At 41.4% G+C, this 133,816-nt stretch overlaps 1 protein-coding gene and 1 pseudogene across 4 annotated transcripts; one reads left to right on the top strand and one right to left on the bottom strand.

Annotated features, from left to right (window-relative positions):
• Positions 1-12,566: 12,566 nt before the first annotated feature.
• On the bottom strand, positions 12,567-111,558 carry Pcyt1b (phosphate cytidylyltransferase 1B, choline). 4 transcript variants are annotated; one of them, XM_087599223.1, is made up of 8 exons: positions 111,123-111,558; positions 53,952-54,051; positions 50,060-50,176; positions 38,926-39,077; positions 36,619-36,697; positions 30,933-31,075; positions 27,797-27,985; positions 12,567-16,323 (listed from the first exon to the last, which is right to left on the bottom strand). In XM_087599223.1, the coding sequence occupies exons 1-8, from the start codon at positions 111,177-111,179 to the stop codon at positions 16,111-16,113; spliced, it is 1,050 nt and encodes a 349-aa protein (XP_087455349.1). In that variant the 5' UTR covers positions 111,180-111,558; the 3' UTR covers positions 12,567-16,110.
• Nsa2-ps4 (NSA2 ribosome biogenesis factor, pseudogene 4) lies at positions 95,384-96,228 on the top strand (annotated as a pseudogene).
• Positions 111,559-133,816: the final 22,258 nt, after the last annotated feature.

The raw sequence follows: 133,816 nt of genomic DNA, 5'->3' as shown, positions 1-133,816 counted from the left end.
CAAGTGGACCAGGCAGCTTTTGCCTCATGAAACAGAACTTTACACGAGTGTGGGTCATGACTCGAGTTTATATTTGAATGAGTTCAGTGCTTGTTGCCAGCCTTTTTGTATAAACTTGTACATTTGGAAGTTGATGGGTTTGTGTTTGGGTAGACTCAGTTACAGCTTCGATTACATGCTCTTGCACGTTCTTTCTTTTGCCATTACTTCTAACAGCCGGGCAAGCTGTCAGAGCCTTGGATCTTTGGTGATTTTATGGTCTGTAGCTGGGCTCTGAGGTCCATGAGTACAGACGGATGCTTTTCCTTTGGTTTTGGAGACAACCTGCTTGCTTGGCATGGTCTCATGTTTGTTCTTGGTATTTTGTAATTTCATTTTAGTTGGCAGTTGCCTGACAGCCTTTCCTGGCACACAGTAAGCCTTAGCTAGTCTCATATCAGGCCTTATTACATTTTGGATCATTTTGCACTGCTATCCGAGTTGTATTATCAGTCTTTCACACTTCTCCCCTTCATGGTTTCCATCTCCATGTCTTCCTTTGTGGGTGATTTTTCCACCTTGAGTCTTTCCCCCCACTTCACCAACTGGTTTTCCCTCCTGTTTCTCCTAGGCCTTGTGCCTTTCACTGTGTCATGACCTTATTTTGTAATTACTTCTCTTGGCTCATTATGTTATTACTCTCTGATGCCATATTTCTTTGAGGACTAAGCCTTTTGGTCTAAATTTATGATCTCTGAAATCATTCTTTTTCCAGAATGGATTTGTGTATCTTTTGCTTAATGTGTCAGGCACACTCCTGGAGTCCATGGTATGGGATTCTGGCTTTTATTAATTTCATCATAGATGACTTTTTGCTTATTTTTCAGACATGTGTGCTGGCCAGGAGGGAGAGAACACTTATACAAACATACGTTTATTCTGCCGCCTTTCCCGGTTGTCCAGATGCTTAAACATTGACTTTAAAGATAATGTCCTTCATAATCTATATGTTAGCAAACAGAAGGAACCAATATTGACAGCAGGAAAGCGCCATTAACTATTTAATCAATGCAGGACTTTTGTTTGCTGTTCTGGGTGACAAGATAACTTTTAACTCCAGTTCCTGTTACACTGATTAGAGATATCAGTACCTCCTGGCTTGAAAACGGGGACATGTGAAATTTTAATGAACTTGAGAAGTTATCAGCCACTGACAGTGATTAATTAGTTAATTAAATATGGTAGAATACTTCAAACTAGGTGGACATAATCAGTTATCAGGAGAAGTCCAAGCTTGTTTTATTAGCAGTTTGCAGACAGTCTTGCTGATGTCTGGTGTTGGCCACTTTACGAGCTTCGCTGTGACATGTTTTCTTTTCAACCAAGCAATTTTAAATGTTGTTCATTAAGCAGTATTCTAACTCTGTTGGTCCTGGTGATGTGCCCCTGTAATCCCAGCATGCAGGAGGTGAGAGCGGGAACAACTGTGAGGCTAGTCTAGAGTAGGAAGTGAGAGCACATGTGAAAGGAGAGTAGCAGAGAAGAAAATGGAGGGAAAGAAGAACAAAGGGTGAAGGGATATAAGGAAAGGGGTGTGAAGTCTTTGTCGTGACTCATTCCTATTAAATATGAATACACATCCAAATAGTTTGTAGGTCTACGGCCTACCATAGAAGAACTCGGGATACTGTTTTGAAAGAGTATTTGCAGATAGATCATGAGGCAAAGGCTTATTTGGAATGCTTATAGGATTAAAACTTCCTTCCCTTGGTAGCTGGAACATTCTAGTTGACAGCCAGCAGTGAACTTCATCACTTGTAGAGTTCCCATTCAATGACCAAGGACCACAAATGGTAGCTTTGCAGTATCCACCGAACTGTGCGTACAGCAGGGCATTTCCCCAAGGCCAGCCTTTGCCTTGGGTTGTGTGGTGTGAAGTAGATGATGGAGCACAGGTGTCCTCAACTGAGGAAGACTGCAAGTGAAGGTGGCAGACAGGAGTCATGGGAAAGAAAATGAAGTCCAATCTTTGATTTCAGTTATATGTTACCACTTGCTAGAAACTATACTCACTGCTGGACATGTGACAGTGACCAAAGTAGAGTGAAATCCCTGCCTCATGAGCTTCCCCTCTAATGGGGACAAGATAGAGTAATTTTGTGGTTCACTTGGGAAACAGGTACTGTCAGGGGACATGAGAGGTTTAAATTTCTTCAGAGAGGGACATACTCAGGATTTCCCAGGTTTCTCCTTTTAATCTATCAGTCTGGATTGTGAAAGTCTGCCTTCTGTGCTTGGCTCTTCACTGGATTCTGCACGGTCCCTTGTTCTATAGCTTCCATAGGTAACGGGACTGGGCCCATTCCAGCCATTGTCTCCCTGGCTAACAGGGAGCAAGTGGTCTGCTTAGAGGGGCCAGCTTTCACAGTCAAATCTCATGGAATAAAAAGGGATTCTTTGTAACAAAAAGTCAGCATGGGTTCTGATACATCTTTTTAGGACTTCAGAAACAGTCATTTAAGGGCCAGTTAGATGGCTGAGCTGGTAAAGGTCCAGAGACTGACAATGGAGCTCAGTCTTCATGGCCCGTATTGGAAGGAATGAGCCAATTTCTGCGTGTGGTCAGCTAACCTCTGCTCATATGCTGTGACACATGCACACACACACTCTAAGTTAATGTAATGTTTTAATCCACAGTTTAGAAGTACTGGGGTAGTGAGGCTAGAGTTGAAGTTGCTGCCTTTCAGGAGACCCTATTTAACACTTGAGCTCCTTTTAGTGGAAGACCAACAGGTCTTCCCTCCGAAGTCTACCAGTTGATACCAGCTGTAGTCACTTAACACAATGAAGGCAGTGCCCCAGCCACAGAAGTCTGGAGAAACCTGCCCTCCTCTGTTTCCATCTTTCTCTGAAGAAGGGGCATGGATTACCCATTATCCACATGATACAGTTTGAAGTGGCCAGAACATGGGCTGTTACTTCCTGTGTGCCACCCTCTGCTCCCTGACAGGGATTCACTCTCCCTCAAAGGGAAAAGCCACAGGGTGCACTTACCCTTCTCCGTACCCATCCCCTGACTCCTTGGAACAGATCTGAGTAGGAGCTTTAACTGGTTGGAGAAGGGCACGGAACGTGTTTAATAGTGTCCATAGGTAGACCCAACTTCTCACCCTTTAAACTGCCTGCTTTTACATAAACGTAAACCTTGGAACGTCAGTACTGAAAGTCTCCTAACATTTGACAGGTACATACCTTTATTAAAGAAGCGCACTCCTTGTCTCCCAATATCCTTTGGTATTTTAACTAGGTCAAGATACCCTGTATGTGCATTTTACTGTACAAAAACAATTTTACCCAAGTTGCAGAACTGACGTCAGTTCTCAACATGCTTGCTCCTTAAGTGTGGGTGACTACAGGCACAGTACCAACCAATTCAAAGTGGTGACAGCCTTGGACGGAGGTCTGTCCTCAAATCCCGTGGAAGTGAAAAGAAATAAAACTATGTGTGCAGTCTCTGATCCAGTTAGGACTGTTGGGTTTTAGCTGAGGCTTTTCAAAATGACTAGAGAGTTGAGATAGTTAACCTGTGGAAGAGCAGACAGGGATGAGTACAGTAAAGAAAGGAGTATGAACTTCACCTGAAAAATACTCATATAAATCTCTCAGTGACATTTGGATTAATCAAGCATAATTAAACATAGTTAGGTTTTTGTCAGATTGTAGTTCAAAATAATATTCATCTATGGAGAGGGTAATATATTCTGTAGAAATTTTATTAAGCATTTTAGCTAAGCAAACAGGAGAACAAAATCAGCCTCAGGAAGGTTAATTACTAAAAAAAATGGAGTATAGTAGATTATGTAAATCATTTTCCTTTTGAATACCATGGCTTGAGCTTTAATTTACATAGAGAGGTATCTTGGATTTGTTTTTTGCGTTCTGATTTTCAAAAGTACCAAATTATACTTGCATTCTTTAAAAGTTCTAATCACTCCAGGCTTCCATTAGGCTTGCTCTAACTTCTACCTATTATAGTTTGCAAAACTGAATTACAGTTTCCTTCCAATGAATTCTCTTAGGATTCCACCTCGTTTGTGGAAGTGATGAGAGCTAATGTTTTTATTTCTTTACCAAACGGTGGCTTTAAGTGAAGTATCAGGGGAGCGAGTGTATGAAAGCATTCAACCCAGGCGTGCCTTTGCAGCAAGTGTTCACTTAAGAGGAAAAAAAAAAGATAAAACATAGATCAAATTGATTTTAGATGCTATTTCTTCTTGAGTGGAGACTTTTCTCTCCCCTTGCCTGTCTCAGGGAATGGGCTCTGATAAGATCTGGAACTGTTATGCTCAGATTTGGTACTTGCCTAAGTTTTACAGTGAGACTTTCAAAGGCATTGCCATCTCAGCGGTGTAAGCTTACCCAGGAAACCTGAACCTGTCCTTTTCACAAGAATCGAAGCCCAGATTTCCTTTGTGTGGGACAGAGACAGAGGTCTAAAGCCCCCTGAGATTTTCAGAGAGACCCCCTTCAGTTGGGTTCTGTTTGGCCATTTAGTGGCTTTTTAGTGATCGGAACTGGCTCCTTTTGAGATGTGAACTTTCACCCAGAAGAACATCCCATTTAAGCAATCCCGACTTCCTTTAAAAGTGGCCTGTTAATGTAAATGCTCTGGATAACTTTTGCAAACGGTAAAGATCCATATGTACGCCAACTGAACAATGCTGCCCTGCAGTTTGTTCAGTAAATGGTGCCGGAGTCTGGCGGGTGGGACTGGTCTAATTGCACTCCAGCTCAGCCTGACACCACAAATTGATTGAAATTGACACAATTCCAATAGAATTCATATTACCAGAACAGCCTCATGTTTAAAGTGATCTCACCTTCGGATTCTTCTTGAGAAAGAGAGGAAAAAAAAAGAGCAACCTTAGCATTCAGTGTGAGCATCTCTCAGGTATTGAGGCATGTTAGTCACAAGGAGATTGTGAAAGTTAACCATGACAGCATCAGTGACAGTCACCATTTAGCCATGCTGAATGTCGTGTCCAGTGTTTGTGAACTCAGGGCAAGATTCCAATGTGATATTGTTTACATTGTGGAACCCCTTTCACATAACTTCTATTTTCTTTTTGTCATTTGAGCCATTTTGAGGAGCTTTAACCTTTATTTTAATTAAAAAGCATATGTTTTTTTAAAGGAAGAACTGCCATGCCTTGTATCTTAAATGTTGAGCTTAATATCCCACGTGTTAATTAGGATTTTTGAATGTATTGGCAACTGGAGCCTGTAACTTACAAGGCTATGAAGACTTGAGACTCCTGCCACTCTAAAGGGACCAGGCTGGATCTTGCTGCCTTGCTTGGCAAGTCCTTTCAGAAGGCAGAGTTTTCCCAACTGTTTATCCAGCATGAAAAGGAAAATAGAAGGGCCAACAATGTCTGTTCCCTTTCTTGCTACACCCAGTTTATATAACTTCCCAGGGAAACATCACCAAGTCAATTGGTTTCTTTTCATATCAAAAAGTTCTTCTTATGCTAGGGGTGGGAAAAGGTGAGGGGGGGTTGTCACACCTTTAATCCCAGCACTTGGGAGACAGGCAGGTGGATCTCTGAGTTCGAGGCCAGCCTGGTCTACAAAGTGAGATCCAGGACCGCCATGGCTATATACAAAAATCAATTGCAAAAAAAACAAACGTTCCTCTTAGAGCTGAGACATTATTTAGACTGATAGACATTTGTTAGACTAATAAGTGTATCTTGACTCAGGTGGACAGCAAAGGCAAAGTTCACCTCTAATCTATAAAACAGTGATTTCAGATGTTCGAGGAACTGGGCTGGGGATGTAGCTCAGTGGCCGAGCACTTTTCTGGCCTGTGTGGAGGCCTAGTTCCTACCCCTAGTGTTGAAAACAGGAAACAACTTGCTGTGAATTGTTACAGGAATTAGGTCCTATTGTCTCCACCTTGTTCCTTCTGTTCATTGTTCCAGATGCTTCTCTCAAGTTGTGCCTGAGTCAGTCCTGGACAATGATACTATTAGAAGAAAGGGATGACTAGCCCCAGTCTCTGCTGACTTTGTGCTTTAACATGATTTGAAGTCATCATTGCTGCTTAAGGTTTATAAGCAGAGCATTTGCTCTTGCAAGTTCCTACCCAAGTGCTTGAAATGGAACCGTTTCCCATGCTTAGTGCACAACTTCAGAGTGCCTAGAAGGCACTTGGGCTATGCAAGAGAGGTGTGAGTAAAAACTTCAGTGCTTTGCCAAGTTCTCTTTGTAACTCCTTGACTTATTAGGGTTGTCTATATGGAATAATTGCTGCTTTGATAAGAAACAAATATTAACTTACACATGAAATGAATGTTAGTTTCAGAGTTTGTACCCATAAGTACAAGTCTGAGCTGATTCACTTTGTGCCTCTGTTGACTTAAATTATAGTGATGAATGTACACACACATTCACGGTTCCCGAGCAACCTTGGAGTTTGTAAAATGAAGTTCAGCCCCGATACGTTATGCTGTCATGAATGAAGAATGGCTAGATGGGGTCATTTGTCACTCCGAGTTCTACGGAGAGAGGTGTGTTGTGACTGTTGGAAAAACACAACTGAGACGTGTGTGGCTCGGACCGTGCTCCTCATGAGTTGCTAAGCAATCTGTTGTTTGTCATAAGCAGCCCGATCCTGCCGCACACAGGCACTTCTGTACCCTAGTAACCACAACAATAAAATGGCAGTTCTTCTTCACAGCTCATTAGTGTGCTGTTTTCTGTGCTCTCTGGCCTGTGATCTCATCACCGTCGTGTAGATAAACTTTGCCTTCTGTTTCTCAAATTGAACCCATGAGCCGCAGCATGCTCTTTTGCAAGTTGCCTGGGATGCACAAGGGCCCTGACAAGGTCTTTTGATTGATTAGAGGGGGGGAACATCAATTATGTGGGTTCCCTGGAGCAGAGAACATTGAGATCACATTTTAGGGAATATCCATCCTATGAGTAAAATACCGGAAATGCATAGCAGCAAATTGATTCTGTGACATCTTTCTAAATAGTTAATGTTTAGAGTTCAGTGGGCCATATAATGTCCAGTCAGGACACTTTTGGCTGAAGGGAACACTATTATGCTGTGGACTATGTAAACAGGTATAAACTTGATTGTTCTGGGCAAACCACCTGCTCCAGAACTACCTGAAATGATTAAATACGCAGCCCCGAGTTTTCCCTCAGTTCTCTTGACTCAGATCTCCTGGGGTTAAAGGCTCAGAAATATTAATAAATGCTTCAGGAGTGCAATTTTTCAGAGTGTAAACTTGGGAGTGTCTGAAGATGACTCGGAGACTTCAATTAAAGGGCCATTTGTTCTGTGGAAGCAGCCGCACTGGTGCCCCCAAATAGATTTAGGTGCAACTGTGTGCTTCTTAGATAAAAAAATGGAGCCTTTATTTTACTTAACAGTGTGTCACGCATACTAAGGAGTCAGTAGTGAACGGATGCTGTGTTCAAATGTAACACGAAGGGCACATAAGCCACTGTAGTGTGTGCTAATCGCTAGAAACCAACAGTCTTGAGGATTTGGGACAAACCTTGTAGCTGATTCATGATGTTCCCAGTTAGTCCTGTTAGCTGAGCTATTGTTTTCTCTCTATACACTTACGGACTACAGGGGTTCTTAGGCCCTTACTAAGTCTGATGTTTTATGGTACTTAAAAAAAAAAGGCCCAAGTGATCAACAATCCGTTACTTAAGCCAGGAATGGTGACACACCTCTGTAATCCCAGCACTTGGTGGGTAAAGGCGAGAGTCGAAGGTAATCCTCAACTGCATAGGGAATTCAGTCAGCCTGAGCTATAAGGGATCCTGTCTCCAAACACCAAATAAAAACCAACTACTCTCATGCTACCTGTTCTGCCTTAGGAATGCAAAACTCTTAGAAATGAGTTTTGGTTTCAGAATTTTCCATCTGTATTTTACCAAGCAGTCAGCCATTGTACTAGGAGTCATTCATGGCTTGGGAACTACATCCTTGTGGTAGCCGCTACTGTCTTCGTTTGGCATTCATAAAAGTGAGTAGAGTTCAGACTCGCAGAGACTCTGCCACAGGAGGTTGTGTCCTTTTGTGAGTCGTGTCCTCCATGAAGCTGCTGCAGGGCTGTATGCCACAGTGGCTGGATTTTTATTTCCTTGTCCTTCATTTCCAAATCCTTCAAATGACTTCATAATGCATGCTCGCAAGTGATTATCTGCTGGAAATGTTTTCAGATACTCACTTCATAACAACACATAGATCAACACTTTGATCACATGAATAAATCATAAAGCATTGTGTAGAAGGGGCTGCCCTCTAGGAACAGTGCCCCACCACTCAAACGCCACATTGATGTGGTTCTCGTTCTACGCCTGTGCTGTCAGCTGCGGTCGACACTGGTCACCTCAACAGTTCAAATATGGCTAGAGCAACTGACAAGCATTTTTAAATTTTAACTACCTTTAAAGTGTAGCCGCCTGTGGCTAGTGGCGACAAATAACCGTCTACAGCCTTTTTCTTCTATTGAATTTGAAGAAACAATATTAAGCACCTACTTTACCCTGTCACTGGCCTAGGTGCTCGATGGCAACCGTCATTTCCAAATGCTGGTCTGTTCTTTCCCTCTCTGAGAACTGATGGTATCGTCAGAATAACAGGCTCTCTTTAGATAGGGAAATAGCAAAATAATACTCAATTTTTTTTCCTGTTGTCATCTTGCAACAGAACAAGTCTCAGCCCTGCTACCTGTGCCACAGAGCAGGCACCCGTGTAAAGCAGCTCTGTCCAGGTTCCTGGGATTCCCTGACCTGGTTCCGTGTCAGAATCTCTGAGGCCTAGCCTTTCCTCCAGACTCACTGGACCAGTTCCCCAAGGTGAGTCAAGCACTGCACACTGCTGACAGTGCAGATTATAGAGTGGCCTTTGAGAGTGGCTAGAATGTTCACGGCAAACCCACCTCCCGGGCACAGCAACTTTACCGATGCTCTGTTTAACAGGTGATTGAAAAACTAAAAGAGAGAAAAGGTGTTGTCTACTTGGGTTTGGGACCCTGTGGCTTTGTAGCTTCGTTCTGTGCATGGAACTCTAAGGAAGGCTAACATTACTCAGTCACTATTCCCTGACATTTTATCTAAGCAGAATTTGTTGGTCCTCAATAAAAATAAACTCATTAATAATTTCAACAGCTGTACTAGATGCTGGCCATGTTTAAAATGTTTACTTTTTAAATGTGTGCACGTGTGTCTCTGTGAGTGTGTGCCATATGTGAGCAGGTTCCTGGGGAGGCCAGAAGAGGGCATCAGCATCCCCTTTAGCTGCAGTTACAGGTGGCCCTGAGCCACCTAACATGGTTGCTGGGAACCAAACTTCAGTCCTTTGGAAGAGCACCAAGTGCAATTAAGTACTGAGCCCTCTCTCCGGCTTCTTAACAATTCTTTTAACAGCTTAATAAGCTGCTGTCATGTTTTCTAAAGTTAGGGATAATTATTGTTACCTTAGCACAATTGGAGTAGAGCTTCCATATGAAAACTGCTCTTCCTAAAACTGGTAATGAAATAACAATTTGTAAAGGTAAATGAATGCCCTGTTATTCAGTTGAGGGAGCCTTTTAGACACTCTGTGATTAAAAAAAATCTAGGGTAAGACCTAGGATGGGCATTTCATCCATAAAAGAGAGTTTGATCTATTCTCAGAGAAGCCTAGGCCTACTTGCCAAGGTCTTCGAGGAAAGAGTGTATGTCAACAAAAAGTTCAGGAGCTCATTCTGCCCTTTCTACTATTTATGGGCCTAGCTGTGAGGTAATATTGCCAGTCTCTTCTTTTCAACATTCTTTAAAAATGGGTTCAAATAGGAAGTGTTTTGAAATGTTAGTTTTTTCATTTTCCTCCACTCTGAGTGAGAATTGGAACTCCTGGCCATGTCCAGGTAGAGTACTCTATCCCAAGGACATGGGTACAGTCGGTACACTGGCAAGGTAATTCTAAACTGTTACTCAGCAGAATCAGAACGGATTTTCATAGGTTCCTTTGGAGATAGGTTCACGCCATGCAGCCCAGGCTGGCCTGGTGCCTGCTTGCTAGCTCAGGCTGGCCTCAAATTTGTAGCAGGCCTTCTGCTAGGCTCTCATGTTTGAGGATGACAGGAGTGCATAAATCAAAGGCTTCTGTAGCTCCAAGCATGAACTTTTCTCTCAGACTGCATTAATACTTAAAGGTAAGGACGGACAGGAGAAACAAGTTGACAAACCACAAGCAAAGACTGTATGCCTTTGAACTTTTGTGACCCCAAAATGTAGTGATCCACCTAAATGTTTACTGGCAACTCATTGGGCCAAGACATCTCCCTTTATACCTGGCTCATTCACTCATCATTGTGGACATCAAGACTCAAGAGACATTTAATTAAGCAAGGTCGTCACTAGTAGCAAATGTTAAAAAGAAAATCACTCTGCTTATTGTTTCTAACCAGACAAAAGATGCAGGGGTTAGCATAGCAGTGCACGTTTGTGATCCTAACTCTTGATGGAGGTAGGAAGATTCAGGGCGACCACTTTCTAGTGTTAGGTGGTTTCTTGAAGAATTTGTTCACTGGGTATACTTTGATGTATGTGAATTGTCGTAGAGTTTGAAGAGTGTCACTGGATGGTCCTGGTGGTGGTGCACACCCTTAGTCCCAGCACCACAGTCATTTCGGGGAGCTAACCAGTTCTAGATGGAGTTAATCAGAGCTCCTGAATTGGGCAGGGCAACTGCATGCATGAAAACTCCTTTCAGTGTTGACACTTGGAATCATGATTCAGTGTCTCTGCCCCCATCTATGTGCTCCCAGTTGAATAAAGATAGAAAAAGAGTTGAATTGGCCACTTGCCATAGCCTAGCAATACTTGAGAAGCATTCTACTTTGAGTTTCCAAGAAGCTGGCATACTGATTCCCATAGTGGTTGTACCAACAGTGAAGGAAGGTTCTCATCTCCCCACACCTTCACCAGCATTGGTTGTTTTCTTTTTTTTTCTTTTCTATTTTTCGGAGCTGGGGACCGAACCCAGGGCCTTGCGCTTGCTAGGCAAGCGCTCTAGCACTGAGCTAAATCCCCAACCCCATTGGTTGTTTTCTTAACGGTAGCCATTCCTATTGAAGTGAAATGGTATCTCAAAGAAGTTTTCATTTGCATGTCACCTGTGGCCAAAGATATTGGACACTTTTTCAAACACTTCATGGCTAGTTACGTTGTTTTTTTTTTCGGGAACTGTCCAGTTAATTCATTACCCCATTAATCGGTTGAATGACTAGGAGATTGGTGTTTGATATTTTTTAACTTCTCTCCCAAAAGACAAACATCATGTGTTCCTTTTCATATACAGAGTCTATATTTAAACGTACATCTATGTGTGTGTATGTATAGCATGTGTATGGAGACCAGAGGTTGGCATTGGGTGTCTCCCTCAGTTGCTTGCTCTCCACCTTTTTTTGAGGCAGGATCTCTCATTGATCATGGAGCTCACATGGAGTAAAAGCTAGAAAGGGGAGAAGAGATAAGAAAGGGCAGTGGAGTGCGTGGGCCATGAGAGCTGACGGGCACAGGGGTTGGAAAGAAGGGGACCTGATAAGAGTGGGAGGGAGATTAGGAGGGCAGGGTTGGGGACAGTAAGGACAACATATAATTGCATATATGCATAAAATTGCCATGTGAGGAGCTGGGAAGACGGGACAGTAGAACAACGAAGAACACATATGGTACTCGTAATCCCAGCACTGGGGAAGCAAAGGCAGACAGCCTAAGTCTACTGGTGTGGTCCAGAGCATTGAGAGACCCTGCCTCTAAAACAATGTGGATGGTACCTGAGAAACACCAATTAACCGCAGGCATCAACTTGCATGCGTGTGTGTGTGTGTGTGTGTGTGTGTGTGTGTGTGTGTGTGAACATACACATCCCCACAAAATAAGAAGTGCTATAATGAAACCCATTTTATGCTAATTTTAAAAATTAAAGAAAAATAGCAAGATAATAACAGTAGATGGAACCTGAGAGCCTTTTATCTCCATGCTGCAAATGTGGAGGCGAGACTATCAACCAACGCTATAGATTATGGGGGTCCCAGGAGGCTTTCTACTTTGTGAGAAGTGAGCCTTTTCTCCTGATCAGCATGGTAGCTTGGAGAAGCTGCGGGACAGTGTAGGCTGCCTCAGAAATCCACAGTGCTGTATTGGTAAGGGAGACCACAGAAGTTACTGCCTCATCCCCACCTCATTTTGAACAAACACCAAGGCTAGAGAAGTGAAGTGTGGTTTGATCAAGATCACAAGGCCAATGAGTGCTGAGACCTAACATTTAGCCCTGACCTTCCCTCAGGTGGGTCTGTCCCAATCTTGTAAATAAAGATGCCAGTCCTTTGGCAACTCCAAGACTTGGCTCCATTCAGCAGAAAGCAAGGGGTGAGCCTTCCAAGCGCTGAAGCCACAGCTGGGCAGGCAGTGGCCCAGGACAACTGCTACAACGAATGCATTCTGCACATTCAGCTTGAACCCCTAGGTAGGAATAGAGCAACACACAATAAACAAGGCGACCAAAGTGTGACTCTGTGTCCCTTTATTTATAAACAAGTTTGGAATACTGTGGTCCATTTGGGATCAGGGGAAGAGGGTTTCGGAGTTTCCATGGTGGGGGTGGGGTGATTCCAGTAGTTTGCACTATTCAGCACCAGAGCAAATGCTTGGGCATAAGGTCATTCTTGAATCCAGACGAGCCCTCGTCTTATATGTACAGCAGAATTTTAAGTAGATAGGCTGTTCTTATGGCTTTGTCCCCAGACACACTGCAGTGACACAACAGAAAACTAGAGAAAAGGAGAAGTTTTTAAAAGTGCCTAATGGGCTTGCTTATCATTTATTTCCTTCCTTCCTTCCTTCCTTCCTTCCTTCCTTCCTTCCTTCCTTTCTTCCTTCCTTCCTTCCATCCATCCATCCATCCATCCATCAGGTGGTTAGGACAGGACTGGAGCTGCTGCTTGAAAACCAGTCTCATCTGTGCAGTAGGACTGGGCATTAAAATAAGTCCTGAAGACTGAAGGGAAATAAGCCGTGTTCTTCCTGTAGCCACAATCCACCAGTGTAACATTGTTGCCTAGGTCATAGAATGGCAAGTCTTCCGCACCCACCGCATGTTCGAAGCCACACTGTGTCCGTCACAGGGCTGGTTTACCTTTGCCTCTGGGTTATCCTGGCAATGAAGTTTCTTGGCAGACATGGGCCATACAGTGTTACTACCACATTACAACTACACCCCTTTTATTTATGTGAAGAGTCTGCACTTGGTTTCCCGGGATGGGGGAGTATGAGAATTGCTAATACCAGCCCTCCCGTACTCACCAACTCTAGTGTCATTTTTTTTTCCAGCTTCCCATTACCAACCTTAGGGAATGGGTTCTCTATCTTTCTTCTTTCCCTTCCTGGAGGGAAAAGAACCCTTTCCCTTGCTTTTGTTCCTTTTCTTCTTACTTCTTCAAGCTTGTAGCACACTTTATGCTGTCATTTGATCCCTAACTCGCCCTTGACTGTGAGAATTGCCTGAAGAACTCACACAAAGAATAGTCATGGCTCCTCCCAGGTATGGGGGTGGGGGTAAAACCCGGGTCAGGGCTGGGAAGAACTTCGTCAAGAAAGGCCAAAGCAGAGTCTGCCCCATTTCCTTGTGGAAAACTCATGACTTTGGGAAGGTAAGGAGGTGCCCTTGGAAACTGAGAAGATTTAAAACCACTTAAGTGTTGTTTGTACCTGGGATGGTTCTGATGTTGGTCATTTTCCATCGTTCACAGCTGCGAAGGTGGCACTCTCTGATGAGTCATATATGTGGCACCTGTCAGGAAGGTGTATAGGGCCTGCAAAATTATATTCACCTGATACATTAGCTCTACACTCTCTGCCTCAGAGCAAGACTTAGGTAAAAGTGGACCTATCTGATTTGCCCTGGACCATGGAGTCAGAACTTTCTAAAAAGACTTCAACAGAGAGTCTCCACACACACAACCTGAAGTGGCTTAAGACAGTAGATGTTTTTAGCTTGCTTTCTTCTCTCTATGACCCTCTCCTCCTCTTCTTCATTTGCTCAGTTGCTCTCCTTGTCCCTGCACTGCCACAAGTGTCAACTGGCTTAAATGGAAGGCATACATACACAATTTGTCTTGGGTGTATGGTGGGAGGCTGAGATCAAACCAATAGAGTAGAAGAATGGTAGCCCTTGCCTCTGGAGAGTGATGCTCCGGGAGGATCTTGACTACGAAAAAAAAAAACTTTCTTTCTCTCAGGCTGGGTTCCCAGCAACCCCGTCTTTCATGAGCACTTTGCAGACTTCTGCCAGGAACAGGGAGGCTCCAAGTTGGCTTAGCCTCACAGTTTTGGTTTGCAATAGTCACCAATGATCTTCAGGCGAGCAGGGAGGTAGTTTGACCCCAACACAAAGGGGAAAGATGGGTACCTTTCTTCATCAGTTGTCCCCTGCCACCCTCCATAATGCTTGTTCCCAAAACCTCTGGAAACAGAGGATGTTTCTGTCACTGGAGGTGCTGGGCTTTGCCCACCAGTTACATGTTAAGGCCTTCATTCAGTCAAGCCACTGTGCTGTCTGTCTGTCTGTCTTTACTACGATAATCAGGAAATTCTATTTGTACCTAAGAGATTAGCTCTAAACCCTTGACTGGACCTGCTCATTCCCTGCATATGATTAGGGAACAGTGGCCCTACATAGTTCTCCAGTCATCTGAAAGTCTCCATCCCATTTGGAGAAACAAGGGCCAGAAATAACTTCAGTGTCTCTCAGACCATTCAAAGGATTGAGCCTTTCTTTAACCCAAAATGTCATGGGTGAAGAACAGGAATTTTCTGGGACAAAACATTTCTACAGGAATCTAACATTTGATTGAGCTTTTGACAAAGTGCCCAAGTCATGAGGGAACCAGATGGTTCTTGAGATCAAGCATTTCAGCAGGGTATCAAGGGGAGAGCAGGAGAGGGGGATATAGTCCAACACCACCACATATATTCATATTGCATATGGTTTACACCCTGGGGTGGCATATTGGAGGATACATAGAACAGATACGTGCAGGTAGCACCCCCTATCGGTATACTAAGTGTTTGTTACATCAAACTGTTACTTGAGGTCTATGAACTGTGATGTGGTTAGAAATGGAAAAGAGCCATTCCTTTAAGAAGCTCCAAGAGATATTTTTCATCTTCCATACATGGAGCCAAAGCAAAGCAGCTCCTGGTTGGTTTGGTTATTTCTTTTTAGATAAGACAGGTTTCCTTGTTGCGATTTCCATCAATTCAGGTAATTTCTGGAAAACAGTGTCATCATGCCAGTGACAAGAAAGTACAGCCAGAAGCATGTCAGGCCTTAGGTGGAGTTCACCTTGACACAACTGTCCTTTGAATGAGAGGTTAAAGGTCACACTTTTCTATCTGACCAAAGTGAAGCAGCGTCTGAGTCAGGGTCCTGGAATGGGAAAGTGTTGATGCATTCCATCAGGCCTTAGAAGGCTGAACCAAGAAGGCTGGAACTGGTCTTTGACGTGCCCATTTTGGAAGCACTTAGCCACCTCAGTTGGAAGGGAATTCATTCTGGGAGAGCGCGGGTGAGAGGAGGTAACGTGCAAGGCTCTTTGAGGGCTGGAGATAGCAGGGTGAGGCAGCAGCCACTTCTGCAGGTGGCTCATTGGCTACAGATAGAAGTGTGGACCAAAGCAGAAGTCACCCCACTTCATGGAGTGCTCTGGACCTTTCCTCTTTTTTTTTTCCAGAGCTGGGGACCGAACCCAGGGCCTTGTGCTTGCTAGGCAAGCGCTCTACCACTGAGCTAAATCCCCACCCCCGCTCTGGACCTTTCCATAGCAGGGCTAAAGCAGGGTGTTTCTATGATGCTAAGGTTTGTGTGGGTTGTCACGTCAGAAACCTCTATGCTGAGCCCAGGCCAGATTGAATGGAGAAGGAAAAGGAGCTGGCCCTAGTAACTCCCATGGCAGAACTCCCATCTCCTGGCAGAGCTGCAGCTCAACACCACCCAGGCATCCCGGGACCCCTTCCCTTCCTGTGTGGTGTGCACTTGTTAACCAGGCACCTTTACTTCTCATCCTCATCCCCCTCACTCATGCTGCTGATGGAGGCTGAGGCTGCTTTGGGTGAGGAAGGGGGAGAGGTCTTGTTTGGGAGCCAGGAGAAGGTAGGAGATGGAGAGCGGGAAGGGGACCGGCTCCGGGTCGGGCTGCTCACAGGACTCTGCTTTGGAGATAAGGCCTGTAGCATCCGGCTACTCCTCTCCTGGAACATCTGCTTCTAGAGAGAAGATGGAGAGAAGATAACTTAACACAACAATTCTGGGTACAGCTAAGACAACAATGAGCAGGATAGAGAGCTGTGCCACCGAACACCTGCTCCCACAGACTTGGATGGCATTCCATGTTGTCAAAGGCTATGGGGGAAGTTGAGTGGGATCTGGAGCCAGTAAGAAATTGATACCTAAAGTTATGATCCCTAGTAATGGATGGGACTTTCCTTTTATCTATACAGTTTAACCGCCAGGCAAAGTAGCAATGTCATACATAGCGGTAGATTCTTGTAAAATTAAACAAAAACCTTTGTCCGTACGGATTTTAGAAGAAATCACACAATAAGCAAAGTACATGGTGCAGTAGATAGAACTATGATCTATGAGAAAAGTAAGGTGGGAACAGATACCAAGACAGGCATAGTGACTCATACCTGTGTGCCAGCACTTTTGGAGGCAAGAGGAGTTTGGGACAAGCCTAGGGCTACAAGAGACTATCTCCAAAAACCGAGTTCCCATATTGGTGCACTGGGCTGCAATTACTAATGAGAATTGCTATCTCGGCGGAGACCTGAGGAGAGGAGGGAGGGACGGCCCCACCAGTGGAAGTCAGTGGGAAGCCAATTCCAGACAAGACAGCAAGCCATGTGTCAGGAAGAACAAGCTGAGGACAGGACTTGAGTGGGGTCTGCTGCCTGGAGGGCATGGAGGAAAGAGTTAGGTGGGGATCACTGAAGAAGTAGCAGGTGTCTACTTGGCAGCCATGGTGGGAACTCTATTTCCCTGTGTGGAGAACCACTCAGGCAGGTTTTAAGGGACAGCACTCTCAGTGGTGGAGAGTGCTATTGGGAAGGGGAGAGTGGTGGCTTGGGGGAGAACAGGCCAGAGAAATAGTGTGGGGAATCGAGTCACATAGGACCTTCTCTGGCAAGAAGAAAAACTTCTGGAGAGGTGTAAGAAAAAGAGTAACACAACTTGCCTTTTCTTTTCTGATCACCTCTCTTGCTACTCTTCTGAGAAGAATCTGCCATCAAGACTGTGGGCACAGGGAGATTGATGAGGAGCCCATGACAATCAGAGTCTAAGACTATGATGGCACCTAGCTCAGAGTGATGGCCACAAAGATGACCAGGAAGAAATGGCCAGCGTGTCTCCCTCACATTTAATTTAAGGCCTACAACCCCTCTTTCGTGTGCACTTTGATGAATTTTGACAAGTACACAGTTGGGCGGCTACCACTACACTCTAGAAATAGGGGACTTCATCTGCTCCACATGGCCCTTTGTCGTTGCCTCTTATCCCAGACTCTGACCACACATCTGGTTTCTGTCCCTTCAATTTTTACATTTACCAGAATGGCATGAAGATGGTGCCCTGGAGGATATGGTGTGATTGTAGAGCCAACAGGACTCGCTGACAGATGGCACATAGGAGGAAACAGCGTCAAGGGACTATAGCTTTTAGTTGGTGGCACTTGAAAGCGGTGATGCCATCTGCTGGGTTGGGGAAGACTGTGAGATAGAAGGAGGCTTTACTGGTAAAATCAGATTTTCCTTGCTGGTTTATTTTCGGGGTGGTGGTGGGAGGGGTTCTTTTATTTTGCTTTTTGAGGCAGGATTTTGTGTAGCCCAGGCTGGCCTCAAATTCATTAATTGAAGCTGGCTTTGGACTTCTGAACTTCCTGTCCCTGCCTCCCATGTTCTGAAAGTACAGGTGTGGGTCTTTTTCAGTCTTTGAGACTTCAAGCATGATCCCCCACTCCACTCCGGGATACAGAGGGAGACCTTATCTCAAAAAAAAAAATCAAAATGAAAGGGAGAGGGGGATAAAGAAGGGGAAAAGAAGGGGTGGGTAGAAAGGGTAGGAAAAAAGAAGATAAAACAAAGAAGGCTTGGGGTATGTCTAAAAATGAAGGAAAAAATGGTCGATCTCACTAGTAATCAAATTATCAGAATGTGACACTGTATTAGCACCATGCTCTAATTAATTGAGCAAGCCAGCCAGGGAAGAAATACTTTTCCTATGTGAAATTGCTCAATTTGTAATCCTTAATTTGTAATGGCTACTGTGGATGAGGACATAGGAAAGGAGCCACACTTCCAGTGCTGCTGGGAGGATCCAAATGAGTAATTTGACAGGAAGAGCAAAAGCTTCCTTTCCCCCAGGTATTACTCATGTAAGTAAATACTCAGTATAGATGCCATAGTGTTAGAACAGATAAATCTGTAAACTTCTAAAATAAGTTAGAGAAAGGTGTAAGTCCAAGAAGGTATACTAAGCAACTGACAAACAGGTTCTTTTTTAAAATATGTGTGTGCACTCCCATGACTTCCTGGTGCCTGAGGAGATCAGAAGAGGGCTTTAGGTGTCCTGGAATTGGAGTTACAGATTAGGATGGTTGTAAGTAGCCATGTAGGTGCTGGGTCCTCTGCAAGAACAAGTGCTCTTAATTTTTGAAACATCTCTCCAGTCACGAAAATCAGTTCCTCAAAGAACACTTAAGAACATGAAAAATGCTCTGGAAAGTTTGAAATTAGTTTTGGGTCATATGGTTTGCATGGTCTCAGTAGAAGAAATGCATAGAGTGTTGCTGGGGAGGAGCTGTGCGAAGGACGGCAAGTGACTTATCACCTCCATTTGGTCTTTGGGGGTGGGGGTGGAGGTGTGCGTTTCACTGTGAATTGAACGCAGAGCTTTACCCACGTGAGGCAAGTACTCTACCGTCAATCCAGAGTTCCAGCTCCCCTTATTTCTTGAGACGGGGTCTCACTATTAAGCCCTGACTGTCCTGAAACGCAATGTACAGTCCAAGCTGGCCTCAGACTCACAGAGATCCACCTATCTTTGCCTCCCAAATGCTGGGATTAAAGGTGTCTGGCGACAACACATCTTTTTGAGACAGGGTCGCTCTAATTTTCCCAGGCTGCCCTTGAGCTTGTGATCCTCTTGACTTGCTCTCTCAGGTGGCGAGGATCCTAATACTGTGCCCCCAGGCCTATCTAGTCATCACCTTCTAGTGTTTCTGTAATGAATCCACTCGTGCTAGTTCCACATCTGTGAGTTCAAATGTCTGCATATCAAAAATGGCATCTGCATTTAACATATAAAAAAGACTTCGGCTAGCAATTATTTCCTAAACAATAAGGAACCTAATGCACATTATCGACACCACATTAGCTATTAAAGGTCATCAAGACCTTTAAAGTAAGGAGAGAGGGGTGTGTGGTTTTGTGCCAACACAATGCTCTTCTATAGGAGGGGTTTGCACTTCCATGGGGTTTGGTATTTGAAGGAAGCCCTGGACCAATCCCCAACAAATACAAAGGGGTAGCTGCTGCATGTTGCTTATGCCTTCATAAAACCTATTATGATAGGAAGAAAGAAACTCAAGTGGCCTGGATGGGAAGATGGGGCAGGCATTTCCATAGTGATGTAGCCAGGGAAACATAAAGACCTGAGGCACATCCTTACCTCCTCCGCGCGCTCATTTCCCTTCCTAAGCCCCAGTCTATCACTTTTTTGAGCCTCAAGTTTCTTCTGGAAAACATAATAGAGAAACCTTGCTGATCACTGAGATTCTTCCCAGATTGAAAATTCCACCTGTCTACAAATACAGCAATTATTTACCTTCCATTAAGAGCACTGATAATTCTGCCAAAAGACAGCCAACCCCCGTGAAATCAAACAGGAAAAAAAATAGTGCAGTACAACGGCATTACCTGAGATTAAGCCCATTTATGAGACAAAATCAAATGCCAAACGGATTGGGTAGCCTATTATTAACAGTAACATTAAAAAAAATCCTTGAACTTCTAGCAGGCACTTTAAAATATGTGTTTTTATTACTATAATCTTTCAGCATATTTTTAGTGGCAGCCATTAGCCCCCCTGCTGGTAATGGATTGTCAGCCTTTCCATTAGAAGCCCACTTTCTAAGAAATCTACATCTTGTCTACTCTAGTTTGAATCAAGCTCATAACTTGAGAATATTCTGCCTAAGGGGATGAAAGAATTTGAACCTTTAATGATAAACAATGGTGTCACACTTCACAAAAAAGTGTGCTACCCATGCAAAAGCAGCCGGGCCTGGACTTGCAGGTTCCCCGATCTGTTCCTGCTGGACTTTCTAGGGTGGCTCCACTACAAAAGAGCTGAATTGAATCCAGTCAGGAGACAGTCCGTAATGAGCTTCCTGGGAAGAAAAGCACTTTAGAAATATAACAAATAATGAAGACCATGGCATGACATTTTCAAAGAGAAAAGGTATTTAAATTCAATCTTCCATTGTATTAAGAGGTTTCCATTTAGAAAGTTTTCCCCCAAGAAAATAATCCCGTTTATAGTCCTGTCCATGTGAAAGTAATTTTCTGTTTCCCTCCTACAAAGTTTTCCCTTTTAAGAAGTATTTAATATCTAGCGAGGCAGCAAATATCTTGATAAATGCCTTTAAAGGCTTTCGTGTTACCTATACATCCTGGCACATGACTTGGAATGAAATGGAAAAAAAATCTAGTATGATCTGACTTGGACCTCTGATAGGAAAGATGAAACTCAAGAAGACAGACGACAGACGAGCTGTGTTTCCATCCTGGCCAGATGGAGAAACGTCATTGTTAAGAGCAGCTAACCCTCCGCCGTGGCTGGCTGGTCCTGCTGCCAGGTTCTGTTATAAGGACCTTGTTATGAACCAATTAAATCCTCCTGGCAACTCTAGGAGGCAGCAAAGCTTGCTTTTCCCTTACAGATGATGTGACCAAGGTGTAGAGATGCAGAAAAACTTGCCCAGGTGGGCTGGGCCCTGGACTAGGTACCAGGCCAGGCTGGGGCTGGGGCTGATATAGGTCATGGGACAGTGGATTAGGATGTATAAGACACAGGGTGGACCTTTACAGAAGGAACTTGGTAAAGGAAACACTCATGAAACAACAATAACAACAAAAGAACTTTCCCAAGGCTATGCAGCTAAGAAATGAATTTGTGCTCCTGAACACCTCTCCTGCCGGGCACTTCCGGAGTTCAAGGCTTTTCAGGTTTACTCCTGCTTCATTTGTATATTTGCTTAAAGATTTTTTTTCTGGTTTTTAGAATTGACTGTCAAAGAGCCTCCTGTGGAAAGGCTAGGAATGGGGCTCAGCAGGAAAGCCCTTGCCAAGTTCTGGGCTCAGCCCCCAACACTGCAAAAAGGAAAATGTTTCCAGTGTGAACGGTAGTTCAGACACACAGACTTCATTTTCTCTCTTTTGTCGAAATCAAGACGGCCATTTTCTAAACAAAAGAGTAAAATCTGGCAAGGATGTGGAGAAAGTGGAATCCTTGTACACTGGTGGTGGGAGTGCAAAGCGAGAGAGCTGCTGTGGCGAGTGGTACGAGACTTCCTTGAAATGTTAGACTCGTCACCATAGCATCCAACAGTTTCATTTTCATGCATATGCCCAGAGAGGAATATTACCCAGCTTTTAAAGGCTGCTGCAATATTGGTCCATGCTTCGACATGGATGAACCTTGAATATATTACGGGTTAGTAAGTCAGACACAAAAACACAAAGACACAAAGACAAATACTGTATGTTTTTTGACTTATGTCAGGGTCCTAGAGCAATCAACCAACTTCGATGGAATGGAGGGTGTTTTTCAGCAGCTCGTGTGTTACGTAAGTTTGTGTTTTAAAGGTGCAGTTTCTATTTGATGTGGTAGAAATGTTCTGTGGATGGATGGTGGTGATGCTTGCGAACTGATGTGAATGGAGTTAATGCCATGGTTAAAATGGGCCTGGCAGTGTAGCTCAGTGGTAGAGTACTTTAGGATAAATGAGGCCCTGGTTTTGATATTCTAGACCGAAAATAAAAAGTTAAAATGGCAAACTTTATGATACACATAAGCACATATGCTACAATTTAAAAAATAGCAGTGGATCTTCCAGTATATAAATTCCTCATCCCCAAATCGGACCCATGGTGTTTAAACAAAAAGCATACTTGCATGTAACAAATGGCACATGTCTGTTTGGTTGGCATGGGATCTCTTTGACTGGTCTGAGGCAAGAGGATAAGCACAGTAGAAGTGTGGCAAGCATGAGCTCTTTGTCCTTGGGTGTTAAGAAGAGGACCGTGTTTGGTAAAATGAAAAAGAGTCATTTCGTTTTAAACAGGAGACAATTTTGTTTTCAGAATCAGTGAAGGAACATAATGGCAGATCACTTAAATAGAATGTTTCTGCTCTGTGAATCCACATGCTTCAAATAAAAATAATGAAACTGCTTTAAAAAACCAAATAGCCAAAGCAAAGCCTGCATGCAGGGCCACCATCCCTTAACCCAGGGTCCTTCACTAAGTGCCATTTGGGAGACAGACAGCACCTCCCTAACATAAGCACCCAAGCCTCAAAGTGAAGCTCACTTGGAGCTCTTCTTTTGAGACAATGTACCATTCAGAGACACTACTCCCAAGGAAAGGTAATAGTGCATCTTTGTCTGAAAGGCGTTACTGTTTGGATCTAGACCACCGGCCCAGGGGCAGTGAACTGCCTCCTTCCCTGTCCCCTGGCTTCCTTCCCTATGGTGCCATGAGGCAAGTAGCTTCCTCCCACAGCCTTCCACCATTGTGTGCCTTCCTCGCTACAAGCCCAAAAGCAATAGAGCTAGAAGCCTCCCAAACTCCGCCCAAATAACTTCCCCCTCAGTGTTCCCCGCCCTGTCTGTCTCTTTCTCGTTCTTTCTGTCATAAAGCTTTACTTACAACAGACATCCCAAGACTGTAGGATACATGGTGCACATGTTAAAGATAACTAAACTACTACCATGTGTGAAGACTGCACTGAAAACTTTGCTATGATTTGCTATTGATCCTAAAATGTTCATGTATATTAAATTACACTCACCCCAGTAGTGTACATGAAATCAACTTATCTCCTCCCTAATTGCGTATTTTCTTATATAGAGCTGATTAATACAGAAGGCTTCTCTTGGCCATTTGGTTTGGATTATAGGCCACCTTCTGAATATGACTCAAGGCTAGTGGAATCAGTTAAAAGTAGTTAAATAAATAAAGTGATGTGAGTTTTAAAAAAATAGAAAGGTTTAAGCCCTGATATCCTACCACTCGGAGTAAGTGGGAACTGGAAAATCTATTATAGCAGTTAAGGATTACACAGGCCGCTAGCTTCACATTCTTAGAATTGTGGCAGACAACTTCCAAGACAGACTCCTAGGGCCCCATCCCTGCTATTTACATCACTGTGTAGTATTCTCCCATAATAGATAAGGAGCAAATCCAAATGTTCCTTGGGCCCATCTCAGCAGCGTCAATGAGTGAGTCAGGTTGGGGGAGCCAGAGGAAGCAGGACAGAGGATATGGCCATGGGGAGCTAGCAAGTCACTCTTCCCAGGCAAAATATTAACCCCAAGAAAACCAAATCAGTCTGTTTTTGTTGTGGTTGTTTTTCTAGTCAGGTTCTCACTCTGTAGCCTAGACTACCCTGCCTCACATAGCACAGGCTGCCTTGGAATTCAGTGTAAAGCTCTGGATTTGATCCACCAAACACTGAAGTGTATCCAGTGCCATAGACAAAGGAAGACTGTATATGGAGAGTTTAAGCCTCATCATAGCCTTTCCAGATCCAAGGAAGGTCAGTAAACAGGTATTTCTCCCAGTCCATTCATTCATGCATTCACTCTGTGAAGACCCATTTCTATGGAATACCCACTGTACACTAAATATAAAGGTGCTTGCCAATCCTGCTGTAGCAAATTTGGGGCCTTAAATCTTTCTATTCTGTGCCTTTCTAAGTCTGGGTTATTCGTATCAGTACTGTACTTGCAGGTAACGCAGATCCCCTGTTTTAAGAAATGAGTTCCAGTCACAAATCCACAAATAAAGAATTATTATAATAATAGCATATTCATGAAAAGCAAATTACTTACCTTGGCGTTTAACATCCTTGTAACTATTCCTGTACTTTTAATGTCAACAGAAAAAAGTAATGTCTAAGTCTGGCTGATACAGTAAATTAATGTTAATAACAGTTTTGACACTAATAGCAAGTTTTTAAAAGATAAACCTCCAGTCTCTAATCTGGGTTTCATTTCTTAAAAATCACCTCCGTTCACTGTCACCAGACTCTTTAGGAACCATTCCAGCTACTATTTCGCCTTTGCTGGGAGCCTGAGAAGACTGGGAGGATAAAGTTCCTATGAAATGATATCCTTTGCCTGCCTTTTGCTCACCCCAGGTGGAGAAAACATCCACCCACTGAGGAACAATACGAGGGTTTCTGGCAGGGTCACATTTCTGAAGCATGCTAAGCCAATGAGCTGCTCTATGGCTCCATTAAAAGCCATGTGCCGTTGTGAAAATACAAAGTAGTAAGGCGTATGCTGGCTCAAAAGGGCAAGTCCAGAGTTTATATTCTGAAGACCAGAGTACAGGGTACTCACTTAGACTGTCTTTGTGGTCCTCCATACTGCTGTGCATAGACAAGAACGTTAATAAATGGGCCGTGAATTAAATCATCTGAACTAAAAGTGAACAAAAAAAAAAGTGAAAAGGAGCCCAGGGTCTGGTTTCCACTCTTGCCAGTCCTCACTGGAAGTTCTTCAATGGGTCAATTAGCCCTTCCCTCTCAGACTCAGCCTACAGATAGAATATGGTTGGTTTATAACATTGTCTATAACACATTAGAGGCCACTAGGCTTAAAGTATCTCCTCCAATTCTCTGAACAGTCTTCTTTTTCTCTACTAATTGAGTGTTTTACTTTTAGATAATCCTATAATGAATGAGCTCAAATGAGCAATGGCAGTAGTGACAACCCATCAATAAAATAATTAAGTAGAAGTGGATTTCCTTAGAGACTTCTCATATCATAATAGGAAATCTTGGCTATTTAAGATTAAGGAAATCAAATGGAATCATTTCTCTTTGTTTTAAAAAGAAAGTTGGCTTGGGGCTAAAATTCCCCAGCAACCTGCCTCGTCTCTCACAGTTAGATGTGGGGTTGCCGCTGTGCACAAGATGGCTGGCTTATTATGTAGGCGCTGCCATCCAAAGTCTGGTCTTCGTGATTATGCAGCAAGCGCTCTTATCTGCAAGACAGGAGGTTACCAGGGCTTTCTGGATTCCATCTTAGTCAAGAAAACAGGAGCGCCATGTTTAGGGAGAAACTCTGGTTAAAAAGAATACCCTTGGCAGGGAAGGGAGAGGCAAAGATTAAAACAGAGACTGAAGGAACACCCATTCAGAGCCTGCCCCACAGGTGGCCCATACATATACAGCCACCCAATTAGACAAGATGGATGAAGCAAAGAAGTGCAGACCGACAGGAGCCGGATGTAGATCGCTCCTGAGAGACACAGCCAGAATACAGCAAATACAGAGGCGAATGCCAGCAGCAAACCACTGAACTGAGAATAGGTCCCCTGTTGAAGGAATCAGAGAAAGGTCTGGAAGAGCTTGAAGGTGCTCGAGACCCCAAAAGTACAACAATGCCAAGCAACCAGAGCTTCCAGGGACTAAGCCACTACCTAAAGACTATACATGGACTGACCCTGGACTCTGACCCCATAGGTAGCAATGAATATCCTAGTAAGAGCACCAGTGGAAGGGGAAGCCCTGGGTCCTGCTAAGACTGAACCCCCAGTGAACTAGACTATGGGGGGAGGGCGGCAATGGGGGGAGGGTTGGGAGGGGAACACCCATAAGGAAGGGGAGGGGGAGGGGGATGTTTTCCCGGAAACCGGGAAAGGGAATAACACTCGAAATGTATATAAGAAATACTCAAGTTAATAAAAAAAAAAAAAGCCAGAAAAAAAAAAGGAATAGGTGGGGGTTGGGGATTTAGCTCAGTGGTAGAGCGCTTACCTAGGAAGCGCAAGGCCCTGGGTTCGGTCCCCAGCTCCGAAAAAAAGAACCAAAAAAAAAAAAAAAAAAGGAATAGGTGTATGGGAGGATGACAAAGGACACGTGAAACCTTCTTCTGGCCTCTGCACACAGACATCCATGTCCCACATATATACACAAATATGAAAACATACATAGCATTTCTTTTAAAAAGGAAAGTCAGGTTAAAGATATCTACTTCACAAAACCCTTATCAACTCTTCCAATAGCTCTGGTTATTTAACTAATGGAGGGCATGCTACCATTGTGGCTTCAGAATTTTCTTTTCCTTTTCTACAGTTATCAATCACACTTGTCTAAAGAATTTAAATGAGGAAAAAATATGCTTTTTCTTTCTTGGCTCATGGTCTTAGTCCTTTGAGACTTTTGGGACCTATACCAACAACTGCATGCCAAAGAAAAATTAAGGTTTGATTGGCATGGTTACAAGGCAAAATTCCGCTGCTTCTCTTTCTCCTCAGTGGTAAAATTCCTCACAACACAACAAGGTGGTAGAGCAGCTCCATTCTTTCACATTCTCCTGAGGTGCAGCATTGTTTCCCAAGCACCATACCCACTGCTTACTTAATTAGAGCAGGTGTGATTACCCTCAGGAGACCTTCAAGAGCAATTCCGTTGACATATAAAATGAGAACAAGCGGAGAGCTGCTACTCCCTTATCCAAGAGTCCAAGCCATTCCCTCCTGCACCTCGCTGCCAACAGGAATTCTGCTCCAGCTGCCTGTGGTCTGCAAAGCATGGAAGGCTAACTGAAAGGGACCACTACCTATTCAGCTATAGGAAAGTTGCCATCCATTATGAGCTGGGACTTCTGTGGACGTACATGTTTTAAAGTCACTCACACACCTTTTAGTAACCCCCACTCACAGTTTTCTAAGTCTAAATTCATCATTTCCCTCAGCTAGAATTGAGTGGAGTCGTTACTTTGGTCTGTCACTGGTACTCTGAGGGGAGTACATGTTTGTTCATGACTCTCTAGGAAAAAAAATAATAATGCAATACCTCCCCAAACCCTTGTCGTTGTCCAGCTTTATTATGAGGGGAGGTACCTAGTCTTATTGCAGCTTGATATGTCAGTTTGCTTGATGTTTCTGGGAGGCCTGTGGATGGTGGAGAAGGGAGGTAGGGAGTAAGAGAAGATGGAGGGGAAACTACAGTTGGGATGTAATATATGAGAGAAGAATAAATAAAAAATTAAAAGAAAAAGAACCCTTGGACTTGACTTTCAACACGAGCTCCATGTTACATTGATTTACTTTACTATTAACCCTAAGCTTTGCATCACTCCAAACTTGAAGACTGGGATGAATTATGAGAACAACTTCTGCAATACTAGACATTCAAAGGTAACTGAACGGCTTCCAAGTTCTGGAAACAGAAACAGAGAAGACCCCACTTTGTGTACCATTTGGTACCATACTAAATCAGTGATTGAGGGATGATTCAGTAATTAAATAAGGACATGGACTTGGGGTCACTTGAGATGATGTTTAAGCAAAGGCCACTATTTAAGGGACATCATTGAGTCTACAAAAGACATTTAAGCTGAAAATACCTGCCATTGCAATGCCAGTTGAGATAACTACATACCCATGCACCATCTGGCCCAAACAATTCTAGGAAGTTGCCAATGAATTCTCTTGATTTTTCTTCCCACTTTTGAATTAGGTCGTGACTCTTTTCTTCTACTCTGTTAACAAATTCCTTTGATCTTTCCTCCACATTCTTGACCTTTTCTTTCATCTTGTCCACCTGGTTCTGGAAACGGTACTTCTTCTCCTAGTTAAAATTGACAAGAGAAAGAAATAGATTGATTCAGGAGGATATGAGAGAGGTCCGTCTGTGTTGGTTATATTTTATATCAACTTAGGTTTGCTCGTAATGTGAAGAATAGATGTCATTATTTCTCAAGGGCTAGACTGATGGGAAGGCATGTGTCTTACACATCAATCTCCTTGGATATATAAGTGGAAGTATAAATGTTGAATTATGTTCAATCTGTTCAACATCTATGAGTTGAAATTGTATAAGAACAGAATACAAAACACACAAAGCTATCATTTATTGAGCAAATACCCCTGGTCCTCTAGAACTTAGATCAAAGGACGCATTGTGTACAGAATGGCTGCCCAGAGCCTGAACAGTGTAGTGTTAAAACCAATACAGTTTACGTTAAGTTGTATACTAACTGGGCTTAGGACCAATGCCTCTTGCTAAAATCGTCATTGTCATATTTCCCATGAAGGTAATTAAAGTGCATTGGTTTCCTTGGACATAAAGTTTTATTTTGATTGAGTCCCTGGGTTTTGTGATTAGAGACTTTATACAATGGTGTTGTCTATCTATGCTCCAGGAAGCCATATTGAGTTGAGCACATCACTAATTACCTCAAAGCCTCACTTTTCATCAATAAAATGGGGATGATAATCATCGCTACCTCACAGGGTTGTTATGACAATCAGGTAAGGTCATGCACCGGAATATATGGCTCAAAGCCTGGCATTTGCTTCCCATGTGTTAATTACGTTGTTCTAAAGCACCACAGGCATTTATCTACATTATCTGATCAACACATTGTCTAAACAATGAAAATAATATCACACTAAGGGTCTTCCCTTTTAAAATCTCAATAGACAATAAGTCTCTTAAGGAGTCATAGGATATATTGTTTTTCTTTACTATAAAGAATGAAGCCCATTTTGTACTTTAGAATTTTGTAAAATACCTCAAATATAATAAAAGTAAGTCAAGATCCTTTAGACATTCCAAGAGCACATTGCAGCCCCAGCGTGGGGTTGGCTATGAGCTATGTGTGTGCTACTGCGCTGTAGAAGCACACAGATGTGCTCCAGGAAGGCGCACTGTCTTCTATCATTTGCAGTGTGGTCTGACTGAGCTGTTTAACCTTCTAGGCTTCTGTCTCCTCACCTATAAGTTGGCTAGTGTCATCACACCCACCCTAGTAGGCTTCTCACAAGAATTAAATGAGACGATGCAGACAAAACACTTAGATGGGTATCGCATTGGCTCTAGCTAAATGTCAGCTGTTGTCTTTACATCATGTTCTTTGATATTTTGCTCAATGCTGGCAATGGTTATTTTGTTTAGTACTCAGTGACAGCACGGAACAGTAGAGTGAGCACTGAGCTGGGAGTCACAAGATTTAGAGAGGTACGGCCACCTCCACCTCTCCCCGACCCTCCCCTGGCCTCGTCTACTGTCTGAGCTTCGTTTTCCTTATCTCAAAGTCAAGGGACATGGATTGGATGACTGGTCCTCATCAGGTCTCTGCCGCTTCTGAGGTTCTGTGATTCATTTACACGCCCATCCAACACATTCAATTTCCTCTGTGAGCTGCAGCCAGGCTTGTTGTCAGAGAAAGGCAGTAAGCACACCCCCACCGTACTCACGGTTCCCTGAGCTAAGTGGCTTATCTAAAGAGCATTTAAAGAGAGCGAGCAATAACTTTTGGAAATGGCTTGCTATGCTTGGATGGTTGACTGAATTCAATTTAAAAGAACAGACAGTTTAATTTATTGAAATAACCAGGGCTTTATTCTCTCTAAGATACCAAATCATCACGTTGGCTGAATTCTTTGCAGCCACGTGTTTGGGTGCCACTCGAACCCGGAATTTTCCATTTTGTTGCCTGGCTTATACAAAGCTAGAGGGGCCTGAATCCCAACACTCCCTGCTTTATCGGGACAATGAATAATCACTGACTTACAATTAACAAGCCCCTCCTATTTTGAAGGTACCAATGATCAGTTGTGAAAGATGCTAGATAATTAAAACTGCATATAATTATAAATGCCTACTTTTGCAGACAAATCACCCTTGGAAAATACAGTATCTGTTTGGGGCTGGAATCCTGGATGCACAAAGAGTGTTTGTTTGGATCAAAATCATGGGCTCCTTGGAAGCCTGGTAACCCCAGTTGTCCAGACTCACTAACATCATCCCCAACCATCCGGCTACTCTCTTTGCCTTGTAACAGCTTGTTTTGCTTGTTTTAAAGATTGTTTTAACAGTGCTCTATTATTAAACTAACAGCAGCTCTGTGGGAACAATAAGGTAGAAATACAAAAGGAAGCCAAAGGCTTCAGGCTTTATTTAAGCAGCTGTAATTTCTCTGGACAATAAAAAACGGCTGTTAAGGTTTCTAATGAGCATCTGTAAGGCCTTAATAAAATGAAAATTGTAAAACGTTAAAACAAGAAAGCATTTTCTCTGGGCTTAGCATCTCATTGCTTCCGCCTGCCTTCCCTTCCTTTGAGAAGACAACACTTGCCTTTCCCCAAGGGGCAGATGTTCCAGAAACCCTTTGCCACATCTGAAAGCTAAAGAGGGAGTTTGGGGGCAGGGGAGGGGAGTGAGGAAGCTCCATTATAAATGTGAAGCTGCCTATGCTCTGCGGCTGACTCTTCGGGCACTGTTTCCTCGTTTGTAAATATAGGCCTCATTTCTGGCGCAGGCGTGTTGGTGCATTCCCGTAAACCCAACACTTGGGAAGCTGAAGTAGGTGGGTCATGCTTTTGAGACCCTCCTGGGCAATACAGTGAGACCCTCTCTCACAAACTAAAGCATACCACAGGGGGGTTTTAAAAATATGGATTCAATGAGACAACAGTGAAGAATACTAAGCGCATTGCACAGTACACAGTAAACAAAAGTCATGGTAGTATAATACAGTGCCCCCCCAGAGTACATGGGGAGGCACACTTACGTTTATAAAGCTGACATTCAGCTCCTTGGCTGTGTACCCTCTCTGGAGATTACGCCGGGCATATACGTCATAGTCACGGACAATTCTGGTGATGATGTCTGATGTTGAGATGCCTTCTGTTCTTTGTGTTGGAACAAACATGCCTGTCCAAGTAAGAATAAAAAGATTAAGGTAGGGGTTGGGGTTTTAGCTCAGTGGTAGAGCACTTGCCTAACAAGCGCAAGGCCCTGGGTTCGGTCCTCAGCTCCGGAAAAAAAGAAAAAAAAAAGATTAAGGTAAAGTTATGTCAATTTATCTACTTCCCTTAATGGTTCTTTTTGTGCTAGACAATACTGGAGCTTCAGGGTAGGTCAGGGAGACTTTCTTTTCTGGCCTCAACTGACTCTTGCAGCCAGGATTCACTTCCTTTACTATAACATTGTATCGTCATCATCCCAGGTGTGGCCCAGGAGACACCATGCACTCACCTGGCTCCTTACATTTGCCAATGCTCAGCTCTTCCTTCCTATCCTAGGTACCCAACTCCTGACCCCATTATCCAGAGTTCTTCCTCACCCTCATTAGTCCACCTTCAAGGCTGTGCCTCTATGAAGTCTTTTCTGATGCTAACACGAGAACCCACAGCATTCTGGACATAAAGGGATCTTCAGCTAACAACAACAACAACAACAACAACAACAACAACAACAACACAATGTCTGATACTTGTCTCTGCACAGAAATAGACACTGTTTATGCGAGTTCTTTTTAAATTTTTGTTTCTTTTTTTAAAAAAAAAATAGAAATGGACCTTTAGGACGCCGGCATGCCTTAATTGATTTTGCATTGCCAGTGTCCAGATCAGTACCCATGGGAGGTGCTGAAAGCATCCAAAGGAAATGCACAAGGGGATGAATGATAACCGAGTCAATGAATGAGTCAGATCACGGCTCCTCGTCCCGCCGGAAGTCTTTGTCCCATTTTCCCCACAGGAAAAGGAGAAGAATGGCGCCTTTGTTGTCTCTATCTAAGGGTATGTGTGCGATGTGCTAAGTGATTCGACCTCCTCTAAGAACAGTCTACACTGCATGGGGGCTTCCCCACGTTCATCTGGAATATGTGGGAAAGAATAAAAATAACGAAGCACGAGGACGCCAACTTCCAATGGTTCTGTTAGATGCCCTTAAAGTCACCAAAGACATATTGGAGTTTACCAACAGCACACACTAGAAAGGGGTCACAGATGCCAAAACAGAACTGCATTCATGCTCAAAATCCTGCTGTCAACAAGAATCATGTATCGGGCAGTGGAGGTTTTTGTAGCCGTATCATTCCAACCATGTAGATAAGTCCTGTATCAACAGCAACAGTGAAGCCAAAGAACAAGGGCACCGCGTTCTCAGTTTACAGCAAGTCATTCAAACCTCTGAAGGCAAGCGACTTGACCTTAGTTTCCCTCAACTAAGAAGGCAGCTAGACAAGGTGTTCTGGGCTCATTTGGGCTGCTTTTCTACTCCCAGCTGTCCATATCCAATCAATGTATAATAACAAGCCTGCTCCTCAAATGCTTGGCTAATGCAACATCTTTTCACCATCTTTATCCGTAGCTAAACCATCATATTCAAAGATTACATCAAGAGCTGTCCAGGGATGGTGAAAGAAGGTATCAGATTCCTGGACCTGGAGTTAGGAATTACAAGCAGTTATGAGCTGACTGGCGTGGAAGCTAGGAACCAGACCGAGGTCCTTGGCAAGAGCGGTATGCACTCTTTTTTTTTTTTCTTTTTTCTTTTTTTCGGAGCTGGGGACCGAACCCAGGGCCTTGCACTTGCTAAGCAAGCGCTCTACCACTGAGCTAAATCCCCAACCCCTCAGTATGCACTCTTAACCACTGAGCCATCTCTCCAGCTGCAGTGATGTCATTTTTGTCCATTTCTACATACACATCAACACCCACAGAGTCATCCTTGTAAATGCAAGTCCCAAGCCTGCTCATTCCTCTTCACTGGCTTTCTACTGTGTTTAGAGTAAAGGCTTTACTTAACTTGCCTCTGCCACTGCTTCAGAATCTCCTTTCTGTGCTTCCTTCTAGCCTTAGGCTCATCTCCCAGCTTCTGCTCTCTCTCAGCCATGGCTCCTGCACTGGACAAGGGCTAGAATTGGTTTGCTTATAGTCTATGAAGGTGGGCCTGGACTTAGCAACATGGGGCTTCTTCACTGTTCTAAAACCATTGGCTCTCCCCCTCTCTGTCTGTCATATCTCTGTCTGCTGAACTCTCGGTCAGGTTTAGTGTCAAGGAAATTAAGTCTCAACTCCCAAAACAGGTCTTTCTATTTGTTAGCCCCACTGCTCTGTTCTTTCAAATATTACAAAGTCTTTAGTGGAACACTTCCATTAGCAACTGTCTCTCTTGCCTATGATCTGTATGAGGGACAGGGCCACACCCTTCTTGTTTTCTTCTATCGTCTCAAGCAGCAGGTGACAGGCAGGAACTGTCAGAATAGTTGCTGACTGAACGACAAGATGAATACTGATGCTGAACACCCTTCCAAACCCAAGTCTCTTTAAATTTTTGTTTCGCTGCTCCAAAGTGTCCCTTTGGGACCTTTAAAAATGTGTTGTGTACACATTCACAGTGTCAGCAGCAGGGTGGTACTGCTGATCTTAGAGACAGGACATCTGACTCCAGTCCATGCTCTGTGGACAGAGTTGGGGTTGGCTACTAGGTATGAAACTTCTTTGATCATCTTCTAGAAGGGTGAAACCAAACACAGAAAAAAACTAAACAGAAGGCAGAAAATGCAAACACACATGGATGCAAAGAGAATTCCAACTGGACCAAGCATGGGAGCAGGACCTAGGTAGGTGGTGAGTCCCTGGATGAGCCCAAGTTAGCACATCTGGGACAGCATGCTCACCTTAATTGGAACAGTTGAAAACTTTCTGGTAAAAAAAAAATCTATCCCATCTTTCTTTGAGACTGATGAAATGTGAAGGTTCTTTAGTCACTGATAGATTTTAGCAAGTCACTTAGACACAAAGGACATGAGCTTGCCCTGTGTAAAGTCGGAGTCTCAGGTCTCTGGCTGAGTAACGGAAAGCAGATTTGGGACTGGGGGGATTTGCTTTGGCTGCTTGAGAGGTAGGTCTCTGAAAGAAGCCAAGCCCTCTGCTGACATAATGAGGCACCCAGCTTCCTCCAAATCCTAATTATTGCTCTGCTAAAAATATTCAGTAATGAGCATGATCAGAGAACCCTTTTTATCATGCTTTTCAGAATTGCAGCGTTTGGTTATGGAGCTATTTTAAGAAGCAGCAAAGCACATGTTAATAAAGCAACTTTCAACAGTAGTAGGCACCATCGGAATGATAATGAGAAACATGGGCCTTACACTTACATCTTAGCTCCATCTTCCCATCTAGCTCTGCCAGAGGATTTTGACACTCAGTTCTGACAAACAGAGCATAAGGTTGCACCGCTTAATTTATACTCGTGATGTCTCTTGCTTCATTTAAACGGAGTTTTTGACTTTCCAAATAAACCATAGAGTATAAAAGCTGTACGTGGGCTTTTCTGAGACTCTTCTACAGGGACCACTCTATGGCCTACTCTATGAGCATCCCAACTAGATCTTTACAGTGCCTCTTCCTCCTAGTGAGGCATCACTGGAGCAGGTTCATGGACCATAAGGATCTCTGTGCAAAAGAAGTCACGTACCTTAGTCTTAGGCCTGCGCTTCCAAGGAAAACAGAAAGTAAATTTGGTGAATGGTCACACTGGTAAGTTGCCCATGTCCCACTGCATGGCCCCACAGGCAGCCCCAATTGGACTCAGTGGGTTGACTATATTTTTAAGATGAAGACATGAAGATAGAAGGTGAGAGTATTGGGGAGGGTGTCTTTGAAAGGCTGTAAAGAGAATTTGGGTTGGCCATGATCCAGTTATATCGAATGCATGTATGAAACTCTCAAGGAATAATTTTAAAAACCCTATATTTTAGAAAAAGATATACATAGTCACAAAATAATAATATAGGGCTGGAGAGATGGCTCAGCACTTAAGAGCACTGACTGCTCTTCCAAAGGTCCTGAGTTCAATTCCCAGCAACCACATGGTTGCTTACACCCCTCTGTAATGGGATCTGATGCCCTATTCTGGTGTGTGTGAAGACAGCTGCAGTGTGCTCATATAAATAAATAAATAAATAAATAAATAAATAAATAAATAAATCTTTAACAAAGAGAAAGACCCACAACTCTCTTGCCCTTGAATTTCGGTTGGCCTCCTCAGTGACATGCTTATACTTAAAAGGTCATATAAATGATGCTCTGTGACTTCCAAGGCCAGGCCACAGGAATCCTTATGGCAGCTGCTAAATTTGCTTATTCCTTAAACAGTTGCTCTCAGCCTTCATGCTGTGGCAACAGGGAAACAATGTATTGGTGTTCCAGTGACAAATACCCCTGACCTCCGGGCTAACAGCTAATATCCAAAGCTGGCCACTATGTATATAATAACAGAGCCCCAAGCCGTCAGAGGACTGAAGCTCCTATCAGCATCTAGAAATTACCATTTGAAAGAGTCAAGCAAAAAACACTCACAGCCAATGGTAGAATGCTTGCCTATGGAGAGCTCTAGGTTTGATCCCTAGTACTACATTTAAAACAAAACAAAAAACAGACATGGGGATTATGCCTTGAATCCCAACTCTTGGGAAGCAAGGACTGGCTATCTCTGTGAGTCCTGGGCCAGCCAAATGTACATGGTGATATCTAGGCCAGTCAGAATTACAGATCAAGAGTCTAAAAAGAAAAAATGCAGTGATACTTCAGCGATTAAGAACAGTTTCAGAGGTCCTGAGTTCAATTCTCAGCAACCACATGGTGGTTTACAACCATCTATAATGGGATTACATGCCCTCTTCTGGTTTGCCTGGAACAACAGTGTACTTATATAATAAAATTTAAAGGGGTTGGGGATTTAGCTCAGTGGTAGAGCGCTTGCCTAGCAAGCGCAAGGCCCTGGGTTCGGTCCTCAGCTCCGGAAAAAAAAAAAATTTAAAAAAAATCCAAAGGATAAAAGAAGTACCCAGTCAAGCCCTCTGTTAAGATCCTGCCTCACAAAAATCATGAATAAAATCAGCCTTTTAAGATAACTACCTTGGGAGTCATATTGTTATTACTCTTTTGCTAGAGACTAATCCATAAGGCGACTACTACCAGATATATGCTAAGGTAGCTAAGGAATTCTTAAGCGGAAATCCACTTAACCCTGGGGTCTCTTAGCTGGTTCTTAATCCCAAAGCAACTCTGCTGCTGTTTTTATGGAAGGAAGACTTAGCTTATGGCTCAGACCTTAAGAAGGTATTTGTTCCCCATGCTGTACCCCATTATAATGTCACTCACACACCAACCATGGCTTTTCTCCTCCTCTACAGCGTTTCTCAGCTTTCTGCAGCTTTCCGAGTTGGAAACATGGGATTTCTTCTCCTTGAATTCCTTACAAGCCACGTTAGGACTGAAAAGTATCAGGACCCTGGTTCCTACCCGGCTCTCCTGAGTTCTAAGAGCTCTCTGGCAGAGGATGATACAGAGCCAGCAGCTGGGGCGATGCTGGGTATTCCAGCAATCCATTTACACATGCCGCAGGCCTAGGGCAGCCAGCTTTTATGCTTGACTGTGTGCTGCGGACAGGGGATGCCTCACCTGCTTCCTTGATATGCTTATAAACGTCATCAGAACCGGCAGATGAGTACGGAATGTCATCGTGAGCCACAAAGTCAATCTATTGAAGAGAAAAGGGACATTAGCACTGGCATGGGGGCGGGGTTACAGATTTGAGAGGGACTGATGAGTCCTCCCTTCTCCACCCCAACCCCAGGACCTTTTAAAATAAAGTAGTTGTAGGATGCTGGCCTCTGGGCATAACAGCCATTAGCCATCTGCATCAGAACAGCTGTGACTACTTGCAAGAGCCCTTCAAGGTCTGCCTCACCGAAGAAGGCCCTGTCATCTAGGTTATGGCACCAACTCATCTGAACTTCCTCATCAAGTCCTCCTGCTGTCAAGTGGGCTGTCCTCCTGGGGTGGTCAGCCATTATTTATGGTCAACTTGATGAGATTTAGACTCATCATGGGAACACATCTTTGGGGCATGTCTGGGGTGGGGGTGGTACAGTGAATCTTTAGGTTAGGTTAATTGAGTGGGAAGACCCACCCTGAATATGAGCGGCGCCATGCTAAGGCTTGGCTCCTGGACCAATAACAAGGAGAAAGTGAGCTGAGCACAGGCTGCCATTGCTCTAGCTTCCTGACTCTGGATGCTGTGTGATCAGCTGCCTCTTGCTTCTGCTTCCACATACTCATTATCAGGATGAACTATATCCCTGGAACGTACAAAATAAACCCCACCTTCCTCAAGCTGCTTTGGTGAGGTGTTTTGTCACAACAACGAGACAAGTAACTACTGTGCCCTCTTGAACAATTTCCCTCTAATCTGCACACCTGCTAAGCCTCACCCCTGTTTCCTACTACACCAGGTAAATACGTCTTACACACTGAGCTTTTATTCCATCTCGAGAGCTGGCTTAGATGAGTAGTTCAATTTACCAGAGTATCACTCCTACCTACCACTTACAAGTTACAAAACTCATTAACTGGATTCCTCAACCTCAACACCGATGACAATAAGGGCTAGATAATTTTGGGGTGTGTGTATATAGGTGTCCTGCTCATTGGAAGACACTGAACAGCATCTCATACCTCCTCCCACTAGATGTCACTGGCAGCCCCTAGCTAGGGCAACCAAAATGTTTCCATACATTGTCCTTTGGGGTAGAAATTCAAGGGAGAATTACTGGATTAAATGATATGTAGCAGTGCTTAAAAATAGAAACTAGTACATAGTAAGTACTCAGTACATATTTTATTGTTGTTATTAATTCTAGCCTCCACATTCAACTTAGTCCCCCCCTCTTCAATGCATAATAATAACCCAGGGTAGCCATGACACTGAACTCATTTTATATAATAGCAAAGTCCTTAGCACAGTGCTGGGCATATGGTAAATAATAAATGGCATTCATCATTGTCATTATTAGTATCCTCTAAACTGCCTGTCATGTGTTGAATATACAATATATGCTAAGTAAAAAAAAAGCATGATTACTGGTAGTAAATCATATTGTACTTTTTCCTCTTTTCTTTTCATTCTCACCAGGAAATTGTCTCCTCTGCTATTACCCATGCACATTTATCAGTGTTCTCTATTCTCTTCTGCATTGCGAATTTAAAAATAGAAAAGAAAATTCTTAGAACAGCTTAATCTTATTTTTTTGTGCTGCTTATAAAAGGAAAGAATAGCTCCTAGTGTGGGGCTGGTAGGGAGATACAAAGAACATAATTTGATGCAGATCAAAAGAATGTCTCATGTTTTCAACTAATAAAAATCTTATGTTAGTAAGGATTTCAGAGTCACAAAATCATAGATAGAAAGTTCTTTCCTTAAAGTCTCACCCCTGACCTTCCAGATAAGATGTGCATTCATTTGTTTCATGCCGAAGGATGCCTGTGAGTCTGTGATCACCAACAATGATAACCTTGAAGCTCTTACAACGGGCCAGCCAGTTTTCCAATTTTTTTTTACTAGGATTCTTTCATTAGCTCTTTAAAATGGTCCTACAATGGTCCCATGAGGGGGACAGCACTGTCATCCAGTTGTAGAGATGAAGTAATGAGTCCAGTGTGGTTAAGAATCTTGCTCATGGCTCTCTAGTTGGAACAGAGAGGCAGCATTTGGTTTTGGCTAGACCATCTCTAATCCCTGCACTCAAGAAGACAGCAGTCCTTACTTTTGGGCAAAAGAAAGGTGTTCCATCAAGTGATGCCACATGTTAGCCCCTAAAACTTGCCCTTTTTTGAAACTGGAAGAGTCTTTGGTATCCCTGGAATCTTGGCTACAGAGCCAGAGTTGATAATCCTGTTATAGGGAGAACATGCAAGAAAGAGAAGTACCTTGTGTTTTTCCAGAAACTCTGGAGTAAGAGTCCATGGTGCATCTCTGATGACTTCGTCCACGTAGCGACAGTGTCTGAGAGCTTCATATCTCTCTGCCTCATTCATCACAGTAAAACCTTTGAATTTGTGAGTTAGGTCATCACTGCAAACTGAAACGGGCAAAGATAAATATTGCTGCCGCCCACTCCGTGGTAGACTTGGCTTCTTCAGCAAGACGGAAGTTACAGTAGGTGCTCGGCATCACTGAACTCCGTTTTTTATAGGAACAAAGGATGAGGAAAGGAAAGCAAACCTAAATGTACTAGGAATCCAGGCTTTCACTTTACTGTTAACTATAGCTGCATTCTTTTTTGAGACTTTCATCAAAATTATTCTGCCCACTATCTAATGTGACTTTCCTATATTTTTCCTCCTTCTAGCTCACTCTTGGGTGTCTGTGACTATTCAGAAATGAAATGACCAGCTGAAACCAGATGAAGAGACAAAGGAAAAAGGCCAAGAGGCCTGCATTGTACAAGGCTGGACTAATCAATATCAATTCCAATTCTTTCACATAATTATTGTACTTAGTAACCCAATTAGAACACACACACACACACACACACACGCACATGCACACGCACACGCACACGCACACGCACACGCAGGAGGAGGTAGGTATTGATTCCCTGGAGGGGGATGTGGTGATTAGACATTACACTCCACGATGAAGAGGTGGGGGTTATAAAACAGAAGTCTGATTGAACAGAGTCTAACCTTCCCATAACTTCTGGTTCTTTACAGATCTCTAAACCCTGAAGTGGGAATAGTAATTTCCTTTATCCCTGGCCTTAGAAAGAAATGGTTTTTATTTCTTGAAGATTTACTAAAATGGATTTTAAAATGAACTAAGCAACGGTCATACTTACTCACCTATGTTTTGGATGGCTAAGGCAGGTTTCCTAATGTTTCCTATGTGCCTGGAGGAAAGGTAAGTACCATGTTTATTTACCAGGACCTGATGACTGGCTTACTGAAACGGTCAGAGCTGCCCTCACTACCTCTTGCAATGAGATTTTTTTCCTTTTGAAGCATTATGTACACATAGTCAATTCTCCAATATCCTGCACCAAATCTGGCCACAGAGTTAAGTGTAGCCAACTGCCATGGTCAGCATCTCCAGAAAACATCCCTTCATGACTTCTTCATACATCTAATATCCAAGTCATCATCAAAATTGTTGGCTCTGCCTTCAAAGGAGAAAGAAGGTCATTTATGGAAAGATTCCTTTGACCTTGGTACTCTTGATCAAAGGATATAAATTGTCAGACTGGAGGAGTAAATTTTAGTAATCTAATGTATTGCATGGTGACCACTTAATAATAAAGCTTGGTTTACTTTAAAATTGCTAAAACAGACTAACCACTCTTGCACAAACAAAAAAGTTAAATCAGTAAGGTGATGGATGTGTTATATGTATATAATTACTGATTTCTATATGTAGATCAAAACATCAAATTGTACCCAATAAATACACACACTTATTGTGCCAATGATAGTCATATGTTACTTTAAAACATGGTCAAGTTCTCAGAAGTTCATTGATAGTTGATTTCATAACTACAAATACTGAAGCATGCATTTATTCAAACTTACATGATACAGGTCAATAACTAGATATTGCCTTAGTGCAACTAAGACTCAGTAAGCATAAGATGCACAGGGTTACTGCCTATGTAAGATTGAATAGTGTTTTATAGTAAGCTATTTAAATAAGTAGGCATACTCTAAATTAACAATAGAAAATATAGTATAACCAGGATTTGGTGGCACATACCTATAACCCCAACATTAGAGAGGCTGAGGCAGGAGGATCATGAATTTGAGGCCAGCCTGAGATGTATAACAAAACCTTATCTCAAACACACAAAAAAAGTAAAATATAGTAAAGCTATTTAAGCCAGTAAGATAGTCGTTTCTTATCATTATAGAGTATTGCATGCTGCCTATAATTGTACAGACTGTAATGTTTTGGAGGTGAAGACTCACTGTACAGCCTGTAAAGGCTAAGCTTTAACTTAAATGTTGGGATTATAAGTGTGCACAACCATGATTGGTGTGGCTGTTTCGTTCCTGATGAATAGTACCCGGACCATTGTTGTTTATTATTTTAAATAAATAAATAAAATAAAATTTTATCTGTAAGTACACTTTGAGCACACACATCCACACGAGTCTAAAAAAATCTCTAGACACATACATACCAACACATACAAACACACCTACATAGCTCCTGTCTATTTACATCTTCTATAAATACTTCCTGAGATACTCTCTATTGTTGCAATTTAAATTATCAAAACATCAACTGTATGGCTGCATCATCAAAGGAACGTATTAAATACAAAAATAGTAACTGAGTCAGGCATGATAGTGCACACCTTTAGGCCCAGCACTCTGGAGGCTGAGGCAGGAAGATCTATGTGAGTTCTAAGCCAGCCTGGGCAACGTAATGAATTCTAGTTCAGCTAGGGCTCATAGTGAGACCCTGCCTCAGAAGAAGAAACTGTGTGTGATCACTCATTTATTTTGTACTAACAAATGGGGATCCTTTTGCTCCTGTTTCCAGTTCTCACTGTTTTCAAGATCACATGGGAGACAATGTCAGCTTATCGGAACCACTTGGTTTTCAGTCAGTTGCAGTAGGCCAGCATTAGAGCCATGGTGCAATCTAGAAAACGTGCACAGCTGAGCATGCAGCAGAGGAAGTAAGAAGAAGCAGGTAGCAGAGGTGTTACCTACATCGCTACATGGCTTTGCCAGTGTTTGGGATTTTATAGCCCTGTCAGTCAAATGGGAAAACAATCTATATGTTGTCAATGTTTTTAGTTTAAATAAAGAAGTCACCCCTACTAGGCTTCTTATCACCTGGAATGAAAACTGGTCTATAATGGCTGTGTCTTATAGCATATTGCCATAGCTGCATGTGTCATGGAGTGTTCTATATCTGGCCAGGATAACAACCTAGGGACAACACCTTTTTAAATGGAAAACAGAAAATCTCTCTCTCTCTCTCTCTCTCTCTCTCTCTCTCTCTCTCTCTCTCTCTCTCTCTCTCTCTCTCTGTGTGTGTGTGTGTGTGTGTGTCTGTGTCTGTCTGTCTCTGTGTGTATGTGTCTGTCTGTCTCTCTCTGTGTGTATGTGTCTGTCTGTCTCTCTCTGTCTCTCTCTCTCTCTGTGTCTGTCTGTCTCTGTGTGTATGTGTCTGTCTGTCTGTCTCTGTGTGTATGTGTCTGTCTGTCTGTCTGTGTGTATGTGTCTGTCTGTCTCTCTCTGTGTGTGTGTCTGTCTGTCTCTGTCTCTGTCTCTCTCTCTCTGTGTGTGTGTGTGTGTGTGTGTGTGTGTACGTACTCTCTCTGGTGGGTTCCATACAGCTCTGTCTTTGACAAACTTTATAAGTGATTTTGATGCTTACAACATTTGCAAGTCCCCTGAGGCACAATATGAACAACTTGAGTAAAGAGACCTACTTGTCTCTAAATCATCCATCATGGTCAAAGGCAGGAGAGGGTGTGGGAGGGCAGCTAGTAGAGCCATAATGACTAGGTATTGATACACTGATGGTGTCAGCTTTTGACTCCATAAATAGGAACCATTTGTAGGCTACAGTATTCTATTTAAAAGCGGATCTAGGACTTTTTAAATGTTCTTCTAGGACTTTAAGGGACTACATGAAGAAACATATTGAGTAGAAATGAATTTCAGATCTGTTGGTTTTATATTTCAGACAGCGCAAAACTAGGTCCAGCCCACAGCCTCCCCGCTTTGGAATCGGCATCTGAGCAGTTTCATAGGACTTTTAGATGACTGAGATAACAGCCTCCTCATAGACTGCAAAGAAAACAAACATCCTGTTTACAGCAACGCACGGCTCTTTTCATACTCCAGGAGTGACCTCAAGAAGCAGCTGAACATGCTGACCCACATTGTCGAAACATTAATTATGCCCAAAGCAGCATTGTCGTTCTTGAGTCTTGGCAAATGCACTCTGACAACCAGATGGAGAACTCTAAGCAGTGGTGTTCCATGGATGAATTCACTGTACTCTGGGAGCTCACGCTGTGGCTAACCTATCCTGGCAACTTACTGTGCACAAGGAGAAGCACCCTGCTGGAGAAGAAAATAGCATAGGACTTGAATTTTGGATCCCCAAACTCGGAATCTTTTTGTTTTGTTTTCTTGTGTTCATTTTTTTTAAGACAGGCTCTCTTTGTGTAGCCTTGGCTGTCCTGAAACTCTCTCTGTAGAAAGGCTAGCCTCAAACTCACAGAGATCTGCCTGCCTTTGCCTCCCAAGTGCTGGGATTAAGGGTTTATAACAGCATTTGGCAAAGACTTGGATTCTAATCCCAGTTCTGCTCCACATTTACTAGAAAAGCTGTCCAGATGTGAACTGTCTAGTCTTTAAAATAGGGTAAAAATTTTTGAGAGTTCAATATGATGACCATGAACAGAGAGTAAGACTCTAAAATATTAGCCACTTATTAGTAATAATAGTAATATTGGACCACTGGTGGGACTATTCCTTTAGGTTTTGTGCTGTCCTTTCCTTGCCCCAACTCGAATTGCTTGTCCAGGGCTCTTGCTCCAAACTGCTTGTGGAAGTGCTAATACCCACTATGCTGGAAGACAGCTGGCTACAGCTCCTTGGGGCATTTGTATAAGGGACATGGTAACAAAAGAGAGTTCATCAAACAGTGGGCAAAGGCTAAACATCTCTAGAAACCACACGCAGTAGGGCTAGCAGCAGAACCTTAAGAGAGATGAGGAATGAGCATCTCTGGTAATTGATGTTGGTGCAGACCTCAAGAGCCTTAGCTGAGAATAGTGCAATGAATTCGCTCTCTGCTGGGAATTATCTGGAGCTGGATGAAGAGGGCTGTGGGGAATGTGAGCTGGGCTGAAGACTAGGAAACCCCTCTCCTGTTTTTACAGAGGTTTCAGACACTTGGCTGCAGAACGACTGCACAAGAAGGACTGAGACTGCACTTCCCATCTGCCACGAAAACTGGAATCCTAGAAGAATATGTTTTTTTAAAGAGCTATTTTCATTGTTGTTTATATTTCCACGTTACCAGGGGAATCAAATCTTGAGCCTCCTGAATAAAAGACAAGTGGTCTACCACTGACCTGTACCCTCAGCTGTAATTAATGAAAATACAATAAAGTATAAACCCAAGTTTGTGAATTAACGTTTACCTGTGCTGTACTAGGACTCACCATCATAGTAGTAACAGTTCTGTATTTATTGTTTTATTCTGTTTCCTTCCTTTGCAGTGGAGGTAGGTGTTTGGTGAGACTTACGCTTTAAAGAAATGTTTCGGCTTTAAAAAAAATCCCTTTCTTGTAAAATTTTAATTTATGGAGCTGTACCCCTTAATATTAAAGTGGATTTTTAAAAGTACTTTGTAAGTGGAAAGTCTGTTCATTAAAATGCTGCCAACATGGTAAGACTGTACAGGAAAAAATTTAAATCATTATTGGTTGCATGCTTTCAAAAATCACACATGCAAGTACTGTAATCATAATGCAAATATGTTACTAAAATTCAAAAGTAAACCATAGCACTTCTAGTTTCTGATCCTTTAATGAATTACTTCTGGAGAGCAGTAAAATGGCTTGGCAGGCAAAAGCACTTACAGGCAAGTCTTACAACCTAAGTTAGATCCCTGAGACCTATATGGGAAAGAACCAAAGCATATACAGGCATGCACGGATGTGTGTGTGCACACCACACACACACACACACACACACACACACAGACACACATATACATACATACATACACACATACACAAAAAAATATATAAAGCAATAATTTCTGTTGAACACTAAAGACTTCCACCAACTACCTATCCATGTATGTGGATCAAAACAGTGGTTTTATGAATGAAACCACCCAGAGGAATTCCTACCATACGCCCACCAGTTGATGTAATTAATATGACATATCCTTTCAACTCACCACAAGCATTAATATTTGTTCACACATTAGTTCCAGAGCCAGCCATTCAACCAACAAAACAGAATGGCTTTTCCTTAAATGTGCCCTAACTCTCCTCGGGCTAGAGGTGTCTGTTATTAAGCTTGTTTGTGATACTCTAAAAAGATAATCTAAGACAAAGGTCTCTTTCTACTGATAACACATGGTCCCAAAGACATGCAGGGGTGGCTCAGGGGTGAGAACAGGGAGCTTTAAAGGAACCAATGTCTAGAACCTCAGCTTCTAACAGTATAATTTCCTAAAATTAATATGCCAGAGAAAGTTGTTTTCATATGAAACAGAACTCATTGCAATTTTCAAAAGAGGCGCCATGCACACCTTACTGTGGTGCATTGCAAGGGTGAGGAGTAAACTTTCAGGGCAAACTTTAAAGAACATTCAGAGCACCCGGAACCTAGAAACCAGTGCTTCTCACCTTGCCTAATGCTATGACCTTTAATAGAGTTCCTCATGTTGTGGTGACCCCAACCATAAAATTATGCTCATTGCTATTGCATAACTGCCATTTCTGCTGTTATGAATCATAATTTAAATGTCTGATATGCAAGATATCCAATATGCAACCCCTGTGAAATGGCATCCCACCGCCACACCCACCAAAGGGGTTGTGACCCACAGGTTGAGAACCACTGGTCTAGTGCCTCCTTGTCTTTCCCTCCTATATACAGATTTCTGTTACAAGTGAAAACCAGTGTTAGGAAGCAAACAGAGTAGAATGGAGAATGATGCAAATTTTGGCCTAACAATTTTGCTTCTGCTTCTCTTATCTATTATCAGAGAACACATGGATCTTGAGGGGCAAGGTCCAGGAATTCAAAGTAAACGGAGCACTGGAAAGAAATATTGAATGTGAAAAATAGCTTTTTCATGTAGTTAAGGGTAAGCATTTTTCCAGCTATTCTCAACACTCATATTGAATCCTAAAATGGCTTTTCTCTCGTAGTTAAGAGTAAGCATTTTTTCCAGCTATTCACTTCAAAATCACTTTAATAAGCCAAGGCTCTATAGACTGGTACGGCTGCATCTCAAAAATGTATCTGGAATATTTTCCAGAATTATAAAAATTTTAAGATATACTGGAATAAAGGCATGGGTAAAACATTTACATTATTTTTACATGCATTACGCTATATTTTACATGCATTATTTTAAAGGAAGTTAAAAAACTATTTTATAAATTCCCATCATAAAAATTTTCATTTATAAATATGCCTTATCCAATTTCATCTTCTAAGATGTTTGTTTTCTACCTCCTTGTGATAAAAACTAAACTTACCTACAAATCATTTTTAGTAATATGCTTCTTTCTCTCTTTAAATACATAGGGAACTTTTAATCATGGTACCTAATAAAGATAATTGAGCTTATTTCTGACTTTTATACTTGATTTTATGGAGTTATTCCTGAAAGCCAAATAATACAATCTGACATACACACTAAACATTTAAAAAACAAATAACATGCCATTTATTTTATTTCTTTTCATTTTGTTTTATTTTATTATGAGACAGGGTTTCTCTGTGTAGCCCTAGCTGCCCTGGAACTCACTCTCTAGACCAGGCTGGCCTCCAACTCAGAGATCCACCTGCCTCTGTCTCTTTAGTGCTGGGATTAAAAGCTTGTGCCACTGTGCCTAGCTCAAAATAATATGCCTTTCAAAAAGACACTTCTCATGTGAAACCCTGCCTCAAAGGGGAGATGGACCCGCAGTTAAGAGCAAGCATTGCTCTTGAAAGGACCTCAGTTTGGTTGTCAGCATCCTCATGAGGTGGCCGATGGCCTGACTCATACCATCTGTAACTTCAGTTCTAGGGAGATGCAACACCTTCGGCTGCAAATACCCGCACTCACATGCACGTACCCCCCAACACACACACATGATTGAAAACAAGAGACCAAATCTTTTTTTAAAATCCATATTTCTCTTCTTATAAATACCCTATAATTTCATCTGTGAATTGTATTGCATCTCAACAAATTAAGTATGCTGGCTCACCGTCTTCTTTATAACATTTGTTGGATCTTTATTATTTTAATCTTGAATGATTGTGTGTGTGTGTGTGTGTGTGTGTGTATAATGATCATTTCTTGGTATTTTTTATAAAGCTTCCTGGAATGTATTAATATAGTTGAATAAAAAACCATTATGCTGATCTCCAGGTTTTTAGTAAATCTGATAATAAGGCCCCATTTTGCCTATTAAAGAAGGTATGCTCTGCAAATCCAATAGGTTAAAATCCTAGCCTCAGTACTTTGTTTTTTAAAAAATGTTTTAAAAGTAACTGCCAAGAATATTTTTTTTCCAGAAATCGTTGGATTGGTGATGGTGTGACGCGATTACCGATACCTCCGTTTCCCCTCTCTTTTCCATGTACCTGCTTGAATAAGTTGCTTTCAAGTAAAGTAGCAAGGGTGATAATTAGGAGCCATTTGATAAGTCTTGATAAAACCTTTTGTTACAATTTCCCAGAAAGGGAAAGAACAAATGATTCTAAAAGCTTAGTAACAGATCCCTTTGCAGGTCAGAGCATCTCCAATCCATTCTTTGCAGATCTTGTCAGGCTGCCACTTGACAAGCCAATGAGACTGCTTTAACGACAACAAGAAACTGTTTTCATCCAGCTGCATATGCAGCAGAGGATGGCCTTGTTGGGCATCAATGGGAGGAGAGGCCCTTGGTCCTGCCAAGGCTTGATGCCCTAGTGTAGGGGAATGCCAGGGTCGGGAGGTGGGAGGACTGGGTGGGTGGGTGAGGGAGCATTCTCATAGAAGTAGGGGGTGGACTAGCAGGTTTCTGGAGGGGAGACCAGGAAATGGGACAACATTTAAAATGTAAACAAAAATGCAATTTAAAAAATGGTTCATTGAGCTAAAGAATTCAAAGAATCGCGTGATTTCACATTAACTGACTCCTTCCATTCCTACCTGTATATTTGTGTGAACAAGTATTTCAGTACTTACTATAAAGTAAGGGAAGCATAAACAAGTTATTGTTATACCTTGCCTTGATCTTGCAATAAGTTATATTTACCCATAGATACAATCCATAAATAAGAATCTCCTATTCATCTTACTAAAAGAGAAAATGCTGATCAAATTTATTTTTGTTTAACAATTGCTTATCAAAATGTGTAATGTGGTACTTGTGTTCGGATTTACACACCTATTTCTTCTTTAGAACTATGACAGAGGCAACTAAAAGATTTGCAAGCACTGAAGTATCACACTAAGAAAATTATAGGCAAGAACAAGTTTGAAGAGAAAATGGAAATTTATAAAGTATTAGAAAAAATAGTTTGTTTTGTATTCTACAAATATATAATGGCACATTTCAAAGTTTTTACACACCACTGGAGGCATGTAAGTGACTGAAAAATAATGTTTAATTAAGTTAATTAAATTGTTTTGGGATAGGCAGGGTTTGCTGAATGGTTCAAACTGGCCTGAAACTTGCTACCTACATAGCCCAGGTTAGCCTCAAACCCATGATTCTCCTACCTTAACCTCCCAAATTCTTGTCTTATAGTTATATACCAGCATATCTGGGCACAAATTCAGTGTTATCATTCTGGCTCCTGGTGTAGTATATGTTACCACACCATTGTAAAAAGGAAGAAATAACTGAAATAATCAATATGCTTTCATACATTTATCAGAGAAATAAAGGGAAAGGGCAACCCGTTGTTAAAGGGAAGAGAAGTGAAGGAGAGAGACAGAAAGAAGGATAAGAGAGGGAAACGAAGGAGGGAGGGAAGGAGGAAGAGAAAGACAGAATATGAACATACAGAATATATATCACAACGCACTGAACCGGAAATCCATAGACGGAAACCTCTCAAGGTGCCAGTGGCAGCAAGATGTAAAGTGACAGCTTGCCGAGGCTCATGTGAACCCATGAGAGGGTTCAAAATTCTGGGTTACATAGTTAATTATGACCCACCCATACCAAACCTCCTCCAGGCTCAGATCACCTAAGTAACTGAAACCCACATGCTTCCAAGGCCTTCCCAGGGCCACAGTAGCCTAGAAGACTCCAGGTGGCAGCACTTAGTCTAAAGACGAGACAGAGAAGTGAACAAGAAACAGTTTCTCCTTTGGGTCCTTTCATATGACTTGCCTAGTAGCCACTGGTTTTCTTGTCATTCTCAAAGAATTCCATTCAACAGTTACATGGTTAGTACCCTTTGTAAAATTTGCAAGTTTCCTTCTGAAATTTCCAGAAAGTAGTTTGTACACTTGCATAATATAACATGGTACTAGACACTGGGATGTTCTGGCTGTATATTTTTTCCCTCTCGGAGACCTCAAGGATTATTGTAGTGCTTAGTCCAATGCAGGGCCATGGGAAGTGATCACAGGGGATGGCTATGAAGCTCGTCACAGTGAATGGATGTACCGCTTCCAGAGCTACTGAAGTGACATGCAGGTTTCCCCAGTCAAGTACTAGATCATCACCAAAATTAGAATAGGTGAGCCTTCTAGAAGAGGAAAACTTCAGTCTACACCAAGCCATATTTCTCTTTCCATTCTCTTAGGAAGTACATCAGCTCCTTCACTGTGAGCCAAGATGGCCTGGGTGTATAAAGCTCTTTCTTTATCACACTGTACTTACTCGTACAACCAATTAGGTCCATCCTATTAGCATGGCACTGTGCTAAGTTCTGCAGATCACACACGAATGGCATAGACAATGACCTTATGCACCATCAATCATCCCAAATCCTTTTAGTTGTCCAAGATTTGAAATCCCTTGATCCTCTAGAAAATTTTAGAAACTCAAATTGGATCATGTCACAAATAGCAGGAGAAAAGCATTAGTGGAAAATATGAGGTGGCTACCCTTGGTGGTATCATTAATCTGTCTCTCTCTCTCTCTTTTTCTCTGGTACAGTGGTACACAATTTCATGATGTAATTTCTCCTATGGTTTTAAATGTCACTTTAAATTTCAGGTATTGAACAAGTGAGGTGGTATGGGCTGAACTGGAAACATTAACAATGTCAGATTTTATTGATGGACATCTGAAAGGGGTACTTTGCAGAAAGCATATTATAAGGCAGTTTCTGGACAAAGAAATGCACTTCTTACCTCCTACCAACAAGTAGCTGTTGGGAAACAGGGTTTTTGCTTGCATAAGTGCCCTTGCATGACCTGAGTGGAAGAGGTCGAATATTCCGTCTGCATATACTCTAACAGGCCTGTCAACTGCGGAAGAAAGAGACACAGTTAACACAACTACACAATAAGGAACCCCCATTACCTTCCATTAGGACAGAGCCACAGGTTTACCTACAGAAGGCACAGTATCTATATATTATCAGTTTAACAACAGTGCATAAAATTGATTTTTAAAAAATAGACCCTTTGAAAGTTGTCAAAATACAACCAAAAAAATTAAGAACACAGCATACAGTGTTTCCCAACAAGGAAAACAAACACAGAGCACTGGCTGTTCTCTTCACCCCACTTGGAATCTAGATGTCTGATCATTGAAATCTACCCACTACTAGAGAAACTAAGGTTGCCTTTTAGAGTTTTTCATTTTGTTCATTAATGATTTTAGACATGGACTTGGCCTGAGGCCAATTTTAAGCATTTAAGTGAGTCCTGTTCTCAAAGACAGGGATTCTTTGGTGTCTGACATTCAATGCTCAGACTGTTGGTCATTTTTCTTTCCCATTCCGAAGTTCATGGGTGACTGAAGTAAGCTGTGATAGGGATGTTTTCATGTCATAAATAGGGAAAGGCTACACAACAAGGCTCACTTCACCTTAGAAAGCACAATGTTTCCCAGCATATCACTGTACATCGCCACTCTGGGGCATAAGATAAAGGCAGCATGGGCCAGGCCCAAACGTATGAGGCAGTCAGTGCATCAGTTTTGTATATAGGGCTGGTGCCTTGGATTAGAAGCAATCACTTGGTCCTTTAGTCCCTTCTGGTCTCGCAGGATGCTATTGCTGATCCATACTAGAAACCAATTTCCTTTGACTCATGCCGAGTGGCTGGGTTTCATCAGTGTAGTATATAAAGTGATCACAACATGGAGGGAGAGGGCTATTGTTCTTGATATCTTAATCCTGATAGACAAGAAAAAGAAGAGGAGGAGGAGGAGGAAAGGGGAAGTAAGGAGAGGGAAGGAGGGAGGGAAAGAGAGGGAGAGAGGGAAGAAGGGAAAAAGAGGGGGGGTGGGCATGCATACCATGGTATCATCAAAGTCATCACAGGATGACTTTGAGAAATCTGTTCACTGCTATTGGATTTGGGGCTCACAGTCAGTCCACCATGCCAGTGCAGCAAATAGTTTCACCCACTGAGCAATTTCACTAGCCTGGTGATATTTTAAATAAACATAAGAATTCTATTGGCTTTTAAAATATACACATATATTATATTCATGCTATAAGATGAAATATTAAGGGGATGGGATATAGCCTCATGGTAGAGTGCCTAGCATGTAACAAGGGTCTGAGTTCAGACTTCAGCATCACACACACACACACACACACACACACACACACACACACACACACACACACAAAGGGGAACTGAACTCAAAAGAGATCATCACAAACTTCCATTAACTGATTTAGGATTTAGGTCTAAAATTGTGATTAGTTATTGATGCAACCCGACCTTATTAATTTAGAACATAAAGAAATATCACATTAATAGATTCAGATGGTACAATCTTGCTAATAAATTAAATTTCTGCAATAAAAAAACTAGAGATTTTATGTCAGTCTGAGAACTGCAACTATTTTCAATTATATACTATTTTGAACAAACAGAATTGCTTTCACAGGATGATACTGTATTCTAAATAAGGCGCAGTAAACAGAAAATGCTCTGAAATAACAAACTGTCTAATGAGGGATCTTGGATTTCAATGCTCTTATTCAATTGCAATTCAATTGAGGAAAATTTGTTTTAAGATATAAATCCCACAAGAAAGCAGATGGCAGTTTTGTGGAAGTTTTTGTTAGCGATTCAGAGGTGATCAGGATAAATGAATTCAGGAAGCAGAGAGGAAGAAAAGTAAAGAAAGACGCCATAATTACTGGGGGAAAGGCCATTTAGTAAATTTCAAGACTATCTGTAGAGTTGATTTTGCAGTCAGATCACTTTTTAAAATTGTAATGTGTCAGCAATTTCCAGACTGGGAAACTCCTACAGGGCCCAAAGCAAAAAGAGGAACCTGGTTCTTTGGTCTCTTCAAGGGATGGGGGAATGAGAAAAAGAGGGAAGGGGCAGAGAGGGAGGAGAGGTGGGCAGGGAGAGAGACTATGGATAGATCGACAGAGGTCAAAATGGAGCAAATGATTACAGTGAAAGCGTTGTTTATCTGCTGCACTCACATACCTACCCTCACGGCAGGGCCTGTGGATGTCTTCACTTAGTCCTGAGACTAGCTGAGGACAGCCCTCACCCAGAAGGCCTTTGTACTGGATGAAATAGGGGTGATACAATAGAGACTTAGTCCCAGCTCTACCCAGTTATAACACCAGTTCTCTAATCTTCTCAGGTTTTAAAGATTAAGTTAGATAGGGCACATTCTGGCACTGAGACCCCAGCCTTCCTACCTGGGAGGTTGTCAAGAGTTACAGCTTACTGGGTCCCAGCTCAAGTAGACAAACTCATACTCCGGTGCGAAATCCCAGACATCAAGTCCTCCTGGTTACTGATGCAGGCTCCAGTATAAGAAGCCTTGCCACTTGCCAGCTGAAGGGCCTTATGCAGCTTTGCAACCTCTCTAAGCCTTCGTTTCCTCCTGTATGAAATACTGAAAGACTTGGCCATGTTGAATTGTGAGAGGAAAATGATAGGATACACATAAAGGCCTTAGGACCTTGTACACATTGAGTAGATGCCTAACACTCGTCGTTGACACACTGTCCTCTGCCCTGTGGATTCCTTTAAACTTGGGTTGTCTGTGCATTGCAGTGGCAGTAGGAGCTCAGTCTGTTTTACCATCATCAATGCCTTAAATCTTTAACTCGCTCAACTAGTCATATTTTTCACTCTGTCCTAACCGACTGGGCTGGTCCACATTTACCCCCAGACAGCTGTCTAGCTCTGTGCTTTCCTGCACTGTTCTGATTCTACCCCTACAGAATGACTGTTTTCTGTTGGCATGGTCCAAAAGTTCTGTCAAAAGAACAAGCTATGTTCTGCATCCTCCGTTAGGGCTTGCCTGACCTCTCCAGGCCATGGGAATGTGCCGTTCTCTGAACTGTCACTTATCATCAGTGTTGTACAAGCATACATGTGCCCGTGGCTTTTACTTCATGTTTAACAGTCTTGCCTCTTTAATTACCACGAAAGCCCATGGGGAGCAGACATGGTACTTTATAGTTTCTTCTCATCCCCATTGCTCTTCTGACATAAGCTACAGGAACAGATGGAGGAATACACTACTAGAACAGAACCTCGTCTTTTTAGGGCTCGCTTAAAACAGAAAAATGAAGACATTTCAGAACAGGTACAATTATAGTGACTTAGTTCATCAACCCCTTGAAAATGGACTTTTTACGGAACCTGTCTGTCACAAAAGCCATGTGGAACAAGACATTGTCCCTGTTTTGCCAATGACAAGATAAATCCAGACCTTTTCATGAGTCGCCAGAGTCTGTGGAACTAGTAAATGACAGAGCTTGGCCTTAAGCATCTCCTGCGTTTTTACCTTGGCAACCTCGATGTGTCTAAGTTATTGCTGTTTTGTTTTTTTTTTTAAACAACAGACTCTTACTCTTCAGCCCAGGTTGTCTTGGAACTCACTACACAACCCACGATGTTCCTGAATTCACAGCTGCCCTTCTCCTTCGGCCTCCTCAGTGCTGAGATTACAGTTGTAAGTCCTCATACTCAACTACCCACTAGTATTGTTCTCCATTCTCCCACTGTACTAAGATTCCACTCTGAAAGTAAGCCCTGTTCACACAATGCTTTGTTAGAACTTCAGATGTCAAGACAGCCTCACCTGGAGTTCCTAAGCGGGCCTGAGCAATGGTCAGTTTTTCATGAGGCGCTTGGCACTGGCAGCTGGACTCATCGGCAAATGGGGCTGGTGCAGTCAGGGTCTAGAAGGAAAAAAGAGAAGGGAAATACATTCTGATCAAGATTTCTTCAGCACCATCCTCCTCCCTTGAAGTTTCCCGTTTGGTAGGCAGGTACGACTACGAAGAGAATAGCAGGTCACGATGGCTCACACCTGTCATCCCCGTGTTTAAGTGAAGAGCCCAAGGCAGGATGATCACAGTAAGTTCCAAGCCAGCCTGAGCTATGGAGTGAGTTCCTCAGTGTTCCACAATGGCTCGGGCTTCAGAGAGTGAGACTGGCGGTGCTAGCGGGAAGAAGTAGAATATATCTGCTGGGCCTGCCAGAGCAATATTGTACTCCTAGAAATAAAGCTTTGTCACAGTCCCTTCCCCCTCCTCTTTAACTCACACATCAGGAATATTAAGAGCTAGTCAGGCATGGTGACTTACATATGTAATCTCAACACTCAGGAGACTGAGACTGGAGGATGGAGAGTTCAAGACCAGCCTGAGCTATAGAGTGAAACCCTGTATTCAAAACTAAGAACGAATAAAAGAAAAAAGAAGAAATAGCAGGTTTGTACGATGCCTACCATATGCCAGGGGTTAGATGAGATGCTCTGGGGTTGCCATCTCTTTCTGGCCTCCCAACACACTATGCTGCATACATACTATGCCTATTTCACAGAAAAGGCAACCGAGGTTCAGTAAGATTAAGAAATATGCTAAGTCATGCCCTTAGAAAATCATAATGCCCAGCTTTGAGCATTTCCCAACCAAGAAGGGCAGTCTTCAGATATTTAGACTCACCCACACCCGGGACACTCTGCTGAAAGGAACCTCATATTCAGAAGCGTGGCACGACATCTCCTGTAATACACACACACACACACACACACACACACACACACACACACACACACACCAGCCTGGCCAATCACAGATGCCGACGTCTCTTCAATGCAAAGGCCAAGCCTGATATCTGCACCGGAGAAAGCCTAAAAGCACAGCAATTCTGGCGGGCTGCAGATAGCTGCTCCTGTGGTAGCTCCCCCAGCTACCAATGGCTAGAGGCCCCGCCCCAGGCAGCTTGGGCTGAGGCTCTGGGGAACGCTGTGAGAAAGATGTAGTCACTTGGAAGCCTGCCCAGGAAGTGGCCCTGCATTTTTTAGTCAGCCTCTTAAAATGAAAACCTCACTCTCTCCAGACAGAGGAAGACAAAGCGGGCGGTGTTTTTTGTAAACAGGGCAATTCAGACTTGTCCATTTGCAGTCTTTGAGCTATGTCATTACCACAGTCACCTCGGGTTTCTTGTTCCTGTTTTTGTTTTAACCTAAGGTTTACTAGTCACTGTAAATATTATTCATGGTGCTGCATGAATTATTAGAAATGGAGATAGGTGTATTCCTTAACTTGGGAAGATGTGGCTGAGGAAGGATCTAGACATTTGAGCAGGGGACATGATTTACGTCTGCCATTAATTTATTCATATTTCTTCAGTTACTTATTTACTCAAAGCTATGTCAGCCGCCATATGAAAATCTAGGGCTAAATGTAGGGATAAAGCTATCCCACTCCTTGGCTTTTTAATTTTGTTAAAGTCAGGACCTTGTTACATATCCCAAGCTGACCTTGACCTCAAAATCCTCCAAACTTGTCCTCCCGAACGCTAGGCTAGTAGGCATGCACTATCATTCCTGGAAGTTAGTCCTTGCTTTTGACAAGACCATGTTGTCTAAGACACCAAGTTCTCTACACTGACAAGAAGCAAACTGCCCTGGCCCCATCCTGTGGCCTGATTCAGTACCTTCTCCTCTGAGACAGGAATCCTGCTGCACTTTTGAGATCTCCTACTTAGTTGCCTAACCCTTCCATAACTCCCATCCTGTCCTTAAGGGCTCTGGCAATAAACCAAGACTCCAGCGAAAACGTAACTCCATTTTTTGTTTTTGTTTCGTTTTGTTTCTCTGATTCGTTAGGATACATTTGGAGGGCGCCAGTCGAGCAGAGAAACGTGTGTGATGTGGCAAAGGAGTGCCATCTGTATTTGTAAGACTCCTGTTCAAATCTCCTTTGTAACACTTACTGAGTGTACACTTTAATTAGGCTCTTCTGGTTTAAAACATGCACTAAAGTTAGCTCTTGGGTGGGTGATATATTTTGAGGCACAGTAAGTGGAGAAAGGAAACGAGCAGAGTGTGCCCTCGGCATGCCAAGTGTTCTGCACCAACCTGTCTGCAGCATGTTTCTTTCTGGTCCATCCCCTTGCATCCTCTACCCGTCTCTGCTTGCTTCCCATTCCCCAGAACTTCAGCTTATATGCGGCTCCACATGGTTTTCTCAAGTTTCCCTTCACAAGCTACCCCGAGGTTGCTTTGTTTACTTGCTTGCTTGTATCGACACAAGGTTTTGCCAGGTAGCCTAGGTTGACTTTGAACTCATGATCTTCCTCAGTAGTAGAGTGCTTACCTAGCACATACAAAGCCCTGGGTACCATCCCTAGTACACACACACACACACACACACACACACACACACACACACACACACACAGTTATAAAGTAGAACCTGTCTGGCTAAGCTCATATTTTTAAATCAGGATCCAACCAGACTTGGCTACAGCTGTGTCAGGTGCACTCTTGGGTCCAACAGCTGTGGCAGGGAAAGTCATGGCTGGCCCAATATTATCCCTTTAGCAGGAACTAGCTACACATGTGGTGAAAGAGTTATTTGACTTCGCCTGTTCCTAAAAGCAAGTTCTGTAATGGAGCTGGATTCAGTCTCATGTGCAAAAGGGGTATCTATCTTACAGGATTGTTCTGAGAAACAGCGGTTATATGTATACTATGCTTAGTAGCCAATTCATCGTACCTACAACTGCTCTCCTTACTCATCAGGTCACACATAGCACTGCATATTATTGTATGGTGATAGATAATGCAGTTCTCCATACAAATAAGAAAAATGACTCAGGAATGCATCTTAACAATGCACACAACCCAAATTAGTAAAGTGGTTGCGTGTGTGTGTGTGTGTGTGTGTGTGTGTCCGCGTGTGCACGCATGTGAATAAGCCTCATGTTTGTGGGTACCCACAGGAGCCAGAAGAGGGCAGCCAATGCCCTGCAGCTGGAGTTGCAGGCAGTTGTGAGGTACGTGACACAGGTACTGTGGACCAAACCCTAGGTCTCCTAGAAGTGCAGCAAGTACTACTAACTGCTAAGCTATCTATCCAGACCCAAATAGAAGTATATTACATTAATGATTTCTTCATCTGTTTCTGTCTTCTTGTTGTTGTTGTAAGGATTTTTAAAGATACAGTCTTACCATCATGCTAGCCCAAGTTAGCTGTAACTTGCTATATAGCCCGGGCTAACCTGGAACTCATAAACCTCTTGCTTCAGTGTTCACGTATTTGGATTTTACACAGCTGTTTCATTTACATGTGTATATGAACAGTTAATCAAATAGTCTAAAAATGACTAGAAATATTTTTATGTACTGGCCACAAAGCTTACTAGACAAAGTGTTGTTTCATAAGGAAGATGTGTTACGAGGGCATGAAAGCTAGCATTAAAACAGAGAGAAATTTTACTGAAAGATGAAGATAGTTTATGTATGCTGTGCATTTTGCTGTTGATTCTCATGGCTCAGAAGTAAGGAAATGGGAAGACTGAAGAGAAGGAAAACACGCAAAACCCCTAAGTGCCTATGTGTGCAGCATGCGCACAGATGAGCCTCTGTAACTGTAGTTGGCGTGGGAAGGGCTCATATTTGTAATATACAAAACAACTACGCATAGAACAGGGACAATGCAAAATAAGCCAGTTGAATCCCCGCTTTCCGGAAGTTTTCCTTTCAAAGTGATGCTGAAATGGGTTGAGCATTTGACACTACATTGGAACAATGAGATGGCTCAGTGGGTGAAGGTGCTTTCCGTGCAGGGCCAGCAACTCAGGTTCAGTTCCTAGAACCCATGTAAAGGCAAATAATAATAATAATAATAATAATAATAATAATAATAATAAATAATTTAATTAAAAGTAATTAAACTCTATATTCAGCAAGACTTGGTGAAGGCCTGGCAAATACCAACCACTTGTATAACTTGAAGTAATATTTTTTTTTCTTTTTTTCGGAGCTGGGGACTGAACCCAGGGCCTCGCGCTTGCTAGGCAAGCGCTCTACCACTGAGCTAAATCCCCAACCCCTATATTTTTTAGTCTGAACACATCAGACTACAATTAATAACTTTTCGGGCTGGAGAAATGGCTCAGCGGTTAAAAGCACCGACTGCTCTTCCAAAGGTCCTGAGTTCAATTCCCAGCAACCACATGGTGGCTCACGACCATCTGTAATGAGATCTGATGCCCTCTTCTGGTGCATCTAAAGATAGCTACAGGCTACAGTGTACACATATAAATAAAGTAAATCTTTAAAAAAAAATAACTTTTCAAGAGCAAAACAAATCATTTAATGTCTAAGGAATCTATGCTCATTAGGTTCTGTTTTCTTTACATACAGTCAATGGGCTCACCTCAGAACAATCGAGAATAAAATACCAAGAGTCTCCTAGGAGGAGGGAGGATGGGGTTAATCTGGCCTTTGACCTATCTAGATGTCTACATGGGACCAAGGTCCCTACCTACTCCTCAAACCTTACCAAAGCCAAGATGCTTACTGGGGTACTCTGATGTATTTGACAGGCCTTTTGTGAAGACATGAAAGTGGGGCCCAATGACACAGTATAACAACTAAGACTTTGGGGTTGGGGATTTAGCTCAGTGGTAGAGCGCTCGCCTAGCAAGCGCAAGGCCCTGGGTTCGGTCCCCAGCTCCAAAAAAAAAAAAAAAAAAAAAAAAGAAAGAAAGAAAGAAAAGAAAAGAAAACAAAACAACTAAGACTTTGATTGTCTACACAGTGATGCATATAAAGTGTCAGATATATTTGCTCATTTAGTTTATACAAGAACTCTGCAGGATAGGCACAGTGTCTAGCAAACTATGCAGGATCTGTCTGCAATAGTGACATTAATTGATGACAAGAAGCCATTTCATAGGTAGATCCTTTAGATTCAGCTGTCATTTTGGCTCCCTCTGAACTGAGGAAATATTCAAATTTTTAGATAAGAGAAGACCACAGAAAGAAGATACAGAGATGCCTGATAATCTGGAAGGGGAAACTCAAAAACAATTAACTGAAGAAGTAAGAGTATGTGGCAGATATTTTTTACCCCCGATTTAGACGCTAAGGTGCCCAGATCACCTTTTCTAGTGTTTCTAGCACAAGCTACACAGTTAAGTTATGCTAGATGTCTGGAAGGTAGGCAAGTAAAGGAACAAATAAGAAAGGCAGGAAAGAGGGTGACTTGGGCAGCAATCTACTAAAGTGAAGAGTTGCCCTTTCAGAACATGAAAGGATAGTAATTCAAAAGGCAATTCCAACCATTTCATATTTGTAACCCAAGTCCCATTCTTTTCAATATACAATTCATAGAAATCAAGTAATGAGACTAGTGAGTGTTATCAGAACCATAGACCATGCCTCCCTGGAGAACCACATTCAAAATTGGACTATGAGATACAAGAGTCCATTCAGCACAAGAGTGACAACTTTCAAGGGATAAGAAGCCCTGGCCCAGTGCCCCAGACAGACCTCACATGTACATGGGCCTTGGAAGACCACAGATTTGGTTCTAGTCCATAGTAAAAGTCTTCTTGCCTAATTTAGGATTTCAGAACACCCAACCATTGCTCGTGAACGTGCTTCCCATTTGTCACATGTGTTCCAGTTATGTAAACTGTGCCACAGTACCATATAAAAGCTATACTCCCAAAAGGCTTTGCAAAGGGAAGGACATTGTATATTGGACATTGCTTTACAGAATCTCTTTTACTGAGACTTGTCATATATTTACCTAAAACTTAGGCTTACGTAGTGGGGAGTGTACTCAAGAGACTGAGGCAGAAGTCTCCTGAGTTCCCAGCCAGATTAGGCTACCTAGGAGTTCAAGGTCAGCTTGAGGTCCATAGCAAGACCTCTACAAGTATGTGTTCAAGCAGCTGCATATGCACACGAAGCTACATGTCCATACCTGCATACACACATAGACATACATATATGCACATGCACACAGAGATAGCTATCAGGTACAATATAAAACGTATGATACAATTACTACTGGAGTGCAAAAAATGACACATAATACCTGTACTTACACGCTGTGCATCACTGACTGACAACAAGCGGACTGATCAGACTGAGAACCACAAATTGTGAATAAAAAAGGATATCATAAAACATTCTATTTCTCATCTCTGAAAATAATTTTAAATCCAGATTTAATTTAGGATCATAAAAGTTTAGTCTGATTACAAGATAGAAGAAAATAAACAGTTGACCATAGGTCTGAAATACACAAGTCACCAGAGTCTCGATTATGTAGGATCCCAAAATCACATAGCTGATATGAAAGCCTTGCCAGCAGAAATCCAGAGTGGAGAATAATGAGGCCCAGAATGTGGACCAACACCAAGAAGTACTGTTTTCTCATTTTGGAAGAAGTGATAGGTGCCACCACAAAGACTGGGCCAGATATATGTGTATCAAGAAGGAATCATTCCTAGGATATTTTCCTGAATGCAAGAACAGTATACATGCATGTTAATACTATGTAATGTCATTTATGATTTTAAAAAGGGAAAGGGAGAGATAGAAATAGATAATAATTAGGCTGAAATGATAGTTATTGTTCACATATGGCTATTTAAAGTTATATAATACTTAAAACAAAACAAAATTTAAAACAGAATCTCAGTCATGCTAGCCACACTAAAAGTATTTAATAAGCACATATGGCCAGCAGGTCTATCGGACAGTACAGACAGAGAACATTTCTGTTATCACAGGAAGGGCCACTTAGCAGAAGAATAAACAGCACATACTTAATTACCTCCTTGGGAAGAAGATCCGAGTTATTTTGCTTTGTTCTTATAATGAGAACATATTCATGTCATTTACATAATACAAAAATAAATCTAAAGAAATATTTTTCCTCTTCTGTGATTTCAGAGTTGCAGAAAATCTAATCAAGACTCAGGTGTCCTTAATATGGAGGGTAGGTCTTATGGAAAATAAAAGCACTCAGCTATTATCTATAAACTAGCTGATATAATTCCTGCGCATAGGGAAGTTTTAGAACTCATTTGTGCTTTTGAAAGATTTAAATCACTGTCATAATATCTACCCATTATCCCTTTCTTCAACATTTTATACCACGTGAGTAGTACTTAGTGTATGTTAGGTACTGTTGTAGATTCTGAGGTCACATCAGAGGCAATAACAGACAAAAAAAGAAAAAAAAAACCAACCAACCAACCAACCACCACCGACAAAACCATCCTGTCCTCATAACACTGAACAGTAATGACAAGCGAGAAGAACGTAAAATACATGCAGTGTGTTAAGTGGTGATTGCAGCTATGCAAAAACTAAGGCGAGGACAGGTAGAAAGGACGGTGAAGGAAGATAATAGGGAGCTCCAAACTCACTGAGGTGGAGAGACAATGGAGGCCTATAAACTCAGCTACTCAGAACGCTGAAGTGCAAGGCCTGCCTGGGCTGCAGAGTGAGTTCAAGGCCAGCCTGGGCCATTCAATGGGACCTTGTCTCTGAATAAAAGTAAAACGTTGGGACATACCTTAATGGTAGTGTTTGCCTAGGATGGATGAGAGCTTAGATTCAATTCCCAGTAGTAAAGGAGGAGAAATAAGAGAGAAGAAAGCAAGCAAGAGTGATCTGATTTTTGCATGTAAGTGGTGTGTGTGTGTATGTGTGCACGTGCGTGTGCTGTTTATGTATATGAGTGAGGACTGGATGCACATTACCTGTATGTGTATATCTGGAGGCCAGAAGGATGCTGGGTGTCCTTCTTTAGCATTCTCTGCCTTTTTTAAAGATTTATTTATTTTATTTATTTATTTTCTATATGTGAGTACACTGTCACAGTCAGATCTCATTACAGATGGTCATGAGCCACCACGTGGTTGCTGGGAATTGAACTCAGGACCTCTGGAAGAGCAATCAGTGCTCTTAACCGCTGAGCCATCTCTCTAGTCCTTGCCTTTTTTATTTTAGACATGGTCTGTCACTGAAACTGAAGCTAGGCTGACAGTCAGCCTAGTTAGGAATCATCCTACCTCTCCCACCACGGCACTGGGTTAGATGTGTGTATGTGCTTACATCTTTTTTTTTTAAACATGGATGCTGAAATCAAAACTCAAGTTCTCATGTTGTATTGCAAGCACTCTTCCCTAATGAGTCATCTGTCTAGTCTCTGGTTTTTGTTCTCTTTTTGAGACAAGGTCTTATGTAGCCCAGGCTGGCCTTGAACTCACTATTCATCTGGTGGTGGCCTGAGCTCTTGCTTCTTTCTTAGCCTTTCCTATGCTGGGATTACAGGCATGCACCACCACACCTGGCTTTGACTGCACTTTGACAGGACCTTAGAGGATACATTGAGAACAAACTGGTAAGATCTAAGGTAGAAACAAAACCACTGCGCTAGAGGTAATGAGACATCAGATTTTACATAGATTTTGGATAAGTAAAATTTGGAATACATTGGATACAAAGTATGAAAAAGAGGAGAAGCTAGGATAATTTCAAAGTAACTGGTGTGGGGGGGGAATGGGACCACCTGTGTTACCGTTCTCTGGATGGGAAAGGTTCTAAAAGGGGAAGTCTGTGGTAGGAAGGATAGAAAGATTTGGGTTCTGTTCTCACTCCCTCATTTTGGACATTACTGTTAGATCTCCATGTAGGGATGTCAAGACTGTATGTACAAGGCTGAAATTTGGGAGAGAGCACTAAAAACTGGCAATGGGACTCTAGAAGACGACTTAATATAAGTGATGCTTAAAGCAATTGGAATGAATTCATATTATAACATCTAAAAGCATGAAGGCAGAAAGAAGGGTCCAAGTTGGCTAGCAAGGAGACACTAAATTTGTAGACAGTCTTTCTCCACCATTGTGAAAAGGCCAAGAAAGCAAGGACTTGGCCTTCCATCTTTTTTGCTATAGCTCCATTCCCCAGTACAGTCCCGGACACAGAGTATGTCCCTAATAAATACTAGTTGAATAATATCTGGAGAAAGTGATTGCTGACAAAGACAGAAATAGGAACTGAACTCAAGAAGAAAGTACACAGATTAACAGTGTACTCTAAATGTCTCTTATCATCATAGTATATATTTCAGGAAACTAGAGAAAGTTAAGAGATGACAAACCTCAAATAGTTTAATTCTGTTTTCCAGAGTCAACTGTTGGTAAAATGTTATCTTTTAGTTTCAGCCTTTCCGATGTGCCATGCACACACACTAAAAGCTTTAGAACTTTACTGCATAAGCACTTTCTTCACCCCACACATCATGACACTCTTACCATATCATTTAATGAGTTTTCAACCTTGCTAATTTAGAGGACAATAAAATATAACACTGAATGGGAAAATCATACATAGTCTGAGAGATAGCTCTATGTTTAGAATTGCATACCAGGGAATTTGATGCCCTCTTCTGGAGTCTGTCGGCACCTATGCACACACATGCACATACCCACACACAGACATATTCATATACACATAATTAAAAATAAAATAAATCTTGAAAAAAGAAAAGTCTTAAATAGTTCCCTAATATTAAGGGTTAATTTAAAATATATTTTCTTAATAAAAGTAACATTCTAAACATAATTCTGAATCTGTGATTGTTTTCTTTGAATAGATGCCTAGGAGCTAAATTACTTAGATCAGGGGTGTAAACATTTTAAAGATAAACATTTGAAGAATGTTTTAACATCTATTGGTAAATTACCTCTACAAAGGCTGCGTCATTCACACTCACATTACAATGTATGAAAAGCGCCTATCTTCTTGCCATCTCGCTGGCATTAAGTATTATCTTTGTCAATTTTATAGACCAAAAAATGGCATCATGCTGTTTCAATTTGCATTATTTTGATTATAGGAAAGATTGAACATTTTTCAAATGTTTATTAGCCATTTGTATTTTCTTCTGAGAATAACCTGTCCTTTGCCCACTTTTCTATTGTTGGGAATAAATAGGTTGAAGCTGTTTAAAAGCAAAACAATATAGCACAGTTAAAAAGTTACCTGAAATATTTTTTAAATACATTTGCAACTTTATTTAGATTTGCCTTGTAGGAACTCCATTAGGGGGAAAAAAAAACACCACACAACTATTTCAATGCAGCTATCTGGGCGTGAGAGGACAGGTATAGTTATTCACTGGCAGTGGCTGTATGCTCCTGCAAAAGAGCTGCACAAAATCAAACCAGATAAAGTCCAAACCTGAACAGGATCAGGGAGGGAGTCACAAAGTACCACCATGGCCTGAGAAGCTATCGGCAGTTAATGGCTGCTGGGAGTGGAGGAGTCGGTTTTCCTCAGGCATTCAGCGCCGTAGAGACTACCCATGCTCCAATAAATGGTCCTCTACCCATGTCCATACGGGCAGCACTATGTGGATTCAATGGGCTTAAAAATAAAACAGCACATGAAGCAGAGAGGGAAGCATGATGAAGAGGAAAGGGGAGGCGTTAGAGAAGAGGGAACGGGTAATAGAGGTGGGTTTGACAGTTCACTTTTCAAAAACATAAAATCAGGCCAGTTATGTGGTAGTGTATGACTTCAATCCCAGCACTTGAGAGGCAGACACAGGTGTGTGAGTTTAAGCCACCCTGGGCTACATAAAGAGTTTCTAGGACAGCTAAGGATACAGAGTAAGATAAGACCTCATCTCAAAAATACAAGTTAAAACAACAAAACAACAGCCAGGCAGTGATGGAGCACACCTTTAATCCTAGTACTCGGGAGGCAGAGGCAGGTGAGTATCTAAGTTCGAGGCCAACCTGGTCTACAGAGCGAGTTGCAGGACAGCCAGGGCTACACAGAGAAACTGTGTTTCATAAAACAAACAAACAACAACAAAAATCAACAAAAAAGACAGTGTCTAAGCACTTGCATCTAAATCAGACTAGTAATGACTGGTCCTTTGGAGACCGGGGAGAGAAACTGTATTATGCCCTGGTGTGTGGGCTTTCCCTAAGCTGCAAGTCCTCCAATGCTGCTTTGGAACACACAGCAGTGACTTTCAAATGGCATGACAAATCTTAGAACTAAACCTGAAATCACGTTTCACTGATTATAAAATATCTGTTTCCTCTCTCCAATTGTAATGAGTTCAAGATTAGACCGTGCCTCCCAATACATCTTGTCTTATAATCTGTGTTAGCTGTTGTTTCACACATGACCCCTCTGAAATGCAAGTGCAACTTACAGTTAACAGACCCTAATTAGGTCCATGCCATTAATAGGCACTGGTACTAAGAATCTTTACCTGGATGTAAGAAATGCCTTCCTTGCTGTAGATACAAGCTTCACCAACAGAATACAAGAGATGGAAGAGAGAATCTCAGGAGCAGAAGATTCCATAGAAATCATTGACTCAACTGTCAAAGATAATGTAAAGCGGAAAAAGCTACTGGTCCAAAACATACAGGAAATCCAGGACTCAATGAGAAGATCAAACCTAAGGATAATAGGTATAGAAGAGAGTGAAGACTCCCAGCTCAAAGGACCAGTAAATATCTTCAACAAAATCATAGAAGAAAACTTCCCTAACCTAAAAAAAGAGATACCCATAGACATACAAGAAGCCTACAGAACTCCAAATAGATTGGACCAGAAAAGAAACACCTCCCGTCACATAATTGTCAAAACACCAAATGCACAAAATAAAGAAAGAATATTAAAAGCAGTAAGGGAAAAAGGTCAAGTAACATATAAAGGCAGACCTATCAGAATCACACCAGACTTCTCGCCAGAAACTATGAAGGCCAGAAGATCCTGGACTGATGTTATACAGACCCTAAGAGAACACAAATGCCAGCCCAGGTTACTGTATCCAGCAAAACTCTCAATTAACATTGATGGAGAAACCAAGATATTCCATGACAAAACCAAATTTACACAATATCTTTCCACAAATCCAGCACTACAAAGGATAATAAATGGTAAAGCCCAACATAAGGAGGCAAGCTATACCCTAGAAGAAGCAAGAAACTAATCGTCTTGGCAACAAAACAAAGAGAATGAAAGCACACAAACATAACCTCACATCCAAATATGAATATAACGGGAAGCAATAATCACTATTCCTTAATATCTCTCAATATCAATGGCCTCAACTCCCCAATAAAAAGACATAGATTAACAAACTGGATACGCAACGAGGACCCTGCATTCTGCTGCCTACAGGAAACACACCTCAGAGACAAAGACAGACACTACCTCAGAGTGAAAGGCTGGAAAACAACTTTCCAAGCAAATGGTCAGAAGAAGCAAGCTGGAGTAGCCATTCTAATATCAAATAAAATCAATTTCCAACTAAAAGTCATCAAAAAAGATAAGGAAGGACACTTCATATTCATCAAAGGAAAAATCAACCAAGATGAACTCTCAATCCTAAATATCTATGCCCCAAATAAAAGGGCACCTACATACGTAAAAGAAACCTTACTAAAGCTCAAAACACACATTGCACCTCACACAATAATAGTGGGAGATTTCAACACCCCACTCTCATCAATGGACAGATCATGGAAACAGAAATTAAACAGTGATGTCGACAGACTAAGAGAAGTCATGAGCCAAATGGACTTAACGGATATTTATAGAACATTCTATCCTAAAGCAAAAGGATATACCTTCTTCTCAGCTCCTCATGGTACTTTCTCCAAAATTGACCATATAATTGGTCAAAAAACGGGCCTCAACAGGTACAGAAAGATAGAAATAATCCCATGCGTGCTATCGGACCACCACGGCCTAAAACTGGTCTTCAATAACAATAAGGGAAGAATGCCCACATATACGTGGAAATTGAACAATGCTCTACTCAATGATAACCTGGTCAAGGAAGAAATAAAGAAAGAAATTAAAAACTTTTTAGAATTTAATGAAAATGAAGATACAACATACTCAAACTTATGGGACACAATGAAAGCTGTGCTAAGAGGAAAACTCATAGCGCTGAGTGCCTGCAGAAAGAAACAGGAAAGAGCATATGTCAGCAGCTTGACAGCACACCTAAAAGCTCTAGAACAAAAAGAAGCAAATACACCCAGGAGGAGTAGAAGGCAGGAAATAATCAAACTCAGAGCTGAAATCAACCAAGTAGAAACAAAAAGGACCATAGAAAGAATCAACAGAACCAAAAGTTGGTTCTTTGAGAAAATCAACAAGATAGATAAACCCTTAGCCAGACTAACGAGAGGACACAGAGAGTGTGTGCAAATTAACAAAATCAGAAATGAAAAGGGAGACATAACTACAGATTCGGAGGAAATTCAAAAAATCATCAGATCTTACTATAAAAACCTATATTCAACAAAACTTGAAAATCTTCAGGAAATGGACAATTTCCTAGACAGATACCAGGTATCGAAGTTAAATCAGGAACAGATAAACCAGTTAAACAACCCCATAACTCCTAAGGAAATAGAAGCAGTCATTAAAGGTCTCCCAACCAAAAAGAGCCCAGGTCCAGACGGGTTTAGTGCAGAATTCTATCAAACCTTCATAGAAGACCTCATACCAATATTATCCAAACTATTCCACAAAATTGAAACAGATGGAGCCCTACCGAATTCCTTCTACGAAGCCACAATTACTCTTATACCTAAACCACACAAAGACACAACAAAGAAAGAGAACTTCAGACCAATTTCCCTTATGAATATCGACGCAAAAATACTCAATAAAATTCTGGCAAACCGAATTCAAGAGCACATCAAAACAATCATCCACCATGATCAAGTAGGCTTCATCCCAGGCATGCAGGGATGGTTTAATATACGGAAAACCATCAACGTGATCCATTATATAAACAAACTGAAAGAACAGAACCACATGATCATTTCATTAGATGCTGAGAAAGCATTTGACAAAATTCAACACCCCTTCATGATAAAAGTCCTGGAAAGAATAGGAATTCAAGGCCCATACCTAAACATAGTAAAAGCCATATACAGCAAACCAGTTGCTAACATTAAACTAAATGGAGAGAAACTTGAAGCAATCCCACTAAAATCAGGGACTAGACAAGGCTGCCCACTCTCTCCCTACTTATTCAATATAGTTCTTGAAGTTCTAGCCAGAGCAATCAGACAACAAAAGGAGATCAAAGGGATACAGATCGGAAAAGAAGAGGTCAAAATATCACTATTTGCAGATGACATGATAGTATATTTAAGTGATCCCAAAAGTTCCACCAGAGAACTACTAAAGCTGATAAACAACTTCAGCAAAGTGGCTGGGTATAAAATTAACTCAAATAAATCAGTTGCCTTCCTCTATACAAAAGAGAAACAAGCCGAGAAAGAAATTAGGGAAACGACACCCTTCATAATAGACCCAAATAATATAAAGTACCTCGGTGTGACTTTAACCAAGCAAGTAAAAGATCTGTACAATAAGAACTTCAAGACACTGAGGAAAGAAATTGAAGAAGACCTCAGAAGATGGAAAGATCTCCCATGCTCATGGATTGGCAGGATTAATATGGTAAAAATGGCCATTTTACCAAAAGCAATCTACAGATTCAATGCAATCCCCATCAAAATACCAATCCAATTCTTCAAAGAGTTAGACAGAACAATTTGCAAATTCATCTGGAATAACAAAAAACCCAGGATAGCTAAAGCTATCCTCAACAATAAAAGGACTTCAGGGGGAATCACTATCCCTGAACTCAAGCAGTATTACAGAGCAATAGTGATAAAAACTGCATGGTATTGGTACAGAGACAGACAGATAGACCAATGGAATAGAATTGAAGACCCAGAAATGAACCCACACACCTATGGTCACTTGATTTTTGACAAAGGAGCCAAAACCATCCAATGGAAAAAAGATAGCATTTTCAGCAAATGGTGCTGGTTCAACTGGAGGGCAACATGTAGAAGAATGCAGATCGATCCATGCTTATCACCCTGTACAAAGCTTAAGTCCAAGTGGATCAAGGATCTCCACATCAAACCAGACACACTCAAACTAATAGAAGAAAAACTAGGGAAGCATCTGGAACACATGGGCACTGGAAAAAATTTCCTGAACAAAACACCAATGGCTTATGCTCTAAGATCAAGAATCGACAAATGGGATCTCATAAAACTGCAAAGCTTCTGTAAGGCAAAGGACACTGTGGTTAGGACAAAACGGCAACCAACAGATTGGGAAAAGATCTTTACCAATCCTACAACAGATAGAGGCCTTATTTCCAAAATATACAAAGAACTCAAGAAGTTAGACCGCAGGGAAACAAATAACCCTATTAAAAAATGGGGTTCAGAGCTAAACAAACAATTCACAGCTGAGGAATGCCGAATGGCTGAGAAACACCTAAAGAAATGTTCAACATCTTTAGTCATAAGGGAAATGCAAATCAAAACAATCCTGAGATTTCACCTCACACCAGTGCGATTGGCTAAGATCAAAAACTCAGGTGACAGCAGATGCTGGCGAGGATGTGGAGAAAGAGGAACACTCCTCCATTGTTGGTGGGATTGCAGACTGGTAAAACCATTCTGGAAATCAGTCTGGAGGTTCCTCAGAAAATTGGACATTGAACTGCCTGAGGATCCAGCTATACCTCTCTTGGGCATATACCCAAAAGATGCCTCAACATATAAAAGAGACACGTGCTCCACTATGTTCATCGCAGCCTTATTTATAATAGCCAGAAAATGGAAAGAACCCAGATGCCCTTCAACAGAGGAATGGATACAGAAAATGTGGTACATCTACACAATGGAATATTACTCAGCTATCAAAAACAACGAGTTTATGAAATTCGTAGGCAAATGGTTGGAACTGGAAAATATCATCCTGAGTGAGCTAACCCAATCACAGAAAGACATACATGGTATGCACTCATTGATAAGTGGCTATTAGCCCAAATGCTTGAATTACCCTAGATCCCTAGAACAAACGAAACTCAAGACGGATGATCAAAATGTGAATGCTTCACTCCTTCTTTAAATGAGGAAAAAGAATACTCTTGGCAGGGAAGGGAGAGGCAAAGATTAAAACAGAGACTGAAGGAACACCCATTCAGAGCCTGCCCCACATGTGGCCCATACATATACAGCCACCCAATTAGACAAGATGGATGAAGCAAAGAAGTGCAGACCGACAGGAGCCGGATGTAGATCGCTCCTGAGAGACACAGCCAGAATACAGCAAATATAGAGGCGAATGCCAGCAGCAAACCACTGAACTGAGAATAGGTCCCCTATTGAAGGAATCAGAGAAAGAACTGGAAGAGCTTGAAGGGGCTCGAGACCCCAAAAGTACAACAATGCCAAGCAACCAGAGCTTCCAGGGACTAAGCCACTACCTAAAGACTATACATGGACTGACCCTGGACTCCGACCCCATAGGTAGCAATGAATATCCTAGTAAGAGCACCAGTGGAAGGGGAAGCCCTGGGTCCTGCTAAGACTGAACCCCCAGTGAACTAGTCTATGGGGGGAGGGCGGCAATGGGGGGAGGGTTGGGAGGGGAACACCCATAAGGAAGGGGAGGGGGGAGGGGGATGTTTGCCCAGAAACCGGGAAAGGGAATAACACTCGAAATGTATATAAGAAATACTCAAGTTAATAAAAAAAAAAATCAAAAAAAAAAAAAAAAAAGAAATGCCTTCCTTACTCTAAGTTGTTTCCATAGGCAGTTGAGCTTTAATGTGATGAACATTAGTCGTTTTATCCTATTTCCTTTCTCCAACACCTTAAAGTGGCTTAAAACAGTAAAAAATTGGCGGTTTAAAACGCTTTATTTGGAGAAAGAAGGAAATATAGGTGAGTTTCTTAATAGACCCTGGGTAAGGGCTGGGGGCAAATCTCAGTGACAGGATTGTCTACGTGGCATGTGCGAGCCTGCGGGCTCTATCTCTAGACACCAGAAGATAAGATCAAGAGTGAAGTAAGCACACAGAATGCAGGAGTGCGTGCTGTATCCATCAGCACTTTTGAGAGTCGGCCTACAAAAATGGCTTTAACTCTATGCAGCCCTAGCAACAAGGAGAATAAAGGTTGCCATTGTTCTTATGTTTAAGAAAAGAAGAAGAAGAAGAAAGCTATTGAAGAAAAAGGCCAGCACTCCTGGTGGCAAGTTCTGGAAGAAATTCCCTGCACAGTGCTACCCAAAAAGATTTGTTGCATGATGCAGTCACGGTTCCTACAAGTTGAACAACTGCTCCTGGATGAAGACAGTTTTGTTTTAAAGGGGTGCCTTCATAGCACTGTCCATGCAAGGCAGAGCCCCGCAGCAGCAGCAGCAGCAGCAGCAGCAGCAGCAGCAGCAGCAGCAGCAGCAGCAGCAGCAGCAGCAGCGGAGAAGAGCATTTCTATAAGGAATCCCCCATTACAGCAGCACCCAAAGGCAAGATTTGGAATGTGCAGACCACTGGTTCCTTACATGCAAAGTGGAGGACAACGCAGTGAACAGTGAGGCCAGTGAGTTCTACACTTTTTACAGTTGCTTTTCATGTCAGTAATCAAGAAAGGCAGCATTGCCAAGATCTAATTCTAACATGTGGATTTACACTCATTCCATCTCTGTCACGGTAAAGTATACAATGGCCGAAAGGGAGAGTACGAATTGGGTCGCCTGACTTACAGCTCACCTAGGTTTTGATCAGTGCCTTTCAGAATGTATTATCTAATTTTAGCTAAACAGATATTATAAGATCAGTTAGTGGCTTAAAACACTTCCTGCGATGAAGGGCTGGAGAGGTGGTTCAGTGGTCAAGAGCCCATACTGCTCTGGCAGAGGACCTGATTTTGTTTCCCAGCACCACATCCAGGCAGCTAACAACTGCTTCTATCTCCACCTCCAGGAGGATCCTATGCCTCTGCCCTCTGAAGGTGTGGACATTCATGTGCATACATGTAATTAAAAATAATAATGGTGGTGAGTCTTTCAAAAACCATTTCTTGCAATAAAATAGGAAAGCAGCACTGGTAAACAACAAGAAAACAACTGGTAAACAACAGGGCTGGGGTTGGCAATGCAGCTCAGTTGGCAGAGTGCTTGCTTAGCATTTAGGAAGCCATGAGTTTGATCCCCCCAGCACCACACAGAACCAGGCTCCATGTCACAGGCCTGCAATCTCAGGACTTGGGGAGGTACGGGCAGGAGGGCCAGAAGTTCAAGGTCATCCCTGGCAAGTTGGAGGTCAGTCTCAGATACATTAAACTCTGTCTTAAAAAAAATGAAAGGAGTCAAAAGGAAACGAACAAAACAGTAAACCACAGAAGAAGAAGAGAAGGGAGAGGAAAAGGAAGGAGGACAGCAGAGCTGACACCTCCACTGCCTGGGTGAGTTGCATTAGGCACATGATCAGGCACAACCAATGATGACTTAATCTGATCTCACGAGAAGACAGCTGAAATGAAAATTATCATAGAGAAGACTATTAGAAATGCCAAGATGTTCCAGTTTGAGCATATATCATACCTCAAGATATCAGCTAATGGAGGTACTATAAAGCTAATGTAATTATCATGGTATTCGAAAATGAAGCCTTCAGAACATGAAGGCAAATGATTCTTTTAAGTTTCATGTTTTGAGTCATAGGATACTCAACACAGCACTTTAAAAAAAAACATACTGTCACATGTAATGATAAATATTTAGAAGTATTTTTTCAGTTTCCTGTAGTCTAAAAGAGAAAAAAACTGTTCTTCCTGCCACCGTAAAACAAATAGCTCTAACATGAAGGTGAGAAAAAAAACGACGTCAAACTAAAACACATTCTTTTGTCAGAAAATATGTTTAGAAGACATATAGAAAACATTGCTGAGAATTGAAAGAAACAAGCATTAGAACAAATTATGTAGTGTGGGAGGTTTGCTATGCAGTCAGATTGAGTACAGCTATTTCTAACATGGCTCAGCTTGAAGTATGTACAAGATTGTATTTTAATAATAAAAGTGTTTTTTCTTGGCAATGGACAAATATGCTCCAAAGAAGGAATACTCTGCAAAAATATATGACTTCTTAAATGAAAACTAAGTTCATTATTTCAATCTTCAATGAGGGATGGTGCTGTCCTTGGAGTCCTGGTCTCTCAGTTATATGAGAAATATCAGTCTGTCTTCTTTATGGGACCTTCCTCTATTAGCCCTCAAAATGCTGCTCCCAGGCTCCCATCCTGGTAGATTGTGGGGTGAGGGAGAACAATTTAACCAGAATTCGTGGAGAGATACTCAGTGGATATGGGGAGGATTGGGTAGTCTTAACGACTGCTCCTTTGGTTCCTCTCTAAACCCTGGGTATCCACAGCATCTTGAACAACCCATGCCCCTCCCACTATGCTGACTTCTAATATCATTGGTGAGCTCTGCCAATCTCATTTTGTATTTTGTGGAAAGGAAACTATGTCGTACATATTACCTCATGTCTAGCTTGTGAGATTTAACTACATTCTTGTAGTTGGCCGTCTACTCTTCATTCTCGTTACCGTTAGATAGACTACAACTTATTTGCCCAGTCCTCTTCTACTGAGCATTCAGGTAAAACATACTAGGGGGGCTGGGTGGCTCTGACCATATGCACAAGTTTCTTTGGAGAAGGGTTGCTATGTCAAAGTCTTTTCCTTTGAGACTGGGATGCAGATCAGTGGAAAACCACATACCTAACACGGAAAAACCCTGAGTTCAATCCCCAGCATTGCAAAAAAATTGTACTTACTTTGAATTTCTAATTTTACTACAAAAAGCCTAGATATCAGATTTGGTTCCCAGTCCTGAAATTTAAACGTGTGACACGGGAGGTCTAAATACAGCATTCTGCAAAGTGCATTCCCACACATATTGTTTCTGAATCCTCTGGGGACTTGAGCAGGTAACTCATGGCTCACTGGTTTGAGGTGTGTATATAGTTTAGAAGTCAGACAGATCTAATTTGAAATCTCTGCTTAACCGGTTAGTATCTAATTTTGGGAGAAGTTTTTCCTTGATTTTCTTAGAGTGTGAAGAATTGCAATCTTATGTCATGAGTCTGTGGCCTGTTTGTATGTGTTTAACACATACAGAACATTCAACCCAGTGCCCAATACAGTGTGCCTATGAATGGCTGTACCATTTCTCTATCACCTACTGAGAAAAATGAGTAAGACCTCCAGCCTAGAACCAGTATAGAACAATTACCTTATAACTAAACAATTTGGAGCTACAATACAGTTTATTATTATGTGGCTGTGCCTGCAGTCACTATTAGGCATACTAGAGATGAAGCCCAGAGACCTGTGTGTCCTAGGAATGGGCTTTCAACATCATTCATTTGGCAATAAGCTCTACACATCATTCATGATGTTTCTATTAACCTATTATTGCTGTTGTTATTTTTCTTAAATGCCCATTTAAATAACCCTCAGCGTCCTTTTACACTGATGTCAGGTTCAGCATGCATGAATTACGGAGAGGAAAACAAAAACCCCAAGTCAAAGACTTTGGCTGGAGGGAGGAGATTATATGAAAATGAATCCTGCTCAATAGGCTAGCCCTGTGTGGCCCTGCACATTATTACACAGGCTCACACTACCAGGGCTTGCTGCTTTATTTTCTAATCACTGTGTTTTCAAGTCCGCCTTCAAGATCATTGAGTGCTAAACTGTCTTTCCCCAAGCAGGGTCAGCTTCTCCAGCCTCCCTTATAGCCCAGTTCATGCTGGGATAAAGAGGAAGGTAGGAATGTTAAAACAATAATACTATGGTCTGAGGCCAGCAACGGGTAATCAGACCCTAGCAAGGTAGAGGCTGTTACCTGGGAGATTATTGGAAGAAAATAGGCCTGCCTTGCAATGACTGACTCCATTCCTACCTTCCTTCCTTTTTCCTTCTCATCCTGCTCCCTGTAGTCACATGAAATAATTCTTTTTCTATGTTTATTTCCCTAAGATTCACTGAGAAGCTTTGCTCAGGCACTAGCTAAAGACACAAGAGCTTCAAGACTATTGTTTTTCCCGTTTCTGGGTTTTTAACCCCAAGCATTGAACTTAGATGGACAGCTTCTATTAAGGAAACTTCTCTAATTCAATGGGATAGTGCCAGGCCTCAAAGAAAGCCAGTGTTTCAAACTTCAGTATTATGAATCAGGTAAATTAGGAGACTATTATTCACATGAAGAGAAGATTCAACATAGCTTTCTTTAAACAATGAATAGAATGTAACAAATACAATTTGGAATACATTCGATCCTTTGAGGAGGCATCTGAGACAAAAAAAGCAGAAATCAGAAGAAGTGGTTTGTACAGCATTAATGGAAAATTTCAAAGTACTTTGTGAACATTTCTTACACATATTTAGCCAGTGTATCTTACCAAAAAAATAAATAAATAACATCATTCACCCTATCTTGTCTCCAAATGGATCAGATGAAACAAGCCAGGAGTGGCAGAGCCCTGAGTTTTGACTGGAGCAGCAGGCTGGACAGACAGAGAGCAGTGGATCACACTCTACAGTAAAACCATCACCTGTTTCACTCCTTTGGGGTGGTAGAATTGGAATATAGAAGAAATGTGATTTGCTCAAATCTACACAATAATTTCACGACAAAACACAGCAGGCATCAGTGAATAGAGACTAACTTTCAGCTTCACCAGGCCCTGGCCTTTGCACTTCAGACCGGGCCAGTTCCCTCTGGCTAATCTTAGGTTCTTCTTGTTGGCAGCTCTAATGCTCCAGAGGCCACGAATGACCTGGTTTGTTTTCTCTCATCATTCTGTCTTATCAAGAACCAGCATGCCCTTCCCCACCACCCCTATCTCCGTCTCTTTCTCTGTCTCTGTCTCTCTCTGTCTCTCTCTCTCTCTCTCTCTCTCTCTCTCTCTCTCTCTGTGTGTGTTTGCACGCACACGCACGTATGTATATGTGTGTAGATCATAGAGCCTCTTTTCACTCCACAGAGCTGGGATTATCAGCTTGTGACATCCCCACGTTCTAGATCAAATACAGATCTTCATACTTGTGTGATATTTTAGCCATTTCTGTCTCTTCCTACTCCCAGTCTAACAGCCTTTGAAAAACACTCTGTGACAGGATCCAACATTCCAGGATGCCACAAAATGATACTTGTGCATTTGCTAGAATCCAGCCACTACAACTTTCCTGTCTCTTTACAGACAGCAGCAGAATGCTATCAGATAAGACCCTCAACTTACACTATTCTTTCTCATAACTGGAACCCAAACTCACACAGCTTGACCAAAACATAGCCACTGTCTATCTCCTAAATCCAATCTGAAATTCTTCTTTCTGTCTTTTCACCTCATTTGCGCTCTCTGCTGACTTTGCATTTTCTCTCTGGGAACTTACCCTCCCCTTAGTACCCTGATCTCTCAGTCATTTGAGAAATACAGTTCCCTTTCCAATCCTTCCTCTGTTGGGTCTTTATGTGTCTTCCTTGGGATTCTGTCCTAGAAAGATCCAAGGATAAAAGTAGATTAATTTAGCCAAATTTCATGTACAGACAGATAAGAGTTAGGAATATTCTAATAGATTTAACTTGAGCAGTTCTGTTTTCTTCCCCCAAGAACACAATAATGTACATTGTTCAGTGTACATTGATTCTGTGCTAGCTGGTTTTATGTCAGCTTGACACAAACTGGTTATCGTCTGAGAAGAGGGAACCTTAATTGAGAAAATGCCTCCAGAAGACTAGGACCTGGTAGGCCAGTCTGTGGGGGTATTTTCTTGATTGATGATTGATGTGGAGGGGTTCATTTCTTAATTAGTAATCAGTGGGAGAGAGTTCATCCTATTGTAGGTTGGGATATTCCTTGGCTGGTGGTCCTGGGTTCTATAAGAAAGCAAGCTAAGCAAGTGGGGGTAAGCAAAACAATAAGCAGCATTCCTCCATGGCCTCTGTATCAGCTCCAGTCTCCAGGTCCCTATCTTGGCTTCCCATAACAGACTCTGAATTGCGATATGTAAGCCAAATAAGTCCCTTTCTCCCCAAGTTGTGTGTGGTCTTGGTGTTTCATCACAGCGATAGTAACTGTGACTAAGATAGAGTCCTAGAGTTAGCTTTGTCACAGAATTGTTTGGGGTGACAGGTGATTGGTTTTGTTAAGATTTTGTTTGTTTTACATGGGGTTTTTGATGTTGTTTTAAAAACAAAGACTTGTTAACCTTCCCATCTATCGTAACTAGGGTTTCTATTGCTGTGATAAAACATGGTGAGCAAAAAGCAACTTAGGGAGGAAAGGGTTTATTTCAGTTTACGCTTGCACACCACATTCTTATCACTGAGGGAAGTCAGAGCAGGAACTTGAACAGGGCAGGAACCGGGAGGCAAGAGCTGATGCAGAGGACACGGAGGACTGCTACTTACTGGCTTGCTTAACCTGCTATTTTTTGAGAACCCAGATACCAGCCTAGAGGTATCACCATACATAGTGAGCCAGGCTTTCCCAAATCAGTCATCAATCGAGAAAATGTACTACAGAATTGCCTATAGGCACATCTTTGTTTTTTGAGACAGGTCTCTCTATGTAACCCTGGCTGTCCTGTAACTTCCTAATGTAGACCAGGCTGGCCTTGAGCTCACAGACATCTACCTTCCTCTGCCTCCCAAGTGCTGGTATTTAAAGGTGTGTGCTATCAAGCCCAAGGCAAGACAAAACTTTTGGAGGCATTTTTCAACTAAGAGTCCCTCTGCCCAAATGACTCTAGCTTGTTTCAAGTTGGTATAAATCTAGACAAGACAACATCTTAGCCTCCAAGTGCTGGTATTCCAGGAGTGAGTCATCCACCATTAGCACTATCCCAAGGCATCTTACTTAGTAATTCTTTCAATCCACTTCCTTCTAAGGTGACCCATTTTCACTGTCATCAATTTGATAGCCACCTCTTCCATGCTGTTTCTACAAACTCTGCCTTCATTCAGTTCCAAAGTCTCTCCTGAGCTAACAAAGAACACTGACTAGATCACAGTAAATGGAAATCCCCATGGATGGCGCCTTCCACACACTCATCACTCCTGATGCTCCCTTGCAGTGACCACACTCACATGCTGGAGCCAGGAAAACTTGCCTTCCTTGACCCTGCCCCAACTCCAGACTAAATTACCAAATCCTGACATATTTGCCTCTTTAATATCTCCCAAGTTCCCCTTCCCCCATTTATGCCATAAACTAAAATGTATTAACTCTCATCTAGATTACTGCAATACCCTACTAACTGAAACAGAATAGCTTAACAAAGAAAATACAAGAGTATAAAATAGGAGGTGGTGGTTCAGCTTGCTATAGTGCATGTATGTATGGGTGCATTGAACACTGAAGATGTCTCTTTTGGCAGTACTGGGAGTTGAACCTAGGTCCTCATGGATGATAGGTAAGTGTTCTACCACTGAGCTATAATCTCAACGCTACGTGAACTGAACACTAAAAAAAAAGTACTTATTGTAGATCCTCAGAGCTCAAGATGAACTAGACTAGGTATAAAGGTGTCTGAGTTTACTCTAAAGCTGTATATGGCCACTGAGCACTTGAAACTGTATTCTGAATTGAAATATATGATAGGTTCTTTCTCTGACACTGGTGAAATGAGCCAATTCAAGTCAGATTAGATATATTAAAGGCAGGTTTATTGGGAAGCTGCTGTTGGACTGTCAAGTTCAATGGCCTCAAGAACCAAGGCCAGGGACATCATCATGGTGAAGGAGGGAGACAGAAGGGCACCTGCAGAGAGAGAAGAGCAAGAGCAAAAGAGAGAGGGAGGGTAGAAGGGAGGGAGAGGAGAGGGGGGGAGAGAGAGAGAGAGACCAACTTGTGTGGGTTATATAGTGGAAGAGCCTCTGGAAGAAGGGTAGCCCAGCCCCTTGGGCTGGAAAGTTCAGGGTTGGGGGCAGGCTTTGCCAGGTAGGGACTGAGGGATGCTGGGAAAACCTGGAGACCAGGTCTACTTTGATATGTAAAATATACACCTTAGTCCATTGTTCCAGGGTCCAAAACCAAACAATATATTTTAAGTATAATATATAGTGTATTTTAGACTTGTATGAAAAACAAAGCAGTAGAAGATGGCCCAGTGAATAGGAGTACTTGTCACCCAAGCTTGATTGTCTGAGTTCAGATCCTTAGAAACCATATGAATGCTAGATGTAGTAGCCACATATCTGTAATCACATGTGCCATTTTATGAACCATCACACACAAACAGCTACACACATATTATTTGTACATATATATAATATAATAATACTTTTATATGGATGGCATGTTGACATAATATTCATGATACATGGCACTAAATAAGATACATCATGGGGACTGGAGAGATGGCTCAGCAGTTAGGAGAGCTGACTGCTCTTCCAGAGGTCCTGAGTTCAATTCCCAGCAACCACATGGTGGCTCACAACTATCCTAATGGGATCCTATGCAGTATTCTAGTGTGTGTCTGAAGACAGCTACAGTTTACTTATATATAATAAATAAATAAATCTTTAAAAATGATACATGAATACAATTTTTTCATTTCAAACTGTGGCTGTTAGATAATTATAAATTGCACATATGGCTTGAATTCTATTTCTACTGGATAGTTCTGTTCTAAAGGCTGGAGTGTGCCACTTACAATAGGTCTTTAAGAGACCATAAAAATAGACTAGTTCCTGTTGCAGGCATGCATGTGCCTATGTATGTATGCGTGTGTGTGTGTGTGTGTGTGTGTGTGTGTGTGTATGTGTGTGTGTGTGTGTGTGTGCATGCATGTATCTGTATGTATATGTGGGGATATACATGTGTATTGCAGAGGCCAGAGAGTGCATGCTTGTTCTCAATTGCTTTCCACATTATATTTTGAGAGAGTCTCTTACTGAACCCGAAAATCACCAGTTCAGCTAGATTGGCTGGCCAGTAAAATCCTCCCATCTCCATCTTCCCAGTACCGGGATTATAAGTGTGTGCCACCATGCCCCAGCTTTTACATGAGTGCTAGGAACCAAACTCAAGTCTTCATGTTAGCAAAGCAAGCTCTTTAACAACTGAGTCATTGCCCTAGCACCAGACTGATCCTTTTCTTGTCCCAAAATACAGCTGAAGCTTAAAAAATGTAATCTCAAATGGTGGGACTTATCTTAACTTGGGGATAATGTTAACAGAGCCCTCTCTGCTGAGAATTTCTTCCACTCAATGGATAAAATATGGCTTTTTAAGAAGGCCCAATATATTAAGGTCACAGTTACAAGAAGTTTCTCTTAAGGGATTTCAGCATCCTGGTAAACATCCACATACCAGACTACTGTCTTCTATTAAGTGAGAATGGTTTCTAAAGCTTGGGGCTGTACAGTCACTTCTTTTATTTCTCTGCACGTCACTTGGTATATTGCTGCATTTAGAAGTTGTCACCCTTTGGACGGTTGTGAGTCTGCTTGGTAAGGGACTGAGTTTTCTGTCACTTACTTCCAAAACTCCTATATCATCGGTAAATCCTCTGCATTGCCTGAACGGTGACCTATGCACCTTTTTGGTTTCTATATGCCCAAACACAAAATAAAGCAAAGTACTAACCTTTTATTTGATTTAAGCTTTTTTTTTCCTGTAAGGAATTTACCATTAGACAAATGGGTGCTTAGGAAAATAGTGAGATAAATAAATTCATTAATTCCATGGGTAATACACCTGACTATTATCAATCTGTAAGAAATGGGTATTGCATTTGGACATGACCCAAAAGGAAAATGTCTAACAATAACCTTGGGCAGAATTCCAGTTGGCCATAGTAAATACCCAAGGAAGCTTATGTTCATTTATTTGTACCAATACAGCACATTAAAAGCATCTTGCTTTTAAAATGTATGCTGCTCTAAGTGGCTACATAGATGATGATACTAGTAAAGGAAATAGAGCAAGAGCTAGAAACCCAGTCATCTTTTTTAGTACCAGTGGGTTCGTATCTACATCCCAACTGACATAATGCACCTTTTCTGCAAGGCAGTAGTCTCTTGGCACTGCTCCACTTTGAAGTAAAACCCCAAATGAACTATTGCTAACGTGGCACACTGAACCAGCTCTTTTTATTTTCAAGTCCTCCTACGCTGATCAGTGCCACATCCATCTTCATGTAAGTGGACTTTGGTAGAGTAGAATTACAGCTTTCTTCTGACAACAGAATGTACCCCAAGAGGAACTTGACCAAGGTCATTAACTAAATCCTCAAGCAGACAGCTTTTAGGACAGCTAGTCCTTGTTAGGAAGGGTTTGTAGGTCCCAGAGGATTAGTCTAGGCATAGTCAGAGGGTTGGGACATTTTGAGGACAGTCAAGGCCTGTAAAGAATGCTCCTCCCTAAGAGATAGGGTTCCAAGGAGAGTAGTTACATCATCTCCCCCAAGACCCCTCAGCTTTTCTTCTTCAAATCCAAGCTCCCGAATCACCTTGCATTATATTTAAATAGGAAACATTAAGTAACAGAAAACCAGTCAAGAGTAAATATCATAATAACGAAAAGTTCTCAGAAATATCTCCAACTGGATACCATGGTAATATGGGCAATAGGGTTATACTCTTAAGACATAGACTACCATAAAAGCGAAATGATTTTCAGTGATTATTTTTATAATTTCTTCAGCAGTAATTACTCTATTTGGTCCTTTCTTTTTCTACGTTTCTGCAATGTAGAATAAAGCAGCTGCAAAGACTACATGTTTCCCCTTTACAAACATTTCACCTGAAAGTATGATTCCATAGCATCGATAGCATTATTCATTTGCACCTAAAATATGGATTGCTTTAAAGCCTTGTTTATTCAGGAAATCCCGGTCTTCCTTTCAACGATTTGGAAAAGATCTGACATCAGAGTTAATTTCTGAGTATTCGAGTTTCACTCCTAAGCTGGCTTCTTCTCTCAAACCCTTCCCATACTTTCCAAAGTTACTTATTTGACCCAATATCCATACCCTGTTGACTGTTGGTGGCTATAATCCGGAATGACCCGAATGTAATTAGCTAGGGTGAATAGGAAAACGCAAACTTTATAACATTTGAATGATGGAATTCTTAGCAGTGCTTCATGATCAATAGAAAGAACCAAAACTCCAGGAAATGGTAGTTTGCCATTTTCCTGTCCCACTCCCTCTCTTCATCAAAGACCTTATTAAGTAGTTAGCATGTGTCTTAGTTACTGAAGGAAAGTCCCAGGCAAAGGAAAGTTTAGTTATGATAAATAAGTCAAAATATAGGACATAACCAACTCTACAGTGGAAGTTTGCTCCTAACAAAAGAGATGCTTCACAAAATCTAGTTTAAGCAGGTATTTAAATAGTCAATTTCAGAAGCCCACAGAAACATTTTATCAAAGTAGATCAAAACAGTTATTCCAACAGTTCAGTTTTGGAACACACCTCTTATACCTCTGCTGTGCTTGTATCACCCCAACCCCCACCCCAGCCCCAAAATATAGGAAGACACTGCATCTTACTTGAATATATTCTACAGGTATGAACTTATAATTTGCAGGTAAACTGCTCTGGGCCCTTCAAAGCGATCTTTAGGGAGTTACTTAATTTCTCTGAAGGAATTCTGTCAATCCCTTATTTCTGCATGTGTGGAAGGTGAAGGGAAGGCACTGCTGGGTTTGGTTCTTGTCAGTTAGCACATGAGAGAAGCTGTCAGAGTCGAAAGGGAAAGGGGAAACTGAATTTATTCCCTTCTGGGATTACCTCTGCATACCCCTCTCAAGCCAGCTAACCAAGGAACAGAGGAGCTAAAAGGTGAAAGGGGAGAAAAGACATGAAAACTCGGCTCTGAATACTGCCTTTCTCTCTGCTGCCCTAAGATATATGGTTTCAAGTTTGTATATTGCACTTATTTTAAAAAGTATATTCTGAGAGATTCTGTAACACACCTAGAGCAGTCAGTTTTCTCCACTGTTAAACCATGAATTGTTTAGTGGCCCAGAGGAATTTTTTAATAACCAACTTATCAGGACAATTTATATGACAGAAGTGCACAGAGGCCACATGACTATGTCAGTCAGTCACTGGCTAATGGGCTAAGAAGTAGTTAATATTCAAATACTCTAAAAGCATGCCTCAAAATATAGAAACTGCTCTAATATATCTCCCCCTGGTTATCTGATTTCAGAAAGTTGATCCAAACCTGCCTTCCAACCCTTATTAAGAAATAACAGTTCAATAACGAATTAGCAATGAAATCTGAAATCCAGATCAGGTGGGGGCTCCCATAAAATTCTACACCAAAAAAAAAAAACCTTAAAAAATGTCTCCAGGGGTTGGGGATTTAGCTCAGTGGTAGAGCACTTGCCTAGGAAGCGCAAGGCCCTGGGTTCGGTCCCCAGCTCCGAAAAAAAAGAACCAAAAAAAAAAAAAAAATGTCTCCCTAGTCTCAAACTGTACAGCCAATCAAAACACGTTATGTTTTAACTTGGGAGAAATCCTTGAAGAAAGAATAACTCTAGTGTATGTGTCTTGGATTTGGGGGTTCAAAGAGCACTATCCCCAAGTTGTATAGAATTTCAAGCTTCAGGAAACCTACAACCCATTTGACATGTTTTCTTTTTAATTCCTTGAGGCCACGTTGCTGAAGTGGTTGAGAAGAAACTTCCCCATTTACCTAAAGGGTAGAACAAGTGTGAGAGAAGCTCAGTGGAGACACAGTTACTGAGAGAGAAGCAAGCTCTAGCCTTCTGTTCTGTACTTTCATTCTTAAAGGCATGCATCCCCATTCTAAATAAATAAATGTAGCATCTCCGGGTTGCCATTGCCTGACTAGAAACCTTCAGTCTCGTCCCGAAAGGTTCATGCTTCATTTTAACCGCACGTTATTTCTATATGCATCCCCAAGGTATTATTTGTTTATTTTGAAAATATCAAAGGAATGAGGGTGTTTTGTTTTCATATAGTTTTCGTTTGGCATTAGGTATTAAAGGAAGGAAGGAAGGAGGGAAGGAAGGAAGGAAGAAAGAAAGAAAAGGAAAGAAAGAAATCGTTCCTGAGCTAGAATTTAGAACTTCACCAGGGAAGCAGTCCAAGGTTTGTGAAGAAGAAAACCATTTTAAAACTGTGACAATGCACCTAAAAGGGGGGTGGGGGGAAGGTCATTCTCTCTCCTCCCAAAGCACAAAAAAACATAACATATCCCCAGTAGCCCGTTTCCTACCCAGCCAATACAATAATGCTTTGTAAGCTGAGAACTGTGTCCGGTATAGGAGCTAAGTATAAACAGCTGAGAAGGATTAGGCTGCAGCTCCATTCTCATTTACATGAAAATCCTGTAAGCATCGTTTTCTCCTCGCTGGCTGCGGGCACAGAAGGAACTCTTTTGTGCCATAGCCACGCATACATTTCCATCCTTTGTCTTTACTTACCAGTCGAGGCTGTGGGCATGTGTGCTCTATTTCCTCCATGGTTTCTGAGGGAGGCTCATTGGAAAGGGATTTTGGGATACCTGTTTCTGACTCAGCATCAGTGGTAAGTACTGGCATGGCCAGTGAATGCTCCCTCCAGCTCTACACCCTCTGGGAGTCTCCTCCCAGGCAAAGAATGTTTTCTTTGTCACGTATTTTTTTCTCTTCCCTACCCATCCCCCTTCTTCTTCCCTTCTTTTTGTCTTCCCTGGGGGGAAGTAAAGAGGTTACCCCCCCCCCACAATGCACACACCACCCCTTTCTTTCTCGGAGAAGCCCAGAGGCAGGGCCTCAGTTTATCACTATAACAACCAGACAGCACGGGAGCGTCTGGTGCGGATACAGTATCCTCATTTGCATGGAGCGCGCTGGTTGGTTACTGTCATCATAGTACCACTCCACCTGGGAGCGGCCAGGGCCCATTGGCTGGCCTGCCTTACCCACGGGGCCTGAACTTGCTGCTTTTGTTTTTTTGTATTTAATTCACTTGTGAAGGTCTCTCGGTGCCTGTTAAGGACTCCCTGCACTTCTTCGATAAGATAAAGCTGTTTCCTGAGGTGCCCCAGACGCGTCGCAAAAGAGCAGAGTTATAAAGGACCATTCCCTGGCATGAGTGTATGATGCAGTTATAGTCAGAATATTTGCTAAATAGGAATCACTCTGAAGGCAGAGCCACTTTAAAGCCCCAAACTACTAGGTCAATTGCCAGCTGACTCCTGAGGGCTTGTCAGGGAACTCACTGTGGACACCTGAATGTTCACCTTCTGGACTGCATAAAACAGGAACACTGGCAGCTGCCTAAGGCCTGTTGTAACCCTGGAGTCTATCCCTGGGGCTGCTAAGGAGGAACTTTGAAGGAAGTAGGTTGTCTGACAGCCTGCCTCCCAGGTCTGACTGCTCTCTCTTCCTCCCTCAGCCAGCCTTTCCCCCTTAGTCTTACTGTCATCTGTTCCACAGTACACTTATCTAATATCCCTATATCCCTATAGTATAGGGCCTATACTTCTATCCAAGTGCTCGTGGCAATCTGAGAGAGAGAGAGAGAGAAAAAAAAAGAAACAGAATGATGTGCCTTAGTGTTTCCATTATCCTAGAACATCAGTGCAAGAGGAGCAGTCTGAAGACACACTCCAAGGGAAGAACTTACAAAAGTGTTTGTTCTAATGAAATGCCATGTCTAATATTAGTAAGAAATAAAATCACTAGTATTTGTTAAGCACAGGTGCAGTGCCAAGTACTTTACTTAGATCTTCTTTAATCTTCATAAGAACCCAAAGCAGATCCTATTATTATCCCTACGTTCTAAGTAAGGAAATTGCAACTTAGAGTAATTGCTTAGGGTCTCAAAGTTCATAAGCAATGGAGCTGGCATTTGAAGAAAGGGGGGCAGGGATACAGCAAGTGTAGCAGAAAAGAAACTAAGAAAGAATCTACTTAAGCCAAATAAATCCTTATGCTTCTAAAGCTTTCATTTATTTGTCTCTAACTATGGTTTCCATCTAAGTGTGGCCCCAGCACAGCAGTGAAAACATCAGAATCATCAGCCAGGAATGTGTAGGAATGAAAATTATTGGTCCCATGACAGATCCAAAATCAAATTTTGGAGGTTTGAGATGGGCTTGCATTTGCATTTTAATGAGCTTCTAGGTAATTGTGATGCTGCAGGTATGGGGACCATAACGAGAAACAGTAGTTCAAAGGATGGAATAAATATCAGTCCCATCTTTCTTATAGAATTGAGGAGGATCGAATAAATACATTATCACTCTCCATGAATTCAAACCTGCCTTGCTAATGTAAAGAGATACTTTTTTATTACTTCTTAAATAAACAAAGGGCTAGCCCTAAAAGAAGAAAAATAGGTACTGTAACAGAATATTGACCATTAAAAACCTGTCAATTTAAACCAGGTGAGGTGGTGTGCCTTTGGTCCAAGCACTCCAGAGGCAGGGCCTCTGAGTTCAAGGCAAGTCTGGTCAACAAAGGAAGTTCCAGGACAGCCATTGCTACACAGAGAAACCCAGTCTTGAAAAACAAAACAAAACAAAAGCATGATCCAGTTTATCATAGCAATGTCCCACCAAGTTCTGTCTTAGTTGGGGTTTTGTTGCTATGAAGAGACACCATGATCATAGCAAATCTTACAAAAGAAAACATTTAATCGGGGCTGGTTTACAGTCCATCATCATCCTGGCAGGAACATGGCAACAGGCAGGCAGACGTGTTCTGGAAAGGTAGCTGAGAGTTCTACATCTGGATCTGCAGGCAATAATTTTGTTTGGAGAAATACGGAAGACTTTGGGACTTTGAACTAGAAAAGCAATTGGACACTTTATGTGGTACTTAATGGTCATCCTAGTAGAAGTATGAAAGATAGTGGTGCTGAGGGTGACTTGAACTGTAGGGGCCCAGCTCAAGAGGTTTCAGAAAAGAAGAGAGTGTTAGCATGTGGCCTAGAGACCATTCTTGCAATATTTTGGTAAAAAGCATGGCTGCTTTCTGCCCTGGTCCTAAAAATCTGCCTGAAATGAAACGAAGAGTTACGGATTCATAGCTTTGGCAGAGGACATTTAAAAACAACCTAGTATTGGCTGTTTCCTGGTTATTAATGGCCATATTATACAACTCTATAATGAAAAGGAACAAGCTAAGCAAGGAAAAATATAAAATGTTCAGTTTGAGGAAAAAAAGAACAGCAGGGAAAGGCTTAAAGAAAAACTGAATAAAGGGAGCGGTAACCTCAGAGCAAGACCCAGCCATCTAAGCTTCCAATCTAAGAAAAGGAATTAAAGGAAAGCTTAGGGCCAGGCATGGTGGCGTACACCTTTAATCTCAGCGCTCTGGAGTTAAAGGGTGCCAGATCTCTGAGTTCGAGGCCAGTCTGATCTACAGATAGAGAGTTCTAGGACAGCCAAGCTTAGACAGTGAAGGAGACCTGGTGAAGATGTATTTAAACAAGGGGCCATGGTCCGGCCCCAGCAAGCAGCTTTGACCACATAGTTCTGGCTTTAGAGTGGAGGATACAAGAAAGGGGTTATGAAATCTCCCTCCAGGTCTAAGTAAAGCCACTGAGGCCAGGCATGTGGCAGGGGTGTCCTGACATGGAGGCCTAGAGAGGCCCTTGTGAAGCTCTGAAGGTGAAGTCTGATCGCCTTGAAGACCCTAAGATGTTGGAGATGCCAGAGCTGTCCCCAGAGGAACCTGCTGAGGAAAGAAACCAAGGGATGCTGCTGACAGGGAGTGGAGCCAAGGTGAGAGAAAGAAGTGTATTGCAAGCTGAAAGGAGTTGGAGATCTGAAGAACCCTTTGACATCAGCCATGGAGATGCAGAGTTTGCCCAGCTGTTTGTCTGTCTTGCTTTGGCCCAGTATTTCCTCCCTCTGCTCCCTTTCCTCCCCTTTGGAATGATGATTATATCCTATGTCTTTGTATGTTGAAAGTATGTGATCTGCATTTTCATTGTACAGGTGGTTGCAGTTAAGAGTCTGTATGAGCATCACAGGAGACTTAGAACTTTTAAACAGACGTTTAAATGTTGTTCAGACTGTGATAGACTCTAAGGACTATTGAAATTGGACTGAATGTTTTCTGCTTTATGGTCTGGCTACAAGCCTATGGGAGCCAGGGAGTAGAACGTGGTGGTTTGAATATGACAGTATTATGGTCTTGTTGGAGTAGGTGTGGTCTTATTGGAGAAAATATGTCCCTGGGGGTGGGATTTGAGGTCTCAGATGCTCAAGCCAGGCCCAGTGTCACTCTGTCTTCCTGCTGCCTGCTGCTTCAGCTACTTTTCCAGCACCATATCTGCCTACGTGCCATCATGCTTCCCACATGACAATGGATTAAATCTCTGAAACTGTAAGCCGGCCCCAAGTAGATGTTTTTCCTTTTTAAAATAAAACCCACCTAACTTGTCAGTTTAAATCAGAATGACATCACTCACTTGACAGTTTATCGCCTATGCTTAAGAGAATTCTAGGGACTAGAGAAATGGCTCAGTGATTAGCAGTACCCACTGCTGCTTTTGCAGAGGCTCTGAGTTCAGTCGCGAGCACACATATTGGACACCTCACAACCACCTATAAGTGCAGCTCCTGGGAGATCCAATGCCTCTGGCCTCCAAAAGCACCTATATTCACATACATATACCTACCACAGTCCAACACCCACCCCATGGACACATGAATATAATATAATTTAAAATCTCTTTGAATAAAAGAGACCTCCAGTGGTGCAAAAATCCCAACTACTGTTGGGTCCTCTTGAGAAGGGTCTTCTCCTTCCTATTCTACCTGCCCTTCTAGAAGCACAAAACACCTTAGGCCACAGGTTTTGCTCTACTGAGATGATCAGCAGGGAAAAAACAACCCCTGCACTACATTTTAAAATTGAAAAAAAATCACTTTATTCATTTTAAAATTGAAAAAAAATCACTTTATTGTAATGAACGCACAAATAAAGACATCATACAACTAGATTAAAGTAGCCACTCCAAAAAATAAGGTTGGTCAGTCCCAAACTCTACAAGACAATGATCTTTTACTATAGGGTTAGAATAGTTATTTTGAAGTCCTTGTGCTTCACTTGGGCTTTTACATTTTCATTGTTATTTAAAACCCCTCTTTTACCTATGGTGGATGATGAGAGTGTCATTGTCACTCTTGATATTTCCATCTGGATTCCCCTGCCACCCCTACCCCACAGGAAGTGGTTGTCAGAGTGTTGTGCCCTGAGGAGCAGCCCAACAGTCGTGGCAACTCTGGAGACATTCTCACTCCTCCCAGACCTACTGGACGAGAATGGAGCCTAGGAATCTGGGACTTTAAGAGAAACTCCTGGTTTAGTAGGTATTGTAACACATGCTAAATTTTGTGAACCACGAGCTAGAGTCACTTGTTCACACTGGCAAGCACCTAACTCCCAGAGTATACTGAGTGAGTGAGCTGCTGGTATGGTTAATTGGTCCTCTGATTCCCTCTCTAGAATAAGAGGCTCACCGTAAGGTAAGAAGTTTGCTTGCTACATTGGAGATAAAGCTTCAGCTGTGTTAGTACAGAGTTGTGGACTGGAGTCATAAAAGTGTTTTAAATAGAAAGCTGGTAAAACATATCTTATTCCAAACAACATTAATTGGTTACTACAAAATACTGATATTTGGCCTATTACATATACAAATTTTTCAGACAAAATTGATAATTTTACTCTTTACATGCTTTTGTACTTCCTATATATTTGTGCATACAACCCATAGGAAATGCGCTTACTGTATTTATAGGTGGTTCATCTAATGAAAAGGCTACAGGTACGATTGGATCACTTGTTTATTCTCTTGAGTTTCTATTGCTTCAACACAGATTATTAAATTCCGTAGTTTAGCCACTGTTTTTAAATCAAACTTTCAATTCATATACTGATAGCCAATGTGTGGCTTATGGTTTACAATTGATTAAAAGGTTTTATCTTTTTAGATACTACTAGCTCTCAAATTTTACAATTACTTAATGCTTTATTAGAGACAGGTTTTCTACTTAAAATCAGTGAGTGATTTCAGTGTTAAATTAAAATTAAATAAAAAAAAAAGAAGTTTGCTTGCTAGTTGAGTTCTGATGTCTAGCTGGTTCCTAAAGCCCCCTTGCCCCAGAGCTTGAACCACACAGTCTTACACCCCGAGCTGTCTGCATTTCTGTCTCAAATAGGGCAGATACCTTCCCCTCCCCTGTACTCCTTCACTGTCCCAGCAAAGCAAAGGCTGCTTCTCCATAAAGTGTGGATCTTCATTGAGTCCTCCATGTCAGACTCTTTTTTTTTTTTTATTGTTTTTTGTTTGTTTTTTTTTTCCGGAGCTGAGGACCGAACCCAGGGCCTTGCGCTTGCTAGGCAAGCGCTCTACCACTGAGCTAAATCCCCAACCCCCATGTCAGACTCTTACTCATTCTATGTTCTCCCCAGCTTTGGCTTCATATTCTCCGAGAGTCAGCTAACCAAGGCCTCGCCTACTCATCCTACTCCAGCCTACTCTTAGCTTTTTTCAGACCCTTTCTCTACAGCTGCGATTACAGCTGTGCGCCACCATGAACACATTATTATTGTAATTGGAGAAAAAGAACATTACTTCCGTCTAAAAGGCATATGAGGTTGGACACATGTTAGCACATGTGTAGCTAGAAAGGCATATGGATGTCAGTGCAAAGAAATAAGGAAGCAGAAGCAAGGAACAAGGCTGTGGTTTGCTATGTGTAGTTATCAGAGGCAGAGGAAATGTGCTGGGGCGGCTGTTCAGAAACTTCTCCTCCCTTCCCCTGGTCGCTTCTAGATTTTATAACGTATTTCTCTCCTGTTGAATTTCATTTGAGTCACATCCCCAGTTGTCCCTCTGTGGCTCAAAGTTAAGGTCTAAACCCTGACAGTCTGGAGAAAAGCAGCCATGTAAAGTAATGAAACCTATGCACAAATCCTTTTCATCTATTCCAGGAAAATCTTGGTAATAAACAGAATTCACAATGGGAAGCATGGAACCCCCCCCCTTTTTTGTAGTGCTTTCCCTCATTAGACAGTATCATTGTAGCACAAAGTCTAATATTGCAAACTTTCAAATGAATGAACAGATTTTGTGTTTAGGTGATTTAACCAACATTGCATAGTAAATGATAAAAGTCCAAATTTTTTGAATGAAAGTTAAGCCTTTCCACTACGCTACACTGGTTTACTGTTCAATATAACTAGATTTACTTTGTTAACAAAACCTTGGGCCGTTCAACTGTATCTCTTCCTTCATTGTATCCTTTACTCCTTTACTATGGGTGTCATGGAACATGAGTCGCTCTTTACTTTGATTTGTACGGTTCATTTCAAATCTGTATAAGCCTGGATCTGAACTTATCACAGGTACTCACATTTACTTCTGACAGAAAAATCAAACATTTGGGTTAATAATGAGGTTAATACAAGGCCATGATTCATAAAGACATCTGGAGGTGGGGGGACTAGAAAACAAAACAGAGCTTCAAACTTATTATTCTTGAAAAGAAAAAGGATCCAGAAGATAGAATTGAAGTGGTTTGTTTCATTCTTAAATGTCTTTTCTTTTTAAGCTTCTGTAGTAATGAAGAAAGAGTTAGCTTTCACCCGTTTGTTTGAGCAAAATGCATTGATTCTGAGCACTGTTTTGTGGCACTAAGGCACAACAACAGAAACCCATCACATCAAACCTACAATATAGGGAAAATGTGGCTGATAAACTCGGATCTAATATCTTATCTTTAAAATAAACAGGCTGCCAGCAGGCTCAGCAGGCACAGGCACTGCCAAGCCTAATAACCTGACTTTGATCCATGGGATCCTCAGGGTATAAGGAAAGAAGCAACTCCCGCAAGCTGTCCTCTGACATCCACACTCATGCTATGGCAAGTGAGTGACAGACAGACACAGGGACACACACATGCACACACCACATACATAAGTGTAATTTCTAAAAGGTATTTAAGAAAACCTTAAAATATTTGAAACTCCAAGTTCTTGGTGCCAAAGGGGACAGACAGCAGAGCATTAATGACTACACCTGTGTTTAAGAAAGTCTTGAAAAGAAATACATTTTTCCCTCAAAATGCAATAGATATATCTAAATACTAATGATTACAACTCAGTAGAAATATGATATATTTTGTTTTACTTTTATAAACCAGATATAATGGGGACTTGGGGCAGAAATTAGAGTTGCCATTTGCTGTAAAAAAAAATCCTTCTTACTGACATGAGCAGCTGTGTAGTCAGTAAAGAATTATTGTTGCTGTCACTTGGTGGGATTTATAAACACTTTTATATTCTAAGTGCTTTACAATCACTTATTGTCTAATTAATATCTAATCATCTGTTTACAAGTAATAATCACACATGTAGTGCAGTTTAATCAAAACTCCAAGTGCCACCGACATCACACTCAGGATGCTGTGTACATTTTGGTCCCTCCCTCATGGGATTTGAGTCTAACATGTGACTGAAGCACAAAATGCTATAAACAAAAAATGGATAAAAATTCCCCACTTGGATTTGAGCACACTTTAAAGGTAAAACTTTTGCATACTTAAATGCATTGAATGAATGTCAGCAGATAAGTAAAACTCTAGTTTTCTACTCTTTTTTTTTAATTTTTTAAGATTTATTTATTTATTTATTTATTCATTAATTATAGCTGTCTTCAGGACACACCAGAAGAGGGCATCGGATCCCATTACAGATGGTTGTGAGCCACCATGTGGTTGCTGGGATTTGAACTCAGGATCTCTGGAAGAACAGTCAGTGCCCTTAACCGCTGAGCCATCTCTCCAGCCCTAGTTTTCTACTCTTAATAGCTTAATTTCATGTGTCTATGAAATTTTCATTGCTTAACCCACAGCATCGGATGGTACCTTGTTTGTTAAACATGCAAAGCCAGACACCAACTTATTGAAACTTCTAGTCATAGTCACAGTCACAGTTTTAGTGATTTTAATAAAAATCAAATGTACCAAAAGGGAAGGATCTTTAAGTTATTAATTTAACCAGGTTCAAGTCAAACGCCTGCTAGTCTTCATTCTTCACCTTAAATGGTATACTGCTCTATCCCATCCATATCACCACATGCTACTCTAGACACAGTCACAGAACCACGAAAGGATTGAAGTACATGTATGATACGTATAGTAATCTAGCTTTTCCCATTCCAATGAGTTTTCTTATATTTTTGGTTGTGAGCCTAGCCTTTAACGGCTGAGCCATCTCTCCAGCCCCCAATGAGTTTTCTTATAAACAGAATTGTTAAGTTGGAGTACTTGCTTTTTTCAAGGCCTTTGACATGTATTTTTTTATACCATTACCTAATTATCCTCCAAAATGTTTGATTACAGCCACAGTTTCTTATATCCAATTAACACAGCTGTCTTCCTTGGTCAGCATCTGCCATAATTAGTTCTATTCTTTCTTTAAAAATAAAAACAGACAGCTCTCACTGTGTAGTCCAGATATTAACTCACTACCCTCCAGACGTCATGACTCTACTTCCCGAGGTTTGGGGTTATAGACGTACCCCACCATGCTCATGGTTCTGGTCCTTTCTGCTGTTTCAACAAGACTCAGTTTCCCAATCCTGCAGCATATACTGCAGGGTCCTGGGGGTTTTCCTAGGGGTCCTCCAAGTGTGACACCAGATGAGTCTGACAAGCAAAGAAGCAATCAAGACTAGATCAGTATAGACACATTCATTCCCAAGCAGATTGTTACTATGATCTTGGATTTTATACTAATAAATGATCTTGTTTCCAGTGCGACCTTCTCACAAAATCTGCACTCAAATTCTTTGAATGCCCACAGAGAGAGTTGGTTGAATCTTTGGTTAGTTTCCTATGAATGCCGTCACAATTTGTCACAAAGTTAATGGGTTGACAACTGTAGGAATTTATTATCTTAAAGTTCTAGAACAAAGTTAGAACCTAAAGTGAGTCTCCCCTGAATAAAAATCAATGTGGCCACATGATTGTTCTGGAAGCTTGAAGGGACAATCTGGTTCCTTGCCTTTCTGACTTCTAGATGTTGCTCGTCTTCTGTGGCTTGCTTTCTTCCCTGAATGAACCAGCAATCATAGCCCTCAAGCTTCTGCACCAATAGTCTCCTCTTCCAAATCTCTGACTTCCTTCTTTCACTCAGAAAAACTCTGCTGATGTCCTCGAGTCATCCGGATAATCCAGAGATGCTTTTCCCACCTCGAGATCTTAAATCACATCTGTAGGGTCCCTTTTGCCATATAGGGTAATATTGTCCCAGCTTCTGAGGAATAGGATGACATCTTTGGGAGGCTATTGTTCTGTTATTCTTCCGGCCACATATTCCTTAGGAGGAGCCTGACCTGATATCTCATATTGAGATATTCAGAAGAATACATTGCGTGTAGTTTCAATACTTAGCAATTATGAGACCCTGCTGTCAGGTACAGGCACGATGCCCAGTTTCCTGATAACAAGCAATACTTGAAGACACTAAATGATTCTCCTAGGATCTTGGAACTTGTACACAACTGGGTTTCAAATCCAGGGCTGAGGCACTTCAGAGGCTTGGTTCACTGCACACTGCTTCAGTAGCTCAGTGTATGCTCCGATCAGTTTGCTCTCTTTGGATAGCTCTGGGAGCTTTTCATTTAATTTGGATTTAATAATACAAATTAGCCAGATAAAAGCTTTTTAAGCCCCATATATCTCCTATTTTACTCAATCAGAAGATGTCAACATAGAGCACCAGGAAACATACATTGAAGATATCCCCTGGCTGGGAATGCAGTGCAGTCTCAATAGTACAGCATTGAGCCTGAGATAGCCTCTGAGGTCTATCCACAGCCAGAAAAGAAAAATGCCCTTCACATCCCCCACCAATCTTTCAGAAAGTTGCATGGCCATCACCACAAGAGTTGCTCTGCAGTATGATGTGAAATGAATTCATTGGGGCCTCTTCTTTGTAAATGGCATGTAAATCTCTAAAAGATAACAACTGGCAAAAAAAATATCTTTCCCAAGCCCCACCAGTATACCAAATGCCCTATTTAAAAAAACAAAAACAAGACCATAACACTTTGTGGTCTTAAACTCAAGATTTGCATCATTGTTTTACCCCATAAGGTTCTTCGGATGGTTATTCTTGGTTGTCAACTCGACTATATCTGAATCAACTAAAACCCAAATGGCTGGGCACCTGGGAGAGATTTTTCCTTAATTAAATCATTTGAAGTGCCCCTTCCCATTCTGGCCTGAATAAAGCAGGCTCTTGGACCAGTGACAGCCAGAAATGAAGAGGTTTTTGGAATCTGGGAAGTTGGAGACGGCTGTTCCGTGGCTGTCATCATGCCACAAAATGAATACATTGAACTGCACCACAAACAATATGGATATGGTTTAGACTACCATGAGAAAAAGAGAAAGGTCGGGTGACCCATGAATGTTCAAAGAAGGCAAAAAAAAAAATTGGCTTGAAGGTTAAGCTCTGCCATAAACAGCACCTTGCAGAGAAAATACGAATGAAAAAGACTATTAAGATGCATGAAAAGGGAAACAGCAAGCAGAAGGATGATGAGAAGACTCCACAGGGAGTAGTCCCTGCCTACCTGCTGGACAGAGAGTGGCAGTCAAGAGCTAAAGTACTTTGCAACATGATTAAGCAGAAATGAAAAGAAAAGGCAGGAAAATGGGAGGTCCCTCTACCCCAAGTTCATGCCCAAGGAGAATCAGAAGTATTGAAAGTTATTCGAACAGGAAAAAGAAAAAAGGAGGCATGGAAGAGAATGGTTATGAAAGTCCGTTTTATTGGTGATGGTTTTTTTTTTTTTTTGGTTCTTTTTTTTTTCGGAGCTGGGGACCGAACCCAGGGCCTTGCATTGGTGATGGTTTTACAAGAAAACCACCTAAATATGAAAGGTTCCTGAGGCCAATGAGTCTCCATTTCAAAAAAGTCCATGTCATACACCCTGAGCTGAAAGCTACCTTTTGCCTGCCTATACTCAGTGTGAAAAAGAATCCCTCCTCCCCATTATATACAACCCTGGGTGTGATCACCAAAGGTACAGTCATTGAAGTGAATGTGAGCGAGCCAGGCCTTGGGACACAGAGGCAAGGTGACTTGGGGAAAGTGTGCTCAAGTTACCAACAATCCTGAAAATGGTGGGTGCATAAATGCAGTCTTGCTGGTTTGACAGTGACTCTACGTACGACTACACTGTCAGCAAAATGCCATTGCTATGATCTTTCTGAACTACCAAGCGACCTTTCCCCATGTACAGTCATCAAGAAGGGTTTATTAAATTGTAAATGAAAATAAAACACTGCCCAATTTTACAGTTAAAAGAATCATCTGAAGTGGGAAGACCCATCACTAATCTGTATTTTTTAGGTGGGAAGACACACCTTTAATCCAGATCTTTTGAGAGGGGAAGATCCATTTTTAATCTGGGCATCACCTTCTTTTGGCAGCCTATATAAAGGACATGGATGAAGAAAGCTGGTTCTCCCTTTACCTGCTTGCTCTCTCTCTCCCTACAATTCCATTCCTTCCCTGGCATTATAACTTACTTCTCCTGGATTCTGGCATGTATTGAAGACCAGCTGAGACATCTAGCCTCGTGGACTGAAAAAGTATTGAATTCTTAGACACCCTGTTATTAGACAACAGCTGTTGTTGGACTAGCTGGACCACAGCTCATAAGCCATTCCAATAAATGCCCCTTACATATGTGTGTACACAAATACATATATATTCATTACATTATAGTTCTGTTCCTCTAGAAAAATCCTGATTATAACAGTTTTCAGTCTAGTTTATAAAGAGAACTACTTGAAGATTTTTCAATAACACTGAGGCTTGACTTTTATGCCCTAGAGATCCTGGTCTAATACATTTGGAACATAACATCTGGAGATGTAGCACGGCAACACACAACTGTAATCTCCATACTAAAGCCAAGGCAAGAGAGTTGCTGCAAGTTTGAGTCCAGCCTGGGATATAGAGTAAGACCTTGTTTCCAAACAAGACAAGCATAAATTTAAAGATCATTTACATTTAGTGTGTATATGTTTGTGTGTGTGTGTGTGTGTGTGTGTGTGTGTGTGTGTACTCACATGTACTTTTGTCAATATGTATATGTGCACGTGACAACTTGTAGGAGTTGGTTCTCTCTTTCTACCAGGTAGATTCCTAAAATTGAATTTGGGTTTTACTCAGGTTGGCAGTCTTAGTGACAAGTACCTTTATCCTCTGAGCCTTAATCCCAACTATTAAATATTTCCTTTCAAGAACCCTTATTAAGCTTGTTTCATGAGAAAATAACTATTATTGTATGTGTTCCCAAAATCTTGCTATCTAAAAACTTCCAATAGCCACCCCCCATGCATTGAAGTCTTATGAGATGCTATATTAAAAAATTATTTACTAATCCTGAGTAACTCTATGTAAGTCAATGGTCTTCTGCAGAAACCCATCCTTGCTATAAACAACTTTTTTCTTAAGCAAATTAGTAAACATGGGATAAACATAGCATTAAAGAAAAGAGATTCTTTATTCCTGCACAATAACCTGAATAAGTTCACTCTCATTCAACCATAGGAACTCAAAAGGAAGGAAACCTACTTTAAGAATGAGTCTTTCCGGGGCTGGGGATTTAGCTCAGTGGTAGAGCGCTTACCTAGGAAGCGCAAGGCCCTGGGTTCAGTCCCCAGCTCCGAAAAAAAAGAACCAAAAAAAAAAAAAAAAAAAGAATGAGTCTTTCCAATTTTCCATCATGTCAATGCATTAAGGTTACTCATGAAAATCAGAGATTCTAATTCAGTAGGCCCATCAATTTGAATTTTGTCCAAGTTCACAGGGGTTCAGCAACACTGTAGTAGAGCAATTATAAGAATATAATAAATACAAGACCCATCAGATGAAACTACACCAATAACAATTCTCATGAATATAATATATCAATCTTTTTTTTTTTAAAAATGATAGAACTTGTCAAAAAAAATTAGGATCCAAATTGAGGAGTCCCCTGCCAACCAAGATGGAGAGTTCAAACATCACTAAGGATGAGAATTGCAACAGTTTGAAGCCAACCAAATAAGTTTAAGTCCATAAGTTCATAGTACTAATCAAGAAATAAAGGAGCAAAGAATAGCTAGGGTTATCTGTCACCACATTTGCCAGTTATGATGCTACAGGCCTGTGATCCATCACTTGAGGAAACAGAAGGATTAGGAGTTCAAAGTTATCCTCTACTACACTGTGTGTTTGCAGCTAGCCTGGGCTATACAAGACCCTGTCTCAAAAACAAAAAATGAAGCAAAAACAACTAAAGCCTTCACTTGTCTGGATTGGAGGATGCTAGCTATTTTGAAAATTGGGAGCTTGAAAAAAGATCAGGTATTAATTTTATCTTTTCTGGTACAAACCCTTTCTTTCCAAACCATCGGCTTGAGTCATTGAATTGCCTCTTCTTAAAATGACTACTGAAAGAAGGCAATGTGTTTGCTCTGCTTCCTCACCCTCTCTGCTTCCTTACCCCTAATGAAAGCTTAAATCTAGGCATTGAGCATGCACAATGGAAAGGCTACTCTGTGCTTCTGAGCCATCTATAAAGTAGCCTTCTAAGGAAATAGAACCTGACTCTGACCACACCTCTTGATCTCAGAGCAATTTACAGGAAACACAGAGGAGATAAACAAGTATGTTATCCCCACGGGGACGAAATCAGCAAAGTCCATGTTGTAGAAAATTCCACAGCATAAGCTTTGCTTCTTAGGGCCAAACAATTGTAAGAAATCTATTGTTTACATAAAGCCTATAAGATAGCAGTCAATGGGGTTGGGGATTTAGCTCAGTGGTAGAGCACTTGCCTAGGAAGCGCAAGGCCCTGGGTTGGGTCCCCAGCTCCGAAAAAAAGAATCCCCCCCCCAAAAAAAGATAGCAGTCAATGTAGAGTACAGTTTTAGTATTTCAAATTTAAAACACTAAAAAAAGATGACATTTATGTGACGACTAGAAATTGGAATAATTTTGGGGCAGTATGAAGACATTGTTAATTTTTTAGATATAGCAATGGCATTACATTATTTATGTTTTCAAAACTTCATTTTAGAAATATATACTAAAATGTTTGCCCCTGTATAATGTTTGGATGTAAGAACTGGATTATATTCTAGGTCAGTGGTTTTCATTTGGGTGAATTTTGCCCCTATAAAGTTTTAGTGATGTCTATTTTTTTCAACTTGGAGGTTAGTACTAAGGTATTCAGTGGGTGAAGCTATGGATGCTACTGGATACCCTAGAATGTCCTATGCCGTGAAGATCTTGGATCACCCAGAGGCTTGAGGTACTGGAGAAGGCTTGTGATCTTCCTAGTTATCGCCCTCTGGGCTCCTTATCTCTCTTTAAAGGATCTGCTGTCTCAAGGTGGTTTCTAATCACCTCCTCCCTTCTTTTGGGTACTAGGCCTTCTGTTATGTCTCAATATAGAGCTTCAAAAAGTTTCACCCTTCATTGGCTTTCTCTGTGATGGGAGCCAAGTCATCTGGCTCATTTTGTTTCAACATTCTCTCTTTTCCTGTGGGAGACAGGGCAGTGGAATTAGGGCCACAAGCCATTGTTTCTTTTGCCGACTATAAGTGATAAATGATTTGAATCTATAAGTGACTCGTTGTTCTCTTACCAGCCCAATCAGCAAGACCTTGGCCTAGCTTTCCTGGTGTGCATATGCATGACAATGATCCTACCCACAATGTCAATCATGTGGAGGTTGAGAATGTCCCGGATGAGCAGGATGGGCTAGTAACACTAGTTCAAGGAGATCCAATGGACCCTCTCTCCTCTGCAGGCACCAGGCCATGGTGTGTATACATATGTGTAGTCAACCACATATCCACATAAAGTAAAAATGAATCTCACAAAAGATAAATACTAGTCCCTTTGCTTTATTTGGTATGCATTCTAAGTGCATACAATATGTATATACACACGAAAGCTGCTGCCAAGCTCCACTAAGTTCCAAAATGTGTGTTCTTGAGCACATCTCTTGTCCTTTGTAAGCCTCAGTTTCCTCAAAATAAGATGAAGTTAACAGTACCTCTGAGAGGCTTGTAGTGATTAGTAATGAGTGCTCACTAGAGTGCTTCAAATGGCTACCTTAATAGAGCGTCTGTTCTTTCTGTCTGACTTTTCTCAGTACAGAAGTTCAAAGAGCCATTTCTTTGTTGTGTGGACCCAGTCCATTTCTTTTCGAATAATCCTATGAGAAGTCTAGATGACCCTGGTATAAAATGGTTTGTTTTGAGCCTCCAGAACGGCAAACCCTAGAAAGCCCCAGGCGAAGGAGAGTGAGAAGGAAGGTAGTACTTATTTCAGTGGGTGATACATTGATAATTTTAGCCTAGAAGGGACATTTAAAATTTTCAGGGACAGTTATGATTGTCACAACTTGGTGGAGAGGGATACTACTAGTATTTAATGGTTAGAGACCATTAAGGCATTCCCCCCAGCATTTGAAGCATCCCAGCATGCACAGGTCAGTCCCTGCAATACAGAATTATCTTAGCCTCATGTATCAGCAGCAGAAACAGTGAGAAACCCCAGGCTAAGGTAACCAGAATTCTTTGATGAAGCTCTTCCTTAGTAATTAACTTTGTCTTCCTTCCTTCTCCTTACAGGAGCAGGTTATTAGAGGCATGCTCAGGAGAAATCATTCAAACTGTGATTACTTTAGCTTGCTGACCTAAAATTGTTATTCATTTTTTGTGAGAAAAAAAATCTTAGTAGTGTTCTGATTTTATTGCCTTTGAGTTTCAAATACCAAACTCCAAGCTCACACTGATTACCATCTTAATTAATAGACTGTGAAGGCGGGGCCTCTCTCTATTAACTACTGGAAACAATGTTCATTCTCCTGACAGGTCTGTAGCCTTTGTCTTAGCCAATTGAAAAAATTGGGATGAACATATTTATCACCACAATGGTTGTATTTCTTTTGTTTAAATAACCCATCCCAGCCAGATATAGTGGTATACACTTATAATCCTAGCACTCCTGAGGCTGAGGCAGGAGGCTTGCCAATTAGTTCAAGGCCAGCCTGGGCTATAGAGCAAGAGATTGTCTTTGAAAATAAAATGTAATCTCCATTTAGATGATGGCTGCCTACCAGATAACTATTAAATAGAAACCATTATGTATTATTTGCCCTCCATCCCTGTTATAAAGTCAGGAAACTTGGAGTCGAGATCTATAATGATATGTACTCAGAAAGAACAAAGTTAAATATGTATTTAGCTAACTCACAAACAGTGTGGCTTTAAACATGGACTGTGTCTTTACACCTGCTAAGTACCTACCACAAAGTACGTATAGGTCCTAGGTATACAGTAGATCTGAGGAGTAGAAGTCAGACACAAAAATACTTCCTGTCTGGTCATTAGTCTTCTAACAGTATATATCTGAAGAGCAGACAGTGTTCCCTTAAGCAACTGCCAAGTTACTTAACTGCCAATTTAACCATTCTGTGAAACTAAGCGATGGTGTTGGCTATTATTTTCAGGAGTCCCAAGAGCTCTTTAAAGGTTTCCAGCTAGTAGATAAGCTATTGTAGATCACTAGGTACTTCTGCTTTAACTGAGCTTCCTTTAAAGCCTGTTTATGCCCAGTGTACTTACGATTGTGCTTAGAGTCTAGTTAACTATTACACAATTGGCCCATCATGGTAGCAGACTGAGCTTTTGGGAGGCTGAGCATTCATTTGGAAAACTGAGGCAGAACGATCTTCAATTTGAGAACTCTCTGGGTTACAGAGATGTTGCAATTTTTTTAAATGCAAGCCCCTTGTTTTCTCCTGCCTTTTTTTCTTGCTTTTACTTAGTAAAATTTACTTAGTACATTTAGTCTGAAAAAAATGCAAAAAAGAGTTATCTTAAACTAAATTGATAAGATGAGCCTGGTTTGATGAGGCCCAACAACTATAAAAAGTCAGGGGATACAATTCAAAAGTATTATCTTGTGAGTCTGCACTCAGAATATTTTGGAAGTATCTTAAGCTGTCATTCCAGTTAGAATAAAACAAACCAGAAACTTTAGACAATGTACATGTGCTTGCCTAATGGAAATAAGACACCACAGAACACTGATCGCTGTCCCAATCAAAGCATGTGCAAATCGACAATACCCTTTCTACTTCAATAAATGATTAATGTATCTACTTAAGGTTTTCAAAATGAGGCTCCATTATAACCATTTTAATTTTCAACGAAGTGAAATATTGTATCTCCTTGTACAAGGTAAGAAGACATCTATTGCAATGCCTAGTGATTACAACCCTCTCCCACTTTGGACAATGGAGAAAATCCTACAAAACTTAGGTGGACACCATCAAGAACGATTTGTGTGATAGTTTAAAGAAAGTTCTTCAAGATTGGTATGATGGTGCCTATACCCTAGAATTTGAGAGTTTGAGACCAGAGAACTGACAGTTAAAGGCTAGCCTCAGCCACCTAACAAGAATGTGGCAAAACCAAACGTCAAACAAACCAAACCAAACCAAATCAAGCCAAACCAAACCAAACAAACCAAAACCTTCAGTTGCCACATTAGCCAAAGATAGAGCTGCTGCATAGGATGTGTGTGTGTGTGTGTGTGTGTGTGTGTGTGTGTGTGTGTACAAATCTTATTCCTTTCTCTCGGAGGCTGATCTAGCTCCCACTCTCTGGGAAAGCTGAACAGGAGTTGTAAAAGGATTAGTCTTCCTTCCCTCTGTGGTAGCCATAAGCTTTCAGACATTATACTCCTATGGCAAGCTGTGGAGTCCCATAGATTTGAGGAGAGCCTTGAAAACAACAACCCTAGTATCTTTGTTACTGGTGCTAATGTTAACGTCAATCAAGTTAGAGGTTACAGTTTAGTTGAAGTTGGTCTATTTGATATTGAACCATGCTTCAAAGGCTGAGTTGTAACAAATTCTTTTTCACGAATGATCTAGAGATGACTCTAGATGAAGAAACTTCATAGTCTTTGTGGGCCAGAAAAACAATAACCAGGATAAACAGCAATTTAGAGTTCTTTTATTTATTCAACAAAATATTGCAGCTTGACAGTGGTGGCACAGGCCTCTAATACCGGTACTCAGAAATCAGAGTCAGATGAACTCTGTGAGTTCAAGGCCAGCCTGGTCTACAGAGTGAGTTCCACAACAGCCAGAGCTGTTACACAGAGAAACCCTGTCTCTAAAACAAAAAGCAAACAAAAAAACCCCTAAATAAATAATAATGTAAAAATTGCTAAGTATTACTAGAAGCCATGATTCCAAATGAAAGTCTCCACTTTCAAGAATATGTAGAACACTTAGAGATTGATTTGGGGTTTGGAAATATGTAGATGGCTCAAGGCCCCACGTTCAATCTCTATCATCCTTCCCCCCAAAATAACTAAGATTGATTTTTTCAGTAAATATGTTTTTTTTATTAACTTGAGTATTTCTTATATACATTTCTAGTGTTATTCCCTTCCCGGTTTCCGGGCAAGTAAATATGTTTTTTAAAAAAACCTCTAATCATACTGTTTTTTTATTTCAACAGAAATTATTTAAATTCTTCCATAATTTTTTCTTTTCATTTATTTGTGTGTGTGTTGTATGTATGTGTTGTGTATGTGTTGTGTATGTGTGTGTGTTGTGTATGTTTGTATGTATGTTATGCAGAGGCCAGAGAAAGATATTAGGTGTCTTTGTCTATTGCTTTCTACTGTATTTTATCTCTCACTGAACCTGCAAGAAGGTTAATTGACCAGTGAGCTCCTGGGATTTGAGATTAGGTCCCACTGCTGTCTTACCAATTTTTTTTAAATCCACTGAGGCTTTTTTCTAGCCTCTCATGTTTCTTTATTCATGACTTAGACCAATGTTACTAAAAAAAAAAGATTTGAAATAGATATAGTTTTCTTTGTCCTAGACCATGCTTGGCAATTTTTGGAATTCCTTCCTGATTTGTATGTGTCTATGCATGTACAGCACATGTGTCTATCTTTTTGTGTGTATAAGCACATGTAAGAGAGAATTTGTCATTTGTATCAAAACAAATAAAACAATTTTTGCTGTAGTTTTGAGACAAGTTCTTGCTGTTGCTGCACAGACTGGTCTTAAACTCCTGTCAGTCTTCCAACTCATGGCAATACTCCTGCCTCAACCTCCCAAGTACTGGGATTATAGTCATGCTACATCATGCTTGGCTCAAAAAGAACTTTATTCATAAGGGAAATTGGTCTGAAGTTCTCTTTCTTTGTTGTGTCTTTGTGTGGTTTAGGTATAAGAGTAATTGTGGCTTCGTAGAAGGAATTCGGTAGGGCTCCATCTGTTAGCCAATCGCACTGGTGTGAGGTGAAATCTCAGGGTTGTTTTGATTTGCATTTCCCTTATGACTAAAGATGTTGAACATTTCTTTAGGTGTTTCTCAGCCATTCGGCATTCCTCAGCTGTGAATTCTTTGTTTAGCTCTGAACCCCATTTTTTAATAGGGTTATTTGTTTCCCTGCGGTCTAACTTCTTGAGTTCTTTGTATATTTTGGAAATAAGGCCTCTATCTGTTGTAGGATTGGTAAAGATCTTTTCCCAATCTGTTGGTTGCCGTTTTGTCCTAACCACAGTGTCCTTTGCCTTACAGAAGCTTTGCAGTTTTATGAGATCCCATTTGTCGATTCTTGATCTTAGAGCATAAGCCATTGGTGTTTTGTTCAGGAAATTTTTTCCAGTGCCCATGTGTTCCAGATGCTTCCCTAGTTTTTCTTCTATTAGTTTCCATTGTTGGTGGGATTGCAGACTGGTAAAACCATTCTGGAAATCAGTCTGGAGGTTCCTCAGAAAATTGGACATTGAACTGCCTGATGATCCAGCTATACCTCTCTTGGGCATATACCCAAAAGATGCCTCAACATATAAAAGAGACACGTGCTCCACTATGTTCATCGCAGCCTTATTTATAATAGCCAGAAGCTGGAAAGAACCCAGATGCCCTTCAACAGAGGAATGGATACAGAAAATGTGGTACATCTACACAATGGAATATTACTCAGCTATCAAAAACAACGAGTTTATGAAATTCGTAGGCAAATGGTTGGAACTGGAAAATATCATCCTGAGTGAGCTAACCCAATCACAGAAAGACATACATGGTATGCACTCACTGATAAGTGGCTATTAGCCCAAATGCTTGAATTACCCTAGATCCCTAGAACAAACGAAACTCAAGACGGATGATCAAAATGTGAATGCTTCACTCCTTCTTTAAATGAGGAAAAAGAATACCCTTGGCAGGGAAGGGAGAGGCAAAGATTAAAACAGAGACTGAAGGAACACCCATTCAGAGCCTGCCCCACATGTGGCCCATACATATACAGCCACCCAATTAGACAAGATGGATGAAGCAAAGAAGTGCAGACCGACAGGAGCCGGATGTAGATCGCTCCTGAGAGACACAGCCAGAATACAGCAAATATAGAGGCGAATGCCAGCAGCAAACCACTGAACTGAGAATAGGTCCCCTATTGAAGGAATCAGAGAAAGAACTGGAAGAGCTTGAAGGGGCTCGAGACCCCAAAAGTACAACAATGCCAAGCAACCAGAGCTTCCAGGGACTAAGCCACTACCTAAAGACTATACATGGACTGACCCTGGACTCTGACCCCATAGGTAGCAATGAATATCCTAGTAAGAGCACCAGTGGAAGGGGAAGCCCTGGGTCCTGCTAAGACTGAACCCACAGTGAACTAGTCTATGGGGGGAGGGCGGCAATGGGGGGAGGGTTGGGAGGGGAACACCCATAAGGAAGGGGAGGGGGGAGGGGGATGTTTGCCCGGAAACCGGGAAAGGGAATAACACTCGAAATGTATATAAGAAATACTCAAGTTAATAAAAAAAAAAAAAAAAGAACTTTAAGTTGTTCTAATACCCAAGGTAGGTTTGAACTATAAAAAACAAAAACCAAAAAACAAAAAAAAAAAAACCCACAGTTTTGTACTTTAGGTCCTCATTATAAAAATAAAACAAAATTAATTTTATGCCAGTTGTGCTGGTTTTTTTTTAATCTTTTGATGTTTTAGAGCTAGCTCCAGGCCCTTCGAATAGAAAAACAAAAATAGAAAAACAAAAATATGCCTCTTCCCCACCAACCTCCCATAACTATCAATGTCAGGAAACACTGAAAAACCCCATTTGGTCGCAAGGCTAGAACTCCTGCTATATGTCTTTTTGCCTGATCACTGGGTCATGTCAGTGAAGAGGGAGTCTTTACAGAATTTGGACCCACTAAGGCTACCTTGGGAAGTCACAGTGGGTTAGGTATAGTGAAAAATTACTACACTCTACAGAGTCTTCTGCTCCACCTGTCAATACTCAGAGGAAGAAGCAGCATCTAGGGACTTTATGGCAGTGACCCTCCATCTGCTCATTGAGATAAGAGGCTGTGTGACCCTTAGAACAGTCTACCATAGTGTCCAAAGGACACATGACTATGTTGAGTTAGCAGAAGGGTGTGCAAATATATATTGCTCCTATAATATTAATGTTCATGTACAGGGATTACAGAAAAGATGGGAGGAAAGAAGGCCCAATGATATTTTAGAATAGAAAGTTAATAACTAGGACTGGAGAGATGGCTCAGCAGTTAAGAGCACTGACTGCTCTTCCAGAGGTCCTGAGTTCAATTCCCAGCAACCATATGGTGGCTCACAACCATCTGTAATGGGATTCGACACCCTCTTCTTGTGTGGACAGTGACAGTGTACTCACATAAAATAAATAAAATCTTAAAAAAGTTAATAACCATTTTCCTTTTATACAACTTCATTTGTTTTTGAGACAAGGTCTCACTTTGTAGCCCTGGCTGGGCTTGTAATTCCCTATGTAGACCAAACTAGCGTTGAACTCACAGAGATCTACCTGCCTCTGCCTCCCAAAAGTGCTGGGATTTAGGCATATGCCACTTCATCTGACTTTCCCTTAGGTGGCTTTTAAAAAAATTCAGTCATCTAAAAGTTCTAAATCTGGCAGATTGTAAAAAGCTCAATGGCTTTCAGATAAAGCATAAATATTTGGTGCATATCAAATTGTTTCTATTATTTTTGTCTCACTTTATGGACCGTGGGCTATAAAGTTTCTCTAGGGAAAAAGAAGAAACAACAGATAATAATCTTTGAGTTTACTGATAGGTTGAGGAGTTAGTTTCATAGCAGAGTAGGGGTGCATGGGAGGACATGCTCAAAGTACATTATGTATTTACATGAATATGTTCTTATGAAATCTAGTACAGTGAATATATGCCAAGAAATATATGCCCAGAAGATAGTTCCTTCTCATAACATAGCCTTATCCTGCTACAATGACTGGTACCAAAAAAGAATCAAGCACCAGGTGTTTTTCCATTTGATTCATAGATTCTATTTGGAAAATCAGAGTTCACCTGAGAAAGTGTGATCTTGAAAGACCTGTCTCTCAATTAACGGGCTGTCATCTAACCCCTGTGTTGTAAAAGGATTTATACTGGAGCCATAGGAACACTCTTCCAGGATTTCATGGGGTACAAAGGAAGAAGCAAGGGTTTTGGAAGTGGTCCTTGAACTGGTCAAAATATCGGTGCAAAAGTATTTTTTTGCTACCAACTGACTGTATGTTCCAAATGAAGAGAACAAAATCAGTAGCATAAAATGATGTACGTAGAATTTAGAAATAGCAAAAGGGTGACTAGAAATAAGTAGGCTAACGACATTATTCTCTACAAGGGCACCTTAGGGGATCCCTATTTTAATGAATAAATAAAAATGATGTGTAATTATCATATCAATTGCTTGCAACTAAGTGAGTGCTTCTGGAGTTATTTGATGGTGCTTAAAAATCTTTGGTCTCTGAAGTGCATTTAACAGTCTCCTTGACTCTTGTCTATATTATTAATTTGCAGATCAAAGTTAACTTGGCACTATGCAAATGAGGAGACTTCAAATGAATGAGATTTTAATGTAAAATTTAAAATCCATATTACTTGTAACAGAACTGCAACGTATTTTCAGAACGTGGCTCAACATATCTAAAAGAAGTATAGTGTTTAAAGCCTTCCTCTTCAATAGAACTTTCTATGATTAGGGAATGTTCTATAATTGCACTGTTCAAATAAAGGTAGTCTCACGAGCTATATGTAAGCTACTGAGCACTTGAGGTATGGATAGTGCAGCTGAGGAATTGAATTGTAGTTTATATTTAATTGTAATTAATTTAAATTTAAATAGCTAGAATTGGAGAGATGGCGTAGGGGTTAAGAGCCAGCACCTATTGCTCTTACAGAGGGGCTCTGTTCAGTTCTCAGCATCTATATGGTGCCTCACAACCCTCTTCCAGGGGAGCTGACACCTGTTCTGACCTCTGTGGGCTCCTGCATGCATGCAATGTACATACATTCAAGTATATACATAATGCACACAAAATTAAATAAATTTAAATAATGTTATGTAGCTAGTTGCTGCTTTCCTTGTTTGATAGGATAGTTCTTTGTTTGGTTGGTTTTCGGTTTTTCTGAGACGGGTTTCTCTGTGTAGTCCTGGCTACCCTGGAACTCACTTTGAAGATTAGGCTGGCCTCGAACTCAGATATTTGCCAGTCCCTGTCTCCTGAGTGCTGGGATTGAAGGAGTGTGCCACCTCCGCCTGGCCTTAAAGAAAAATGGATCCTAGGATCTAGTTCTTCCTTTACTATCTTCGACAATTTACACAACTTCTAGGAGCTTCAGTTTTCTCACTTAAAAGTGAGGATTATATATAGTATATACTTCAGAAATGGGGTAAGATCCTCTGTGGTAAGGCATACATGGAGTACCAGCCCTTGGGAGGCAGAGACAAGGGGATTGTGAGTTTGAAGTCACCTAGGTTACACAGTGAAATTCAGTCCAACTTGAGCTAGTAGAAAAACTTCTCCTCAAAAAAGACCACAATCTTCTTGCCGAGGAGGAGGGCTACCTCATAGGAAGACCCGCAGTCTCAACTAACCAGGACCCTTGAGATCTCTCAGACACTAAGCCACCAACCAGGCAGCATATACTAGCTGGCCTAAGGCCCCGACACAAATCCAGCAGAGGACTGCCTGGTCTGGCCTCATTGAGAGACGACTTGAGGCCCCAGGGAGTGGGGCGGTCTAGTGGGGTGTGGGGGCCTGGGGGTAGGGACATCCTCTCGAAGATCCTCTTGGGGAGGAGGAATGGGATGAGGAACTGTGGGAAGGCAGACCTGGAGAGGGGTAACGACTGGACTATATAAAAATAAAAGTAAAGTAAATAAATAAAATTTTTTAAAAATCATAATATTATGATATTTCCACTAGAAAAAGCTAGCACTTTAGACGGTAAAGAAGATTTTGTTCAACTATTTTTCCAATATTCCCAGGTTTTCTAGGCATTCTTTTTTGCCTTAAACTACCTTTATTTTCTCATACTGATCTGACTTTTTAAAAAATAATACTTTTTAAAATTAATTATATCCCAAATGCTGCCCCCCCCTCCCGCAGTTACTCCCCCATCCCCATCCCCTCCCCAGCCTGTCTCCTCTGAGAGAGCAGCCCCCTATATTCCCCCACTCTGGGGCACCAAGTCTCTATAGGATTAGGTGCATCCTCTCCCAGTGAGGTCAGACAAGACCTCTGCTACACATGTGCATGCAGTTGAGGGTGGCATGGTTTGGACAAGTTCTTTGGTGATTCAGTCTCTGGGAGCTCCCAAGTTAAGTATACACTTCATACTCAGCTACAAGCCCAGTTTCCAACTCTGTTTTTTCTTTAGTTTTTTTTCTGTGTAACTTAGGCTGGTCTGTAATCTTCCTGCTTCATTCGCCTAAGTGCTGGAATTAATAGCATGAGCCACTAACATAACAATCTCATTGAGCATTTCTAGAAAACAAGTTTGCTCCTGTTGTCTAAATACATCCAAGGATCTTATAAAACATTATAAGGGAAAAGAGAGACAAACATTAGGCACATTGTTTCTCCTTTTTAAAAATTACCTCAGAATGGATACAGAAAATGTGGTACATCTACACAATGGAATACTACTCAGCAATCAAAAACAATGACTTTATGAAATTCATAGGCAAATGGATGGAACTGGAAAATATCATCCTGAGTGAGGTAACCCAATCACAGAAAGATATACATGGTATGCACTCATTGATAAGTGGCTATTAGCCCAAATGCTTGAATTACCCTAGATGCCTAGAACACATGAAACTCAAGACGGATGATCAAAATGTGAATGCTTCACTCCTTCTTTAAAAGGGGAACAAGATTACCCTTGGGAGGGAATAGGGAGGCAAAGTTTAGAACAGAGGCAGAAGGAACGCCCATTCAGAGCCTCCCCCACATGTGGCCCACACATATACAGCCACCAAACTAGATAAGATGGATGAAACAAAGAAGGGCAGGCTGACAGGAACCGGATGTAGATCTCTCCTGAGAGACACGCCCAGAATCCAGCAAATACAGAGGCGAATGCCAGCAGCAAACCACTGAACTGAGAACGGGACCCACGTTGAAGGAATCAGAGAAAGAACTGGAAGAGCTTGAAGGGGCTCGAGATGCCATATGAACAACAATGCCAAGCAACCAGAGCTTCCAGGGACTAAGCCACTACCTCAAGACTATACATGGACTGACCCTGGACTCTGACCTCATAGGTAGCAATGAATATCCTAGTAAGAGCACCAGTGGAAGGGGAAGCCCTGGGTCCTGCTAAGACTGAACCCCCAGTGAACTAGATTGTTGGGGGGAGGGCGGCAATGGAGGGAGGATGGGGAGGGGAAGCCCATATAGAAGGGGAGGGGAAGGGGTTGGGGGATGTTGGCCCGGAAACCGGGAAGGGGAATAACAATCGAAATGTAAATAAGAAATACTCAAGTTAATAAAGATAAAAAAAATTACCTCAGGATGGAAAGGCTATTACTTTCACTTTCAGTGTGAATGTGACACATGCCTGTCACACTCCCACACACAGGAATTTATTTTTCCAGCAATTTTGATAGTTAAAGAAGCAAAAACAAAGACGAAAGAATTGGTATTACCTTGCGTGAGAATTTGTCTTTGTCCATGGTGCATTTCTGGTGTACCACTAGGTTCATTCCCAACTTTCTTGCGTCTCTAAGGTCTTCTCCCTTTACAAGTTCTTTTGAGTCACAGGGAGAAGTTTTTGTGGCTCTAGATGTATGGAAGAGATACTTGGTTTCAAAAGGTCAAGGCAGCTTGATATGCCCTGTGCTGACAGATAAGCTCCAAAGGACTAGAAGTGTCTGGTTTACGAGCTAAGCAGAGATTCAAGCTGTCCAGTTCCTTTGCTTTATTTGATTTGCTACAAGTGTCCTCTTGTCCCTTCTGGGCTGTTGTCCATTGACAATTGCTGTGCTCTGTCCGCTCTGATGGCTGTTATATGGGGACAGGCAGGTTGTGGTGAAAGCTGAAGTTGTGAAAAAGGCCATTGTTTGATCTACCCTGTCCCTCCCTGGAGCTATGGCAACAAATTCCGTTGGTGAATTAACTATGTCATTGTGTGCTGGCTCGACTGATTATGCTCCTGGAATGACAAACATTTTCTTTCTTTTTCCCAAAGATTAAAAAAGAACCAAAAACCTTGAAGTATGGATATACAACTCAACAAGAACTTTCTCTAAATAGGAAAATATAGGTGAGAAAATACAGTATTTACATTTATATATTTAATTGACTCTAATAAGCTCTTTATTCTTTGTAAGGAGTGATCTCCTTACCCGCATAGAGGTAAGCCCTCTTGATAATGAATTTGTGCATTTTAGTAATGCGAAGTCTTCCTAATTTGTGTTCAGGTAAAGCCCTGCCTCATCTTCCCCAGCCCCCAACACTACATTGAAAGAATTCTGAAGATATGTGTGCTTGGGCTAGCTGGAGAAACAGTTTCTGTTCAGATCTGGTTGTACCAAGGTGCTACTGGAATTTTGGCTGCTAACTCTCTCAATTCCGGGTGAAAATAGTTATTCTGAGTCATCTTTTGCCAACATAATGATGTTCTCAGATCCAGACCAGCAGAAAAGCTCTCAGAAGCTGTCTCTGTAGTCTAATGTCCAGAACAGTACTCCTGCTGGACCCGTTAAAGGATCCTTTTAAGGCTTTCTGTCCATAAATTCATCCTATAACTTGTCTAGGTACAATGCTAGTTGCCAGTTTGCCTTCTTAGTACCTCACAGGTGGGCAGAGGATCTTCTGAATCATGGCTATGGGCTTCATATTGAAGAATATTTCTGACTCTCATTCTCTGAGAAGTCTATAGGTCAGGAGGATGGAGTACCTATCTAGAGACCCATCCCCCTTCTAAAATACTCTGGAATTATCTGCCCATTTGTCCTGAACTTCTTCTACAGCATTTGCAGCCTGTTCTTTAGGGTCAGCTCAGGTAAACCCCACTGCTGCAGAATGGCACATGTCTAGACACAAGGGGTTGGATGAAGAGACTAGGCGGGAAGGCTGAATAAAAGCCAGAGATTTGGCCTAGTTCCATCCTGTGATGTAGACAGAGAAGGAGCTTTGGCTTCTCATCTCACCTTTCTAACAAACCTTTTGCCTCCTAGCTTATGTATAAGGTGAATTTGTCAAGTTATGATAATGGTTATATATACTAGTGCACACATACACCATGTATAACATCTAACTTTTAAATACATAGGCTTATGATGTATTTACATGGGCCTCTCTCTACTTTATGCTCTGGCCCTGACTCCTTAAATTTTAGAGACGGGCCTGGCCAGAAGTTTTCTAAATCATCTAAATCATTGTGAAAATGAATGGGTTGGCATTTTCTTATAGTTTTAATTATAGCTAATTCATCACCTCTGAGGATATAGACAATACTATTTCCATATCTATGTAAACAAGAGCTAGATTCTGTCCTAAAGTGCAACAATTTACTCTATACCTAGCATAGCTTTTAGTATATAGTAGTTGTTTTCTTTAATTATTGCTGTGAGGGAGATCTGACCCTGAGACTGTGCAGACTAGGCAAGCTATCAGTGAGCAACATCATCACTCTATAGGAGTTGCTTTAAAAATGATTATGAGGGGCTGGGGATTTAGCTCAGTGGTAGAGCGCTTACCTAAGAAGCGCAAGGCCCTGGGTTCGGTCCCCAGCTCCGAAAAAAAGAACCAAAAAAAATGATTATGAAATAAATAAAAGAGTCTCTGCAGTACTTTGTAAACTGACACTCATCATTCGCCATGTGTTCGGCGACTTAAGAAGGCTGTAGAAAATTGTGACTTCATCTGAGGCTGCTTTGGGAATCTTGGCTCCTAGAATAACCAAAAAACAAATGAAGAAATGGGAGCCTGCTTGGTCTTGGAGCCAATAGTTACCCATGAGTCCCTACCTTTTTCATCTTCTGATATTCTAGAATTAACTATTAACACGCGTACAAAGTCTGAACTAGAATCAGTTTTCATCCATATGATGTAATGATCTATCCAAGTGCAAGAGTAGGCTGTGTTTCCACTGGATTTTTAAATGTCAGTTTTTAAAAGCAAATTAAAATTTATTTATTTTATATAAATGGGTGTTTTCCTGAACATATAATATCTTTGAAGTAACAATGAATGGACAAGTAACAACATGCAAGTAAATGACTATGAACTTTGCAAGTAACAATAATGTAACAGACACAAAACATGCATCTGGGAAGCTCAGAAGATACCACCAACACCCAAACCAGACCAGGAAACATGCCCAGGAATATCAGATTCCAATGCTGAAAATCTATTTTTTTTCTGGTTGGTTGGTTTTGTTTTGAGATGACATTTCAAGTAGCCCAGGTTATCCTTGAGCTTAGTTACATAGAGACTTCTAGCCTCAGCCTCCCGATGAATTGGCCAGATCCACCATACCTGGTCAGAATAAAAATCTTGAAGACAGACTGAAAAACTTTAGTTGCAGAAGAATAATGATTGGAATTATAGTCCACTTATTAGAAACCATTCGAGAAAAAAAAAAAAACACAAAGTCTTTAAACTGTTGAAGGAAAAGGCCTGCCAACAAGAATTCTATAGCTAGTAAAGTTAACTTCCCCAAGGGAAGGGACTAGAAAAACCTGTGAAATTTTAGAAAATGGTCCTTTTTACTGTTTAGAATTATATAGATATAGATATAGATATAGATATAGATATAGATATAGATATAGATATAGATATAGATATAGATATAGATATAGATAGATATCTATATATATATCTTACCTTTCTTTCTTCCCTTTCTACTCTTTCTTTTCTCTCCTTTCTACTCTTTCTTTTCTCTCCTTTCTTTCTTTCTTTCTTTCTTTCTTTCTTTCTTTCTTTCTTTCTTTCTTTCTTTCTTTTGAGATAAGGTTTCACTGTGTACCTCTGGCCATCCTAGAACTTGCTCTGTAGACCAGACCAGGCTGGCCTTGAAATCAGAGATCTGACTGCCTCTGCCTCCTGAGCGCTAGGACTAAAGGCATTCATTACCATCTCCCAGTGTTTTCTTTCTTTTTTAAAGTATCTTTCTCTGGTTTCCGTTTATTGAAATAGATTGTTTCCTCACATAATATGTCCTGGTTATGGCTTCCTCTATTTCTATTCCTCCCAGTTCTTCCCACCTCCCCTCCTATCCAGATCCTGCCCCTTTCTGTCCCACACCAGAAAACGAACAGGCTTCTGAAGGTTAATAAGAAAATAAAACTCAATAAAACATAGCAAAAATGCTAACACATCAGAATAGGACAAAACAAGGAGAAGGAAAAGAGTTCAAGAAAATGCACAAAAAACAGATGAGACTTGGAGACCTGCTCATTTGCATGGCCAGGAACTCCAGAAAACAACTAAACTGGAGGCCATAATATTATATGGGAAGAATAGTTAGGATGAAAAGAGAGAGGAAAATAAAGAATAAGGTAAAATTAAGAAACAAAAGGAAAAGCTCTGATGTGACATTCTGAGACAAGGAACTTCCAAAGATGCCACTGAGTTTCTTCTCTGTAGGTTATCTCCTGCTGGGCATGTAGCCTACCCTTAAATAGTCTGTTTTCCCAGGGAGAATCCCTTGGAGGACACTACATTCTCATTTGGAAGTGCAATTGGAGACAGCTTCCAGGTTAAGGATGGGAGCATGTGTCCACTTTTCCTTTCTGCTCTGGTAGCCCATCTGGTACAGACCAGTGCAGGCTCATGTGTGAGGATCATGTAGTTTTAGGAGGCCTTGTTTTCTCTATGTCCTCAGTCTCCCCTGACTCTTATACTCTTTCCACCTTCTTGTCTCCAGGGTTCCCTGAGACATGAGGGGAGGAATTTGATGGAGACATCCTATAGAGTGCTAAGCGGTCCAAGGTCTCTTGCTCTTTGCATAACATCTGGCTCTGGGTCTCTGTATCTGTTCCCATCTGCTACAGAAGGAAGCCTCTCTGAAGATGACGGAACAAGGCACTCATCTGTGCATATAACAGAACCTCATCAGGAGTCATGTTATTGCTATATTTCTTTTTTAGAACAGTAGTGTTTGGTTTTACTATGGAGTCTCAGGTTCTTAATCATCTTACTAGTGTCATGGGCCTTAAGTCAAATCAGATTTTTTTCTTGCCACCATTGCAGTAGCATATCTTGCAGGCAGGGCACCACTGTAGATCAAAAGGTTTGTGACTGGGTTGTTGTTTTTGGTGCTCCTTTGGTCATAAGCAGAATACCTTCCTGTGCCAAAGATGCTATCAAGTAGAGATGAAGGCTCTGTGTTGGCATCAGCTTGACTTCTTTGTGTTCAATGAATTGTGTAGGTGTTGTCATCAGCAATGGAGCCTTGCTGTCTCGTTGTGGAGAGTAATGTATACCATTCCAGTTCCCCTTATCTACCCATAAATGCCTATTCTATTTCCCTTTCCTAGTGAGAGCTATTTGTTCCCTACCTTACTCCCTTACTCTATAGCTAACCTCTATAGTACAGATTATAGCTTGTTTTCATTGACTTAACATCTAAAATCCACATATAAGTAAATACACATCACTTTCCGAGTCTTAGTTACCTCACTCAGGATGATTTTTTTTCTAGTTCCATTTATTTACCTTCAAATTTCATGATGTTGTTTTCAACAGTTGAGTAGTATTCCATTTGTATAAATGTAGCACAATTTCTTTATGCATTCTTCTGTTGAGGGACCTCTGGGTTGTTTGCAACTCCTGGCTCTTTTAACAGAGCATCAATGAACATGAAAGTCGTGAGTACAGTGTTGAGAAACAAAGGTACCAACAGTAGTTATATGGTGGTGGTTGTTTCTTAGATCGCTAGGCTGTGTACAGTGAATTGACACATGTTTAAAAGTTTAGCAGGCAGTCGTTTACTCTCTGTGAGTTTATGAGCTTTCTGCTGTTTCTGTTGTTGTTGGTACCCAGCTTTAATATGTGGTGGTCTGATAGGACACAGGGAACTATTTCAATTTTCTTGTATCTGTCAAGACTTTCTTTGTGTCTGAGTATGTGGTCAATTTTGGAGAAAGGTCCATGACATCCAGAGAAGAAGGTATCTTCCTTTGTTTGGGTGAAATGTTCTATAAATATCTGTTAGGTCCATTTAGTTTATAACATCAGTTAGTACCAGCATTTCACAGTTCACTTTTTGTCTTGGTGGCCTGTCTATTGAGGTTAAAGTCTCCCACTACAAGTGTCTGAGGGTCAATCAATATGTGATTAAATTTTAGTAGTGTTTCTATTACAGACTTGGGTGCCCTTGTGTTCGGTGTATAGATGTTAAAAATCGAAATGTCCTCTTGGTGAATTTTTCCTTGACTGAGTATGTAGTGTCCTTTCATCTTTTCTGATTAGTTTTGGTTTGGAGTATATTTTGTCAGTTAGTAAATTGGCTATACCAGCTTGCTTCTTAGGTCTATTTGATGTATTTTTCATCCTTTTACCTTGAGTTGATGTCTATCCTTGATGTTAAGGTATGTGTCTTGGGTGTAGAAGAAGGATGGATCCTGCTTCTTTTTATTGTGGGATTGAGATCCATGATATTGAGAGTTATCAGTGAGTAGTGTTTTATTACTCTTGTTACTTTGTTGTAATAGTTTGGTCTTTCTCCCCTCTTTTGATTTGCGGGCCTGAGATTATTCTTTGTGTCTTCTTGGGTGGGGTTAACATTTTCACGTTGGAAATTTCTTTCTAGTACCTTCTGTAGGGCTGCATTTGTAGATAAATATTGCTTAAATTTGGTTTTTATCATGGAATGTCATATTTTTCCCATCTATTATGATTGAATGCTTTGCTGGGATCACAACTGTGGTCTCTTAGAGTCTGAGGAACAACGGTCCCAGCCCTTCTGGCTTTTAGAGTCTCCTTTGACAAATTGAGTGTAATTCTGATAGGTCTGCCTTTATATATTACTTGGTCTTTCTACCCTTGCAGCTTTTAATATTCTTTCTTTGTTCTGTACATTTAGTGTTTTGATTTTCATGTGGGGAGGGACTTTCTTTTCTGATCTAATCTATTTGGTGTTCTTTAAGTTTCTTGTACGTTTATAGGTAGGTTAGGTTAGGTTAATTTAATTTTCTTCTATGATCTTGTTGAAAATATTTTCTGGGCCTTGTACCCGGGTTTCTTCTCCTTCGTATATTCCTATTATTCTTAGATTTGGTCTTTTTATAGTGTCCCCAATTTCCTGGATGTTTGTGCCAAGATATTTTTTTTTAATATTTAACATTTCCTTTGACTGAGTTATCCATTTCTTCTGTCGTGTCTTCAATGTGTGAGATTCTCTTTTCCATATCTTGCATTCTGTTGGTGAGGCTTACCTCTGAGGTTCCTGTTCCAATTCATACAATTTTTTTATCTTCAGATTTCAGTCGATTTTTTTCTGAGACAGGGTTTCTCTGGGTAGCCCTGGCTTTCCTGGAATTTGCTCCATATGCTAAACTGGCCTTGAACTCAGAGATCCACCTACTCTGTCTCCTGAGTTTTTGGATTAAAGGTGTATGTCACCTCAACCAGCAGTTTGGGATTCTTTATTCATTCTATTTCTACTTTCAGACCTTGAACTATATTGTTCATTCCTTCATTTGTTTGTGTTTTCATAGATTTCTTTTTTTTAACCATTTATACCATTCACAATATTATTTACTTAATGTGTTTTCTTTATTTTTTTTAATTTTTTTTTATTAACTTGAGTATTTCTTATATACATTTCAAGTGTTATTCCCTTTCCTGGTTTCCGGGCAAACATCCCCCCCCCTCCCTTTCCTTATGGGTGTTCCCCTCCCAACCCTCCCCCCATTGTCCCCCTCCCCCCATAGTCTAGTTCACTGGGGGTTCAGTCTTAGCAGGACCCAGGGCTTCCCCTTCCACTGGTGCTCTTATTAGGATATTCATTGCTACCTATGGGATCAGAGTCCAGGGTCAGTCCATGTATAGTCTTTAGGTAGTGGCTTAGTCCCTGGAAGCTCTGGTTGCTTGACATTGTTGTACTTTTGGGGTCTCGAGCCCCTTCAAGCTCTTCCAGTTCTTTCTCTGATTCCTTCAACGGGGGCCTATTCTCAGTTCAGTGGTTTGCTGCTGGCATTCGCCTCTGTATTTGCTGTATTCTGGCTGTGTCTCTCAGGAGCGATCTACATCCGGTTCCTGTAGGCCTGTACTTCTTTGCTTCGTCCATCTTCTCTAATTGGGTGGCTGTATATGTATGGGTCATATGTGGGGCAGGCTCTGAATGGGTGTTCCTTCAGTCTCTGTTTTAATCTTTGCCTCTCCCTTCCCTGCCAAGGGTATTCTTTTTCCTCATTTAAAGAAGGAGTGAAGCATTCACATTTTGATCATCCGTCTTGAGTTTCATTTGTTCTAGGGATCTAGGGTAATTCAAGCATTTGGGCTAATAGCCACTTATCAATGAGTGCATACCATGTATGTCTTTCTGTGAATGGGTTAGCTCACTCAGGATGATATTTTCCAGTTCCAACCATTTGCCTACGAATTTCATAAACTCGTTGTTTTTGATAGCTGAGTAATATTCCATTGTGTAGATGTACCACATTTTCTGAATCCATTCCTCTGTTGAAGGGCATCTGGGTTCTTTCCAGTTTCTGGCTATTATAAATAAGGCTGCGATGAACATAGTGGAGCACGTGTCTCTTTTGTATGTTGAGGAATCTTTTGGGTATATGCCCAAGAGAGGTATAGCTGGATCATCAGGCAGTTCAATGTCCAATTTTCTGAGGAACCTCCAGACTGATTTCCAGAATGGTTGTACCAGTCTGCAACCCCACCAACAATGGAGGAGTGTTCCTCTTTCTCCACATCCTCGCCAGCATTTGCTGTCACCTGAGTTTTTGATCTTAGCCATTCTCACTGGTGTGAGGTGAAATCTCAGGGTTGTTTTGATTTGCATTTCCCTTATGACTAAAGATGTTGAACATTTCTTTAGGTGTTTCTCAGCCATTCGGCATTCCTCAGCTGTGAATTGTTTGTTTAGCTCTGAACCCCATTTTTTAATAGGGTTATTTGTTTCCCTGCGGTCTAACTTCTTGAGTTCTTTGTATATTTTGGATATAAGGCCTCTATCTGTTGTAGGATTGGTAAAGATCTTTTCCCAATCTGTTGGTTGCCGTTTTGTCCTAACCACAGTGTCCTTTGCCTTACAGAAGCTTTGCAGTTTTATGAGATCCCATTTGTCGATTATTGATCTTAGAGCATAAGCCATTGGTGTTTTGTTCAGGAAATTTTTTCCAGTGCCCATGTGTTCCAGATGCTTCCCTAGTTTTTCTTCTATTAGTTTGAGTGTGTCTGGTTTGATGTGGAGGTCCTTGATCCACTTGGACTTAAGCTTTGTACAGGGTGATAAGGATGGATCAATCTGCATTCTTCTACATGTTGCCCTCCAGTTGAACCAGCACCATTTGCTGAAAATGCTATCTTTTTTTCCATTGGATGGTTTTGGCTCCTTTGTCAAAAATCAAGTGACCATAGGTGTGTGCGTTCATTTCTGGGTTTTCAATTCTATTCCATTGGTCTATCTGTCTGTCTCTGTACCAATACCATGCAGTTTTTATCACTATTGCTCTGTAATACTGCTTGAGTTCAGGGATAGTGATTCCCCCTGACGTCCTTTTATTGTTGAGGATAGCTTTAGCTATCCTGGGTTTTTTGTTATTCCAGATGAATTTGCAAATTGTTCTGTCTAACTCTTTGAAGAATTGGATTGGTATTTTGATGGGGATTGCATTGAATCTGTAGATTGCTTTTGGTAAAATGGCCATTTTTACTATATTAATCCTGCCAATCCATGAGCATGGGAGATCTTTCCATCTTCTGAGGTCTTCTTCAATTTCTTTCCTCAGTGTCTTGAAGTTCTTATTGTACAGATCTTTTACTTGCTTGGTTAAAGTCACACCGAGGTACTTTATATTATTTGGGTCTATTATGAAGGGTGTCGTTTCCCTAATTTCTTTCTCGGCTTGTTTCTCTTTTGTATAGAGGAAGGCAACTGATTTATTTGAGTTAATTTTATACCCAGCCACTTTGCTGAAGTTGTTTATCAGCTTTAGTAGTTCTCTGGTGGAACTTTTGGGATCACTTAAATATACTATCATGTCATCTGCAAATAGTGATATTTTGACCTCTTCTTTTCCAATCTGTATCCCCTTGATCTCCTTTTGTTGTCTGATTGCTCTGGCTAGAACTTCAAGAACTATATTGAATAAGTAGGGAGAGAGTGGGCAGCCTTGTCTAGTCCCGGATTTTAGTGGGATTGCTTCAAGTTTCTCTCCATTTAGTTTAATGTTAGCAACTGGTTTGCTGTATATGGCTTTTACTATGTTTAGGTATGGGCCTTGAATTCCTATTCTTTCCAGGACTTTTATCATGAAGGGGTGTTGAATTTTGTCAAATGCTTTCTCAGCATCTAATGAAATGATCATGTGGTTCTGTTCTTTCAGTTTGTTTATATAATGGATCACATTGATGGTTTTCCATATATTAAACCATCCCTGCATGCCTGGGATGAAGCCTACTTGATCATGGTGGATGATTGTTTTGATGTGCTCTTGGATTCGGTTTGCCAGAATTTTATTGAGTATTTTTGTGTCGATATTCATAAGGGAAATTGGTCTGAAGTTCTCTTTCTTTGTTGTGTCTTTGTGTGGTTTAGGTATAAGAGTAATTGTGGCTTCGTAGAAGGAATTCGGTAGGGCTCCATCTGTTTCAATTTTGTGGAATAGTTTGGATAATATTGGTATGAGGTCTTCTATGAAGGTTTGATAGAATTCGGCACTAAACCCGTCTGGACCTGGGCTCTTTTTGGTTGGGAGACCTTTAATGACTGCTTCTATTTCCTTAGGAGTTATGGGGTTGTTTAACTGGTTCATCTGTTCCTGATTTAACTTCGATACCTGGTATCTGTCTAGGAAATTGTCCATTTCCTGAAGATTTTCAAGTTTTGTTGAATATAGGTTTTTATAGTAAGATCTGATGATTTTTTGAATTTCCTCTGAATCTGTAGTTATGTCTCCCTTTTCATTTCTTATTTTGTTAATTTGGACGCACTCTCTGTGTCCTCTCGTTAGTCTGGCTAAGGGTTTATCTATCTTGTTGATTTTCTCAAAGAACCAACTTTTGGTTCTGTTGATTCTTTCTATGGTCCTTTTTGTTTCTACTTGGTTGATTTCAGCTCTGAGTTTGATTATTTCCTGCCTTCTACTCCTCCTGGGTGTATTTGCTTCTTTTTGTTCTAGAGCTTTTAGGTGTGCTGTCAAGCTGCTGACATATGCTCTTTCCTGTTTCTTTCTGCAGGCACTCAGCGCTATGAGTTTTCCTCTTAGCACAGCTTTCATTGTGTCCCATAAGTTTGGGTATGTTGTACCTTCATTTTCATTAAATTCTAAAAAGTTTTTAATTTCTTTCTTTATTTCTTCCTTGACCAGGTTATCATTGAGTAGAGCATTGTTCAATTTCCACGTATATGTGGGCATTCTTCCCTTATTGTTATTGAAGACCAGTTTTAGGCCGTGGTGGTCTGATAGCACGCATGGGATTATTTCTATCTTTCTGTACCTGTTGAGGCCTGTTTTTTGAGCAATTATATGGTCAATTTTGGAGAAAGTGCCATGAGGAGCTGAGAAGAAGGTATATCCTTTTGCTTTAGGATAGAATGTTCTAAAAATATCTGTTAAGTCCATTTGGCTCATGACTTCTCTTAGTCTGTCGACATCACTGTTTAATTTCTGTTTCCATGATCTGTCCATTGATGAGAGTGGGGTGTTGAAATCTCCTACTATTATTGTGTGAGGTGCAATGTGTGTTTTGAGCTTTAGTAAGGTTTCTTTTACGTATGTAGGTGCCCTTGTATTTGGGGCATAGATATTTAGGATTGAGAGTTCATCTTGGTGGATTATTCCTTTGATGAATATGAAGTGTCCTTCCTTATCTTTTTTGATGACTTTTAGTTGGAAATTGATTTTATTTGATATTAGAATGGCTACTCCAGCTTGCTTCTTCTGACCATTTGCTTGGAAAGTTGTTTTCCAGCCTTTCACTCTGAGGTAGTGTCTGTCTTTGTCTCTGAGGTGTGTTTCCTGTAGGCAGCAGAATGCAGTGTCCTCGTTGCGTATCCAGTTTGTTAATCTATGTCTTTTTATTGGGGAGTTGAGGCCATTGATATTGAGAGATATTAAGGAATAGTGATTATTGCTTCCCGTTATATTCATATTTGGATGTAAGGTTATGTTTGTGTGCTTTCATTCTCTTTGTTTTGTTGCCAAGACGATTAGTTTCTTGCTTCTTCTAGGGTATAGCTTGCCTCCTTATGTTGGGCTTTACCATTTATTATCCTTTGTAGTGCTGGATTTGTAGAAAGATATTGTGTAAATTTGGTTTTGTCATGGAATATCTTGGTTTCTCCATCAATGTTAATTGAGAGTTTTGCAGGATACAGTAACCTGGGCTGGCATTTGTGTTCTCTTAGGGTCTGTATGACATCAGTCCAGGATCTTCTGGCCTTCATAGTTTCTGGCGAGAAGTCTGGTGTGATTCTGATAGGTCTGCCTTTATATGTTACTTGACCTTTTTCCCTTACTGCTTTTAATATTCTTTCTTTATTTTGTGCATTTGGTGTTTTGACAATTATGTGACGGGAGGTGTTTCTTTTCTGGTCCAATCTATTTGGAGTTCTGTAGGCTTCTTGTATGTCTATGGGTATCTCTTTTTTTAGGTTAGGGAAGTTTTCTTCTATGATTTTGTTGAAGATATTTACTGGTCCTTTGAGCTGGGAGTCTTCACTCTCTTCTATACCTATTATCCTTAGGTTTGATCTTCTCATTGAGTCCTGGATTTCCTGTATGTTTTGGACCAGTAGCTTTTTCCGCTTTACATTATCCTTGACAGTTGAGTCAATGATCTCTATGGAATCTTCTGCTCCCGAGATTCTCTCTTCCATCTCTTGTATTCTGTTGGTGAAGCTTGTTTCTACAGCTCCTTGTCTCTTCTTTTGGTTTTCTATATCCAGGGCTGTTTCCCTGTGTTCTTTCTTGATTGCTTCTATTTCCATCCTCAATTCCTTCAACTGTTTGATTGTGTTTTCCTGGAATTCTTTCAGGCATTTTTGCGAATCCTCTCTGTAAGCTTCTACTTGTTCTCTAAGGGAGTTCTTCACGTCTTTCTTGAAGTCCTCCAGCATCATGATCAAAAATGATTTTGAAACTAGATGTTGCTTTTCTGGTGTGTTTGGATATTCCATGTTTGTTTTGATGGGAGAATTGGGCTCCGATGGTGCCATGTAGTCTTGGTTTCTGTTGCTTGGGTTCCTGCGCTTGCCTCTCGCCATCAGATTATCTCTAGTGTTACTTTGTTCTGCTATTTCTGACAGTGGCTAGACTGTCCTATAAGCCTGTGTGTCAGGAGTGCTGTAGACCTGTTTTCCTCTCTTTCAGTCCGTTATGGGGACAGAGTGTTCTGCTTTCGGGCGTGTAGTTTTTCCTCTCTACAGGTCTTCAGATGTTCCTGTGGGCCTGTGTCTTGAGTTCACCAGGCAGCTTTCTTGCAGCAGAAAATTTGGTCTTACCTGTGGTGCTGAGGCTCAAGTTCGCTCGTGGGGTGCTGCCCAGGGGCTCTCTGCAGCGGCAGGAACCAGGAAGACCTGCGCCGCCCCTTCCGGGAGCTTCAGTGCACCAGGGTTCCAGATGGTCTTTGGCTTTTTCCTCTGGCGTCCGAGATGTGTGTGCAGGGAGCAGTCTCTTCTGGTTTCCCAGGCTTGTCTGCCTCTCTGAAGGTTTAGCTCTCCCTCCCATGGGATTTGGGTGCAGAGAACTGTTTATCCGGTCTGTTTCCTTCAGGGTCCGGCGGTGTCTCAGGCAGGTGTCCTGCCGCTCCTGGGCCCTCACCCACGGGAGCCCAGAGGCCTTATACAGTTTCCTCTTGGGCCAGGGATGTGGGCAGGGGTGGGCAGTGTTGGTGGTCTCTTCCGCTCTGCAGCCTCAGGAGTGCCCACCTGACCAGGCGGTTGGGTCTCTCTCTCACCGGGTCTGGGAGCAGAGAGCTGCTGCGGGCCGGGATCCGCGGGTGTCCATAGATTTCTTTAAGGGACTTTTTCACTTCTATCATATTCATAAAGGCTATTTTCAGATCTTTGCCTTGTGTTTTGGCTATGTTGCACTTTTCAGGGCCTGCTGTGGTAGAGTTGCTGAGTTCTCTTGGAGACATAGTGTTGTTATGCTGGTGTCTAGGCATCTACATTTGGGGAGATTATAGTTCAAGGTGCTGATATCATATCTTGTCTTTGTTGGGTGAATGTTTTGTTCCTTGGTTTCTGTTGCCCTCTCTGTTTCTTAGGAGGGTATGGTGGCTGTGTATTGCCTGGTAGGAAACTTTTCTGGGATGCTGATAGGTGTTGTCACTTGGAGATCCAGGTAAAATGTGTTTCTAGGTATTGAGAGCTGACACATAGGAATGGGAATGGGCTATCTGGGGGGACTCAGGGGATCAACAGAAAGGAGAAATATAGGAGGTGTCACCAGGATCTGCTTAGTCGCTTGGCAGTGGAGGAAGAGAGTAAGAAGAGGTGGTCTACTGTAGAGTTGGAAATGAGACTGGGGAATTGGACTTGGAGGAACAGATGAAGATCTGCAGTTAGCTTTCCTCTTTCTCTGACTGGAGAAACCTGCGGATTTCCAGGGAATGCCTGCTGGAGTTCATGTGTTGGGCAAGGGAGCTGGGAGGGGAAGATCTTGTGATCCACTGGAGATGGGGATGAAGGGGAATGGGGGTTGCTGTCGGTGGTCTGTTGCAGAAGAGCTGGGGATAAGATTAGGGAATTGGCTTTGGAAGAGCAAAGGGAAGGGTGAAGATCTGTGGTTAGCTTAATTGCTTCCCTGGCTAGAGGCTCACCTTTCTTTTCCTTCCTATTATTGTGAATATTAAATAATTCTCTCTTTCTCTCTCTCTCTCTCTCTCTCTCTCTCTCTCTCTCTCTCTCTCTCTGTGTGTGTGTGTGTGTGTGTCTGTGTGTGTGTGTGTGTATTGGCTGGCTTTGTGTGTCAACTTGACACAAGCTGGAGTTATCACAGAGAAAGGAGCCTCCCTTGAGAAAATGCCTCCATTGATCAGCTGTAAGGCATTTTCTCAATTAGTGATCAAGGAGGGAGGACCCATTGTGGGTGGTGCCATCTCTGGGCTGGTAGTCTATAAGAAAGCAAGCTGAGCAAGCCAGGGGAAGCAAGCCAGTAAGCAGCATTCCTCCATGGCTTCTGTATCAGCTTCTGCCTCCAAGTTTCTACCCTGTGAGGGTTCATGTCCTGACTTCCTTTGGTGATGAACAGCAATGTAGAAGTGTAAGCTGAATAAACTCTTTCCTTCCCAACTTGCTTCTTGGTCATGATGTTTTGTACAGGAATAGAAGCCCTGACTAACACAGTGTGTTTAAAGCTTAATTGTCAGATTTTTTTATTTTGAGTTTATTATCTTTTGTGTAACTTTGAAATAATGATATAACAAAAATGTTATGTTAGCTATCAAATTTTTTCATTATTTTTAATGCTCTTTAAATCCTGTCCATCTACTCCATATCAAAAAAACAGGACCCTTAGTGATTGTTAAAACTTCATCATTTTAGATAATTACCATATTTAAATAATTATTCTCTTGTAGGAAATTAAATGTTGCTTACAATGCTTGTTTTTTCTTTTATACACAGCATTCAAATAACTTCATATTATATGCCTGGTCTTCTTCAAAAAAATAAGTCTGCAAAAGCACAAAAAAAGCAATAAAGACTTTCAGACAAATAAAAACATAAAGAAATTCATCACCAGCTTACTCCTACAGAATTTGGGCAGAAGGAAAATAGGGTAATTTAGAAATTTGGGTGTACATGAAAAAAAGAAGCATATATCAGATAAGGAACAAATTAAGGTAAAATACATCTTCCTACTTTTCTTACTCCCTGTACCTAAAACAACCATTTAAAGCGACATAGTGACTTCTGGATAGTTATAGCACAAGGATAAGTGAAATGAATGGTACCAATGTACTGAGGCAAGGCAATGAGGAGATGGAAACACTGGCTTAAAGGAGCCTGGCATTTGGCCTGACGAATGGCTTATCAGGTAAAGATGCTTGCTGCTGAGTCTGGTGACCTGCATTTATTCCCTGGGAGCTACATGGGGAAAGAAGAAAAATATTTCCTAAATTGTTCTCTGATCTCCATATGCATGGCATGGTGTGGGCACACACACATGCATGTACATGTTTGTACACAATAAATAAATGCAATCAGGTCTAAACTATTTTATTAATTTTTTGCAAATCTCATACACTTTTTATTGTATTTTGATCATATTAATTCTCCACTCCCATCTTAAACACCTTCCATATCCACCCCATCTCTTAAACTTCCCAAATTAATGTAATAAAATTATGACAAATATTCTATTAATTTTTGAGAATTTTATACCATGTATTTTAATCATACTCATCCCCAACTTCTCCTCTAACTTATCCCATATCCACCGTCATCTCCCTGCCCCCTCAACTTTGTATCCCCTTTTGTATTTAATAACTCATCAAGTCTAATTTGTGCCACCCATATATTCCTGGGTGTGGGAGCCGTCCTTTGGAATGCTGTTGGCTATATCCTTAAAGAAAATGGACTTTCCCTACCTCAGAGGCCATCAACTGAGCAGTTCCTCGGTTAGGGGTGGGAGTGGTAATAAAAGTCTTACCCCCTCATCAAGGAACAGTCTCTTTACAATGGATGAAGACCACAATAGAAAACCACAACCGATCAAAATAACGAACTGTGGAGCCGAGCACCAATAGATAGATCTAAAAAGAAAAGAAAAGTTACATGCATTTCAGTATAGTTTGTATTTACTTGACACAGGTTTTTTTTTGGGGGGGGGTAGCACTGGCTGTCCTAGAACTAGCTCTGTAGACCAAGCTGGCCTCAAACTTACAGCAATCTACCCCACTGCTGTCTCCTGAGTGCTGGAATTAAAGACTTCCCAAGTGTTAGAATTAAAGGCATGTGCCACCACTGCCTGACAACTTCTATTATTTTAAAATGTGTAGTTGTAAGCTTCAGGGCAATCACTAAAGAGTAAAAAAAAACCATTAAATCCTATACCAAAAGAGGAAATAAAAATGAACCATGTGAACTGCTCCATTAAAGCAGAAAACGAAACAATATATGCAGTGAGGGGGAAAGGGTTATGAGCTGCTATAAGCGCATGTAAAACCACTCAGTATCAGTAGTCTCCAGAAGACTGCATGTTACGATTCACAATGGGATATTAATATGCACCACTAGGAAGGAATTTGAAATAGAATCTGACAGTACTGCTGAGGATGCATAATGCCTGGATCTCTAACATTGCTGGGAGATTGAAAAGTACTTCAGCCACCTTAAAATTAGCAGTTTATTTTAAAGATAAACATGTATTTATAGGGGTTGGGGATTTAGCTCAGTGGTAGAGCCCTTGCCTAGGAAGCGCAAGGCCCTGGGTTCGGTCCCCAGCTCTGAAAAAAAGAAAAAAAAAACATGTATTTACCAGCAACCCCATGCTTTAAGTCTTTATCTAAGGGAAATGTAACATGTTTGTATAAATTCTGGTACACATAATTGCAAAAATAGAGCACACATGGGTTAGTATTTTTCCATGGCTAAGGTCAAAACATGACTACCATAGGGAGATACTGGGTAAAGTGTCCACACGTCTGAGTCTGCATACAGCTCGGCTCATTATTTGTATACTGAGTGAAGAGTATGTGCACTCTTTCTGCATTGTTGCTTACCACAGCATGTGAGTTTACAGTCATCTGAATTAAGTCATTTAATTAAGATTTTAAGGAAATGTGCAACCTGCAAAATTCAAGTGAATATTGAGAGGATGCATTTGGAATGTGCCCACTGAATTAAAAAGGTACAGAAATTCTGAGTATGGTTATCAGTAAGTGCAGCTAAACGTTGATTATTTATAGCAGTGGAAGGCAATGAGAGTAAAGTTCAATCAAGAGGTAATGTTTCCTGAGGATCTAAGATAACTTATATATGATCGGAAGAGCATCAGGTATATATATATATATATATATATATATATATATATATATATATATATATATATATATATATATATATATCTCCATCCATCCCCCTGCATCTTTTCTTTTCTTTTCTTTTCTTTTCTTTTTTTTTTTTTTGGAGCTGAGGACCGAAACCAGGGCCTTGCGCTTGCTAGGCAAGGGCTCTACCATTGAGCTAAATCCCCAACCCTCCTTTTGTTTTCTATTTCCTGGATGATCTTTTCTCCCCATCTTTATTAAATTGGGTATTTCTTACTTACATTTCAAATGTTATTCCTTTTCCTGGTTTCCAGGCCAACATCCCCCTAACCCCTCCCCTTCTTTATGGGTGTTCCCCTCCCCATCCTCCCCCCATTGCCACCCTCCCCCCAACAGTCTAGTTCACTGGGGGTTCAGCCTTGGCAGGACCAAGGGCTTCCCCTTCCACTGGTGCTCTTACTAGGCTATTCATTGCTACCTATGAGGTTGGAGCCCAGGGTCAGTCCATGTATAGTCTTTAGGTAGTGGCTTAGTCCCTGGAAGCTCTGGTTGCTTGGCATTGTTGTTCATATGGGGTCTCGAGCCCCTTCAAGCTCTTCCAGTTCTTTCTCTGATTCCTTCAACGGGGGCCTGGAGATCTTTTAAAGCAAATGGTTATCAAAACAAAACACCTCTTGGCTGTGACATGGCAGTTTGGGTAAGTTTGTGGCACTGGCAGAACTTAGTAAGTAGTTGAGGACTAGGGGTAGTAAGCTATAAATTATCTTTGCTGCTGAAAGCACAAGGCTAACACAAGGAAGCAACCAATGATTGACTGTTGGCACTGAAAGTCATTTTCCATTTCCAAATCTTAGACTACAGAGATCCTTGCAGACTCAATTCTTTTGATGATAGATGCCTAACAACGGGAGAAAGATCTTCTGTAATATTTCTAGTAAAGTTACTGCTGACCTTGCATAAAGTCATTCCACAAACTATTCAGTTTACAGGGAGCCACAGGACTGGATAACACGAGATCTAAGTAAAGGATAAGTTCTTCCTTAAGGTAGGAGGTGGGCTATTTGTGCCTTGTGGTGAATGTTTCCCTCCAGGTTACCCGTCCCACTGAAGTTTAGCAGTGCTTTATTAAGGGTACTTGTTCAGCTTCGGCAGCACATCCTTAAAAGGTCTGGCATTTGGAAGAACCACTCGGATGATTCAAAATTGCAGAAATTGGTCAGATGTAATTTCTGAAACCTTCATGCTGCTTTCCTCTTCTTAAATTCATATTGATCATCTTCGTTAACCTTGCTTAAAATTTGCGTCAGTTTTTAAATTGCATTTACGTATTTCCTTAGTGTGTGTATAGTGTAGTGGATATGTGTGCCCCGTAGTACATATACGGTGGTCGAAGGACAGTGTGTGGGAGTCAGTTCTTTCTTTCTGCTATGTGGGTCCTGGGGATGAAACTTGAGTTGTCAGGCTCAGCAGCATCCTTATCTGCTGAGCCATCTTATTGCCCTATCTAGAAACTTTAATACTAGATGAGTTCTAGTTTTCCATCTCGGAGTAGGTGGTTTTCCTTGATGGGTTAGAAGGTTTTGAAACAGTACTGCTATTTGGGGGAGGTTTTATTCAGAGTGACATTGCATATTCACACAATGATCCGAGGCCCTGTTTATCACAGAGAATTTTTTGACTGGCCAATAATTCATTTTGGTTCACTTACAGGCATGTTCTGTAAGGGAGCAGGATCAAGGATATTAGGCATTACTGGCTTTGAGGAAAGAATGCAAATGCATTGGCTAAATGGCCAAAACTGAATGTATGAAAGTGTTTTTCAAAGACAGTTAATTTTCATTCTATATTTATTCTTGGTTACATTAATGCTATTTAGTTAAGATATATATGCATCGTAGGTGATCCTGCCACTTGGGCAGTAGAGAACCATCACCTATTGACTGTGGGGATTATCACTTTTGAATTGAAGAAAAAACCCAGGATAGCTAAAACTATTCTCAACAATAAAAGGACTTCAGGGGGAATCACTATCCCTGAACTCAAGCAGTATTACAGAGCAATAGTGATAAAAACTGCATGGTATTGGTACAGAGACAGACAGATAGACCAATGGAACAGAATTGAAGATCCAGAAATGAACCCACACACCTATGGGCACCTGATTTTTGACAAAGGAGCCAAAACCATTCAATGGAAAAAAGATAGCATTTTCAGCAAATGGTGCTGGTTCAACTGGAGGTCAACATGTAGAAGAATGCAGATCAATCCATGCTTATCACCCTGTACAAAGCTTAAGTCCAAGTGGATCAAGGACCTCCACATCAAACCAGATACACTCAAACTAATAGAAGAAAAACTAGGGAAGCATCTGGAACACATGGGCACTGGAGAAAATTTCCTGAACAAAACACCAATGGCTTATGCTCTAAGATCAAGAATCGACAAATGGGATCTCATAAAACTGCAAAGCTTCTGTAAGGCAAAGGACAATGTGGTTAGGACAAAACGGCAACCAACAGATTGGGAAAAGATCTTTACCAATCCTACAACAGATAGAGGCCTTATATCCAAAATATACAAAGAACTCAAGAAGTTAGACCGCAGGGAGACAAATAACCCTATTAAAAATGGGGTTCAGAGCTAAACAAAGAATTCACAGCTGAGGAATGCCGAATGGCTGAGAAACACCTAAAGAAATGTTCAACATCTTTAGTCACAAGAGAAATGCAAATCAAAACAACCCTGAGATTTCACCTCACACCAGTGAGAGTGGCTAAGATCAAAAACTCAGGGGACAGCAAATGCTGGCGAGGATGTGGAGAAAGAGGAACACTCCTCCATTGTTGGTGGGATTGCAGACTGGTAAAACCATTCTGGAAATCAGTCTGGAGGTTCCTCAGAAAATTGGACATTGAACTGCCTGAGGACCCAGCTATACCTCTCTTGGGCATATACCCACAAGATGCCCCAACATATAAAAAAGACACATGCTCCACTATGTTCATAGCAGCCTTATTTATAATAGCCAGAAGCTGGAAAGAACCCAGATGCCCTTCAACAGAGGAATGGATACAGAAAATGTGGTACATCTACACAACGGAATATTACTCAGCTATCAAAAACAACGACTTTATGAAATTCGTAGGCAAATGGCTGGAACTGGAAAATATCATCCTGAGTGAGCTAACCCAAACACAGAAAGACATACATGGTATGCACTCACTGATAAGTGGCTATTAGCCCAAATGCTTGAATTACCCTAAATGCCTAGAACAAATGAAACTCAAGACAGATGATCAAAATGTGAATGGTTCACTCCTTCTTTAAAAGGGGAACAAGAATACCCTTGGCAGGGAAGAGAGAGGCAAAGATTAAAACAGAGACTGAAGGAACACCCATTCAGAGTCTGCCCCACATGTGGCCCATGCATATACAGCCATCCAATTAGACAAGATGGATGAAGCAAAGAAGTGCAGACCGACAGGAGCCGGATGTAGATCGCTCCTGAGAGACACAGCCAGAATACAGCAAATACAGAGGCGAATACCAGCAGCAAACCACTGAACTGAGAATAGGACCCCCGTTGAAGGAATCAGAGAAAGAACTGGAAGAGCTTGAAGGGGCTCGAGACCCCATATGTACAACAATGCCAAGCAACCAGAGCTTCCAGGGACTAAGCCACTACCTAAAGACTATACATGGACTGACCCTGGACTCTGACCTCATAGGTAGCAATGAATATCCTAGTAAGAGCACCAGTGGAAGGGGAAGCCCTAGGTCCTGCTAAGACTGAACCCCCAGTGAACTAGACTGTTGGGGGGAGGGGGACAATGGGGGGAGGGTGGGGAGGGGAACACCGATAAGAAAGGGGAGGGGGGAGGGGGATGTTTGCCCGGAAACTGGGAAAGGGAATAACACTTGAAATGTATATAAGAAATACTCAAGTTAATAATTAAAAAAAACATTAATAAAAGGGGAACAAGAATACCCTTGGCAGGGAATAGAGAGGCAAAGATTAAAATAGAGACAGAAGGAACACCCATTCAGAGCCTGCCCCACATGTGGCCCATACACATACAGCCATCCAATTAGACAAGATGGATGAAGCAAAGAAGGGCAGGCTGACAGGAACCGGATGTAGATCGCTCCTGAGAGACACAGCCAGAATACAGCAAATACAGAGGAGAATGCCAGCAGCAAAGCACTGAACTGAGAATAGGACCCCCGTTGAAGGAATCAGAGAAAGAACTGGAAGAGCTTGAAGGGGCTTGAGACCCCATATGAACAACAATGCCAAGCAACTAGAGCTTCCAGGGACTAAGCCACTACCTAAAGACTATACATGGACTGATCCTGGACTCTGACCTCATATGTAGCATTGACTATCCTAGTAAGATCACCAGTGGAAGGGGAAGCCCTGGGTCCTGCTAAGACTGAACCCCCTGTGAACTAGATTGTTGGGGGGGAGGGCGGCAATGGGGGGAGGGTGGGGAGGGGAACACCCATAAAGAAGGGGAGGGGGAGGGATTAGGGGTATGTTTGCCCAGAAACTGGGAAAGGGAATAACATTCGAAATGTAAATAAGAAATACTCAAGTTAATAAAAAAAATAAAATAAAATAAAAAAGAATTGAAGAATGCTTTCTTTCATCCTCTGTCCTGCATTCTTCAGTCTTTTATGTAAGTATCTGAAATATTAACCAGGAGAGTTCTTAGTTCATGTTAAGTAAGCAAAATCCAAAATATCATAATGGCGTGTATGTAGGGATATTAGAACTAGCAACAGAAATTGATTTTCAATGGAAAGAAGAAAGGAAGGAAGGAGGGCAGGCATACAGACTAGGATGAGAAGGAAGAGAAAGAAGGTTTGGAGAGAATATCAAATAGCTTATAAACTGTATAGGAGAGCCAAGTCAGTGTATGCAGGGACAAAGGAAGAATGTGAAGATGAAATATTCAATAAGTTCATACCTTTGATCTTTCTGGTAAAGGGCATCTTGGCTATTTCTGCCTTTGGCCTGAACACTGGTATTTACAGTGATTCTATATACATTACTTCTCAACATTGTGTCTGTGTATATGTGCATGCCTTGTGGAAAGGACAATGGGACATGTTCATATTGTAATGAACAGCATTGCTGGGATAGAAACACTTTAAGTTTGTAGGCTTATTATCTTCTGCAAAATCCAGACTATGGGAAGTGATCCACATACAA

Source organism: Rattus norvegicus, chromosome X (assembly GCF_021556685.1).
Source record: "Rattus norvegicus strain SHRSP/BbbUtx chromosome X, alternate assembly SHRSP_T2T, whole genome shotgun sequence".
Taxonomy (NCBI): domain Eukaryota; kingdom Metazoa; phylum Chordata; class Mammalia; order Rodentia; family Muridae; genus Rattus; species Rattus norvegicus.
The sequence above is the reverse complement of the archived record's forward strand: the minus strand, read 5'-3'. Positions and strand labels throughout refer to the sequence as shown.

What these genes read in the sequence shown, in the direction of transcription:
- Pcyt1b (XM_087599223.1), bottom strand. Translation starts at nt 111,179, where the DNA reads ATGAACCTAGTGGTACACCAGAAATGCACCATGGACAAAGACAAATTC. An exon ending in CAGCTACTTGTTGGTAGGAG is followed by an intron (nt 39,078 to 50,059) that starts GTAAGAAGTGCA and finishes TGCCCGTTTCAG; the next exon opens with TTTGCAGTGATGACCTAACT. An exon ending in TTGGGCCAGATGGTGCATGG is followed by an intron (nt 16,324 to 27,796) that starts GTATGTAGTTAT and finishes TCTTCTCTCTAG; the next exon opens with AAGCAGATGTTCCAGGAGAG.